The following is a 142831-nucleotide window of genomic DNA, read 5'->3' as shown; positions in this document are numbered from 1 at the left end:
GTTAGGATTTGAATTTGATAGATGTAAAGGCTGAATTATTCAGCTCTTTAATTTGTATTATTTTGTATTGCAAGTTACTAAAACTGATGGGAGCAGTTACAAAATGTTAGGTAACTATCATACTATTTTTGTAACATCATATATTTCAAAGTTTCAATGAGAAGATTGATTTTTTGCTTCATCTGTTACTTTCTGTTCTTGGTCATTTTCATCTTTGTTCTGTTTTGCTGCTGCCATTTATCCAACAGTTCCATCTCGGCTATTTACTCTGCAATCTCTTCCACTCTTGGACCTCCGTTATAACAAACTAGTTGGTCCGATTGATCAAATTCAGAAGCCTAGTTCCATCCAAGAGGTTGATTTGAGTTATAATAACATTGGTGGTCCAATACCAAATTCCATTTTTAATCTTTTGAACCTTACTAGGCTTGATTTGTCATCAAACAACTTGAGTGGTCCAATACCAGGTTCCATTTTTGATCTTGTGAACCTTTGTTCACTTTATTTGTCACCCAACAATTTGAGTGGTGTGATCAAGTCAGATATGCTTTCAAAACTAACAAGTCTTGAAATTCTTGATGTTTCAAGTAATAGTTTATTATCATTAAGCAAAAGTGGTAATGATGTGAACTATTCTTTCCCCCCAGCTTAAATATGTGATATTCTCTGGTTGTAGCGTAAGGCAGTTCCCGAATTTCTTTCAAACATCGAAGTTGTGGGTTTTAGATCTTTCCAATAACATGATTTCTGGTGGAATTTCTAAATGGGAAGCTGAAGGGTGGGAAGGATTGTTATCCTTGAACCTTTCTCATAACATTTTGACAACTTTGGAGCAATTTCCGGAAAATAATTTGAGATTTCTCAACCTTCATTCCAACTTGCTTCAAGTATCAATTCTCTCAACTTGCTTGAATCCTCAAATTCCAATTTCAAAGGAGTTGTCAATGATCATCATTTCAAAGAATAAATTCACAGCAAACATCCCTTCTTCTATTTGCAATTTGAGTCGGCTTAATGTTCTGGACTTGCCCGAAAACAACGTGAGTGGAACTATTCCTGATTGTCTTGGTAATTTTAGCTATCTCGAGTTATTGGACTTGCAAAGTAACAACTTCATTGGCAAGATCCCTAATTCTTTGTGAATAATAATGAGTTGAGCCATCTTTTACTCAATGACAATCAATTGGAAGGATTAGTGCCACCATCTTTGGCTAATTTTACTTCATTGGAACTTTTAAATTTAGGGAACAACAAGTTAACGGATAGGTTTCCCCGTTGGTTAGATTCGATTCTAAGTCTGCAAGTTCTTATCTTGAGATTTAATAGATTTTATGGATCTCTACCTCATTCCATTGCTTCTTCTAGCTTCTCTACATTGCGAATAATTGATCTCTCTGGAAATAAGTTCACGGGCACATTGTCCACGAAACTCTTACAAAATTTGGGAGCAATGAAAGATAAACCTAAAGACTTGTTATACTCGCATTTCCTTGGTATTAATAATGACATTCCTGTGAATGTGACAACGGAAAGATTGGAGATGGAATTGACAAAGATCTTAGATATTTTCGTATCTATGGACTTGTCAAACAACCAATTCTGTGGAAAAATTCCCAAGGACGTCGGGCAATTTATTTCCTTGCAAATGCTCAACTTCTCTCACAACAACTTTTCGGATCCTATCTCAACATCGTTTGGAAATTTGGTAGCACTTGAATCATTGGATCTTTCATCAAACAAGCTCAGTGGCAGGATTCCTTCTCAAATGATGAAGCTGACATTTCTTGAAGTATTGGATCTTTCAAACAACAATTTTATTGGACAAATTCCTCATGGGAATCAATTCGATACGTTTGATAATGATTCCTATAGTGGTAACTTGGGATTGTGTGGGTTACCATTGTCCAAGCAATGCGTCGACCATGGGAATGCTGAACTAAGTCTACCATTGGTGGTGGAACATGAAGGTTCTGAAATACCCTTCTTTTGGCAAGTTGTAATGATGGGGTATGAAAGCGGAGTGGTGCTAGGATTGAGCCTAGGTTACATTGTGTTCACAACTGAAAGACCATGGTGGTTTGTTAGAAAGGTGGAGAGACAGGCAATACAATTTCATAAGAAACTAGCTCTGCATCCAACATCTTGAGTGGGTGAGATTCTTTTCTAACAAGCATTTCATAAGTTTAATCTTTCTTAGTCTAATATTTAAGTTAAAACATGTTTTTCTTTCTTCTATTTTTGTAATTTGTGATAGCGGCATTGGAACTCAGGATTGAATCGGATGGGAAGATTCAACACGTTCAGTTTCCTCGGGAGCGATTAGAATAATTTAGCGGATGATATGAGTGTTTTTATGTTCATCATAATTTCTAAATTTGTATTTGTGGGTGTTGTGTAATTATGTTTAAATACTCCATAAACTTAAACTGTACGTGAAGCAAATATTACTGTATCTGTTAAATTCTTATTGTATGAATTCCAATGCTAAATTCTTGTTGTTATGATGGAGTTCAAATATGAATTTTGTTAATCAATGGAAGTCGCATTTTACAAGTAATAGTAAATTATAAGATTTAAATAGTAGATTTGTTTTTCTTTTTACTTTCAATTCTTTTTACCAATAAAAAAATCAAGAATACAACAAATTTTTATTTTTAATTTAAAATTTAATTTTTTTATGAATAATTCAATCTATCAAAATAAAAATCTAGACATTCACTGCAGCTTTTGGCTTATCTTTGTCTTTTGCAATGTTTTCTTCCTACTAGTTTTGTATTTTCCATGTCAATTTTATAATTTATGCAAGAGAGTGGATTTTCTACTAGCTTTTGTATTCTCTCCTTAAGGCAGAAAGTAAAACCATCTTTCTTCTACGTACTGTTAATATGGATAGTTATATATACAGTGAATGAATCAACTTCCATTTTACTTTTCTTAAATGCAGGGGACCAACTTGGTTGCCCTTAGCAAAATTTGATTATTCTTCCTTTTTCTTTAAAAAAAAACAAAACATAACAAATTTTGCTAGTTGTTGGAGCTAGGGTCAATTCCAGCATCATTTGGAAATCTCACTCGTACCATTCCAATAACTATGTTAAACTTCTGATTCACGGTCCAACCAGTTCTCATGGTTCATTTTCAACTTTGGTTTCTGTTTGTAACAGGAAGTAAAAGGAAAAAGCAATCTAATATTGTTTGAACCAGATTGGCCGGTCGGATCAGGAATCAATCCAGGTATCTGCAGTCCAAAGAAGACCTTTGAACCAGTTGATTTAAAAAAAAAAAATTCATAGTTAATATTTAATGTAATTGAAGTATGAATCACTAATAGCTCTTAGAGATAATATAATTTTTGGATCGAACTTAATAATTAGGTTCTTTTTTATACTTGTACTATAACATCCCATACTCAACCTAGACGTTACGATCAGATTATGAAGGTTACACCACTCATGCAAAAAGAAACAAGTGTTTGATATTGATGAAATCCAATTTCCAACAGAAAGATGATCAAATTGATTTACTCTTTGAAAAGCGTAATAGTTTTTCCAAAACCACAGCTTAAGTAGTTTTACCAAAATCAAATCTAAATTACTTAAAACGTTTGCAAGATAAAACACTATAGAGAATTTCAATTAATCTTGAAATGGAAAACCTTATAGCATATCGATTTTAAAACCTTGGTGCATTTTTAGTTATCTTAAGTTGAGCACCATTAAAAGATACAAAATTTTGCGAAATAAATACCAAAATAATCCTAACGTTCTAAACAAAACATAAAGTGTCCAAAAATAAACAAAAACCCAAGAAAGTCCAAAATGTCCATATTGAACAAAAATAAAATCTATAGTACTTAAACCAAAAATGTGAAACCCGAGCTCCAAAGTCGTCGTCCAACCCTATGTTGGAGGATCACCTGAATCGAATCAAGCAATGATGTGAGCTTTAAACCCAGTGTGTGATTTAGCTCTTAATTTTGGTACAAACATACATATGTATTAGAAAGTCTCATAATATTTCTTATCATATCCAATTTCATACTGATCTTATTTTAACGTACAATATCATACTGAATCATAGCATATCATATTACATTCAATCATAGCATAGCATATCTTATTATATCATATCATGTCCTACCCCATCCGCTACACATTATTTCCGTCCAACCAATCATACCATATAGGACTACAAGAGTCCATCCAACCAATCACACCAATATGTGGCAGTGTGCCACTCATATATTTACAGCTTAGCTGCCATACATAAATTTGCGGTCTAACTGCCATAATTGCAGTATAAAGTGCCATATAACACTTCATCCATCATATCATAACCCACCCCCAAAACACATGCATTTCATAATCATAAATCATACATGTTGACACCATTTTATTGATGAAACGGGGTCGACTTAGATTTTAAAAATGAAAACGAAAAAAACGGGAGTCGCCACCAATCCTTTTTGATAAGGTGTGATCGGGTCACCTTGAAAAACGGTTGTTTTTAATAAACGATTTGATTTTATTAAAACAACGATTTTGGTCCACGAAATTTAGAAAAAACAGGTTTGGGAGTCGGTTACGCACGAGGAAGGATTAGCACCCTCGATACGCCCAAAATTGGTACCTAGTTGATTACTTAATGTCTTAGTGTCGAAAAACTGAAAACTTTAAAGAGATTTAAAATACGATCCTAAAAAAAACTTGAATGGCATGGATTAAGATTTAAGAGGATATTTGGCTATTTGGTCAATCGAGAAATCGAAACCCAGCACATTAGGGCACATTTCCTCGAATTTCCAAACACAAAATATTGTCTTACTTATTTTTTTTTTAGAAAAATCCTCATCTCGAGAAAACGACATGTCATATCCAATGCGTTAGGACACAACGTATCGAATTCCTGATACGAGAATACATGCCAAAAGATTTACTTATTTAAAAAGACATTTAATTATCTCGGGTTTAGAAAAGGGATCATGCCCAGTAAGTTAGGACATGATCTTTTCTTAATTCCCGAGATTATTTAAAAACTAGAGTTTGAAAAGATTCGTGTCTTTAGATTTATTGTGAAAGTCGAAACCCAGTAAGTTAGGGTACGACTTTCTCAAATCTAAACACGAAATTTTGTTTATTCAAAAGTCATAATTCATACATTGAATGAAATAATTTAACACGAAATAGTAGAAATAAGATACGATGTTAATATGCGTAACTAAATAAATATGAATACGATTATGTGAATCGTAAATAATAATCTGAACAACCACAACAAAATGGTAAATCAATAAAAGATGACAAAACAATTATACATGAAATAATAAATAACTAGTGCTAAAACATTTCATAGAAATAATGATGGGAATAAATCAAATAAGACAATAATAACTTCAATGAAAATAAATAAAATTGTAAAATGAGAATAAAAATAAAGACAAAGACAAAACAAATGAAAACATCTATGCACATATGTATAATAAAGTTCGGAAATACAAAATGTAAATAAGCAAGTAATAATATAAATATATAACAAAACAAGTGAGTATATATATATATCCTAAAAAGACATGCACGTAAACATACAAAAATCAAAAGGTATATGGGGATGCGTATACGTATGGAAAATCAAATATGTAACTATGCAACTACGTATATAGATTATAAAATACAAAAATATAAAATATAAGTATGTACGTTATAAAACGTGTGTATGTTCATAAATTTATAAAAATATGAAAATATATGTATATGTGTATTTTAAAATATTAAATAAAGAATATATATATACATATATATGTATGTAACTATCATAAAATAAAAAGTATATATATAGATATACATATGAATCATAAAATATAAAGAACGCATATATAAAATACATATTTAAAAAAAATGAAGAATATATAAGTGTATATATATATTTTGAAAATAAAATACATATAGACATGTATATAGATTTGTATAAAATTATACAATATACATAAAATGTAAGTATGTATATATACATGTATAAATAAATTATAAAAATAGGTAAGTGTATATGTATACATATATATTACAAAAAGTATGTATGTAAGTATATAAAAAAATATATGTATATATATACAAAAAATATACATATATATAAGAGCAATTATAATAATAATGATAATAATAACATCAAATTTGTCAATTTTAATAATAAATTAACCAAAGTAACGAAAAAGGACTGATTTGAACTTAAAATAGAAATTTGGGGGTGAAAATCGCAAATAAAATAAGAAAGGAGTGGCCAGGGACTGAAATAGAACATGCCCAAAGAATAGAGGGCTGATTGAGCAAATATTCCCAACCTTTAGCGAGTCATTTCGTTCAGGACCAAATTGGAATAAGCGCAAAAACCGCAGGTCCAAATTAAAAATGATAAAAGACTTGATTATAAAACCATTAAAAAGCGGAAGGGCTAAAGGTGCAATTAGCCCTTCTGTTGAAAACACGTTGATCCTTCAGGCGGGTCGGGTTGAAATTCGGGTCAAGAGCAAAACGGCTCCGTTTTGGTGCCTGAGAAGGCTGCCCAAAACGACGCCGTTTTGGAAGCCTATTTAAGCCAATTTTCTAGAAAAAAAATTCATTTGCCTTGTTATTTCAAAAAAAAAACTTAAAGTTCTCTCCCCCTCCCCTCTTTCAGTCCAAACTCCGGCCTAATGTCCGGCCATAGGCCACCATGCCGGCTGCCGGCGCCAACGCCGCCGTGCACGGCTGTAGGGAGACCAAAAGTCTCCTTTTTTTTTGCCGAATGGTCTCCTCGTCCTCCTGATTGCTCTAGCGTCGGTAAAAAAGGGTAAAATGCCTCCTTTCTTGTTTTATTTTGTATTTCGAAATAAATAAAAAAATAAATAAAAAACGAAACAAAAATAAAAAAGAGTGACCTTTTATTACTTTTTTTAATCTTTGTTATTCCTTTTTTGAATAGATTTCCTCTTTTTTTTTTTCGAAGAACCCCTCATTAATCCCTCTACAATCGGTTTTTATACTAAAAAAAAACACAAGTTTTTCCTGTTGCTTGTTGCTTGTTGCTGTGGTTTTTCTTTATTGTTTGCAGGTGGAGTAGGTGCAAGTGGGGTGATGGGACGTGCGGCGCGGCGGTGGCAGAGCTAGGGCGGCTACAGTTGGGTTTGAGAGCCCTAGGTGAGGCGCACCTAGGGTTAGGAAATTTTGTTGTTTCTGATTTGGGCCATTTGGGTATTTGGGCTTGAGATTTGGGTTTGGTTTAATTTTGTAATGGGTTGGCAAATATTGGGCTGTACAATACATACATACATATATCCTATATCACATGCCGTGCATACACACATATTTTCATATAGGTCATAACATAGCATATGATTTAATTGTAACATATCTTGCTTAAAATACTTCGTAAGCTTATACATATATTATTATGTACTAAAACTTACGCTTTTTCGGCCTCGTATGATGCCTACGGACCCAAACTTTGAGTGCTTCAAATGGCTCCTAATCGGGCTCAAAAATTGACCAAAAGGGCCCACATGGCCCAAAAAATTAGCTAGTGTGGTCAACACTGGTCTACAAAAATCTCACATGGCTGTGTGCCCTACATGGCACACCCACACAGTCTGCAAAAACACACACAGCAGTGTGCACCAGACGACTTGGCACACAACCTACCACACGATCGTGTGGTAACTCACAGTCAGTCACAAGGCCTGCACACATGACCGTGTGACGCTGGACAATTTCAAAAAACAACCTAATTTCGTGATTAAATCGAGTTTCATACTAAATGCTGGAATAGACCCTAAAGAGATCCCACTTCCCCATGAATTTATCTTGAATTGTGATCTTTTGGCTCAACTTTATCCCAGTTTTGCCAAGGGAGCAAGCCCATTTTTTACCTTGAATTGGTCAAAATATGCAGAATTTCTTACTTTTCATGGAGGATTAGATCCAGTGATTGAGGGGTCTATGGTTGACTGATATTACACACCATCATTTAGCTATTGCAGTTCTTTTTCTAATAGCAGGTCACAATGTTTTTGAGTTGATTTCACACACCTGATGCAGTAATCGATTAACCACGCTAATGGAAACTCAATAATCCTACAATTAACCAATAAATATATGAATTATCCACCAAAAGATTCCTCCAAAATAACATATAACTACTAAAATGACAGTCCCCAAATCGAAGGCGAACACTTACCACTCAGAAAGTAGTATCAAATTGAGACCTACTCCGCTGGGAGAAGTTGATTTCCAGTTCCTTTGCCTAACCAAAAAACGATTACGTTAATCACAAATAAGATCGAAGGTAAACACTAACGAAACCCCATCTTGAAACAAAGAACGATTAAAAATCCTAAAATCAGAAATTATTACCGCACACTTTCACTTCACTCGAATTTACAGATACCACCCAAAGTTTCCACGACAACACCCACAATCACTCAATAGCCACAACCAAGATTGCAAATCAAAGGAAAGAAAATGGAATTCAAAGAAAAAGAAAAAAAAGAGCAAAAGCACAAGAAGAAAAGATGAAAAAGAAAACGGCAGACTTGGGGAACCAAAGAAACGTGCAACAAAATTTTAGACTTAGGGCTAGTTTGGATGGGCGGTGTGTTTACCTCCGGTGAGGTTAAAAACAGCGGTGGCGGTGAGATTAGTTACTGTAGCGGTGAGATTGGACACTGTAGCGGTGAGATTAGAAACAATGGTGGAGTGTGTGTTTGGATTCAAACGCAGCTGTAGCGGTGATGTGAGAATTAAAAATGACTATTAAGGACATCATATTAGAATTGATATATAATAGAAGTTTTTTAAATTATTTTACTTTTTTTTAAAATTATTAAAATATGTGAATTTTGTTGTAATTCGAATAACTTAATAATCATTTTTATAACTTTTTGAAATTGAGTGACCAAAACGTAAATTTAATAATAGTTTAGTGGCCTTGAATGTATTTACCCTTAACTGAGATAATTAAGGGGGAAAAAGGAACACGTATACAAAGATTAGAAGAACTTAGAACCGTTGAGGTCATGTTTCATACTACATGACCTTATTATTATATGCTTCATTTGCAGTATAAATAATAGTATACCCATTTGTACCCAAAACTAATTTATAAGCTCCATAACTCTTTTTCTCTTTTACAATTTCATCTTGCTTTTTCATATCCTTTCCCTAAAAACTCATTTTGCAAGATATGGAATACAGTGAACCAATTCCAACTCCTACTATTTCTTCTTCTCCATCCCTTTCTCCCAATTCTTTGATCTCTTCGAACTCACCACCTTCTCCACCGTTGTCGCCGCCGCTGGTGGTTATTAGCCCATGTGTCGCTTGCAAAATTTTGAGGAGAAGGTGTGCTGATAAATGTGTGTTGGCACCTTATTTTCCTCCTACTGAACCAGCCAAGTTCGCAATTGCTCATCGTGTCTTTGGTGCTAGCAACATCATCAAGTTCTTGCAGGTGGTTTTATGGTCCTTCCTACAACTAAATAATATTCCTTGTCATGTTTTATCCCTATTGGAAATGATAATAAGGTTATTTTTGTCTGCTACAGTGCCAACAGCTGCGTTTAGCCTTCCACTTCTCCAGCTGAAAATCAGCTAACCAGCGTGGTGAAAAAGAAACCCCACTGCACTGATAGTCTAAACCAAACAACACAGCAGTGAGTTTGGCACCATATTTTCCATGTAAACGCATCTCACTGCCTTTAAACCTCAATCCAAATGAAGCCTTAGATGGTTGATTAGGGAGCAAAAATAGGGATTGGATAAAAATTAAGTTACAATAGATTTAAAAAAGGATTTTATAGAATTTAAATTAAATTCTAATACCCAACAAAGTCCCAAGCAAAAATATTTCCGGCTTATGTATAATGGGATTCAAACTCAAGACTATTGAACTACTAGGTTCATCTTTGTCACAACCCAACAAAGAAAATAATTTAAGCCCTAAAAAAGCTAAGTTGACCATAATACCAAATAGATAGGAAAAATTGAAAACAAGAAAATTGATCTATGAGCCTTAAGCATATTTCCAAGGCACTTAACTAACACACCATATTAGATTACTCAACATGTTTGCACAAATTAGAACAAAAAAATATTAATAAAAAATACTTCCAAAATACTCCAAGTAGAATTGTAAAAATATTAATAAAAAGTTCTTTATATAAGGTATATCTTTGCATGAGATGCCAGTATTCAAGTTGTTATGAAGGAATTTAAATATGATTTTTTAATAAATGCAAATCGCATTTGACAAGTAATTGTAAATTATAAAATTCAAATGGTAGATTTGTTAGATTTAATGAAACAATTGATTTGTTGTTCTTTTACTTTCAATTATTATTTTAATTATTAATAAATAGTTGTGTTGTGAAGACATAATTTGTGTACATAAAATTGTCTAATTGATTTAAAATTTTAACCTAATTGATAACACTATTAATAAACTTCTGTCACATTTGAATATGTGGTAGTATTTTAATATTAAAAGTCTTAATTTAAAAATAAAATTTAACACATATTAAATTTAACATAAAAATTAGTAGTATTATAAAAATACTTTAATTAGACAAGTAGAGGGAAATTAGGCATAATATCAAATTTAGCCCTCAATATTTATATCTTTTGTCAATTTAACCCTTATTCCTCCTTTTGAATTAAATTAAACTCTCAACCTTTTAAAAAAGTCAAATTTAACCAGTAATATTTCAAAAGGCTATTGTAGTAAAGTAAATTTAAAGATATGTTACTTAGGATTGTGATATACGGATATGCCTGAATTTCAAAAAGTGATTTGTTTAAATATAATTTATTTTATACAAAATAAATATTTTATCAAATTTTCAAGACAAATTTTTTTTTTAATTTTAATCTCAGATTATTATTGTATTTGCTCTTTTTTTTATACAATGCTTAGAATTACTCATAGCCTCTCCGCAACCCTTAAATAGGAGGATAATGCGCTTCAGTGCACTCAAACCCACGTCCTCCTGCACTGACAACAATATCGATGTCAATTGAGTTAAGACTCAATCTGCTAGAAAAAAAGAATTAGACGAATTGAAGCCCATGCCTGCCTGCACTCCTTAATTTTGCCTCAAAAATATGATTTTTAAAAAAATAATTACTAAAGATTTTTAAAATTTAATAAAAGTATAATTACTAAATATTAAATAAAAAAGTTAATATGGATAGCCTAAATGGGCTTAACTTACCCATTTACAAATATAAGTGAGCCTACATACTGGAATGGTCATTTCGAGCTAGGGCGGATTTGGACAACTACGTATGATATAAGGGTAAACTACACCATTAGTTACTAAATCATGGATAAGTTTATATTTTGGCTACTTAATTTAAAAAAAATTACAATTGAGTGACTTTTTTTGTACACTAGTGTATTTGTTCTTGCACGTTAAGTGATTAAGCATGTTTAATTTCTTAGAAGATATTAGAATAAATAAATGGGAGGTGTTGTTGATTTAGGAGATGATAAGTAAAATAATTACGGTGTTCTTAGTATTGCGAATATGATTTTCTTTTTAATCAATGGAAGTTGCATTTTAAATGTAGTTATGGAAAATGATCAAATCAATGAAATTATAAAACTTATTATTAATAAAATAAAATAAAATATAAGTAAACAATGACATGGGAATGTGAAGAAAATATGAAAGTCAAGGTCTTCTCATTAATAATACAATATATGAAAACAAGAAACTGTAGAATTAAAGGTGATTATGGGTTGAGCTACTTGACCCGGCCTGACGGCTCGCCCAAAAAATGAGAGGGTCGAGGTAAAAATATAGGCCCAAAATATGGGTTTGGGCAAAAAAAGAGACCCGTTTAGAAAACGGGCCGGGCCTGGGTAAGACTTTTATATTAAATATATATATTTTTGGGCTTTTAATCTGAATTATATATTAAATATATATATTATTTTTAATCAAATATAGGCCGGGCCGGACTAGGCTCAGACTTAATAATTTTTTTGGACCGGGCCTGGGCCTAGAAAATGAGTCTAAAATTTTATCTGGGTGGCCCATGATCACCTCTAGTGTAGAGTTAAGAGTCTATCTTTTGTCTTTTGCAATGTTTTGTTTGTATAGATGGAAAAATTTGTCTAAAACATTTAGTACGTCTGTTGTATCCATCGATTTCATGATTAAAACATTCATAATTTTCCACAGGGTAGACTAACATTGTTGCTGCAAATTCAACTAACGGCAATAGTAGTGGACCCTCTCTCGTAAACTTTTTGACCACTTTGGAGCAATTCCCAGGAAAGAGTTTGGAAATGCTCAATTTTTGTTCCAACCTGTTTTACAAGCTAATTCTCTCTACTTATTTTTATATTTTTAAATTGCAAGTTGACGTAGGATATAAGATAAATAATGTTATCTTTGAAATATGTATAAATTATCGCACGAATTGTCACGTTAATTTTATTAAAAAAATATTATTTAATCAGTATTTTCATTATTAAAATACCATCAACTTTTATTTAACATTCATAATTCATGATTAAGATACCATCAAATTTTATTTAACACTCATAATCCATGATTAAAATCCAACTAATGGCAATAGTCGAATTTAACCTTAAATTAATTGGTATTGGTAGTGACCCTTTATCCTAACTTTTTGACCACTTTAGAGCAATTTCCAAGAAAAAAGTTTGGAAATGCTTAGTTTTTGTTCCAACCTATTTTTTACAAGCGAATTCTCTCGACTTATTTTGCAAGTTGGTGTAATTATGTTTAAAGTACTGCATAAATTTTTTACAATTCTTTTGAATTTTAAATTTTGAATTTTTATTTTATATTTTTAAATTATCTATTGATGAAGTGTGTGGATTGCCATATGAATTGTCACGTCAATTTAATTAAAAAAGTTATTGTTTAGTCAGATTTTCATTACAAAAAGTGACTGACACTATTTGAAAGGTTTATGGTCAAATTTAACTAAAAAAAGAATAAGGGCCAAATTTAATTACTTTTCTTAAAGTGATCTAATTGATAACATTATTAATGAACTTCTTTCGCATTTAAATATGTGACATTTTAGTATTAAGAAACTTGATTTAAAAATCAAAATTTAATTCATAACACATATTAAATTTAACATAAGTTAACAGTATGATCATAGCGATTTCAATTTTTAAATCAAATAAGTAGAGGGAAATTAGGCATAATGTCAAATTTAACTGTCAACATATATATTTTCAATTTAGTCTTTGTCCTTTTTTTGAGTTAAATTTAACTCTCAGTCTTTTAAAAAGAGTCAATTTAACCATTAATATTTCAAAAAGTTTATCAACTGAATTTTAATTTTTAAATCAGACAAGTAAAAAAAATTAAATTCCTAGAATTACAAGCATAGGGGCTAAATTTCAAAACTTCAAAGGATACGGGAACTAGCGACGTTATTAGACCACAAATTTTACTATCGTCTAAAAATGAGATAGACTTACTTGGTTGTTCTTATAATACACATCCCTTTCTTTCTTAACTTTCTGCTTGTTTCTTTTTTGGAACATCCTTTGTTATAATAGACATCCTTTGTTTCTCAACTTTGTACTTGTTTCTTTTTTGGAGAAAAAAAAAATATGGGAAGCCTTTACCTGGTTTTGGTGCTCTTGCAACTTTCATGGACTTTGTCTTCCTCTCTTCCTCCTCCATCCTCTCATTTATGTCTCCCACACCAGAGAGATGCTTTGCTCCGTTTTAAAACCACCATTTCTGTTGATTGTTATTTTAGTTATGATAGTGATTATCGAGATCCTTACCCCAGGATAGACATAGAGTCATGGAGCAAAAGCATTGATTGTTGTTCATGGGACGGAGTGAAATGCGACAATGTGACTGGTCATGTAATCGGCGTCGATCTTAGTCAGAGTTGCCTTGTTGGTTCTCTCTTTGCAAACAACAGCCTCTTTCAACTTCACAATCTCCAATGGCTTGACTTGAGCTCCAACAACCTCAGAGGCTCTCTTCTTGAGAACACCAGCAGCTTGTTTCACTTTCATGGACTCCAACGACTCAACCTTGCTGATAATGATTTCAATGGCCCCATCTCATCGAAGTTATTTAGCCAGTTGGTGAGTTTAACCCATCTTAATATCGCGGGTAATGAATTCTCTGGCTTAATCTCGAGATTTGATGGCCAAGGTTTTGACATGCTTGTAACAAACTTGACCAAATTAAGAAACCTTGTACTTAATGGTGTAGATATGTCTGATGTTGCACTTACTTCCTTTCTAAACTTGTCTTCATCCCTTGAACATTTGAGTCTCTCCCATTGTCAATTACATGGGGAATTTCCAACTCAAGTTTCTCAGCTTCCAAACCTCAAATATTTAGATTTAAGTGAGAATGAAAATCTCACAGGTTATCTCCCTAACACAAACTGGAGTAGTGGCCTTGAGTTGTTGGACCTTTCCCATTGTGGTTTTAGGGGGCCAATTCCAGCAACATTTGGAAATCTCACTAAAATCATTTCCGTTAATTTACAACGAAATTCGCTTGAAGGACAGATTCCAGATGTTTTTGGAGAGCTTAGAAAATTAACTTCTTTGAGCTTTTCTTCATGCAATTTGAGTGGTCCACTTCCGACAACTATCTTCAACCTCACAAAAATTGTCGGTTTGGATTTGTCAAATAATCACTTGGAGGGTCCCTTGCCAAATCATGTTAGTGGGCTTCAATTTCTTGAGGGTCTTTGGTTACATAATAACTCTATAAGTGGTGGAGTACCATCTTGGTTGTTTACTCTGCCATCTCCACTCTTGGACCTCAGTTATAACAAACTAGTTGGTCCGATTGATCGAATTCAGAAGCCTAGTTCCATCCGATCAGTTGATTTGAGTAATAATAACATTGGTGGTTCAATACCGTATTCCATTTTTTATCTTGTGAACCTTACTTCACTTGACTTGTCTTCAAACAACTTGAGTGGTGTGATCAAGTCAGATATGCTTTCAAAACTCACGAGTCTTGAAGTTCTTGATGTTTCAAATAATAGTTTATTATCATTAAGCACAAGCGGCAATGATGTGAACTATTCTTTCCCCCAGCTTAGATCTGTGAACTTCTCTGGTTGTAGCATAAGGCAGTTCCCGAATTTCTTTCAAACATCGAACTTGGAGGAATTAGATCTTTCAAATAATATGATTTCTGGTGGAATTTCCAAATGGGAAGCTGAAGGGTGGGAAGGATTGCTATCGTTGGACCTTTCTCATAACTTTTTGATTGCTTTGGACCAATTTCCGGGGAACAATTTGGATTATCTCAACCTTCATTCCAACTTGCTTCAAGGACCAATTCTTTCAACTTGCTTGAATCCTCAAATTCCAAATTTAAAGGAGTTGGAAGTGATCATCATTTCAAAGAACAAATTGACAGGAAACATCCCTTCTTCTATTTGCAATTTGAGTTCAATTGATGTTCTGGACTTGTCCGAAAACAACTTGAGTGGAACTATTCCTGATTGTCTTGGAAATTTTAGCCATCTCACGTTCTTGGATTTGCAAATGAACAACTTCATTGGCAAGATCCCTGATTCTTTTGTGAGTAATCATTTGAACCATCTTTTACTCAATGACAATCAACTGGAAGGATTGGTACCGCCATCTTTGGTTAATTCTACTTCATTGGAACTTTTAAATTTAGGGAACAACAAGTTAAAGGATAGATTTCCCCATTGGTTAGCTTCGCTTCCAAGTTTGCAAATACTTATCTTGAGATTTAATAGATTTTATGGATCACTGCCTCATTCTGTAGCTTCATCAAACTTCTCTGCATTGCGAATAATTGATATATCTGGAAATGAATTTACGGGCACTTTGTCCACAAAACTCTTTCGAAATTTGAGAGCAATGAAAGATAAACCTAATGAGTGGTCGTACTCCACAGCTACATATGGTAATGGCAGTTATGAAGTTCCTGTGAATGTAACAACAAAAAGATTGGAGCTTGAATTGACGAAGGCCGTGGCCTTTTTTGTATCTATCGACTTGTCAAACAACCAATTCTATGGAAAAATTCCCGAGGACATCGGGCAACTTATTTCCCTGCAAATGCTCAACTTCTCTCACAACAATTTCACTGGTCCTATCCCAGCATCGTTTGGAAATTTGGTAGCACTTGAATCATTAGACCTTTCATCAAACAAGCTTGGCGGTAGCATTCCTTCTGAAATGACAAATCTGACATTTCTTGAAGTGTTGAATCTTTCGGAAAACAATCTTGTTGGACCAATTCCTCATGGGAATCAATTTTATACCTTTGATAATGATTCCTATAGCAATAACTTGGGATTGTGTGGATTGCCATTGTCCAAGCAATGTATCAACCATGAGGGGGGAGAACCTCCTTCACCATTGGTGGTGGAACATGATGGTTCTAAAATACCCTTCTTTTGGCAAGTTGTAATGATGGGGTATGGAAGTGGAGTAGTGATAGGATTGAGCTTGGGTTACATTGTAGTCACAACCGGAAGACCATGGTGGTTTGTTAGAATGGTGGAGAGAGATTGGCAATACAATTTCACAAGGTGGGTACGAAGAAAGAGAGGAAGAAGAAACTAGCTCTGCATCCAACATCTTGCTTAGGTGAGTTTCTTTTCTAACAAGTATTTCATAAGTTTCATCTTTCTTAATCTAATATTTGAGTTAAAACATGTTCTCTTTTTCTGTTTTGTAATTTGTAATAGTGGCATTGGAAATCTGGGATTGAATTGGATGGGAAAATTCATCATGTTCAGCTTCCTTGAGAGGGATTAAAATAAATCAGTGGGATTGTTAATTTAGCAAATGATATGAGTGTATTTGTATTCATTATAATTTCTAAATTTGTATTCGTGGGTGTTGTGTAGTAATGTTTTAAGTATTGCATAAACTTAAACTATTAAACAAATATTACTGTAAGTGTCAAATTCTTGTTGTATGAATTCCAATGCCAAATTCTAATTGTTATGAAGGAGTTTAAATATGATTTTTCTTAAATTATAAGATTGAAGTAGTAAATTTGTTAGATTTAGTGAAACATTTGATTTGTTGTTGTTCTACTTTCAATTCTTATTCTTAATATTTATAAGTTAAATTATTGTTAATTATTAAAATAAAATATTTGAAAAAATCTTATTAAACTATGTTTTCAAATTCTTAAAATTGATATTGAACGGTAAAATTTAATTAAAAATTAAAATAATAATAAAATTTAGTAAAATTCAAAGTTTAATAGTAAAATGTAATCGCATAAGAGTTTAATGACAAATTTACTCATATTTTCAAATGGAAGGCCAAAGGATGTTGAGTTCTCGTAAGTTTCTGATAATTTTAGAGCAATTTGAAGAAAATAGTTGGAGAATTTTCCACCTTCATTCCAACTTGCTTGAATCCTTGAATTCCAAATTCACAAATATACTTTTACGCACTTTATTTCGGAGAATAGTTTCATAATAAATATAAAGTATGGACAATGAAATTGGGATATAATTAAGACTTGGTTGACTTGAAAACAACGTGTTCACTATTCTTTCTTTCTTTCTTTCTTTTTCCAAAGAAAGAAAAAGAAGAAGAAGAAGAGTAAAGTAGTACTAAAGTCTAAAATGGGATGGACTTTAGTGGAGCAATTAAAACTTGGTTAACTTTAAAATGATGTGTTCACTTTAGTGGAGCAGTCCAAAGGAGAATTTAGGGGCGACTCGGTCTGGAAAATTATTATTTTGGCTCTTTAGAAAAGTTTAAAATTTCAAATTAATAAAAGAAAATTTGCACTTTGGGCTCCTTAAAATTATAAAAATTGAATTTAATCCTTTAAAAATTATAAAGATTTAAACTATTAAAAATTAAAATTTCATTTCGGCCCCCCTAAAAGAATGTTCTGATAGTATCAGTAAAATAATAAATTTAGCCCTAAATATTGACATATATTGATTTAGTTATACTTTTTAAAAAATTAACCCTCAAAACTTACAAATGGTCTCAATTTGATACTCAAAATTTACCTTCCTCTTCCACTTCGGCACCACTACCATTGTTGCCTCTAAAGAGAAAGCTAATTATGGTTTTTCTTTTTTTTACGTATGAAAAAACAATTTGATTTTGGTTATACGTTATTCTGGTCCCATTAATCATAAATATGATCAAACACTTGACATCCACTATATAACTTTAATTATTGGATTGTTCATTGGAAGGTAAAGGAAAATACTATATACACACTACTTTCCTTCAACATTCATAATTTTGAATATTGATATAAAATTGATTGCCTCCATAATTTTGAAGACGATATAATGAAAGCAATAATTTTAATCACATCACCATACTTATTTATCCTAAGAAAACTTTTTGGCTGCATAAATGAGGGTTCTTGCTGCAAATCCAACTAATAACAATAGTAAAATCTAACTTCAAATTAACTCACAGATCATAAGAGTGCATTTGTCTTCATCATAATTTCTAAATTTGTATTGCATAAGTGTAAGCAAATATGATGTTTAACTGTCAACTTTCTGTTATCTGAATTCTGAAGCCAAATTCTAGTTGTTAGTATTGCTTTGCATGTATGGCATATGAGATGAGTAAAAAAATTATGGTGTTCTTACTATTGACAATATGATTTTTTTAAATTATGGAAAGCAATCTATTGAATGAAACTATAATAACTTAGTATTAATAAAGTAAATAAGTAAAGAATGAAGTTATGGGAAGTGAAGAAAATATGGAAGTCAAGGTCTCAAAACAAAAAGTAGGAGTTCAGCTTATTTGTTGCAGCTTCTGTGAATGGGAGAGAGACTTGAAATCAAATTTCCAATAGACAGGGAAAGACTGGATTCTCTATTTTGTCTTCTGCAATGTTTTGTTTGTTTATATTTGTGATTCGAACACAGATTATCCTTGAAGAAAGTGAACGTCCGACCAATAAACTATTTGAACTCATACCATCAACTTACATAAAACCTCAATTTTTATTACGTGTATCATCAACTTAAGAGCATCGATGAATTTCATAGTTGAAATACCACCCATTTTTATTAACATTCATACTTTTTCAGAGCATTGACTAGCATTGTTGTTGCAAATCCAGCTAATAGCACTAGTAAAATCTAACCTTAAATTAACTGGCACGAGTAGTAGACCCTCGCTCATAACTTTTCTTTTATCACTTTGGAGCAATTTCCAGGAAAGAGTTTGGAAATGCTCAACGTTGGTTCCAACCTACTTTAAGCGCTAGTTCTCTCGACTTATTTTATAAGTCGGAGGTGTATAAAAAAAAAATCTATAAAACATCTTAGAATGCAATAATACCGAAATAGTAATACTTGTCCTTTTTCATAAGTCAATTTAGTCTTAACTCGATTTGGTATGATTATTGTTATCAATGTATAAAGATGTGGGTTCGAGTGCGCTGAAACACATTATCCTCCTATTTATGGATTAAAGAAGACCTTAAGTAATTATAAGTACTATGGAAAGAAAAAACAGATATAATCAAATTTTATAAAGAAAGTGTTGAAAGAAAATTTTGCTTCCAAAAATATATGTAATCACCTTTAATTTCAAAACATCTAAACCCAAATTCAAAGCCTTAAATTCCTCTTAACCAAATCCCAATGAGTCACTCAACTTTCAAAGACTTTGACCAGTCTAGTCTTCTAGGCCTACCATCCTGGAAATAATTATCATAATTCCATCCATATCCCATCACATGCTTGTTAAATTTAATTTTTGGATGTTTATATTTTTTTTCATATTTTTTGTCAATTTGGTTATTATTATTTTTTGAGTTAAATTTATCTTTTGGCATTTTAATAGGAGTTAAATTGAACCTTAAATTTATCTTTTGGCATTTTAATAGGAGTTAAATTGAACCTCAATCTTTTGAAAAGAGTCGGATTGATTTTTAGTGGAAATACGGACTAAAATGTTACATTTTTAAACATAGCATCATCATGTCAATTCATGTATACTTTTTATGCTAATATTTTGAAAATTTATGAACTTTTTATAATTATTTTAGAATTTAGAATTTTTATCTTTATTTTTAAAATTATATGTTGGTATAACATATAATACAAATAATGTCATGTCGGCATTAATTGTATGTGTATTGTCATGCTAACTTTATTAAAAATTATTGTTCAGTCAAGTAATTTCATTAAATAGAAGTGATTTGACACTTTTTGAAAGATTAATGGTCAAATTTAACTAAAAAAGGATCAAATTGACAAAAATTGTAAATGTTAAGAGCTAAATTTATCATTATGTCTAATTTCTAATACTAAAATTTTGGTTTAATTAACCCTTGGTCCCTACCTTTAATCTTTCAATTTTAAAATTTAATCTCTTTATTTGAAAATTAAAGTCTAATTGATAACACTATTAATGAACTTTCGTCACATTTGAATATGTGGTATTTTAGTATTAAAAACCTGATTTAAAAATAAAATTTAATTTATAACACATATTAAATTTAACATAAATAAATTAATAGTATTATTAAAAGGACTTTAATTTTTAAACAAGACAAGTAGAGGGAAATTAGGTATAATATCAAATTTAGCCTTCAATCTTTTTATTTTTTTGTCAATTTGATCTTTATTTTTTCTTTTGAGATCCTCAACCTTTTTAAAAGGTCAATTTAACCATCAATATTTCAAAAATAGTGAAATATTGTGTTTATTCTATTTCTTTTCTTTCCAAAAAAAATATTTATAACTAATATTTAAACATTATATTTCAAACAAATTATATGAACAAAAGCATTGATTGCTGTTCATGGGAGAGAGTGAAATGCAACAACGTGACTGGTCATGTAATCGGCTTCGATCTTAGTCAGAGTTGCGTTGTTGGTTCTCTCTTTGCAAACAACAGCCTCTTTGTTGAGTTTAGTTCCCATGCAAAGGTGGCCATGCACGACATGCAAAGGTGGCCATGCTGGAAGAAATGGCAGCAGGCAATTGATCTGTGGTATGCAGCAGTTGGAGAATGAAGTTGCTGATTTGCTTGTTGCATTTTGTTACCCTTTAAGCCTTTTGTGATTTAGTTCAAATTGAACTAAGTAGGTAAACATTTTGATGTATCTTTGATGTTGATTGACTGATAATTCAGCAATACAACTTGAGCAAGTCATATTATCAAGTTTCAATGTAATTTAGTCGTGTTAGGTACAAGATTAGGTGGTAACTTGTCTATTTTTGTGATGTGTTATCTCATATATGTAATGGTATTAAGCCCCTTTGAATGTTAATGAAAATTAGCTCATTTTTCATTCAAATTATCTCTCTTCTTTTCTGTTTTCCTACTTGCATTTTTCTTTCTCCTTTTCTTGCTTGATTGTTTCTTCTCCAAGTCTCGAGGCTTGCTGTCCAAGCAAAGCTTCAGCAGCTTGCTACTACCTCCAACACCAACACTCTTTCAACTTCAAAAACCTCCAATGGCTTGACTTGAGTTCCAACAACCTTAGAGGCTCTCTTCTAGAGAACACTAGCAACTTGTTTCACGTTAATGGACTCCAACGACTCAACCTTGCTGATAATGATTTCAATGGCACCATCTCATCGAAGTTTTTTAGCCAGTCGGTGAGTTTAACCCATCTTGATCTCTCTTTTAATGGGCTCTTTGACTTAATCTCAAGATTTGATGGCCAAGGTTTTGACACGCTTGCAACAAACTTGACCAAATTAAGAAACCTTGCACTTAATGGTGTAGATATGTCTGATGTTGCACTTACTTCCTTTCTAAACTTGTCTTCATCACTTGAACATTTAAGTCTCTCATATTCTCAATTACACGGGGAATTTCCAACTCAAGTTTCTCAGCTTCCAAACCTCAAAGTTTTAGATTTAAGTGAGCATGAAAATCTCACAGGTTATCTCCCTAACACAAACTAGAGTAGTGACCTTGAGTTGTTGGACCTTTCCAAATGTGGTTTTAGGGGTCAATTCCAGCATCATTAGGAAATCTCAGTCAAATCATTTCCGTTGGTTTACATGGAAATTCGTTTAGAGGACAGATTCCAGATGTTTTTGGAAACCTTAGAAAATTAACTTATTTGAACTTTTCTTCATGCAATTTGAGTGGTCCAGGTCCACTTCCGATAACTATCTTAAACCTCACAAAAATTACCCATTTGGATTTGTCAAATAATCACTTGGAAGGCCCCTTTCCAAATCATTTTAGTGAGCTTCAATTTCTAGAGGTACTTGAGTTATATAAAAACTCTATAAGTGGTGGAGTACCATCTTGGCTGTTTTCTCTGCCATCTCTTCCACTCTTGGACCTTAGTTATAACAAACTAGTTAGTCCCATTGATCGAATTCAGAAGCCTAGTTCCATCCAAGATGTTAAATTGAGTTATAATAACATTGGTGGTTCGATACCGTGTTCCATTTTTGATCTTGTGAACCTTACTTCACTTGATTTGTCATCAAACAACTTGAGTGGTCCAATACCATATTTCATTTTTGATCTTGTGTACCTTAGTTATCTTGATTTGTCATCAAATAACTTGAGTGGTGTGATCAAGTCAGATATGCTTTCAAAACTCACGAGTCTTGAAGTTCTTGATGTTTCAAGTAATAGTTTATTATCATTAAGCACAAGCGGCAATGATGTGAACTATTCTTTCCCCCGGCTGTGAGATTCTCTGGTTGTAGCGTAAGGCAGTTCCCGAATTTCTTTCAATCATCGCAGTTGGAGGTTTTAGATCTCTCAAATAACATGATTTTTGGGGGAATATCCAGATGGGAAGCTGAAGGGTGGGAAGGATTGCAATACTTGGACCTTTCTCATAACTTTTTGATTGCTTTGGAGCAATATCCAGGAAACAATTTGGATTATCTCAACCTTCATTCCAACTTGCTTCAAGGACCAATTCTTTCAACTTGCTTGAATCCTCAAATTCCAATTTTAAAGGAGTTGGAAGTGCTTGTTGGTGCTGTAACTGAAACTAACAGACTCAGCACAGACTTGTCGAGCAAGTCTCGAGACTTGCTGAGCAAACAAGAGAATTCGAGCAAAAGAAAGAAAGAAAAGCTAAGAAAATGAATAGGAAAATTGATGAACAAAACTGAATTATATTCATAAAATTGAATAATGGCATAATGCCAATACATAAACCAAGCACTAAGCTTGTCAAAAACAGCAAGTAATTACCTAAACATCACCTACTCCCACTAATTACATGGAAACTTGAAATTTTAGCTTGTAAACCTATACAAAGTTGTGTTTACACTCATACATAAGCTAATTACATCACCAACAACCTAACTTAGTTAGAAATGAACTAAGATTACATTTCATTGACTAGAAATTACAAAATAAACAAAAATAAGCTTGCATCAGCAGCTCCTGCATGTCTTGGTCTTCATGGCCTGCATGCTGTCGAGTTTGCTGCATGCTGAACCAACTTCATCACTCCTCTTTGGTTTGCATGGAGCAAACACCTAGCTTCTTTCTTAGACATTCGAACCTTGTGACACTAAGGGCTTTGGTTAAAATGTCTGCAAGTTGATCCTCTGAATTACAGTGGATCAGCTTTACTTCCTGAGCTTGCTTCATTTCTCGAACAACATGTAGCTTGATGCTGAAATGCTTTGTTCTTCCATGGAACACTGGATTTTTAGCAATTGCTACAGCAGATTGGTTGTCACAGAAGATCTCAGTAGCTTCCTCTTGATGCACATTCAAGTCAGCTAAGATTTTCCTTAGCCATATGGCTTGGTTGACAGAACTTGCTGCGGCCACATACTCTGCTTCAGCAGTAGATTGAGCCACTAGACTTTGCTTCTTCGAGCTCCAGCAAAACATGGCTGAACCAAGTTTAAAAGAATACCCTGAGGTGCTTTTCATGTCATCTATCGAACCAGCCACCACTATCGAGTAGCCAAACCACTTGATTTCCTTCTTTGCTATACTTCAAACCATAGTTCAAAGTGCCTTTGACATATCTCAAGACTCTCTTTGCGACTTGGAAATGCTTCTCATTGCAAAGAATGCAGAATCTTGAGAGCAATCCTATAGCATACATGATGTCTGGTCTAGTGGCAGTCAAGTATAGCAAACAACCAACTAGACTCCTGTAGGTTGTTTCACATACCTTCTCAAAAACACCTTGGCTCGATAGTTTTTCTCCAACAGCAACAGGTGTTTTAGTTGCCTTACTGTTTTGCATGGAAAACTTGGTCAGAATCTTTGTGGCAAAGCTTCTCTGGCTTAGAAATATCTCATTCTGTACTTGAGACACCTCCATTCCAAGAAAATAGGACATCTCCCCAAGATCAGACATTTCAAACACTTCCTGCATCTTGGTCTTGAAATCACCAAGATCGCCGATCTCCTCCTCGTCACCGAAGGTCATCAACATACAGGGACACAATGAGTTGTGTTTGTGTCCCTTGTTTCTTGACATACGATGTTGGCTCACTCTTGCTTCGATCGAATCCCGATCACCAAGTAGCCATCGATTCTCACTGCATCAGCCCTTGGAGCCTGTTTTAATCCATATAGGGCTTTCTTCAGTTTGTAGACCATATACTCTTTGCCAGCTATTTCAAACCCTTGTGGTTGTTCAACATAGATGTTTTCATCTAGGAAACCATTCAGAAAGGCTGATTTTACATCGAGCTGATGGATCTTCCACTCGAGCTGTACTGCTAAGCCAATCAGTAGTCTGATGGTGTCGAGCCTGGCCACTGGTGCAAAGGTCTCCAGGTAGTCCAGGCCATATCTCTGACTGAACCCCTTGACTACTAGCCTTGCTTTCAGCTTGTTCAAGGTACCATCAGCATTCTGCTTGGCTTTGTACACCCATTTTACCCCAATCACCTTCCTTTTGACTGGCCTTTCAACCAATTCCCAGGTCTGGTTCTTCTCAATCATGTTGATCTCCTCAGCCATTGCCTGCTTCCACCCTTGCTGAGCCTCAGCCTCTTCAAAGTTGCTTGGTTCAGCTATGGCTACATGAGCCCTTTCATAAATCTCAGTCAATGGCATTGTTCCTCTGACTAGTTCATCATCAATGTCCATTTCTGGAACATTTTGGTCTGGCTCAGCTTGGTCTGTTGCAAGTTCTTCAGGAACTTCTTCAGGTTCATGTCTTTCCCAGTTCCAACATGACCTTTCATCAAATACCACATCCCTGCTAACTGACACTTTGTTTGTTGAAGGATCCAAGATCCTATAGCCCTTTTTAACAGTGCTGTAGCCCACCAGTACAGCAGGTTAAGCCCTTTCAGACAATTTGTCCCTTTTAACAGCAGGTACATGTGCATAACAAATGCATCCAAAGACTTTCAGATGAGCCAGTGATGGCTTGAAGCCAAACCAGGCCTCGAATGGGGTCTTCTGATCCAAGGCCTTTGTTGGTAGTCTATTTTGAATGTATGTTGCAGTGTTAACTGCTTCTGCCCATAGTGTTCTAGGCAAATTCTTCTGAATCATTAAGCATCTGGCCATATCCATCAAACTCCTGTTCTTCCTTTCACTTACACCATTCTGCTGAGGTGTATATGTGTTGGTAAGTTGATGTTTGATGCCTGCCTTATCACAGAAGGCTTGGAACTGAGCTGAGGTGTACTCAGTCCCATTATCAGACCTTATGGTCTTCAGCTTGCAGCCTGTTTCAGTCTCAGAAGCAGTCTTGAACTTCCAAAACACTGAGGCCACCTCTGATTTTTGTTTTAAGAAGTAAATCCAACAATATCTTGAAAAATCATCAATGAACAATATAAAATACCTGTTTCCACTTAATGACTCAGTCTTCATAGGGCCACACACATCAGTATGCACCAGTTGGAGTTTTTCAGAGGCTCTCCAGGCTTGATTCGAGGGAAATGGGAGTCTGCCCTGCTTTCCTAGCTGACATACTCCACATACATCATCATGGTCCACTGAGTTGATGAAGTTTTCAGCCAGGTCTTCTCTGACCATTCGGGCCATCGATCTGAAGTTGGCATGTCCCAGCCTTTGATGCCACAACTTGGATTCATCCGATGTGGTCATGTAGGCAATGTCGACTTCTTTGTCCAACAACCACAAAGCTCTTATCACCATAGGATCGCCATCGCTTTGGATCCACTTGGATCACCGATTTGCATCGGTTGTCTTTGAACACAACAGAATACCCTTTCTCCAGCAACTGAGCTATGCTGAGCAAGTTTCTGTCAATTTCAGGCACCAAGAGCACATTTGAAATCACTTTGGCACCTGTAGAAGTGCATATCAGCACATCACCCTTGCCTTCAGCTTGAATGAAATGACCATTTCCTATTTTGACCTTAGTTCTGTAGCTTCTGTCTAAAGACTTGAAGATTGCAGCATCAGGTGTCATGTGGTTGGTGCATCCACTGTCTAGGAGCCAACCAGATGAAAACCTTTCCTGAGCAGCTGAGCGTGACACAGCAAAGACTTGCTCCTCTTGGTCACTGTCCTCCTTAGCTACTCGAGCCTCAGCTTTCATCTGTTGAAACTGATTGTGCCTTGATTTAGCCTTGCTCTTGCAGACTCTCTCATGACCCTTCTTCTTACAATGCTGACATACAGCTTCTGGATTAAACCAGCACTTTTCTTCTGGATGACCAACCCTTCTGCAGTGCTTGCAAGTCTGACCTTCTCTCCTTGCAGCATCATTCTTTGGCTTGTCTCTCCAGGCCTTCTTGCCTTTGTAGGCAGTGTTTGTTCTTGCCTGAAAGGCACCTTCTTGATGCTCCTCCAGCCTGCTTGCTCTCCTCTGCTCTTGAGCATATAGAGCATTGATCAACTCTGTCAGGGAGATGGTGGACAGATCCCTTGAGTCCTCGAGAGATGAGATTTTTGCCTCATACCTCTCAGGCAGAGTTGCTATAACCTTCTCCACTATCCTAGCTTCATTGAACTGCTCTCCAAGGAGCCTGATGCTGTTAATCACAGCCATAATCCTGTCAGAATATTGCTTGACAGTTTCTTCTTCCTTCATCTTCAAATTCTCGAAATCTCTCCTCAAGTTCAACAACTGTTGTCGCTTTGTCCTCTCTCCCCTTGAAGCTCTTCCTGCAACTTGTCCCAGTTCTGTTTTGGTGATTCACAGCCATAATCCTTGTGAAAATCACATCAGACACTGAGTTCTGGATGCAAGACATGGCTTTGTGCCTCTTGGTCCTCTCATCAGCATGCTGCCTGATCTGAGCCACTGTTGGATTGCCTTTAAGTGGTTCTGGTTCAACATCTGAGTTGACCACCTCCCACAGATCGTATGCCTGCAGGTAGGTCTTCATTTTGACCACCCATATGTGATAGCCTTCTCCATTGAAGACTTGAGGTGCAGCTGGTGAAAAGCTTGATGAAGCCATGTATTTGTATAACAGATCCCTTAAGAAATAGGCTCTAGATACCAATTTTTGGTGCTGTAACTGAAACTAACAGACTCAGCACAGACTTGTCGAGCAAGTCTCGAGACTTGCTGAGCAAACAAGAGAATTCGAGCAAAAGAAAGAAAGAAAAGCTAAGAAAATGAATAGGAAAATTGATGAACAAAACTGAATTATATTCATAAAATTGAATAATGGCATAATGCCAATACATAAACCAAGCACTAAGCTTGTCAAAAACAGCAAGTAATTACCTAAACATCACCTACTCCCACTAATTACATGGAAACTTGAAATTTTAGCTTGTAAACCTATACAAAGTTGTGTTTACAGCTCATACATAAGCTAATTACATCAGTCAACAACCTAACTTAGTTAGAAATGAACTAAGATTACATTTCATTGACTAGAAATTACAAAATAAACAAAATAAGCTTGCATCAGCAGCTCCTGCATGTCTTGGTCTTCATGGCCTGCATGCTGTCGAGTTTGCTGCATGCTGAACCAACTTCATCAGTGCTCATAATTTCAAAGAATAAATTGATAGGAAACACCCCTTCTTCTATTTGCAATTTGAGTTCACTTGGTGTTCTGGACTTGTCCGAAATCAACTTGAGTGGGATTATTCCTGATTGTCTTGGAAATCTCAACCATCTCCAGCTCTTTGATTTGCAAATGAATAACTTCATTGGCAAGATCCCTAATTCTTTTGTGAATAATGAATTGGCCCATCTTGTATTCAATGACAATCAATTGGACGGATTAGTACAGCCATCTATGGCTAATTGTACTTCATTTAAACTTTTAAATTTAGGTAACAACACCTAAACGGATAGGTTTCCTAGTTGGTTAGCTTCGCTTCCAAGTCTGCAAGTTCTTATACTGAGATTTAATAGATTTTATAGATTATTACCTCATTCCGTAATTTCATTTAATTTTTTTTTACGTTGCGAATAATTGATCTCTCTGAAAATGATTCACGGGTATATATCCATAAAACTCTTTTGAAATCCTTTTAAGTAACCATTTTAAATTCCTAAATAATAATTTTTGAAACTTTTAAGTTTTAACCGTAATTAAAAATTTACAATGTTTACTTATTGAAATCAAAATTTTATAACAGCAATATTTAAATTAATATTTACTTATTAAAATTCAATATTTGAATATATTTCTTTTCCAAGTTTTAAACATTATTAAAAAATTTACAATATTAAACAGTGATTTTATCAAATGTTAAATAAGTTATATTTGGTATAATATTTATTTATAATTCTACAGTTACGATCCATAAATATGCAAGATATGGATATATGGTAACATATATTGATCATATATGGTAATATATATTTTAAATTAGATTTGACCCTTTCAGGTATACCATTCACACCTATAAATACCATCCACATATTCAAACAAAAACATCAGTGAACAAAGCTTTACATCGAAGAATAGCAAGGTAATAATAGTAATTCATTTTTTAACTCATTATTTTCATTTTATTACATTTTAACATCTCTTTCCTAGTTAAAGCACACAATACTATTATAAACCAAAATGGGGTTGGCTCATAGATTGTGAATCTCCATTAATATATGTGCATATACCTTTCATCTCTAATCTTGTGCTCTTTTCTTCAACTTTGTTGGTTTATCATATGACCCTCCATTGTTATTTTGGGGATCATTAAGGAACTCTTATACCTATTTTAAATTTAACATAATTTGTTCTCTTTATTTTGATAATATTATTAGTAGGCCCAAATTGATAATACATTAAGTTGTAGTTATTGTTAAAGTGATCAGATCTGTTGTTTTTTGTTGTAGGGAGCAACAAAGGGGGGTTTGTTGAACTTTGAAGATATTTCCAATGGAGGCTAAAAGGGTGAAGTTTGAGTTAGTGTTGATTGTCATGGCAATGGCAATGGGGGTGCTAGTTTTGAGTCCTAGTCTTGCGGAAGGTGCATTCGGGATCCAGCTCAATCCATGCACTCTCGATCAATGTATTGCTGCATGTAAAAAGATTTTGCATGAGAAATTCCTTAGTGCAACTTGTGCTTCAGGCCCTCAAGGGAAATACTGCATCTGCTTAGGTTGATATAACTTGCTTAATGCTTACTTAAATTTGCCAATTGGATATGTACTTATGATAAAAAAAAAAAAGAGATATAAATAAAATGTTTATATTCGCTATGTTTGTATTACTTTTTTTTTAACTCATAACTCACACGTCCACGTAAATTACACTACTAGTGAACCTGCGAATCCAACCCAAAACCTAAGAATAAATTAACACCATTTTGGCCAATATGCCCAGTGTTTTTATTGATATAATTTATGTGCTTGATATATGATATAGTTAGTTAAATGTTGATCTATGATTTTTGGACTCCTTATTTTCTATAATTGTCACAACCTGAAAAATTGAGTTGGAAGAAATTTGGTTAGTGAAATCAAGAGTGGTTACATCTTTGATTTTGAGTTAAGATTGTGAAATTTTTTTATAGTAAATTAATTTGGTTTGGTGTTTAAGTGTGTTGCTTGTGAGTGTAAAATTTTGAGTTTGAATCTTTTCCCTTGAATTTTTGCTATTTTTGTTTAAACCCCTATCTTTGAACATCTTATTTATAAATTATTTTCATTCAATTGTTGATAAGAATAAGCTTGTTAGTTTAGTGGTTGGGTTTTAGCTTACCCTTTAGTCTTATGTTTGAGTCTTTGTGTGTGCAAAGTGAAAATTGTTTTTGTTTTAAGTTTTGAGGAAATATGATAGGTGGACAGTTAGTGGGACGTGGGTAGTTTTGAATTAACCCAAAAATCTCTCTCACGTTTCACTCCTCACTTTCCCTCATGTCATTTTCTTTTTTCTCTCAATTTGTTAATCATTCTTCTACTTGTTTCTCAAATTTTGTTTCCTTGTTGGTTCAATTTTTGTCTGGTTTTCCTTTCTTCTGTCGTGACTGTTGCCATTCTGTTGTGCCAATTTTCTTAGCAGGTAGGTGTTTAGCCAATTGGTAAGAGGAAATCTGGTGTTAGTAATTCCTTTTTCTTTAATTTCTGTGATTTTGCTCACATATTGGGTCTTGGTAATTGGTTTGATTTGGTTTGAAGTTTTAATGAATTACTATACGAATGGTTTGGTGGAAATTTGGAGACTAACGTTTCTCCGACGACTTAGTTACTGTTGAAGGTCGTTGTTTTGACACTGCTCTTGTGAAGTAAGTGCTCATGTGTGTATTTAGGGACTATTTTCTTTTAAGAAAAGTGGTGAAAGTTGGGTTAATTTGTGTTTGTTAATTGATTCGTTTTGGTGTGTAAGGTTTGGAGTGCACTATTGTGTGGTTTATCAAAACTTTCATCAGGTGTGTGATTCAAACTCAAAAACTCGATTGGAACTCGAAAAAAAACCTCGAAAACAAAGGATGTTTTCGAAACTGCTCTACATCACACAACCATATGGTTGGCCATGTGTCAGGCCGTGTGCACCACATGAACACGTGTTTGATCGTGTGTCAGTCTGTGTGGAGCACACGGGCATGTGTGATTACACAGGCAATTCGGGCAGGCCGTATGGGGCACACGGGCGTGTGTGATCACATGGGTAGTTCTGGTAGTTTGTGTGGGCCACACGGGCTGGTCATTTAGACCGCGTGGGCCCATTTTTCGAAAATTTTCACTTAGGCCCGTTTGATTTAGAAATTCGTAATTAAACCTTGTGTGGGGTCTGTTTGGCTTAAATAAGATTCGAAATGTGACATTTGTCAATACATGTCAGTATGTGATATGATTAAGGTAGGTGAAAAATGTATGTATGATATGTGTTTTGATAACTTTGAGAGCTTAATTTCGTGTAAAACATGCATGACATTGTATGTAGAATAACTATTAGTATAAGCAATATGATATTTTATGATCTGTAAGATATGTTTAGGTATGCATGCTAACCATTCATGTGTTATGTATGTATGTATGTTAAAGGAGTTGGAAGTGTTCTATCATTTCAAAGAATAAATTGATAGGAAACACCCCTTCTTCTATTCGCAATTTGAGCTCACTTGGTGTTCTGGACTTGTCCGAAAACAACTTGAGTAGGATTATTCCTGATTGTCTTGGAAATCTCAACCATCTCCAGCTCTTTGATTTGCAAATGAATAACTTCATTGGCGAGATCCCTAATTCTTTTGTGAATAATCAATTGACCCATCTTGTATTCAATGACAATCAATTGGACGGATTAGTACAGCCATCTATGGCTAATTGTACTTCATTTAAACTTTTAAATTTAGGTAACAACACCTAAACGGATAGGTTTCCTCGTTGGTTAGCTTCGCTTCCAAGTCTGCAAGTTCTTATACTGAGATTTAATAGATTTTATAGATTATTACCTCATTCCGTAATTTCATCTAATTTTTTTACATTGCGAATAATTGATATCTTTGAAAATGATTCACGGGTATATATCCATAAAACTCTTTTGAAATCCTTTTAAGTAACAATTTTAAATTCCTAAATAATAATTTTTGAAACTTTTAAGTTTTAACCGTAATTAAAAATTTACAATGTTTACTTATTGAAATCAAAATTTTATAACAGCAATATTAAAATTAATATTTACTTATTAAAAATTCAATATTTGAATATTTTTCTTTTCCAAGTTTTAAACATTATTAAAAAAATTTACAATATTAAACAGTGATTTTATCAAATGTTAAATAAGTTATATTTGATATAATATTTATTTATAATTCTACAGTTACGACCCATAAATATGCAAGATATGGATATATGGTAACATATATTGATCATATATGGTAATATATATTTTAAATTAGATTTGACCCTTTCAGGTATACCATTCACACCTATAAATACCATCCACATATTCAAACAAAAACATCAGTGAACAAAGCTTTACATCGAAGAATAGCAAGGTAATAATAGTAATTCATTTTTTTTACTCATTATTTTCATTTTATTACATTTTAACATCTCTTTCCTAGTTAAAGCACACAATACTATTATAAACCAAAATGGGGTTGGCTCATAGATTGTGAATCTCCATTAATATATGTGCATATACCTTTCATCTCTAATCTTGTGCTCTTTTCTTCAACTTTGTTGGTTTATCATATGACCCGCCATTGTTATTTTGGGGATCATTAAGGACCTCTTATACCTATTTTAAATTTAACATAATTTGTTCTCTTTATTTTGATAATATTATTAGTAGGCCCAAATTGATAATACATTAAGTTGTAGTTATTGTTAAAGTGATCAGATCTGTTGTTTTTTGTTGTAGGGAGCAACAAAGGGGGGTTTGTTGAACTTTGAAGATATTTCCAATGGAGGCTAAAGGGGTGAAGTTTGAGTTAGTGTTGATTGTCTTGGCAATGGCAATGGGGGTGCTAGTTTTGAGTCCTAGTCTTGCGGAAGGTGCATTCGGGATCCAGCTCAATCCATGCACTCTCGATCAATGTATTGCTGCATGTAAAAAGATTTTGCATGAGAAATTCCTTAGTGCAACTTGTGCTTCAGGCCCTCAAGGGAAATACTGCATCTGCTTAGGTTGATATAACTTGCTTAATATGCTTACTTAAATTTACCAATTAGATATGTATCTTATGATAAAAAAGAAAAGATATAAATAAAAAGTTTATATTGGGTATGTTTATGTTACTATTTTTTTAGTTCGTAACTCTCACATCCACATAAATTACACTACTAGTGAACTTGTGAATCGAATCCAAAACCTAAGAATAAATGAATACCATTTTGGCCAATAGGTCCAGTGTTTGTAACACCCAAAAATCGGGGGTTAGTAGAATCGGGTTTGTGAGTTGAGAGAGAGAGTGTGGTTATGCCCTAATTTTTTATATTATTTGTGCATTTTAAAAAAAATAAATGAGGTATTGATTTGTTGGATAAGTGTTAAAGAAACGTTACTTGAAACCCAAGTTCAAATCACTTTTATTGCACCATTTTTATTAGTTTACAAATTTTGCCTCAAATCCTAGCACATGATACGCCTTGTTTTTAAAATAAATATTGTAAAAATATTTCAAAAATAAGAAATTGTAGTTAATGGATAAATGAAAAAAAACATGGAAATTAGATTAAGGTCACAAGTACAAATCTTTTCCCAATCCTTATTATATTTTTCAGCTAAGTCAATTGTCAATTTTCCCTACCATAATCGTTCACCCTCTTCCTCTCCTATTTTCTTTCTTCCCTAGTGTGCCGCCGCTCAAGCCACCAAGATTCACCATCAATTTATCTTCTTTTTGCAACGGGTTTGTGCACCGTTACTTTCTTCTTCTTGCTGTCATTTTATCATAAAATTTTCATCCTTAAATCTGAAATTTTAGCACTCAAGATCAACCTCCATTGATGCCCCAAAAGAACTCCGTTGCTACTCATTTCACCTAACTTGTGTAAGTTCTTTGTTTTCTTTAATTTCTTGATGAATCTTGTAAGTTAAAAACCCAAACTTTTAAATTTGAAATTTGAGAGATTTTTAAAGATTTAATGAATATTTTCCATATTTTTAATTGATCTTGAAAGTGGTTTTAAATTAGCTCTAATTCCGCCATCACAGGTGGTGGTGCGCGCACCTGTCAGCAAGAAAAGGGGATGTTTTTCTTTATTTCTTTTCCATATTTTTCCAGCATGATCTTGGATTCTTGAACCCCTCCTAACCAGCCTTGAAACATGTGTTAATTAGGGAAAATTGATCTTGATCAATCGATACTTCAGATCTAACAATTCGAGAAGCATAAGTATGGGTAATTGTAAACTAGTGAATAGTTTCAGATTAGATATTGAGAAAATTTGTTAAGTGATCAAAAAAGGAATTTTTAATCATAGATTAGCTACTGAGTTTTCAGTAATTAAATGTGTTAGGTGCTGACTTCAATGCCCCAAATTAGCAGTAAATTCGAAAGACGTTCGCGCTTACAATTTGCCTCAAATTAGTGTAAGAAATCTAACTAGTTTGGATTCTGAAAATTATTGTATTTGTAATGGTTGGATTGAACCCATAAGTGGGTGTTTGGGGTTGTTTAAGAGGCATATTGATTGAATTTAATACTGATTTTTAATTTAGGTTAATTTTAAAGCTTATTAGAGATTTACAAGTATGCTGTGAAAGACCGTAAAATAAGGTATTGGTCTTAAACTCAATAACTTGATTGGTAATGATAATTATTATGATTTAATTGGTGCTTCAGCTTACTGATTAGGCTTGACTTAATAGCTAAGTAATTAAATTTGTGAGTGGCCGAATCAGGTACGTTTGCAAATTGAGTTCACTTAGTATTCTTGACTTATCCAAAAACAACTTTTGTGGAACTATTCCTGATTGTCTTAGAAATTTCAACTATCTCCAGCTCTTGGTTTTGCAAATGAACAGCTTCATTGGCAAGATCCCTAATTCTTTTGTGAATAAGAGTGAATTGAGTCATCTTTCACACAATGACAATCAATTGGAAGGATTAGTGCCACCATCTTTGGCTAATTGTACTTCATTGAAACTTTCAAATTTAGGGCACATTATCCACGAAACTCTTACGAAATTTAATAGCAATGAAAGATGAGTGGTTATACTCCTCAGCAAGCTTTGTTATTTATGAAATTCATGTGAATGTAACAATGAAAAGATTGGATATGGAATTGACAAAGACTCTGCCCATTTTTGCATCTATGGACTTGTCAAACAACCAATTTTATGGAAAAATTCAGGAGGACATCGGGCAACTTATTTCTTTGCAAATGCTCAACTTCTCTCACAACTTCATTGGTCCTATCCCGACATTGTTTGGAAATTTGGTAGCACTTGAATCATTGGATCTTTCATCAAACAAGCTCAGTGGCAGGATTCCTTCTGAAATGACAAAGCTAACATTTCTTGAAGTATTGAATCTTCCAAATAACAATCTTGTTGGACCGATTCCTCATGGGTATCAATTTGATACCTTTGATAATGATTCCTACAGTGGTAACTTGGGATTGTGTGGATTACCACTATCCAAACAATGTGTCAACCATGAGGGGCCGAATCGCCTTCACCATTGGTGGTGGAACATGAAGGTTTTGAAATACCCTTCTTTTGGCAAGTTGTAATGATGGGATATGGAAGTGGAGTGGTGCTAGGACTGAGCCTAGGTTACATTCTATTTACAACCGGAAGACCATGGTGGTTTGTTAGAAAGGTGGAGAGAGACTGGCAATACAATTTCATGAGGTAGGTACGAAGAAACAGAGGAAGAAGAAACTAGCTCTGCGTCCAACATCTTATTTAGGTGAGTTACTTTTCTAACAAGTATTTCGCAAGTTTCATCTTTCTTAATCTAGTATTTAAGTTAAAACATGTTTTTTGTTGTTGTTGTTGTAATTTGTGATAGTGGCATTGGAACTCCGGATTGAATTGGATTGGAAGATTCATCATGTTCAATTTCCTTGGGAGAGACAAGAATAAATAAGTGTGGAGTGTTGTTGATATAGCAGATGATATGAATTGTAACACCCCTAACCCGTATTCGTCGCCGGACTAGGGATAAGAGGCATTACCGGACTTATCGGAACATTTTACTAACATTTCACAAATCATCATTCATACATGATCATTATACCAAGTTCTCACATTCTTTCACAAGCCAAAACATACCAAAATCTCATCCAAGCACAAACCAAATTGACCATTTCTTTTGGTCATTCATGAACATCAAAACATACCATTTTCTCATCACATATTCAATACCAAAACCAAACCATATTTGCAACCATAAGCTAGCCATATCATATGGCATATTACATTCAACTCAAAAACATATCTTAACTTATCTAGTCTATACATGCCATACTTTCATATTCACATTTTCAAAAGGTACCAAAATAGAGTTCGATAGTGTGGTGATGATCCTCGACGATCCCCGAGCTCCCGGTAGCTTCGATATCTATAAAACAATGCAACACACACACAAAGTAAGCTTCCAAGAGCTTAGTAAGCCATATACAAATAAACTTATCATCAAAGCAAATATACATCATATCACACATGTATTCCATAGCCAAATCCATACACCAACTTTGAAGTTAACATACATTTTATATAATCCCATTTCACTTGCACATATGGTACATTTTTCTCATTCATATTTCACATATCTTCTATGGCACATATACATACCTTTCATGATCAAATATTGAACACATCTCAAACGTACCTGATTCGGATATACTTTAACATAGTCATACATTTCTCGGAGTGCCCGTTGAACCGTTCGGAATCAAATAAGGATACTCATATAGCTCGAAAGCTGGTACAATGCCAACGTCCCAGACGTGGTCTTACATGTAATCAAATATCACTGCCACTCTCCCAAATAGGGTCTTACACGAAATCAAATACGATGCCGATGTTTCAGATATGGTCTTACACGTAAATCTCAAATTGATGCCGACGTCCCATACATGGTCTTACACGATAACTTATATCGGAATCCTATGGCATGACATAGGTATCCTAACTATTTTCTAAGGTTCGTACGGGGCTTTTCGGACGTCGTCACATTATCGGAACTTTCTTGGATTTCACGTATTCAGCTCAAATAGCCATATATCACAATTCATTCACATATAAGCAATAATAATTCAATTCAAACATTTATTTGTATATCGACTTACCTCGTACGGATTTGGATGGAAATAAATGATTACTCGACCACTTTAGATTTCCCCCGATCTAATTTCGTTTTCTTTGGTTCTTGATCTATACACATTCAAATTTAGCTTATTCATTCACCAAATCATTCAATTCAATCTATATACACATATTTAGGGCATTTTACAAATTAGCCCTCACATTTTCACATTTTAGTCCCTATTTCATAAAATCACAAAATACACATAATTTAACAATATCATAGCTTGGCCGAATATTCCTTTAGCTCATATAAGCCCACATATTTTATTTATTCCATATTTTAGCCCCTCAATTTATCATTTTCTCAATTTAGCCCAAAATACTCAAATTCATCAAAAATCTCAATACAAAACATATTAATCCAACACATATCTTTCATAATTCATCAATTAACATCATTAAACTCACAAATTCATCAATGGCTTAACTCACAATCTTCATCAAGATCAGAAATTGAGGCATGGGCTTAATAAAATGCTAAGCAACAATCACAAAAACATAGAAATTGTCAAAAATGGATCAAAACACATACCTTAATCACCAAATATCAAAGCCGAACCCTAGCTTAGTCTTTTTCTTTTCTTTTCTTGTTATTTTCGGCCAAAGATGAACATAATGCCTATTTTCATACTTTTGTTTTATTATTTCATCATTTAATTATCAATTTCCATTTTTAACCTTTATAATATCATTTAAAATCCACTAAGTAATGTCCAACTTTTTCATTTAATGCATTCAATGGTTAAATAACCACATAATGACCTCCTCTTTATAAAGACACATCAATTCGGCCATTATTCAAATAGAAGGACAATTTTTCATTTTTTGTGATTTAGTTCTTTTTGCAAATTAAGCACACAAACGATCAAATTTAATCACGGAAATTTCACACATACCAATTCACATGCTGTAGACTCGAAAAATAATATTAAAATATTTTTTGGACACGGATTTGTAGTCCCAAAACCACTATTCCGACTAGGGTCTAAATCGAGCTGTTACATGAATGTTTTTGTGTTTATCATAATTTCTTAATTTGTATTTATGGGTGTTGTGTAATTATGTTTCAGTAGCATAAACTTAAAACTGTTAAGCAAATATTACTGTGCCAAATTCTAGTTGTTATGAAGGAGTTTAAATAATCAATGCAAGTAATTGTAAATTATAAGATTCAAATATTAGATCTGTTGGATTTACTGAAATAATTGATTTGTTGTTATTCTATTTTCAATTATTTTCTTAATTATTAATGAATAGTTGTGTTGTAAAGGTGTGTAACTTTTGTACGCTAACTTTATGTAAACTTATTTTGTAAAACAACATAATTTTATGAAAAGGATACGTCTCAATGAATGGGTATCTCATTAAATGTCTATATGAAGAACTTTTCTATTAGTCAGTTTTACGATTATGTTTGGATTGTTGATGACTTTGTTGTATCTTGAAGGCGTTTAAGAACATTAAGATTGTTAGGAAAATAGATAGGAAAGTTGAAACAAAAAATTTAAATAATAATATTAAAATATAATGACTTTGCCTTGTATAAAACACTTTTCTTAAAGCTTTAAAATGCCTTCTTCATATGAGAATTTTATATATGGTGGACAAAGGAAGAATTATTCTATGGCTATTACAAGTATGGTCTTTGATTACAATATAAGTCAATTAATTGTTTCATTTTGTTGCATATTTTTTTCATGTTATTTGGAATATAATTTATGGATAGATAATTTCAAGAATTTAGTTAAAATGATGCATAATTTTTTTTATAACTTTTAATAGCATTACTGACAAACAAAAAATTCTATCGATAAATGATTGTCACAAAATCATATGGTAACAGAACTGTCAGCAAAAAGGCTGTCGACAACACTTTTAGTGGCGAATCAGCGTCAGTATAGACCAAAATTGTATTTATTGCTGTCGGTAAAGGCTTATATGAATGTTCTCTATAGTAACGTTATATCTTCATCAAGGTATATCCCACTGGTCTCCTGGTATAATTCTTCAAGCCTATAGTGACTTTTTATGCTTTATAGTAACGAATATTTTTGCTATCGCTAATATTTTTGCTGTTGTGTATTTAATATTTATATGTATGTGAAAGAAAGAAATAAAGAAATCATTAAAGGGTTAGTGCCTATTGGATTTTGGAATGGAAATGCCTGTTGGTTCCGACAATCTTGAATTTTAAATGGTGAAGGGTTATTCATTTGGTTGATTAAATAATATAAGGGTAAACTACAAAAATGGTCACTTTTGTTTGCCTTAAATTACATATTAGTCACTTATGTTTGAAATGTTATGTTTTAGTCACTTATGTTATTGTTTTGTTACGAAGTGGTCACTCTACCATTAAACTCCGTTACCTCCTTAACGACAGTCCTACATGGCAGTCTAAATGGGTTTTAAATGCCAACTTGGATGTCTAGTTGCTAGGATAAAAATAGGGTTTTTAATTAAATAAATTTAATTTGGACTACCACGTAGGAAATCCAATTTGGACTGTTAGGGAGGAACAAAGCTTAACAGTGGAGTGACCATTTCGTAACAAAGCAATAACGTAAGTGACTAAAACGTAACATTTCAAACATAAGTGACTAATAGGTAATCTAAGGCAAACAAAAGTGATTATTTTTATAGTTTACCCATAATTAAATAGTAATGTTACAATATATATATTGTTTTGATATATTGAATGCCAAATAGGATGCCCATGTGGTAGACTAAATGAAACAATTTTCCACACCATAGACTGGCATTGCTGTTGCAAATCCAACTAATGGCACCACTTGTAGATCCTCTATTATAACTTTTTGACCACTTTGGAGCCATTCCAGGAAAGAGTTTGGATATGCTCAACGTTGGTTCCAAATTGCTTTAAGAACCAATTATCTTGACTTATTTTATAAGTAATAATACCCAATTCAAAATATTTGTACACACATTCTAAAGTTGCTTTCCAAAACATATATAATCACCATTAACTTCAAAACATTTAAACCCATATTCAAACCCTAAACACCTAAACACTGACTTTGACCCATCTAGTCTTCCAAGCCTATTATCACTGATTCCATCCATATCCCATCACATACTTGTTAAATTTAATTTCTAACATTTATATCTTTTATCAATTTGACTATTATTCCTTTTTTAGCTAAACTTCATCCTCAAAATTAAAAAAGAGAGTAAAATTGACCTTCAATTTTTTAAAAAGAGTCAGATTGATTTCTTTTTAAAGGAAATACTGACCAAAATATTATATTTTTAAGCACAATAGTCTATATGGCAATTTACGCATACTTCATGCTAATATTTTTGAAAATTTATGAACTTTTTATAATTTAAAATTTGATTTTTTATATCATATGTTGATGTGACATATAAGATTAATAGTGTCATATTGAGGTGAAGTGCATGTGGACTGCCACGAAGATTATCATGCCAGCTTTATTAAAAAAAATTGTTATTTAGTCAGTATTTTCGTTAAAGAAAAATGACTTGACATTTTTTGAAAGGTTAATGGTCCAATTTAACTAAAAAGAAATAAGGGCCAAATTGACAAAAAAAAATGTAAATGTTGAGAGCTAAATTTATCATTATGCCTAATTTCTAATATGAAAATTTTGGTTTAAGTAACCCTCAATCCCTACCTATACTCTTTCAATTTTTAAAATTTAGTCTCTTTAATTACTTTTTTATTTGAAAATTAAAGTTTAATTGATAACACTATTAATGACTGTCACATTTCAAGATTAAAATTAAATTTTAGTCCCTTTAATTACTTTTTTTATGTGGCATTTCAATATTAAAAAACCTTATTTAAAAATAAAATTTAATTCATAACCCATATTAAATTTAACATAAAAAATTAAGAGTATTATCAAAATTTAAAAAGTGACTTTTTTTGTACAAAATGAAAAGTAGAGAATGAAATGGGAAATGAAGAAAATATGTAAGTCCTGAATTTTAAAATGGGATAGACTTTTGTGGTACAACTAACACTTGCTTGATTTGAAATTCATTATTGATGTTTTCACTCTTTTTTATTTTTCTTTTTCATGCCTTCACTTGAGATTTAAGTAGATATGATTTGGATTTTCTTGTTTAATATTTATTGTAATTAAATTATGAACCATTAATAAACGATAATGATTAAATTAAGATTTATTGATAAAATAAGCTCTCAATTTTTTTTTAAAAATTCAATTAAGCATTTTTGAACTTTTTGCATTTAATTGAGTCATTGAAATAACAAAATTGATCAAATAATGTCTTTGACCTATATTGATTACAACTGACTAAATAGCCTCTTTGACCGATGTTGACTGTTAGGTCTAATTCCATAAAAAGAGACGAGAAGGAACATCCTTATTTATATTAAGGATTAGTCAATGGCTAATTTTGTGGGGGTTGAAATGTTTACTTAATTGAATTGAAACGAATGTCTTCACTGTTTTTACCAAACCTTTTTACTTGGAATTATGACTTGCTTGTTCTTATAATACACATCCCTTTGTTTCTTCACTTTGTACTTGTTCCTTTTTTGGACAAACATAAAAATATGGGAAGCCTTTGCCTGGTGTTGGTGGTCTTGCAACTTTCATGGAGTTTGTCTTTCTCTGTTCCTCCATCCTCTCATTTATGTCTCCCACACCAGAGAGATGCTTTGCTCCATTTTAAAACCACCATTTCTGTTGATTGTGAATTTTTTTATTATGGAGATACTTACCCCAAGATGCACATGGAGTCATGGAACAAAAGCATTGATTGTTGTTCATGGGAGGGAGTGAAATGCGACCACGTGACTGGTCATGTGATCGGCATCCATCTTAGTCAGAGTTGCCTTGGTGGTTCTCTCTTTGCAAACAACAGCCTCTTTCAACTTCACAACCTCCAATGGCTTGACTTGAGCTACAACAACCTCGAAGGCTCTCTTCTTGAGAACAGTAGCAACTTGTTTCACTTTCATGGACTACGACGACTCAACCTTGCTGGTAATCGTTTCAATGGCACCATCTCATCAAAGTTATTTAGCCAGTTAGTGAGTTTAACCCATCTTAATCTCGCTGTTAATGACTTCTCTGGCTTAATCTCGCATCAAATCAATGTCTTGTCAAGTTTGGTTTCACTTGATCTTTCCAGCTCTTCTTCTGACTTGAGATTTGATGGCCAAGGTTTTGACATGCTTGCAAGAAACTTGACCAAATTAAGAAACCTTGTGCTTGACTATGTAGATATGTCTGATGTTGCACTTACTTCCTTTCTAAACTTGTCTTCATCACTTGAACATATGAGTCTCTCATTTTCTCAATTACATGGGGAATTCCCAACTCAAGTTTCTCAGCTTCCAAACCTCAAACTTATAGATTTAAGTAGGAGTAAAAATCTCAGAGGTTATCTCCCTAACACAAACTGGAGTCATGCCCTTGAGTTGTTGGACTTTTCCCATTGTGGCTTTAGGGGGTCAATTCCAGCATCATTTGGAAATCTCACTCAAATCATTTCCGTTGATTTAGAAAGAAACTCGCTTGAAGGACAGATTCCAGATGTTTTTGGAAACCTTAGAAAATTAACTACCTTGAGATTATCTTCTTGCAATCTGAGTGGTCCACTTCCAATAACTATCTTCAACCTCACAAAAATTATCCGTTTGGATTTGTCAAACAATCACTTGGAAGGTCCGTTGCCAAATCATGTTAATAAGCTTCAATTTCTAAAGGAACTTCGGTTAGATAATAACTCTATAAGTGGTGGAGTACCATCTTGGTTGTTTACTCTGCCATCTCTTCCAATCTTGGACCTCGGTTATAACAAACTAGTTGGTCCGATTGATCGAATTCAGAAGCCTAGTTCCATCAAAGAGGTTCATTTGAGTAATAATAACATCGGTGGTTCAATACCTTATTCCATTTTTTATCTTGTGAACCTTACTTTACTTGACTTGTCTTCAAACAACTTGAGTGATCCAATACCCGATTCCCTTTTTGATCTTACGAACATTAGTTATCTTGATTTGTCATCAAACAACTTGAGTGGTGTGATCAAGTCAAATATGCTTTCAAAACTCACGAGTCTTTACTTTCTTCTTGTTTCAAGTAATAGTTTATTATCATTAAGCACAAGCGGCAATGATGTGAACTATTCTTTCCCCCAGCTTGCAATTGTGAACTTCTCTGGTTGTAGCGTAAGGCAGTTCCCGAATTTCTTTCAAACATCGAACTTGGAGGAATTAGATCTTTCCAATAACATGATTTCTGGTGGAATTTCCAAATGGGAAGCTGAAGGGTGGGAAGGATTGCGGTACTTGGACCTTTCTCATAACTTTTTGACTGCTTTGGAGCAATTTCCGGGAAACAATTTGGAATATCTCAACCTTCATTCCAACTTTCTTCAGGGACCAATTCTCTCAACTTGCTTGAGTCCTCAAATTCCAATTTTAAAGGAGCTGTTTGGGATCATCATTTCAAAGAATAAATTGACAGGAAACATCCCTTCTTCTATTTGCAAATTGAGTTTACTTAGCGTTCTGGACTTGTCTGAAAACAGCTTGACTGGAACTATTCCTGATTGTCTTGGAAATTTGAGCTCTTTGCAGTTGATGGATTTGCAGGTGAACAACTTGTATGGGAAGATCCCTAATTCTTTTGTGAATAATTGGAAGTTGAGCCATCTTTTACTCAATGACAATCAATTGGAAGGATTAGTACCACCATCATTGGCTAATTGTACTTCGTTGGAACTTTTAAATTTAGGGAACAACAAGTTAAGGGATAAATTTCCCCATTGGTTAGCTTCACTTTCAAGATTGCAAGTTCTCATCCTAAGATTTAATAGATTTTATGGATTCCTGCCTCATTCCATAGCTTCATATGACTTCTTGGCATTGCGAATATTTGATCTCTCTGAAAATGAGTTCACAGGTACATTGTCCACGAAACTCTTTCGAAATTTGAGAGCAATGAAAGATAAACATAAACAACAATCATACTCCTCAAGTTTCCAATATGACGGTGAGTTTTATGAAATTCCTGTGAATTTAACAACGAAAAGATTGGAGCTTGAATTTACGAAGGTCGTGGCCAATTTCGTATCTATGGACTTGTCGAACAACCAATTTTGTGGGAAAATTCCTGAGAACGTCGGGCAACTTATTTCCCTGCAAATGCTCAACTTCTCTCACAATAACTTCATTGGTCCTATCCCAACATCGTTTGGAAATTTGGTAGCACTTGAATCATTGGATCTTTCATCAAACAAGCTCAATGGCAGGATTCCTTCTCAAATGACGAAGCTGACATTTCTTGAAGTATTGAATCTTTCAAACAACAATCTTGTTGGACCAATTCCTCATGGGAATCAATTCGATACCTTTGATAATGATTCCTACAACGGTAACTCGGGATTGTGTGGATTACCATTGTCCAAGCAATGCGTCAACCATGTGGGGGCCGAACCGCCTTCACCATTGGTGGTGGAACATGAAGGTTCTGTAATACCCTTCTTTTGGGAAGTTGTAATGATGGGGTATGGAAGTGGAGTGGTGCTAGGATTGAGCCTGGGTTACATTGTATTCACAACCGGAAGGCCATGGTGGTTTATTAGAAAAGTGGAAAGAGACTGGCAATACAATTTCTCGAGGTGGGTACGAAGAAACAGAGTAAGAAGAAACTAGCTTTCCATCCTGCATCTTGCTCAGGTGAGTTCCCTTTTTAACAAGTATTTCATAAGTTTCATCTTTCTTAATCTAATTAAGTTAACACATATTTTCTAATCTTTCTGTTTTTGTAATTTGTGATAGTGGCATTGAAACTCGGGATTGAATTGGATGGGAAGATTCAACATGTTCAGTTTTCATGAGAACGATTAGAATAAATAAGTGGGGGTGTTGTTAATTTAGCAGATGATATAAATGTTTTTGTGTTCATCATAATTTCTAAATTTGTATTTGGGGTGTTATGTAATCATGTTCAAATACTGCAAACATAAAATTGTTAAGCAAATATTACTGTAACTGTCAAATTTTTGTTGTATGAATTCTAATGCCAAATTCTAGTTGTTATGAAGGAGATTAATCAATGGAATTTGTATTTCACAAGTAATTCGAAATTACAAGATTCAAATAGTAAATTTGTTAAGTTTATGGAACAATTGAAGTGTTATTCTTTTCTACTTTCAATTCTTTTTAACTTAAAAAAATCAAGAATGCAAAAAAAATATTTTTTTAATTTAAAATTTAAATTTTTATGAAAATAAAAGCAATAAAATTTAAGTAAAGAAAATGGGTAGCAAAGAAAATATGGAAGTCGTCTAAAATGAGATAGACTTTTGGGATAGACACAAACATTTTCTCTGTTTCTAAAGAAGATTGATGACCTAAGACAATCTCTTCTTTGTCTTTTGCAATGTTTTCTTCTATAGTTCTTTTTTTTCATTCAAGATTTGTCGTTATCTCCTAATAAAATTGTCTCCAAAATTAGATTATGTATTCTCTCCTTAAGACAGCTGAAAGTAAAATAAAATCGTCTTTCTTCGATTGTTAATATCAATGGTTATGAATACAGTGAACGAATCAAAATTTAAGTAACTTTTCTTAACTGCCCTTAGATATAAACCTTCTTTCGATTGATCATCATAGCAATATATGATTATTCTTCCTTTTTTTAAACCCAACAAATTTTGCTAGTTGTTATCAGGATTTCTCACTCATGGCTCCAATGATAAATTCTTGAAATCTCAGCAATCCACCATCAGTAACTAAGTTAAACTTCTGATTCACGGTCTAACTAGCTCATATGGTTCATTTTCAACATTAATTTTTGTTTGTAACAAGAAGTAGAAAAGGAAAAGCAATGTAGTGTTGCTTGAACCAGATTTGACCGGACTGGCTGATCGGATCGGGAATCGGCCAAGTTACCGGTTCGAAAAAGAGCTCTGAACCAATTGATTTGAGAATCAATATGAACCGGTTGAATCAAGCAAGCAATTAGTTGAATTAAATTTTTTGAGTATAGGAACAAAATGCAATCTAATTTGTAATAGAAAGACTTCCACCATACTTTTATCTCTAAAATTAAACTTGACCCCCAACATCAGAGTGTTCATCTGGAGGTAATGGAAAATATTGTCCACAACTTTTATTGAGCATTGATAATTTCGAACATGAGAAAATATTGCCCACAACTTCATAATTGGAGTGTTGATTGGGAGGTAAAGGAGTTGGTACAATGAAACACTTGGTTGATTTCTTATAACAAAATTGAAGATTGGGGAACTAATTACCTCATCCTACTGAGATTGGTAAGATTCTGGCTGAATGCAGACGTTTGGGGTCAAATTTCTGGTCTTGCCACTTTCAATACGTCAATGGAAATGTGAATAGGGACAATCAAAGCTCCTATTGATACATAATGAAGTTTATTTCTCAAAAAGAAAAATTGGTCACTCACTCAAAATTTAATTAGAGATGATTTTAATTTTTTTAATTCACAGTTAGTATTTAATGTTTTGAAGATCGGGTCACTAATAAATTTTAGGGATAATATAATTTTTAACTTGGTTCATTTTAATATCTAAACATGGATTCGATCAAGATTTGATAACGTAACCAATATTCTTAAAACAGAACTGAATTGATTAACCAAACGAATTAAGCCGAGAACTTATCAATATACTAGAAAGTGAAGAAAACATGAAGTTTTCTCCAAAAGAAAAAAACCTTCCCACTGCATAAATTAGCTCTAGTTGCAAATCCAACTAATGGCACTGATAAGAATTTTTTTTAACAATAAGGAAAAAAAACTTTCATGAATAACCAGTCAACAGTTCAAAGATTTATAAATTTGAAACTCTTGTTTCAATGCAAAAGCAGATAATACCCAAATAGATAATTATTGCAGTTCATTTTATCCTCGTTTGGTGAACTATTGTTTTTGAGTATGGGAAAATATTGTCCACAACTTTTATTGAACATGAGAAAATATTGCCCACAACTTTATAATTGGAGTGTTGATTGGGAGGTAAAGGAGTTGGCATAATGAAAGACTTGGTTGATCTCTTCCTATAACAAAATTGAAGATTGGGGAACTTACCTCGTCCTGCTAAGATTGGTACCATTCTGGCTGAATGCAGACGTTTGGGATCAAATTTCTGGAAATCGAAAAGGAAAAGGAAAAGCAGTTTGAACCAAATCGGATTAGATTAATCGGTTGAAGTACGAGTCCGAATAAGAGCTTTGAACCAGTTAATTCGAAAGCTGATACAGACCAGTTGAATCGAGCAAAAAATGAGTTTGAATCGAATTTTTTGAATATAAAAAATAAAATATAATTAAACTCATAATATAAAGACTTCCATAATACTATCATCGGAGCATTAAAAAGGAAAATAATGTCGACAACTTTTATTGAGCATTGATAATTTTGAACATGAGAAAATATTACGCATACATTTATTTCTCGCACATGACCAAGTCAACTCATATGTCGTAAAGCTTCTTAATTTGAAATTTATTTCCTTGATTATTTTTCCCTTTTGATATTTTGGGTTTAATTGCCTTAAATCCCTTTTTTTATATGCAGAGTTACACATAAATTAAATACAAATCTTTTATGTGTAGAATGTCACGTCAAATATTTAACTGTAGGTTAACTTTTTCTATCTATTTTGGGTGAATTAAAATAACAAACACGGTTATTTAAAAGATTAAAATAAAGCTGGAAAATGGATATAGTTAAGATGTTTTTTTATAAAGACGGAGGACTAAATAAATTATTTTGCCTATTATGGGTTCACTCGATATTTAAATAGATACGAGTCACTAATTAATCATTAATTATGTTAAAATTTAATGAATAAAAAATTTTGAATAAAAATAAAGTTGTAAATCATATCAAAATTTTAGTTTAACTATGTCCCACTTCTTGTATTGTTCCAAGTTTTAAAATTTAATCTTTTATTTTAAAATTAAGGTCTCATTAATAATATTATAAATGAACTTATGAAACACATTTAAAATCAACATAACTAACAATATTATCAATCGGGCTATAATTTTAAATCAAACAAATATAAAGATTAAATTCTTAGAATTAAAAGTATAGGGATTAAATTTTAAAAATTCAAAGGATATAAGAATTAGAAACCACAAATTTTAAATATCAAATAAATAAATATGCATAAAAGTATTTAAAAATATGATAAATTATTTTAATAAAATTAAATAGTTTAATTCAATAAAATTATCGAAAATTTTAAAATTAAATTAAAAATAAATAAGTGAACTTTTGTTACAAAATAAAAGTAGACAAAGGAGGAGTTGGTGGCAAAGTTTAATAGTAACATTCAATCACATAAAAGTTTAATGGTAAATTTCTGATTGAGCATTAGTTTGATTAGCATGAGTATTATTGTCAAAATAAGATAATGTGGGTTCGAGTGTGTTGAAACGTATTATATATCCTTCAATTCTCTTAACTTGCCCTAATTACGGCCTCCTAAAATGGAAAATTTTCTATTTAGGCTCTTTAAAATTTTTAAAATTTTAAATTAGTTTACAATTTGGCCCCCTAAAAATGATAAAAATTTGATTTAATCCTTTAAAATTTATAAAGATATAGACTATTAGAATGGTAAAATTACATTCTTAATATCATAAAAATTACAATTTAAAAATTTTTCTGTTTTTACCCCTGCACTTTGGAGCAATTTCTAGGAAAGAGTTTGAAAATGCTTTAAGGTTATAAGCGTACAGGAACTAGGGACATTATTAGAGCACAAATTTTTAAATATCAAATAAATAAAAATGTATTAAAAGTATTTTAAAATATGATAAATTTTTTTTAACTAAAGTAAATAGAAGGAACATCCTTATTTATATTAAGGGCTTGGCTGTTGGTATAATACACGTCCCTTTGTTTCATAGCTTTCTACTTGTTTCTTTTTGGCGAAAAAAATTATGGGAAGCCTCTGCCTGGTTTTGGTGGTCTTGCAACTTTCATGGACTTTGTCTTCCTCTGTTCCTCCTCCATCCTCTCATTTATATCTCCCACACCAAGAAATGCTTTGCTCCATTTTAGAACCACTATTGCTGTTGATTGTCGTGGTTATGGAGATCCCAAGATTGACATAGAGTCATGGAACAAAAGCATTGTTTGTGATGAGAACTGATAATGTTTAGAAGAGATGCAAGACTTCTTTTGTAAGTGTCTTTATTTTAAAGAAATAAATTGTAATTAGGGTGGACAGGACTTTAATATAGGACTATAAATGAATAGAAGGCAATGGATTTGAGAAAATTTGAAGAAATGAACAAACATCACAAATGAAAATGATGAAATCCTTGGTTTAATTGATACCATGAAAAGCAGACCAAAGACTTTAGATGGTTTTTCTAGGTATATTTCTATGGAACACAATGTCATTCAATAATCAGAACAAAATCATTTCACTAGAACCACAGCACCTATGTTGTTCCGACTGTTCATTTTTTTCTTTCAAAATCCATATCTGAGTATGAAATTTTGACCCTTCAAGGATCCTCCAAATACATGAAAAGACTTCAAAAAATCCAAGCATCCATGTATTCAACAATGAGACTTAAATCCGAACAACATGCCTCAATGCTACTACATTGAATCGCCTTTTGTTTTCTTCTTCCGTGACCCTTTTAGGGCAGCCTTAGTTTTAGCCCATTCTTTCAATGAAGTAGAGCTTCTCATAAATGAACACGTCCCCCCTGTGCTAGTATCTACAGCAAAACCTTTGACTGGTTCAAAGTTCCTTATATTCTCAACAGCTGGTTCAAACTGGGGTGGAGGTACAAACCCATGTTGGAGGTCATTAAATGGGAAATAAAAAATGTCGTAAGGAGTAAAATGGGATTTTATTGATTTGTCGATTAAGAAAAATTAAGACAACGTTGGTTTGAATGTACTTATGTTAAAAATAGATTGTATATATTAAAAAAGACCTAATTTGAGGATCATATATCTACTTGTGTAATTGAAGCACGATCCATTGGCTAAAATTTATACATAGTCGATCATCATGATTAAAGTTTTCAAATAATAATAATAATAAAATTGTAAATTATATTTTGGTTTAATTATTTTGTTAATCCATACTCTTGCTTTAAAAATATAGTCATTATGTTTTTAAGTCTAATCGGTAACACTACTAATGAACTTTTATTAAGCTTAAATATGTAACATTTTAATATCTATACTGTCGAATCTAGGAGTGCTCAATTATAAATAGAGGCTTTTACCTCATTTGTAATCACTCAACTGTAAACCTTCAAAGTAATAGAATACTTTTGAGAGTATTTACTCAAATACTTGATATGTGCTATTTCTTTTTTAATTCAACATTCGAGCTCAATTGATAATACTATTAGTGAACTTCTTTACATTTAAATATGTGGCATTTTAGTATTTATAAGTCTAAAATTAAAATCCAATTCATATTATATAGATTCAAATTGATTATGAATCAATTAACATTATTTTCAATCAAACATTAATTTTTTAGGAATTGAAATTTAATTTTAAATCATACAACTAAAGGAATTAAAAGTAAATGGGCTAAATTTCAAAAATTTAAAGTGAATGGAGAACAGGGGAACTATTAGACCTAAAATTTTAAATATAAAATAAATAGAAATTTATAAAAATATTTTTAAAAATAATTTATTATTAACTAAATTAAATGGTCTAATTCAATGAAATTAAAAAATAATCAGAGCAGAAAGAAATAAAATTAGATTAAAAGTTAAATAAGTGACTTTTTTTTTTTTACAAGTAGAGAATGAAATGGAAATCAAGAAAATATGTAGAACCTAACTTCTAAAATGGGATAGACTTTTGAGGTACAACTAAGACTTGGTTGATTTGAAAATGATTATTGATGTTTTCACTCTTTTTTCTTTTCATTTTTTATGCCTAATTAAATTATGAACCATTAATAAACTATAATGATTAAATTAAGGCCCTCAAACTTTAATTAAAATCTTGATCAAGATCATATCAAGTACAAAGGAAATAGATTTGATTTGTAAATTATAAGATTGAAATAGTAGATTTGTTAGATTTAATCAAACAGTTGGTTTGGTATTCTTCTACTTACAATTATTGTTCTTAATGTAAAACCATCAACACTTAAAAGAGTAGAGAAGATAAACCCCATGTGATAGAGTCGATAGTTGTAGTATTAAGAGCAATGCCCGAAAGAATAAAATTGTTTATGCAATTCGATTTTCTTATGCTTATGGGGTCTTTCTCAAAATGATAATCCACTATCTTTCAACCTCGTACAACAAGTAATTGAAATCCTAACACACTCCTGTCGAAACCCTTTTTTGAAATCGACTTTTATTTTTTAAAATAAAAATGGAGTCGCCACCAATCTTTTTTATTTAGGTGTGATCGGGTCACCTTGAAATTCGACAATTTTAATAAAAGGTTAAATTTACTAAAACAGTGATTTTTGGTTTACAAACCCAGGAAATGGGTTCGGGAGTCGGTTATGCATGAGGAAGGATTAACCCCCTCATAACGCTCAAAATTAGTACCTGGTTGATTACTTGTGAATTAGAAGAAAATTTACAGTACGATCCCCTTTTTTGTATGATATTATTTGATTAAAATATCGCTAATTAAATCAAATTTTATGAAAAATATCTTCGTATTTTGAGTTAATAGGGAAGAAAATCATGTCTCGTAAGTTAGGGTACAATGTCTCGAATCTCCAAAAACAAGAAATTAAATCAAATTTTATGAAGAATGTCTTCGTATTTCAAGTTAATTGTGAAGAAAAACATGCCCCGTAAGTTAGGGCACGAAGTCTCGAATTCCCGAAAATAAGAATGCTCATTTTTTTAATTATTGCTCAAATCTTATATATTTTTAATTATTATTTCTTCCAAAAATGAGAAGGGACGTTCGATTATTTTGGTCCAAGGAGAAAATCGTACCCTGTAACTTAGGGACACAATTTCTCGAATCCTCAAAATAAAGAATATCACCTTACTCTTTATTCTTTTATGCGCTTATGCTGAAAAATGAATGTATGTAGCAATTGTTAACAATGTACGATAATGGAGAAAATTATGGTAAAATAACATAATTAATAAAAGAAAATGACAATAATATAATGAGTACAAATGAAAAAAAAATAAAAAAATATTCAATTAATAATATTATCTAATGATACTTGTAATACCCAATTTTTGTCCGGGCCCAAGTAAAACCTAAAGCCCAGATTACATCAAACCCAAAACCATAAATGAAGCCCAAATCACTAAGCCCAAACATTACCCTAACCCACTAGCCTAAAACACCAAAAAAACAAACAGCAGAAAGCCTAGGCGATAAGCAGCAGATCGACGCCACCATCGCCCCCACGTTGCGGCAACCGTCTCCACGCACGAACGCATAGCAACTGCCCACGTCGTCTCACCCACGTCTGGTAGCTTCGCACACCACGCACGTACCTACAACAAAGAAGCCACGAACATCACTAATAGGATATACGTACAGCAAATTGTAAAAAAGGATTGGCTATAAAAAGCCAATCGATTTCTGTAACAGGGTTAGAAAAATTTTGTATTGAAAACCATTTAAGAAAATAAAAAGAAAGAGGACAGAAAAGCAAAAGATTTTAAAGGTGAAGGATTCTTGATTTTCTTCTTTTGCTCTTGTTACTGTTGGCGTTAGATTTTTGTTTTTCTTCTGTTTTTTTTAATATTAAATAAGCAAAAGGGACAAAGGGGGAAAGGTTCTTACCGGTGGTAGTGCGCCGTCGAGTGCCGTCGTCGTCGTGGCCGGTTGGGAGCGGTTTTGGCGTGAAGAGTTGAGAAGAAGATGAAACAGTTTTTGCAGCTATTGCTGCTGCAGAAGCGTTTAAGTTTGAGATTGAAAAGGGTTTTAAGCACTGATGGGTTATTTCCGCTTTTAATCCTTCCATTTTATCCCATCATTTCAAAATCATTGTTGTTTGTTTTCAAATTTTTCCATGAAACATTATTAGTGTTTTGATTTAATCCAATGTTGCGCAATGCTTTGAGTGGTTTGGGTAAAATTGTTTTTTGGTCCTCCCCCTGGTTGCGCGTGTTTAAATTACTCCCTCTCTTATTTTATTTTCAAATTCAGCTCTCAAATTCTGTTTGGTTTTTAAATTTAATCCTTAATTTGTTTTTTTTTAGTTTTTTTATTATATTGCTTATATTGTTTATTAGTATAATTATTATTATATAATTATTATTGCACGTAAATATTTGCGCATATATATGTTAATATATATATGTATATTCAAAATGTTTTAAATACATATATGTAGTACGTATATATTTTATTATCATATCATTTTATTTTTATATATATTTTATATACATTCATATTTTTTATAATATTTATATTTTCATGTTTTATAATTCATATGTTCATACATTTTTATAACATGTACATATATTTTTGCATTCTTTTCAAGGCTTATTATAAATATTTTCCATTTTTATGCATTATACTTATACATTTTTTAAAATGTAATAATATATTTTATATGTATTTTATCATTGTTTTATTTTTATGACTTCCGTTTTTCTCTCATATCCATATATATATTTGCTAAAATTGTTTATATATCATACTTATGTATACACATAATTTAAATTAAAATATTTGTTTCATATTGCATTAACATTTTTAACATATTTTTAAAATACATTTTGATTTTGTCAAAACATTAAGATGATTTTCTTATGATCCAAAGGTTTTCAAAATAAAAGCGATATTCAAAGTTAGGAATTTTCAAGGAAAATTGAGCCCTAACGTATTGGGTTCTGATTTTCTTTGTTAATTCCAAATAACCGAGAATATTTGTTATTTAAAATATATAAGTAAAAATCATTTTTGGGAATTTAATTTGTTATGTCCTAACGTATTGGGCATGATATAATTGCTTCCTCTAAGTGAAGATTTACTTATAAAGCAAAAGTGATATTCAAAATTCGGGGATTTTGAGAAATTGTACCCTAACGTATTGGGTCTCAATTTCTTCGCATGACTTGAATAATTGACTATCCTTTTCAAATTTCAATATTTGAGTTTACAAAATCTTTTAAATTTTCGACATCAAGACATTAAATAATCAATTTGGTACTGATTTTTGGGCGTTACGAGGGTGCTAACCCTTCCTCGTACGTAACTGACTCCCGAACTCATTTTCTCAAATTTCGTAGACCAGAATATTTTTTTTAAGGTGGGCCGATCACACCTCAATAAAGGATCGTGGCGACTCCAATTTTTGTTTTTTTTAAGTCGATAACTTATTTTTGTTTTCAAAAAAATGGTTTCGACAACTTCCTGTTTTCTCAAATTTCGTAGACCAGAATTGTTTTTTTTTGTGAGCCGATCACACCTCAATAAAGGATCGGTGGCGACTCCAATTTTTGTTTTTTTTAAGTCGATAACTTATTTTTGTTTTCAAAAAAATATTTTTGACAATACTAATAATGAAATAATATAAAAAATGCATGATAATAATAGAATTATGTTCATAAAATATTGGTTCTTTGAGCGAATTTTAACAAAATTAATATCAATTAACAACAATAATTACTTAATAATGTTAGTAATATCAATAATTAAAAGTAAGGATCAAAATAAAATAATTGAAAAATCGACGGTAAAAAATGAAAAAAAGTAAATATATGGCCTTAATTAAATGAATGGAGGATTAAATTAAAATTCAAACAAAATTTAAAGCACAATTTGCAAGAAAAAAAATAAAGGAGAGGGGAATAAAGGAATAAATTAAAAATATAACAAAACTAAAAGCTTAAATTATGAAGAAACGAAACTTAAAGGATTAAATTAAAATAAGATAGAAAACTTTAGGGGGTCAAATGGAAATTATCCCCATCATATTGACACGTGTCACTCCTCAAGGGGTTAATGGTGGGTCAAGGGACTAAATTGCACAGGAATTTAAATTATGGGGCGAAAATTAAAACAAATAAAATCGAGTCGGTTTTTGGGTTAAGTTCAAAATGACGTCGTTTTGGGGTTTCTAAAGCCAGGCCAAAATGACATCATTTTGCTATGTCTATATAAGTTAAAATTTTGAAAAAAAATCATTTTAGCCTGTTCTTTAAAAAAAAAACTTTGTTCTCCTTTTTCTCTCTGAAGTGGCTTCAAGTCCAGCAACCGGGCCTACGAGTCTCCGCCGTGGTCGCTGGTCACTGGCGATGAAGATCACTGCCTCCGGTGGCCGGAGATCGCCAAAAAAATTCCCCAGAATCCTTTTTCACATAGACCTTTGATCTAGAGTCGGAATAACCGAAAACTTAGCCAAAATCACAGAAAAAGAGAGAAACCTTTCGGTTTCTACTCTCTCCGACAAGGCCCTCCATGGACCCTAAGGGGTCCGAGGCTTCTTGAGTTGGAGGGGACCTTCGGCAACAACGCAAAACAGGTAAAGTTTCTCCTTTTTTATTTTTTGTTTCAAAAAGAGAAATCAAAATAATAATAATAATAATAATAATAATAATAATAATAATAATAAACAATAAAATGTTACCTTTTTTAACTTTATGGTATTTTTATTTCGATTCTTCTAATACTTTTTTTGTATTTCAATGTATTCGATTCCCTTTTTCGTGTTACAAAGATCAGTTTTTATAACTGAAATAATATTACAATATATATTTTTTTGATTGCTTATTTCTGCCTTTTTTTCCTTTTTTGTGTTTTTTGCAAGGGCGGTGGAAGTCAACGAGGTTGCTGCTGCCGTTTTGGTGCAAGGGAGAAGGTTGTAGGCACCGCGTCCACTGACATGTCGGGGAGCGGCGCGACAGGGGGCTAGGGCAACTAGGTTTTCTGCTGAAAGATTAGGATTTTGGACCATTGGGCCTCTCTTTGTATTTGGGCTTGTAATAATTTTTTGGGGGCTTTCGGGCCTTGTAAATGGACTGTTATTTTTTTGTTGTTGTTTTATTATTGGGCGCGGGCAAAATTGGGCTCTTACAACTCCGATTTAGCAACCTCACTTTTGCACTTAAAAGATCTAGGTCACTTTCCATTAAATTTTCCCCCTGAAAACTTAGTTTGTAACCCAAGTGAGTCAATTGTTTACTTACAAAATGCACTAACAACAATCAATTCCTAATAAATATAATAAGTGCTAAAACTCTCACTCCAAAATAATTCCAAACAATATTAATTATAATGGTTAAATCATAATTATATTAAATTTTATATATACTCTTAAAAAATTAAATTATATATATCAAACTTACAAATTGTGATGAGTCTTTCTTAAAAAAAATAAACAATAGATTTTGAGGCGCGGATAACGCTTTTTAAAGAGAACTATTTGCCCCCACACAAAGCTATTAGAGGGATAAGACAAAGATCCTCCCGGGATACAATTAAGTTTTGAATTTTATTTGATTAGCAAAATCGAGGAATTTCTAAACTCTTACTCTAATTAATTTCTGAAAATGTGATTGATTGTAATTGGTTTTTGTGAGCATCATAGACCCTCTATTTATATGCACTCAAATGATGTTAATTTGAAGAATCACAACCTTTCATGTAAGAAATATGTCCCATGAAAATGTATCCATTGAATGATAAATTATCACATTCCAAAATTGAATAATTGCTCATCGATCGAAAATTGAATTTGCAATCTTATAATTTCCAACATATCATATAAGTAAAAAGAAATTATGATTTTTTTAATCAATGGAAGTCGCATTTGAAATGCAATTAAGGAAAAGTGTAATAACTTATTATTAATAAAATAAAAGTAAATAATGAAACGGGAAGTGATGAAAATGTGGAAGTCAAGGTCTCCTCATATGAAAACAAAAAGTAAGAGTTGAGCCTATTTGTTGCGACTTCTGTGAATGGGAGGAGAGAGACTTGAAAGTGTCATCAATTTACATAAAACATAGACTGGCATTGTTGTTGGAAATCTGACTTATGGCACTAGTAGTCGACCTCTCTCATAACTTTTGATCACTTGAGAGCAATTTCCAGGAAAGAGTTTGGAAATGCTCTTCCAGCCTGCTATAAGGGCCAAGTCTCTTGACTTATTTTATAAGTCGGAGGTGAATAGGAAAAATTCTACAAAACATCTTAGACTGCAATAATTCCCGAATACTGTTCCACACACTTTCAAAATAGATACAGTTATTTGAAAGGTTAAAACAAAGCTGAAAAATAGATATGATTGGAGAACTAAATAAATCATTCTACCTATCTATTATGGGTTCACTCGATATTTAAATAGATACGATTTTAATTTTCATGGTTAGTACTTAATGTGATTGAAGTACGAGTCACTAAATTAATCATTACTTATGTTAAAATTTAATGAATAATGATTTTTAAATAAAAAATAAAGTTGTAAGTCATATCAAAATTTTAGTTTAACTATATCCCACTTGTATTGTTCAAGTTTTAAAATTAAGGTCTCATTAATAATATTATTAATGAACTTATGGAACATATGACATTTTAGCATTTAGAGGTTTTATTTAAAATTAAAATCTAATTCATAATACATTTAAAATCAACTTAACTAATAATATTATCAATTTTTTAAATCAAACAAATATAAAGATTAAATTCTTAGAATTAAAAGCATAGGGATTAAATTTTAAAAATTCAAAGGGTATAAGAACTAGAGACATTATTAGACCACAAATTTTAAATATTAAATAAATAAATATGCATAAAAGCATTTAAAAATATGATAAATTATTTTAATAAAATTAAATAGTTTAATTCAATAAAATTATTGAAAATTTTAAAAATAAATTAAAAATAAATAAGTGAACTTTTGTTACAAAATAAAAGTAGACAATGGAGGATAATTAAAAAAAAAATCGAAGTTGGTGGCAAAGTTTAATAGCAACATTCAATCACATAAAAGTTTAATGGTAAATTTCTAATTGAGTATTACTTTGATTGGCATGGGTATTATTGTTAGAATAGGAAGATGTGGGTTCGAGTGTGTTAAATCGCATTATCCTCCAATTCTCTTAATTTGCCTTAATTAGGGCCTCAAGTGGAAAATTTTCTATGTAGGCTCTTTAAAATTTTTAATTAGCAAAGGTAAAATTACACTTTAACCTTCCAAAAATGGTAAAACTTTGACATAATCCCCTAAAAATTATAAAAATATAGACTATTAAAATGGTAAAATTAAATTCTTACTATCGTAAAATTACAATTTAGTTTTGGCCCCTAATTTTACCCCTGCACTTTGGAGCAATTTCTAGGAAAGAGTTTGAAAATGCTTTAAGGGCCAATTCACTTGACTTATTTTATAAGCGTTCAGGAACTAGGGACATTATTAGAGCACATATTTTTAAATATCAAATAAATAAAAATGTATAAAATTATTTTAAAATATGATAAATTATTTTTAACTAAAGTAAATAGTCTAATTCAATAAAAGGAGACAATGAAGGAACATCCTTACTTAATATGAAGGGCTTGGTTGTTGGTATAATACACGTCCCTTTGTTTCATAACCTTCTACTTGTTTCTTTTTGGCGAAAAGAATTATGGGAAGCCTCTGCCTGGTTTTTGTGCTCTTGCAACTTTCATGGACTTTGTCTTCCTCTGTTCCTCCTCCATCCTCTCATTTATGTCCCCACACCAAAGAAAGGCTTTGCTCCATTTTAAAACCACTATTGCTATTGATTGTCGTGGTTATGGAGATCCCAAGATAGACATAGAGTCATGGAACAAAAGCATTGTTTGTTGTTCATGGGAGGGAGTGAAATGCGACCACGTGACTGGTCATATAATCGGCATCGATCTTAGTCAGAGTTGCCTTGTTGGTTCTCTATTTGCAAATGCCAGCCTCTTTCAACTTCACAACCTCCAATGGCTTGACTTGAGCTCCAACAACCTCGGAGGCTCTCTTCTTGAGAACACTAGCAGCTCGTTTCACTTTCATGGACTCCGACGACTCAACCTTGCTTACAACGCTTTCGATGGTGCTATCTCAACAGAGTTATTGTTGAAAGCTGGACTGCAATGCAACATGGAGCCAGAAGCATGCTACTATCGAGATCAGCAGACTATCGAGCTCAACTCACTTTGCTTGGTGCGCATTTAATGGTTTTGGACCAAATGAAGCAACCGGCATTGCTTTTTGTTTTGTTGTAATTTAGTTCATTTAATTGCAACTAGCTTCAATAGTTAGTAAGATTAAGTTAGTGATTAGATAGTGATGTAAAAGCGATATGTCACTCATTTTGTATTTGACTTAAGCTTACATTGGTCGTAAATTAGTGGAGGCGTTAGATTAGTAGGTAATCGTCAAATGAACAAATTGTAACTCCTTTTATTTCAAATTTTGAATGAAAATGTAATGTTCGATTACAACTTTCTTGAGTATTCAATTTTGTTCATTTTGCTTTGCTTTGCTTTTCTTTGCTTCGATTCTTCTTACTTGATCTTGCAAACACTTGTATTGTAACTTTGTTTGATGTTTGTCACGCCATTGTTCCAACAAATGGTATCATGAGCCCGAATCTTTGAGAGGCCATTTTTGTACTTTGTTGAGTTTAAATCAAAACCATCAAGAAAGCTTAAAATCGAAAGGATCAAGCACTTAAAATCGGTTTAGCGAATGAGTTTCACTCCACCACCTCCACCAAGTGTTCATGGTGAAAACTATCACATTTGGATAGTTAAAATGAAGACTTATCTCCGTGCACATGATCTTTGGAGTGTGATCGAGAATGATGCTGAACCACCTCCATTAAGAGCCAATCCCACCATTGCAGATGAGGCAACATACTTGAGGAGCGAGCCAAGAAGCATAAGGCTATGGCACGCTTGCAAAATGGAGTCTCGATGTGATTTTACTCGCATCATGGCTCGTGACTCACCAAAGCGTGCTTGGGAGAAGTCAAGGAGGAGTTCATGGGGACCGATAAGACAAGGCAACAACAAGTGATTAACCTCGGAGAGACTTTGAGAATTTGAGGATGAAGGAGTCTCGAGACCATCAAGCGATACTCGAGACGGGATAATGGCCATTGTCAACAACATTAGGCTCCCGGGAGTGGACTTCACAGAGAGCGAGTTGTTGAAAAGGTCATTACAACTCTCCCCGAGAAATTTGAGTCAAAATCTCTTCACTTGAGGACTCGAGGGACTTATCACCATTTCATTGTCTCGAGTGATAAACTCCCCGTATGCACTTGAGCAAAGGAGGGCAAATAGGCGGAGGAGAATCTGAAGTCGCTTTCGAGTGCTAAAGCCGGTGAAGGCTCGAGTGTGAGTGCAAAAGGCAAGAAGCCCCGCATAATAGAAGGGTCAAGTCAGGAAAAGATGAAGCAAAAAGGGTGTTCCCACCATGTGTTCATTGCAAGAAGACAACACATTCAGAAAAGTATTGCTGGTTTAGGTCAGATATTCAATGTAGAAAGTGCAAGCAGTTTGGCCATGTGGAGAAGGTGTGCAAGGGCAAACCAATGAAGGCTGCTCTGCAACAAGCTAGACCTGCTGAGGACATTCAAGCTCAGGAGGAGCATGTGTTCACAGCAACTTGCTTTGTTGGCACAACCAAGGCCAGCAATGATTGGCTACTAGACAGTGGTTGCTCACACCATATGGCGTGACGAGAAGTCGCTCAAGGGCCTAGATGAAGCTTCCACTCGAGGATTAGAATTGGAGATGGCAAGTCGATTGAGGCTAAGGGCAAGGGCAAGTCTTTGGTTAGCACTGGTTCAGGTAACAAGCTGATCACAGATGTGCTTTTTGTACCTGATTTAGACCAGAATTTGCTTAGTGTAGGCCAATTAGTTGAAAAGGGCTATACATTAGTTTTCAAGGATGGTTGTTGTCTTGTTCAAGACATGAATGGTGCAGAGTTAATCTCAGTCTCTATGACTGATAGATGCTTCATGTTGGATGTTAGCCAAGTAGAAAGAAAGGCATACACCAGCCTTGCTGATAACACTGATTTGTGGCATAAGAGACTAGGCCATGCCAATTTTAGATCTCTTGATTTACTACATAGGCTGAATTTAGTTGATGACATTTCAAAATTGAGGTTAGTGGGAATGTTTGTGAGGTTTGTCACTTGGTAAGCAAGCTAGACTACCTTTTCCTCCGACAAGGCTTGGAGAGCTCAAAACAAGCTCGAATTGGTGCACTCGATGTTTGTGGCCCTATGAGAACACCTCAATCGGTGAGAAGTGTACTTTGCCTGTTTATAGATGATTTAACAAGGTTGTGTTGGGTCTACTTCTTGAAGTTAAAGTCGAAGTGTTTGAAGCCTTCGCAAATTCAAGGCTTATCTTGAAAATCGGTCAGTTGCAAAATTAGAGCCTTGAGGATGATAATGGCTCAATATGTGTCGAGAGATTTGAAGCTTTGTGACATCTTTGGATTCACCATCACCACAATAGTCTATACTCCTCAATGAATGGAGTCTGTGAGAGAAAGAATAGGATCTGTCTTGAACATGGCCGATGCCTCTTGTTTCAAGGCAAGCTTCAAGCCGCTTTTGGTGAGGCGATCAACACCTCGCAGTGTATCGCTCAACAGATCGCCAACTCGAGCGATCAAGGATAAAACTCCTTTGAAGCTTGGCATGGGGTCAAACTGTGGTAACACACTTAAAAGTGTTTGGTGTGTATGTTATGCACTTATTCCAGAGAGAAAAGGACCAAGCTTGAGAGCGAGCAACTCTCAGAATCTTTGTTGGCTACAAGAAGAACAAGAAGGGCTATAGAGTGTATGATCCTCAAAGAAAGAAGGTCTTAGTCAACAGGATGTAAAGTTTGATGAGGAAAAGTGTGGAATTGGAATGGTGTTGAAGTTTACATGTCCGAAATGGACCGTTGGACTTGGTTGTTTGAACCCATAGAAGAGGGACCAGGAGAAGATGTTGTAGATGACATACCAAAGAGGGGCACTAGAACTTTGGTGATGTCTATCGAGGTGCAATGTTGTTTGTGATTGAACCTTCAGACTTTGAAGAGGTCGCTAAGAATGAAGTGGATGAAAGCTATGGAAGCCGAGTTGGAAATGATCAACAAAATCGACTTGGGAGTTGGTGAGCGCACTGAACACAAGAGGGTCATAGGAGTTAAATGGGTGTACCGGGCCAAGTACAATGTGATGGCTCATCAACAAGCACAAGGCCGGGCTTGTGGTGAAGGGCTACAATCGGCGAGATGGTGTTGACTACCTAGAGACTTTTGCTCCAGTGGCAAGACTGGATACAATTAAGCTGCTGTTTGCTTTAGCAGCTCAGAAGCAGTGGAGAGTTCACCAATTGGATGTCAAATCAGCATTTCTGAATGGTTTTCTCAAGGAAGAGATCTTCATCGAGCAACCTGAAGGTTTTGAAGTTGTTGGACATGAAGACAAAGTGTACAAGTTGAGAAAGGCCCTCTATGGTCTGAAACAGGCACCAAGGGCCTGGTATGACAGAGTTGATGCTTACCTGACCAATCTTGGATTTGTGAAGAGTCTTAGTGAACCTACCCTGTATGTTAAAAGGTCAGAACATGAAACCTTGCTGATTGTCTCCTTGTATGTAGATGATTTGCTTGTGACAGGGAGCAAAGTTGAGCTCATTGATGAGTTCAAGGTCCAAATGCAGCAAGTGTTTGAGATGACAGATTTGGGGATCATGACTTACTTCCTTGGCATGGAAGTGCACCAGTCTGATCGAGGTATCTTCATCAGCCAACACTCATTTGCTTTGAAGATCCTAGACAAATTTTGCATGCATAATCAGAAAGCGATCAGACACCAAAGGGCTCAAGGAGAAAAGTCGACTAGCGAGAGTGATAAGCAGAGGGTTGATAAGAGGCACTATCGAAGCCTAGTTGGTTGTCTGTTGTATCTAACGACAACCGGGCCGACATCATGTTTGGTGTCACCGTTATCGAGATTCATGCATTGTTGCAATGAAGCACATTTGAAAGCGAAAAAGAGGGTCCTTAGATACATCAAGGGCACTGCTAGTTTTGGTGTAATGTTTGAAAGTGGGAACCAACTGAAACTAGAAGGCTACTCGACAAGGATCAAGGTGGATCCTTGATGACATGAAGAGTACCTCGGGATACTTCTTTACACTTGGATCGGGATGTTTTTTGGAGTTCAAAAAGCAAAGAACTGTTGCTCATCCACACCGAAGCAGTACATTCTTTGCAGCAGGAAGCGATTAATCGAGCCATTTGGCTAAAGAAGTCGCTTCATGACCTTAATGAAACTCAAGATGAAGCAAGCTGAAATTTGGGTGGATAATCATCTGCGTTGCAATAGCCAAGAACCCTGTGTTCCATGGTAAGACTAAGCATTTTAAAATCAAACGCATTTTGTTAGAGAGGTTTGAACAAGCAAAGGAAGTCACCTTGTGCATTGCGAAACTCGAGGCACAATTGGTCGACATAATGACCAAGCCCTTAGGGGTCGCTCGATTTGAATCTTTGAGAAGTGCAATTGGAATGTGTTGCATACAGTCCAAGGAGGAGTGTTGAAAGTCGGACGCAATGCAACATGGAGCCGAAGCATGCTACTATCGAGATCGTGCCTATCGAGCTCACTCACTTTGCTTGGTGCGCACGAATGGTTTTGGACCAAATGAAGCAACCGGCATTGCTGTTTTGTTTTGTTGTAATTTAGTTCAGTTTAATTGCAACTAGCTTCAATAGTTAGTAAGATTAAGTTAGTGATTAGATAGTGATGTAAAAGCGATATGTCACTCATTTTGTATTTGACTTAAGCTTACATTGGTCAGTAAATTAGTGGAGGCGTTAGATTAGTAGGTAATCGTCAAATGAACAAATTGTAACTCCTTTTATTTCAAATTTTGAATGAAAAATGTAATGTTCAGTTACAACTTTGCTTGAGTATTCAATTTTGTTCATTTTGCTTTGCTTTGCTTTTCTTTGCTTCGATTCTTCTTGCTTCAGTCTTGCAAACACTGTATTGTAACTTTGTTTGATGTTTGCTGCTGCCATTGTTCCAACAAGTACCATCTTGGCTGTTTACTCTGCCATCTCTTCTACTGGTGGACCTCGGTTATAACAAACTAGTTGGCCCGATTGATCGAATTCAGAAGCCTAGTTCCATCCAAGAGGTTGATTTGAGTTATAATAACATTAGTGATTCAATACCCTATTCCATTTTTTATCTTGTGAACCTTACTAAGCTTCATTTGTCCTCCAACAACTTGAGTGGTCCAATCCCAGATTCCATTTTTGATCTTGCATACCTTACTTTACTCGATTTGTCATCAAACAACTTGAGTGGCGTGATCAAGTCAGATATGCTTTCAAAACTCACGAGTCTTGAATTTATTAATGTTTCAAGTAATAGTTTATTATCATTAAGCACAAGCGGCAATGATGTGGAGTATTCTTTCCCCCAGCTTAGAACTGTGATATTCTCTGGTTGCAGTGTAATGCAGTTCCCGAATTTCTTTCAGACATCGTACTTGCAAATTTTAGATCTTTCCAATAACATGATTTCTGGTGGAATTTCCAAATGGGAAGCTGTACGGTGGGAAGGATTGCTATGGTTGGACCTTTCTCATAACTTTCTGACTGCTTTGGAGCAATTTCCGGGTAACAGTTTGGAATATCTCAACCTTCATTCCAACTTTCTGACAGGAAATATCACTTCTTCTATTTGCAATTGGAGTCAACTTACAGTTCTGGACTTGTCCAAAAACAACTTGAGTGGAACTATTCCTGATTGCCTTGGAAATATCGGATGTCTCCAGCTCTTGGATTTGCAAATGAACAACTTCATTGGCAAGATCCCTAATTCTTTTTTGAGAAATAGTGACTTGAGCCATCTTTTACTCAATAACAATCAATTGGAAGGATTAGTGCCGCTATCTTTGGCTAACTGTACTTCATTGGAACTTTTGAATTTAGGGAACAATAAGTTAACGGATAGGTTTCCCCATTGGTTAGAGTCGCTTCCAAGACTAAAAGTTCTTATCTTGAGATTTAATAGATTTTATGGATCACTGCCTCATTCCATAGCTTCATCTAACTTCTCTACATTGCGAATAATTGATCTCTCTGGAAATAAGTTTACGGGTACATTGCCCACGAAACTCTTTCAAAATTTGAGAGCAATGAAAGAGAAACCTAAAGAGTGGTTATACTCCTCAGTCTTCCAAGTTGGTAGGAGAATTGGCAGGGGTATTGTTCAAATTCCTGAGGCATATGGCGATAGATTGGAGATGAAATTTCTGTGAATGTGACAACGAAAAGATTGGAGATGGAATTGACAAAGACAGTAGCCATTTTCGTATCTATTGACTTGTCAAACAACCAATTCTGTGGAAAAATTCCTGAGGACGTCGGGCAACTTATTTCCCTACAAATGCTCAACTTCTCTCACAACAACTTCACTGGTTCTATCCCAGCATCATTTAGAAATTTGGTAGAACTTGAATCATTGGATCTTTCATCAAACAAGCTCAGTGGCGAGATTCCAGCTCAAATGACGAAGCTAACATTTCTTGAAGTGTTGAATCTTTCAAACAACAATCTTGTTGGACCAATTCCTCATGGGAACCAATTCGATACCTTTGATAATGATTCCTACAGGGGTAACTTGGGATTCTGTGGATTACCATTGTCTAAGCCATGCATCAACCATGGGGGGCCTGAACCGCCTTCACCATTGGTGGTGGAACATGAAGGTTCTGAAATACCCTTCTTTTGGCAAGTTGTATTGATGGGGTATGGAAGTGGAGTGGTGGTAGGACTGAGCTTGGGATACATTGTATTCACAATCAGAAGACCATGGTGGCTTGTTAGAAAGGTGGAGAGAGACTGGCAATACAATTTCATGAGGTGGATACGAAGAAACAGACCAAGAAGAAACTAGCTATGCATCCAACATCACTTAGGTGAGTTTCTTTTCTAACAAGTATTTCTTAAGTTTCATCTTTCTTAATCTAATATTTTAGTTAAAAAAAATGTTTATTTTTTTCTATTTTTGTAATTTGTGATAGTGGCATTAGAACTCAAGATTGAATTGGATGGAAAGATTCAGCATGTTCAGTTCCTTGGGAGCAAGGGTCTTTGTGTTGATCATAATTTTTAAATTTGTATTTGTGAGTGTTGTGTCGATATGTTTTAAGTACACCATAAACTTAAACTTTTAGGCAAATATTAAATATGAATTTTGATGCCAAATTGTAATTGTTATGAAGGAGTTTAAATATGATTTGCAAGCCAAATTTCACAAATAATTATAAATTATAAGATTGAAATAATAAATTTGTTCAATTTAATGAAACAATTGATTTATTGTTCTTCAACTTTCAATTCTTATTCTTAATATAAAACCATCAACACTTAAATTTTATAAGTAGTGCATAAACATAAGCTGTTAAGCAACTAGTACTTTAACTTAATTTTTTTCCTTTTAAGATATGTATATTTTCATTTTCCAAGTTTTTATTTCATTAAATAGAAATTTAAACTTAATTTATTGATTTTTAATATTTATAAGTTAAAATAACTATTAAATAAAATATTTGAAAGTGTTAGAGTTGTGACCCAAATTCTTATTAAAATAAAATATAAGTGGCAAGATGGGGGGATCCACAAGGGCGAAGGCCAAGGGGCGGAGGTGGATCCATATAGAAGTTTACTTCCTCTGTTTGTTATGTTGAATTCGAATGATATTGATTTTATTTAAATCGACGTGGATTCGTATAGAAGTTTACTTCCTCTGTTTGATATTGATTTGAATAAGTTATTTCAACCTTACCGCATTACTTCTATTAGATGTTGGTTAGAATAATGTTTTCTGAATCTATAAATAGACGCAGTCTATACTCCTTGTAATATAGTGATTTTTCTTCTCCTCTGCTCGTGATTTTTTTCCCAAGAGGGTTTTCACGTGTTCTATTTTTCACTCTTTTCTTGCCATTATCAACATTCTATTTTTGACTGAAATAAATTTTATTATTAAATTATGTTTTCAAATCATTAAAATTGATACTGAGTAGTAAAATTTAATTAAAATTTAATGTTTAATAGTAAAATTTAATCACATAAAAGTTTAATGGCAAATTTCCGCATATTTTCAAAATACGATGACGAATATCAATAGAAACAAAATATTCAACCCACTCTTTAAAACTTTCTGATAACTTTCTGATTAAATTTCCAAATTGGAGTCCAAAGGATGTTGAATTCTCATAACTTTCTGATCACTTTAGCATGAATCCTTAAATTCCAAATCCACAAATGTACTTTTACGTATTCTTTATTTCAGACAATAATTTCATTAACAAAATATAAAGTATGGACAATGAAATTGGGATATAATTAAGACTTGGTTCCCAAGAAAACAATGTCTTGTCTCTTCTTTCTTTCTTCTACAAAAGAAAAAATGTAAATTGCACTAAGTCTAACATGGGATAGACTTTAGTGGAACAATTAAAACTTGGTTAACTTGACTGTTTTGTTTTATTTTATTTTATTTTAAAATGAGTAAAAGATGTGTGGTTCACTCGGAGATTTTTTTTCAAACATCACATTTGTGGGTTTTAGGTTTTTCCGATAACAATATTATTGGTGGGATTTCCAAATGGAAAGCTATTACAAGTTGGCTAACCAAGCAACAGCTCAAGCACATGTCAAAGTGCGAGCTGACACCGCGAAGTAGTGAAGTGCGAGCTGTCTCCACAAGTGGAGAACTACGAGATGTCTATGCGAAGTGGAGAGCTGCGAGATGACACCACGAAGTGGCGAAGTGCAAAATGACTTCGTAGGTGGCGAGCTGCATGGCAAACTTGTTTAGTTCTTTTGTTATGTAATTTAGTTAAGAATGAACTTTGTTGTTCATGTTTTTCTATATGTTTAGGTGTTGATAGAGTTGATTAGTCAGCTTATTCATGTGTGTAAGCAATGTTTTGTTGGTTTCAATATAGTTAGTGGGAGTAGTAAAGCATTTGGTGAAGCAACTGACTTTAAATGTATTGCTTTTGTAGTTGAATGAATAAGCAGATTGTTTCATGCTTCTTAGCTGCATGTTTTTGCTTCTTGTTCTCTGTCCTTTGACAATAACAGCAACAGAAGAATTGCAAGTTATGAACCTTCACCCGACCTTCTTTCGTAAAGCCACCATCTTCTTCATTTGTTTATCTCACTAATGAACAAGTTTTGCTTCATGTGTTGCAACATATAGTTGTTGATCTGCCATTACAATTCCCTCTTTAATGAAAATCTTGATCAACATCATATAATGTACGCATCCAGGGGCACTCATGAATTGGCAGCCGTACCTTCCTTTCAGGTTTGGAGTTCAGAGAGGCCTGTAATTGATTCCCACTTCCCATCCATTCAAATTAACCATTGTACTATATATATGTGTGTATGTTATAGAGAACTTGTGAGACTAGAAGAAAATGGAGGCTTCTTTTACAGGCTACAACATGAAGATTAATTGAGATTAGTGGTAATGAAAGGAGGCTTCTTTTCATCATGAGTTAATATTATTGGATGGAGAGACATGTTTTATATTTATATATAGAACAATGCTGTAAAAACTAAGGTCGTGGAAGACCTCATCTATGAATATGAATGTTAGTATATGTGTGAAATTAGAGCACTGGAGTTGGAGTAGATAAGCTGATCAAACTCCAATCACATTCATATACCTTATCCATGAATATAAATATTAGTATATGTGTGAATGGGGGTCATAGGATAAACAACAGTTGATAATTGTTTAAGCTATGTTTTTATAACACTTTATAACATTTTAACTATTTTTATATGATTTTATAATATCTAGTAAAATTATTTACTATTTCAGGAAGAGAAAGGTTACCCACCCAAACCCGAAGATCTACCTGAAATTAAGGAGACTTTGAATAGAAATATTAGAGACGAAAATTGAGTTTGAGAAAAAAAAAAAGCATGTTTAAAATATAGGTCAAGCTCAAACTCTAAAATTCAAAGCTAAAACTCGACTTGGCCTAAGTTTGTCATAGGTTTTTTTCTTTTATATATTGTAATTTATATCGTATAAAATTAAATATACTAAACTATAATGTAAACATTAAAATATATATGTTAAATTGTTTATATTTAAAATTTTAATAAAAAATATAAAATAATAATAAAAGATATATATAATTACTAAATATTAAATAGAATAATTATATTTTAAAAATAAAAGTTAACATGGATCACCTTAAATGGACTTAAGTTAGCATTTACAAATATAAGCTTGAACAAAATTTGAGTCTTATATTTCAAGTAGGGTCAATTTGGATAACTATATATGATATTGATACAATATGTATGGACATGACCTATAAAACCTCTAAATAAGAGTTGTAGACATTTTTATAAGGGTAAACTACACCATTAATCACTAAACTATGAGTAAGTTTTTGTTTTGGCCACTTAACTAAAAAATTGCAATTTGATCATTTAACTATTCGAAAGTTTTCATTTAAATCACTGAACTATATATTCAAAAATATATATATATATATATATATATATGTCACTGGGTTCATTTTTTTTTAGAAAAAAATTTTGCTAGCAAGTTCAAAGCAACGATTCGATGATCAGTACGACGAATCAGTATCTATCGACGAGTAAAAGAATATACCTTAAATCTAAATCCATCTGACGTTCAGTGTCAGAGATTAGAGAAAAGAACTATTTGAATTTTGGTTCGCGGATTCATATATAAAGTGGGATAGACTTTTATATGGTACAACTAAGATTTTATTAATTTGCCGTATAAAATGGGATAGACTTTTATGTGATATAATTGAGATTTTATTAATTTGTAAACTGAGAATAATTAAGAAGATGTTGGCACGAAATTATAGGTAAAAATAACCAATATATATTAAAAAAATACTATTAATTTGAGTATCATGTGTCTACTTGTGTAATTGAATTGTATGATCCATTGATAAGTTTTTTATATATAGATGATCATCTTACAATTTATGATTAATGTTTTCAAATAAATAATAATAAAGTTGTAAATTATATTTTGGTTTAATTATTTTGTTAATCCATATAATTTTACTTTAAAAGTATTGTTATTATGTTTTCCCATTTTAAAATTGAAATCTAATCGATAATAATATTAATAGCATTCCGTTAATTTAAATATGTAACATTTTAATATATAAGAAAATTATTTATTAAATTTGGTTTTATTTTGATCAATTTAATAAGACATTTGCTATACTTATTAATAATATTTGAAGTAATTGAATTTGAATTACATGTTTAAACCTGAAGGCAGTAACAGTAAGGCCTACATTTTTGTTTCCTTCATCCATGAAACTATTTTAAACTTTCTAATTGGGTAAAAAGGTGATTAAATTTAGAATATTTTATTCATTGTTGCAAATCCAACTATTAGTAGACCCTTCAAATAACTTCTCTTTTATCACTTTGGAGCAATTTCCAGGAAAGCGTTTGGAAATGCTGAGTGTTTGTTCCAACCTGCTTTCAAAAACATATGTAATCAAAGCCTTAAATTCCTCATAACCAAATCCCCCTGAGTCACTCAACTTTGAGAGACTTTGACCCATCTAGTCTTCCAAGCTTACCATTCTCGAAATAATTATCACTAATTCCATCCGTATCTCATCACTCACCCTCTCTTTTTTTGGAGAAAAAAACTATGGGAAGCCTTTGCCTAGTTTTGGTGGTCTTGCAACTTTCATGGACTTTGTCTTCCTCTGTTCCCCCTCCATCCTCTCATGTATGTCTCCCTCACGAACGAGACGCTTTGCTCCATTATAAAACCACCATTTCTGTTGATTGTGATTTGAATTCTGGTAGTTATAATAAAGATCCTTACCCCAGGATAGACATAGAGTCATGGAACAAAAGCACTGATTGTTGTTCATGGGAGGGAGTGAAATGCGACAACGTGGCCGGTCATGTAATCGGCATCGATCTTAGTCACAGTTGCCTTGTTGGTTCTCTCTTTGCAAACAACAGCCTCTTTCAACTTCACAACCTCCAATGGCTTGACTTGAGCTCCAACAACCTCAGAGGCTCTCTTCTTGAGAACACTAGCAGCTTGTTTCACTTTCATGGACTCCGACGACTCAACCTTGCTGGTAATAGTTTCAATGGCACCATCTCATCAAAGTTATTTAGCCAGTTGGTGAGTTTAACCCATCTTAATCTCTCTTTTAATGGGATCTTTGATGATGTTGAATCATATTTGAGATTTGATGGCGAAGGTTTCGACATGCTTGCAAGAAACTTGACCAAATTAAGAAACCTTGTGCTTGACACTGTAGATATGTCTGATGTTGAACTTACTTCCTTTCTAAACTTGTCTTCATCACTTGAACATTTGAGTCTCGAAGCTTGTGAATTACACGGGGAATTTCCATCTCAAGTTTTTCAGCTTCCGAACCTCAAAGTTTTAGGTTTAAATGGGAATTTCAATCTCACAGGTTATCTCCCTAAAACAAATTGGAGTAGTAGCCTTGAGTTGTTGGACCTTTCCTCATGTGATTTTAGGGGGTCAATCCCAACATTATTTGGAAATCTCACTCAAATCATTGCCGTTGATTTATCTGGAAATTCGCTTGAAGGACAGATTCCAGATGTTTTTGGAAGCCTTAGAAAACTAACTTCTTTGAGCTTTCCTTATTGCAATTTGAGTGGTCCACTTCCAAGAAGTATCTTCAACCTCACAAAAATTACCCATTTGGATTTGCGAAGTAATCACTTGGAAGGTCCCTTTCCAAATCATGTTAATGAGCTTCAATTTCTAGAGGACCTTCTGTTAAATAATAACTCTATAAGTGGTGGAGTACCATCTTGGCTGTTTACTTTGCCATCTCTTCTACAATTGGACCTCGGTTATAATAAACTAATTGGTCCTATTGACCAAATTCAGAAGCCTGGTTTTGTCCAACATGTTGATTTGAGTTATAATGACATTGGTGGTCCAATACCGTATTCCATTTTTTATCTTGTGAACCTTACTGAGCTTGATTTGTCATCAAACAACTTGAGTGGTCCCATACCGTATTCCATTTTTTATCTTGTGAACCTTACTGAGCTTGATTTGTCATCAAACAACTTGAGTGGTCCCATACCGTATTCCATTTTTGATCTTGTGAACCTTCGTGAGCTTGATTTGTCATCAAACAACTTGAGTGGTGTGATCAAGTCAGATATGCTTTCAAAACTCATGAGTCTTGAAGTTCTTGATGTTTCAAGTAATAGATTATTATCATTAAGCACAAGAAGCAATGATGTGAACTATTCTTTCCCCCAGCTTACAACTGTGAGCTTCTCTGATTGTAGCGTAAGGCAGTTCCCGAGTTTCTTTCAAACATCGAACTTGCAATATTTATATCTTTCAAATAACATGATTTCTGGGGGAATTTCCAAATGGGAAGCTGAAGGGTGGGAACGATTGCTATTTTTGGACCTTTCTCATAACTTTTTGACTGCTTTGGAGCAATTTCCGGGGAACAATTTGAGAATGCTCAACCTTCAATCCAACTTGCTTCAAGGACCAATTCTCTCAACTTGCTTGAATTCTCAAATTCCAATTTTAAAGGAGTTGGAAGTGTTCATCATTTCAGAGAATAATTTGACAGGAAACATCCCTTCTATTTGCAATTTGAGTTCACTTGATGTTCTGGACTTGTCCAAAAACAGCTTGAGTGGAACTATTCCTGATTGTCTTGGAAATTTTAGCCATCTCACTTTCTTGGATTTGCAAATGAACAACTTCTTTGGCAAGATCCCTGACTCTTTTGTGAATAATAGTGAGTTGAGTCATCTTTTACTCAACGACAATCAATTGGAAGGATTAGTACCGTCATCTTTGGCTAATTCTATTTCATTGGAAGTTTTAAATTTAGGGAATAACAAGTTAACAGATAGATTTCCATGTTGGTTAGTTTCACTTCCAAGTCTGCAAGTTATTATCCTGAGATTTAATAGATTTTATGGACCACTGCCTCATTCTGTAGCTTCATCTAACTTTTCTGCATTGCGAATAATTGATCTCTCTGAAAATGACTTCACGGGCACATTGCCGATGAAACTCTTTCAAAATTTGAGAGCAATGAAAGATAAACCTAAAGAGTGGTTATACTCCATAGCTTTCAAATTTAGGGGAAGTAGATTTGGCAGTGATATTTATGAAATTCCTGTGAATGTAACAACGAAAAGATTGGAGATGGAATTGACGAAGACTGTGGCCATTTTCGTATCTATGGACTTGTCAAACAACCAATTCTGTGGAAAAATTCCGAAGGACGTCGGGCAACTTATTTCCCTGCAAATGCTCAACTTCTCTCATAACAACATCACCGGTCCTATCCCAGCATCGTTTGGAAATTTGGTAGCACTTGAATCATTAGATCTTTCATCAAATAAGCTTGACGGTAGGATTCCTTCTGAAATGACAAGTCTAACATTTCTTGAAGTTTTGAATCTTTCAAACAACAATCTTGTTGGACCAATTCCTCATGGCAATCAATTTGGTACCTTTGATAATGATTCCTACAGCGGTAACTTGGGATTGTGTGGATTACCATTGTCCAAGCAGTGCGTCAACCATGGGGGGGCCGAACCGCCTTCACCATTGGTGGTGGAACATAAAGGTTCTGAAATACCCTTCTTTTGGCAAGTTATATTGATGGGGTATGGAAGTGGAGTGGTGGTAGGACTGAGCTTGGGTTACATTGTATTCACAACCGGAAGACCATGGTGGTTTGTTACAAAGGTGGAGAGAGACTGGCAATACAATTTCATGAGGTGGATACGAAGAAACAGACCAAGAAGAAACTAGCTCTGCATCCAACATCGCTTAGGTGAGTTTCTTTTCTAACAAGTATTTCTTAAGTTTCATCTTTCTTAAGCTAATATTTTAGTTTAAAAAATGTTTATTTTTTTCTATTTTTGTAATTTGTGATAGTGGCATTGGAACTCAAGATTGAATTGGATGGAAAGATTCAGCATGTTCAGTTCCTTGAGAGCGAGTGTTGATCATAATTTCTAAATTTATATTTGTGAGTGTTGTGTAGTTATGTTTTAAGTACAGCATAAACTTAGACTTTTAGGCAAATATTAAATATGAATTTTGATGCAAAATTGTAGTTGTTATGAAGGAGTTTAAATATGATTTGCAAGTCAAATTTCACAAGTAATTATAAATTATAAGATTGAAATAATAAATTTGTTCGATTTAATGAAACAATGTTGGAGTCCAAAGGATGTTGAATTCTCATAACTTTCTGATCACTTTAGCATGAATCCTTAAATTCCAAATCCACAATTGTACTTTTACGTATTCTTTCTTTCAGACAATAATTTCATTAACAAAATATAAAGTATGGACAATGAAATTGGGATATAATTAAGACTTGGTTCCCAAGAAAACAATGTCTTGTCTCTTCTTTCTTTCTTCTACAAAAGAAAATATGTAAATTGCACTAAAAGTCTAAAATGGGATAGACTTTAGTGGAACAATTAAAACTTGGTTAACTTGATTGTTTTATTTTATTTTATTTTATTTTATTTTATTTTATTTTATTTTATTTTAAAATGAGTAAAAGATGTGTGGTTCACTCGGAGATTTTTTTTCGAACATCACATTTGTGGGTTTTAGGTTTTTCCGATAACAATATTATTGGTGGGATTTCCAAATAGAAAGCTATTACAAGTTGGCTAACCAAGCAACAGCTCAAGCACATGTCAAAGTGCGAGTTGACACCGCGAAGTAGTGAAGTGCGAGCTGTCTCCACAAGTGGAGAACTACGAGATGTCTCTGCGAAGTGGAGAGCTGCGAGATGACACCACGAAGTGGCGAACTGCAAAATGACTTCGTAGGTGGCGAGATGCAGCTGAAGCTTTGGTGCATGCTGGCCCTATCGAGTTGCATGGCAAACTTGTTTAGTTCTTTTGTTATGTAATTTAGTTAAGAATGAACTTTGTTGTTCATGTTTTTCTATATGTTTAGGTGTTGATAGAGTTGATTAGTCAGCTTATTCATGTGTGTAAGCAATGTTTTGTTGGTTTCAATATAGTTAGTGGGAGTAGTAAAGCATTTGGTGAAGCAACTGACTTTAAATGTATTGCTTTTGTAGTTGAATGAATAAGCAGATTGTTTCATGCTTCTTAGCTGCATGTTTTTGCTTCTTGTTCTCTGTCCTTCTTTGATAATAACAGCAACAGAAGAATTGCAAGTTATGAACCTTCACCCGACCTTCTTTCGTAAAGCCACCATCTTCTTCATTTGTTTATCTCACTAATGAACAAGTTTTGCTTCATGTGTTGCAACATATAGTTGTTGATCTGCCATTACAATTCCCTCTTTAATGAAAATCTTGATCAACATCATATAATGTACGCATCCAGGGGCACTCATGAATTGGCAGCCGTACCTTCCTTTCAGGTTTGGAGTTCAGAGAGGCCTGTAATTGATTCCCACTTCCCATCCATTCAAATTAACCATTGTACTATATATATGTGTGTATGTTATAGAGAACTTGTGAGACTAGAAGAAAATGGAGGCTTCTTTTACAGGCTACAACATGAAGATTAATTGAGATTAGTGGTAATGAAAGGAGGCTTCTTTTCATCATGAGTTAATATTATTGGATGGAGAGACATGTTTTATATTTATATATAGAACAATGCTGTAAAAACTAAGGTCGTGGAAGACCTTATCTATGAATATGAATGTTAGTATATGTGTGAAATTAGAGCACTGGAGTTGGAGTAGATAAGTTGATCAAACTCCAATCACATTCATATACCTTATCCATGAATATAAATGTTAGTATATGTGTGAATGGGGGTCATAGGATAAACAACAGTTGATAATTGTTTAAGCTATGTTTTTATAACACTTTATAACATTTTAACTATTTTTATATGATTTTATAATATCTAGTAAAATTATTTAATATTTCAGGAAGAGGAAGGTTACCCACCCAAACCCGAAGATCTACCTGAAATTAAGGAGACTTTGAATAGAAATATTAGAGACGAAAATTGAGTTTGAGAAAAAAAAAGCATGTTTAAAATATAGGTCAAGCTCAAACTCTAAAATTCAAAGCTAAAACTCGACTTGGCCTAAGTTTGTAATAGGTTTTTTTTTCTTTTATATATTGTAATTTATATCGTATAAAAATTAAATATACTAAACTATAATGTAAACATTAAAAATATATATGTTAAATTGTTTATATTTAAAATTTTAATAAAAATATAAAATAATATATATATAATTACTAAATATTAAATAGAATAATTATATTTTAAAAATAAAAGGTTAACATGGATCACCTTAAATGGACTTAAGTTAGCATTTACAAATATAAGCTTGAACAAAATTTGAGTCTTATATTTCAAGTAGGGTCAATTTGGATAACTATATATGATATTGATACAATATGTATGGACATGACCTATAAAAACCTCTAAATAAGAGTTGTAGACATTTTTTATAAGGGTAAACTACACCATTAATCACTAAACTATGAGTAAGTTTTTGTTTTGGCCACTTAACTAAAAAATTACAATTTGATCATTGAACTATTCGAAAGTTTTCATTTAAATCACTGAACTATATATTCAAAAAAAATGTATGTCACTAGGTTTTTTTTTTTTAGAAAAAAATTTGCTAGCAAGTTCAAAGCAACGATTCGATGATCAGTACGACGAATCAGTATCCATCGACGAGTAAAAGAATATACTTTAGATCTAAATCCATCTGACGTTCAGTGTTAGAGATTAGAGAAAAAAGCTATTTGAATTTTGGTTCGCGGATTCATATATAACATCTAAAATTGTTTCATGAAAAAAACTTAACTGTAGAAAAGAAGGAGAAAGACAGCTTTCGATTAATGTAGTTCAGTGACCAAACTGTAACATTTTTCAATTAAGTGGCCAAAGCAAAAACTTACCCATAACTTAATAATTAATAATATAATTTACATTTCGTATAAAATCAAATTCAAATATTAAAATAAAATATTTTAATATAATCTAAGTATAAAATTATTTTCTAATAATATATCTCCTGCATATTAGAAAAACATACTATTTTAAGAATTACAAATCTAACCTTGTTTATGTAGATTGGTATATTTTTGCTTTATAATTAATTATAGTTTTATTACCATCAATACCCTTTATTATTATAGGTTTTCTCATTAATTCCCATTTTCTCAGAATTGCATTCTTTCTGCAACTCTGATTGTAGCTCGATATCAATCAAGGCATTTAGAGAATATTTTTATATTTTCTAAACTGAAATGTAACTTTGATATTTATTCCAACTTTTGACTTTTTATCAATTGTTGAACTTTGAATTTCTTCCATTCTAGCTTTTTAGAATTATTACTAGGTTCATGAAAATATAGGAATTTGAAGCAGTTTTAATTCCTATTGGTGTACTATTTAAACTAATATTATCCTCTTCTTCCTTTAGTTGAGAACTAGAGGTAAAACTAAATTTTCATTTGTATTTGTTATACAATTGTTTTTAAAATACAATTTATTGCTGATGACATATATTCTATAGTACTAACTGATTTAGAAGTACTAGAACTATTAATTCTTTCCACCATCCAATAAAAACTATAATTAATTCAAAATACAATGGTTTATATACGAAATGTAAAATCGAATCGAAACAATAATTAATTCAAAAAATAATATCGTAATATTTATAGAAGTACTAGAACTATTAATTCAAAATACAATGGTTTATATGCTAAATGTAAAATTGAATCGAAACGAAACAAATGATCAATCTCGGCAATCTCGTCCTATAAGTCATTGTCAGCTATGACCTGTTAGCAAATGGCAATTGCATTATTCTACTTGTTTATTATATTCAATGGCCGTTTATTTGTGTCTTACAAAAAGACTCCCAATCAAAAGCTTGTGAATCTCCGCCTACGTACTTAAAATAATTGAGGATTGAGTTGAACAATAAAGACAAATCACAAACATTTGTGAAATTTCATGGGGAACTACTTCATTACTTCTTATCCATACTAATCTAATCAACAACCGTGTGGACCTATATGCAATTATTATTCAAATCACCACCTTCATCATCATTTTTATAGGATTAAAATATTCTTAGTAAATTTGATGTAATTTTAGTTTTAGAATTTTCAGATTTTAAAATTTAGGTTTAACTGGTTAAAATATTTTCATGGGCAAATTTAGAAATTTGATTATAAATTTTCAATAGATCAAAATATAAGTTTATCATGTATTAAATTATAATTTCGTGACTAAACAAATTTTTTTCATTTTAGGGTGCTAAATACAATATTAATTTATAATTTTTATTTATAAGAGAAATGAATTGAAAAAGTTTTAGTTAAATTTGCCTTTGATTATTTTGTTAAATTTAGGTTCATTACAACTCATTTTTTAAGTACATAAACTAAAAAGTACGATAAAGTGTGATATATTTTAACCTTTTTTATATATATATAATTTAATACTATCTTGCCTCTAAAATACAAAACATTCATCAAATCCTATGTATGCCATTTGCATTTCTTTTTCTAATTCAATAAATAACCTCAGCCTGAAAACCTCGTAGCAGAAGCTGAAGAATCTGTGTTTGTGCTTTTTCCTGAAATTAAGCTTTCAACTTCCAAGGTCTGATTTCCTCTCTTTCTCTCTTTTTGTTAAGCGTCAAATCAATATCATATGTTCATGTATTACACATATATATGATAATCCAAAATGCTTAATCCAAGTCATGGTATTTTGTTCTTTTGCAGTATATCACAAGTGTAAAAGGAGCAATGCAAACAAGCTATCCTGGACCTTTTTCTGTTCATAAGTTCCTCAATAGTGACCCAATAGCGCTTTATTCAGCATATGAGAACTCACCAAGTCCTTATTTTATGCTACAGCACCAACAAGAAGAAGCCCTTGCACCAATATCACAACCAGCAATGTCACAGCCCCATCCTTATAGGTTCAATACCAGTTTAAACCAGTCATGGTTACCGAATTCAAAGACCGGAAACCATGATGGAAACCGAAGATATAATCAAAAAGTTGCAGTTTGTGACCCATCTCTTTGTGGTGAAAAAGATGATTTCATGGCATTCACTCATGTACCAGCATCAAGTCCTTGTGGCAGTCCTCAAGGTTCAATGTATGCAAAGCAGAGTTTAACATTAAAAGAGAAGCTGCAATTGCAATATTTGACTAAAGAGCTTGAGATTGATGTGAGTGAAAGTTCACCTCTTGGCCTTGATCAGGTAAATGTGTATATATATATATATATATATATATATATATATATATATATATATATATATATCATGTTTAACGATAAAATTACCATGGAAATCTAACATCCATCTTATATAATTAGGAAATACATGAAGAAACTCCACAAGTTTCTTCAGATCAAGGGATACATCAATTGGGATTTAAAAGAAACCATGTTACCTCAATTGTTAACATGGATGGTTATATACATTCAATGAATCAACAACATACTGATGCTATGGCTGCACACAAACAAAGAATAAGGTGGATACCTGAGCTTCATGAACTTTTCTTAAATGCAGTGGATCAACTTGGTGGCCCTGACTGTGAGAACATATATATAAACCATCTTTTGATTGATCATCATGAGCTAATATCTGGGTATTCTTTTGTTTTTAAACTTAAAATTTTTTTTCTATGAAATCATATATAGGTGCTACACCAAAGAATATTTTGAAACTTATGAATGTTGAGGGTTTGAGTATCTATCATGTCAAGAGCCATTTGCAGGTAATTTTGAGGTAAATTGTGTATATATGATGGGATCTTCATGAATGTGTGTGTATATATATAGTGGTGATTGTATATAATGTTTCTTTGTATATCTAATTTGCAGAAGTATAGACTTGCCAAGGGTGTTTCGGAGCTGAAAAATGGTAAATATCCAACTATTCTATGAAGAAAAATAAATTATGTTTTATGTTGTATATTTGTTGAATATAATGTTGTTTTCGGGTTAAAATATTACATTGATCCGTAGTTTTTTTTTAATTAGATTTGTAGTTATCTTTTGGGGACCAATTATAATTATTGTAGTGGATTTTGAATAAACTTTAGCATAAGAAAGAGTATTAGGATTTAGATAAGGATGATAATCTGAACTAAAATGACTGGTTAATAATACACTTATAAATATTCTCTCTCTCAAGCCCAACAATTGGTATCAGAACAATTAGTTTTAGGGACTTAAGCTCTTAGATGCATTTTTTGGGAGTTTTTGAAAGAAAATTTTATCTTCTTTGTTAGCACACAACCCTAAACTGTCAAATTCTAGAATCGTGAGCTCAAACAGTTTTTCTCTACCTCCTCTATTTGTTGGTGAAAATGAAAACATACTTGCAAGCACATGTCTTTTGGGAACTGGTGGAAATTGGTAGAGATCAATCACCATGAGGACCAATCCAACTATAGTTCAGGTCAAGCAACATAATGAGTGTGACAAAAATATATATATAAGATAAGGTCATGTCTGTAAAATAAAGTTTCTTATATTATTTTCACAAGAATCATGACTTGTGAGATACCAAAACAAGCTTGGAATAAGCAAAAAGAGGAATTTTAAGGTTCAACAAAAACCAAATCAAGAGATTTTGGAGAATCTAAAGATGAAAAATAATGAAATTGTCAAATAGTATTCAAATAAGATTATGGTCACTTTTAACAATATTAGGTTGCTTAAAGATGAGTTTCGTGATAAGAGGATTGTGGGAAAAGTTATTATAACTCTACCAGAGTGATACAAGTCGAAAATTTCATCTCTTGAAGACTCAAAATATTTAGCCAACATCTCATTATCAGAGTTAATCAATGCTGGTTACACTAAAGAGCAAATAAACAAGAAGAGCATGCTAAAAGAGTCTTTCAAACAAGAAAAGATGGATGTCTTTCTAACAAAGGAAAAAATAATTTTTGTGATAAGAGAAAGAAACAAGAGACGAAGACCGTGAAAGAGATGGTGGAAAGAGAAAATATTCATCTTGTTCATATTGTTAAAAGACAACTCACTTGAAGGGGTACTACTAATTAAACAATGGGACTAATTCTTGAAGAGCAATTTTTTTATATCACCACATTTTACCATTCATGAAGACTAATTCTTTCGGAGTTTGTGGTTATGTCTCTTAACATTATCATCCTCAAAGTTTGAATTTGAATTATCTCATTAGAAATGCAATACGATTTACCACTACACCCAACATTTAATGGTAATTTAAGAAATTTTTGATATTGCTAGAATTAGGTGGTTTAAAGAAACCAAACATATTAGCAATGCTCTTCCTCGAGAACATGATGAAGATGATGTTGAAGATTTAGATGGAAAGTTTTTTATGAGAGGTACCAAACCACTATAATGTAGCTACGAGTAGGGTTGAATATAATGCTCTTTTATTGGTTAAAATATTTTAATAATTGTAAGTAGTTTTCCATTTAAACTACATTTATAGATATGATGATCAATTATAATATTTGTAGTAGATTTTGGATAAATTTTAGGACGATTAGAATTTAAATAAGAATAATGATGTGGACTAAAATGATTGATTAAGTATTTAGAATATAATTTAAAGAATATTTGCAAGTGAGTTTCGATAAAACTTTTCCAATAATGAATATATAGACTTTTCACTTAAATTTTCTCACATATTTCGAAGATTATTCTCTCAACTCACACATAAGAAAATGTGTTAGACATGAATCTCAAACACGGTTACTTTAGAGAAAATAAAGAATCCTGATAACATATATCGCACACATACCATTTCCCATTTTACTCCTTTTCCCCTTAAATTTTTCATAAATCAATCTGCTGATTAAGCATATGCCAAGATCATGCACTTACTGCTTTTACACTTAGTAGATAAAGGAAGTTCAAGATTTGAAGAAAAGAGAGCAACTTTAATTGAAAGTGATGATCATCAAAGTGATGGCAACATAGAAAGGTGTGATCCAAATTCAAGTAACTTATAATTGTTTTTGAGTTATTAATTCATGGCACAAAATTAAGCACTAATATCATCTTTTCAATGGCATTTATTTGTAGGGAAGTCGATGTAGTAGAGACCTTGCAAATGCAAATTGAAGTTCAAAAGCTGTTGCATGAACAGCTGAAGGTGTGTTAATGTTATCTCATAGCTATACCATTTGAGTTTTTTTCTATATGAACATCCAACACTTACACTCGAATACGAGTAACGACAGCTCATGCTCTTGCGAACACTTTTTACCGGTGTTTTTCTCTTTTGGGGTTCAATAGGTGCAAAAGGAGCTTCAGCTGCAAATACAGCAACAAGGACAGCTCTTGAAAAAGCTTATGGATGAACGTCGTCGCAAATCTGGATCAGCCGATAAGAAAATGTTTCCAAGTGAAAACCCATTTTTATTTTCAGCTGAAACTGCCAGCTTCTTCCAGAAATCTGGATCAGCTAAGTCCATTACAGATTGTTCTTCTTCAACTCATTCACCCAAACATAAAGCCTCTGAAACTACTGAATCTGAACAATGTCAAAAGCGGCATAGAGGAGAAAGCAGCTAAAAACCAACATCCCAAAATAAATAGGAATAAGAATACTTTCTTTGTTTTTGTTGAGATATTTCTAACATGTTGAGAGAAGTCTTTTTAAGTCTTGTCCACCTAGAGTCGCGGACTCCTCGACATGTTTGGTATTGTCCTAAGTCAAGGTTTTGTCTCTTGACTTCGTCGAGGGTGGCAAAGGGCTTAGAGAGTGAGAGTACCTCGTCAAATTGAACACTCCCGCTCCGTGAATCCTGCCTCCGGCTCGGGCTGTCAACAAAATCGGGATACAAAACCCCCACCTATAACAATACTGAACGTGTTGGAAGTCCGCTAGCTCTGGACGGACAATACTTAGAAGATTTTTCCCAAAAGAGTCAGAAATCCCTCCACAGTTTTCACTATGCTAAAAGTCTTTGCAATGACTGAAAACAGTTCCTGCTTTTGTTTAAGTATTTCTGTCAATATTTTTTTTTTTTTTTGATAATTTGGTCATGTTTGTGATGAAAACTGATAATGTTTAGAAGAGATGCAAGACTTCTTTTGTGTCTTTATTTTAAAGAAATAAATTGTAATTAGGGTGCACAGGACTTTAATATAGGACTATAAATGAATAGAAAGCAATGGATTTGAGAATATTTGAAGAAATGAACAAATATCACAAATGAAAATGATGAAATCCTTGGTTTAATTGATACCATGAAAAGCATACCAAAGACTTTAGCTGGTTTTTCTAGGTATATTTCTATGGAACACAATGTCATTCAATAATCAGAACAAAGTCATTTCACTAGAACCACAGCACCTATGTTGTTCCGACTATTCATTTTTTTTCTTTCAAAATCCATATCTGAGTATGAAATTTTGACCCTTCAAGGATCCTCCAAATACATGAAAAGACTTCAAAAAATCCAAGCATACATGTATTCAACAATGAGACTTAAATCCGAACAACATACCTCAATGCTACTACATTGAATCGCCTTTTGTTTTCTTCTTCCGTGACCCTTTTAGGGCAGCCTTAGTTTTAGCCCATTCTTTCAATGAAGTAGAGCTTCTCATAAATGAACATGTCCCCCCCGTGCTAGTATCTACAGCAAAACCTTTGACTGGTTCAAAGTTGCTTATATTCTCAACAGCTGGGAGAGAAGTATTGTTACTGCCCTCAAGAGTTTGAGGGCTGGTTTTCGGAATACTCTCAACAGAGTCTCCTTGTCCAACACCTTCAGTTGTAAATCGGTCCATTTCGTTGGTATAATTTCCATCAGCAGACTGCACCACATCCTCACCAGTGGGCTTTGCAAGCTCTTGTGAAGTAGTAGTGCCAGGCAAAATTTGTGAGATACTAAAGGAATTGCTCTTATCACTTACCAATTGAGTCCATGAGGACTTGTGGAGCCATGAAGAACCTCTTCCTGTATTACTCGAAGTCATGCTAGGTTTATTTGGCTGAGCTTCTGCAATAGCATTCGCAATTTCCATTTTGTCTGACATCCCTTCCAAGTTCTCAGGTGTTGACAACTTGTCATTCTTGCTATCAAGAGTGTTGTCCACTTTGGGATCATCAAAAATGTGTTGTTCCTCAGTGGTATCAGCATTTTGAAGAATATTGGAGAGACTGAATGCACTGTCGCCTCTACCTCCAACAAGTGCCTTCCATGAAGACTTTTGAGACCACAAACAACTAGTACTCGACGGTTTGAGACTACAATCTTGTTCAGTCATTTGAGCAATGAGGGGTCCCTTCTCAGCAGGTACAGTGGAGACAGCTTCATTTCCATCCCTTTCTTTGGTAGAAATTAGTTTCATCTTCTTTTTAGGAAGTAAACGATCTTTCTTCTCTTCGCGCTCATTCTCAGTTGATTGTGTCTCACTCGGTTTAAAATTCTAGGTGTCATAGAAATATGAAGAAATTAGGACCCGATAGTACATATATACATAATCCTAGTAGCATATAAGAAAGCATCTACTCTGCACCAATCAAGAGAGAGGGTATACCTGTTTTGGTGATACCTTAGCACGCTTTGTGCTTCCTGACAAAGCCTTCCCTTTGCTTTCCGTTGACGCCACATTAATTACGAGGTCATCATCAGTTTCATCATCCTCCTCAAAACCTGCTTCAATCTCATCACACTGTGAATTCATTCTCAGTTGAGATGAAAGAGAAGTGATTTCATGTTTATCATCTCTGTTCGGTTTCCTCTTCTTTTCAGCATGCAAAGCATTCTTTTTCTGCAACTTGCTTGCACTCGGAATTGCTCCATCCTTCGAAACTTTGTTTTCACTAAGTCTAGTTTTCTGTGTGTCAAATAGAGCAAGAGAATGAAATTAATTACAAGGAGAACAAAACACTAACACACCATGAAATCAAACAGCTTTTTGCAGTAACTAACATCAGATTATACCTCAGTGGAGACTTTTTTAGACTCTCCGATCCTAGACATAGCTGTTCGTTTATTTGCATTAGAAACGACATTAATTATGAGATCATCATCGTCGTCATCATTTTCTTCCTCATTGGAGGGCAAATCCTTGACTGGTTCAATGAAATCGTTTCTTTCCTTTACTATGGTGGGCCTGCTAGTGTTGGAAATATTTTCCCTCTCAAAAAGCTTGTTCATTACTGAGCTCATCAAGCTAAGCTCTTCCTCATTCATGCCATCATTTATTTCCTCATGACGTCGAACTTCTTTTTGTTTCACAGCATTGAAGCGACCAGAGTGCTCTGCACAATCACAAAAATGTAGAGGAAAAGCAAGGGCTTCAACACGTTGGAAACTGTATCTATGCTTTCCAGTCCCACTAAATGGCAACGATTTTATCTGCACAACACGAAAGTACCTGTCAGTTGAGCTGGTCGAGTTGGTTTTAGATTGGATTAATTCCACTTTTAAAATTTTCAAGTCATTTTAGCGCTGGTTAGTTTTGAGTTTGGACCATTTCAAATTCAGTTCAATTCATGTTCATGTTGTTTCGGGTTTGGGTCATTTGAGTTTGCCAATCAGATTATTACCGGTTTGGATCACTTTGGATTTTTGTCATTTTGGGCTACTTGTTAAAGTCAATTCGGATTTGGGTTGGATGGTTTCAAATGTAAATGAGACACCAGTGCTTACAAGCTACTCAAACTCAACACGAATAAAACTCGAACTCAATTTGGTAATTATCGAGCTGAATTGGAGTTCAAGCAGTTTGAGCTATCAATCGAGCCAAATTATCAAGCTTGTTTTATTGTCCTTAATATATATTATTAACTCTAAGCTTAATTATCAAGCCGAGATCGAGCTTCAATACGTATGAGCTTAGTCAAGCTTGAGTTCAAGTTTGAGTATGAAAATTGATAAATGACCTTAATCAAGCTCAAGTAACTTGAATATATCTCAAGCGGAGCTCAAGCTTAAAACTAGACGCTCAATCGAACTCAAGCCAAGTATCGAGCTCTAAATTTTGAGTAGAGCTTGAGCTCCCGGGCTCGGCTCGATTTCACCCCTAGTACAGTTGACTTTTTATTATCAAATTGGGTTTGGATTCAGGTAATTATGGTTAGAATTATCCGGTTCCATATAAGTCTCTAATGACATCTATGGTTTCAGCTGAAGCTAAACAATTCCCTATAACATAACAAAGAACAATGTTACTTGAATTTGGGACTGGTATATATCCAACACAAGGAAATGGGAATGTTTAATTTTTTACAATTTACACACACATATATAGGAGAAACAACACAAACAACCGATTTGAGAGAGCAATTTGCAATACAAAATTGAAAATTTAAGTGAAAAAGAAACCTAACCTTTGATAATCTAGGAAAGAAGATCCGAAGCTGGTTGTTTTGAGAAACCTGAACTTTGTTTTTGCTATTGTTGCTATCTGAAGAAGAAGGCTTAGCTTGATGGCTTCCTTCATTAGCTTCATCTTCAGCTTCTGCCTCAGCCCATTCCCGTTTCAGGCGAATAAGAAAGTGTTCTTTAGCCTTTTCAAGCTTCAACTTGCCGCCTTTCCAAGCGCACCCATTATACTGTATTAATTTTCAAAAACAAATCAAACCATGAATTTCTAAAACAGTAACCCTAAACATACAGTGGTCAAAGATTTCCCACCGTGCTAAATAGCTTGGAGATGGAGTTTGAGGTAGATGGGAGGATATCGACGTATGCGAAACTGCGACCTTTGGTCCTTACGATGTCCACTCCTTCCACCGTTCCCACGGCGGAGAATATCTTCCGCAGATCATCGCTGTTAACGCTTTGCCCCAAACCTCCAACATGTATTCTTGTTCTAGTTGTGGCTGTGGGATCGGCCGCCATTGCCGGTCTCTGTGATTCTATGTCACAGTTTTGCCTTACTAAAGAGTAAAGGACTTACTTTTGGGTATTTCGGAACCTTTCGGGTTTGGGCTCTTTAAAGTTTGGGCTTTACAAATTACGATCCATTCATACGTACAAAATCTAAGTATAATTTATAATTGTATAATGGTTTAACATTTGTTTTGGCCCTTGTACTATAGTGAAATTCTCACTTTGACCCTTTAACTATTTTTCCGGTCACTTTGCCCCCTCTACTTTCATTCTATCCATTACATTAGTCCCTTGAACATTTTCGTTAAAAGAAAATCTCACATGTTCGCCTTTTGAAAATAGGCTTAATACATGTTTTTGCCCCTGTACTATAGTGAAATTCTCACTTTAACCGTTTTATTATTGTCCACATGTTCACATTTAATTAGCTTTAATAGCCACGTATTTTTTTTAATGGAAATAATCAAGAGGCTAACATAATGGATGAAACGAAAATAGAAGAGATAAAGTGACCCAAAATAATATTGAAATGAGAAATTCACTATAGTACAAGGACCAAAATAGTTATTAAGCCTTGCATAATTTATTTATTATATTTCATGCCATATTTTTATATGAGGAAACTCGAGGTATGTCAACTAAAATTTTAACACAAATCTTTTATCACTACATTTGTGGTTCTGTTGATATTTTATGTCATATTTATTTAAATTGTATTTATATATATTAAATTTTAGTAAATTAAATATTTAACTATTTATAAGATGATTGTGGTGATAGGAACATATTTACATTACACATGCATACACTAAATTTAAAGAGAGTTGCTCAAAAAAGACATATCAGTTACTCCTTGAATGCTCGAACCTTAACCACTAGATCAACCACCGGAGATGGAAGTGTAAATTTAAGTGTAGCAAAAGAAAAAACAAGAAACAAAGCCCCCGCGACGATTAAATAACATCATCATTTTGCAAGCTCTGCACTTTAATATGCATTCTGAATAAAATTTCGATAACAAGCAAGGCTTACAGCACAACTCTGCAACAAATCCTATTAAACTACTCATATGGGCAGCTCTGGAGTGGAAAAGCCAAATCAAGAACAAATATAATCCCTACTTACAGATTTCGATCAAGCCAAACCGAAGTCTAGATAAATCAAATATGTCCACATTGATGCACTCACAAAAATGGGCTCCTGCTGCTGGTTCTTTTTCCGAATCCTATCAAGGATCACGGTAGTTCATATGAATGAAATCAAATTGTTGTTGTCTGGAATCAGTTAAATTACTATAAACTCATTATGTGCTAGTCCTAGTCCTAACAGACTCAAGCAAGTGGTTCACTTGTTGGGTCTGTAGTTGGAACACTTGTTTCTTGGTTATCTGGTGTTAGAGATGGTACATCTGCCAATGGTTTATCTGTTGGTGTTGCATCTGCTGGTTTGTCATTGGTAGACTTTGTTGGATTACTTTCTACTGAAGCAGTCGTATGTTGATTGCCTGATGAGGAAATAGCAGCTTTATCATCTGAACCAGGTTCACTTGCTCCTGATATGGGTGGTGGTGCACCTATTGCTGCTGCAGCGGGTGCAAGAGGAGGTGGTGCTCCTATAGATGTGTGTGGTGTTGCATCTTGTGCACCATGAGGTGGTGATCCTATTGGTGTCCCTGATGCTACAGCAGGTGCACCAGGAGGTGGTGCTCCAATTGGCTTTCCTAGTGTTGCAGCTGGTGCATTGGGAGGTGGTGCTCCTATTGGCGTGCTTGGTGTTGCGGCCGGTGCACCAGGAGGTGGCGTTCTTATTGATGTGCTTGGTGTTGCAGCTGGTGCTCCAATTGACATTCCTGGTGTTGCTGCTGGTGCTCCTATTGGTGAGCCTTGTCTTGCATCTGGTGCAGCAGGGCATGGTGCTTCAGTTGGCGTGCTTTGTTTTCCGGCCGGTGCACTGGTAGGTGGTGCTCCTACTGGCATGCCTGTTGTTGCAGCTGGCGCAGCAAGAGATGGTGAACCTATTGGCGTACCTGGTCTTGCAGCTGGTGCACCAGGAGGTGGTGCTTCTATTGGCTTGCCAGGTGTTGCATCTGGTGCATCAGGAGTTGGTGCTCTTGTTGTCATGCCTGATGTTTCTGCTGGAGGTGATGCTCCTGTTGTTGTGTTTTGCTTTGCTGCTGGAGGTGGTGCTCCTGTCACCATGCCTGGAGTTGCAGCTGATGCATCAGTAGGTGGTCCTCTTGATGGCGTTGCTGATATTTCAGCTTGAGTGCCAGGTGGTGGTGCTTCTATAGGTGTGCCTGGTGCTGCAGCTGCTGCACTGGGAGGAGTTGCTCCAATTGGCATGTCAGGTGTTGCAACTGATGTACTGGGAGGTGGTGCTCCTATTGGCATGCCTGGTGTTCCAGCTGATGTACCAAGAGATGGTGCGCCTATTGCCATGCCTGGTGTTGCAGCTGGTGTGCCAGGAGGTGGTGCTCCTATTGCCATGCCTGGTGTTGCAGTTGGTGTGTCGGGAGGTGGTGCTCCTACTGGTGTGCCTGGTGTTGCAGCTGCTGTGCCAGGAGGTGGTGCTCCTATTGGCATGCCCAATGTTGCAGCTGTTGCACCTGGAGATGGCGCTCCTATTGGTGTGCCTTGTTTTGCAACTGCTTCCCCAGGAGGTGCTGCTCCTACCGGTGTGCCTTGTGTTGCAGCTGGTGCACTTGGAGTTGGTGCTCCTATTGGAGTGCCTGGTACTGCAGCTGATGCACTGGGGGGTGGTGCACCTATTGGTGCTCCAATTGGTCCACTAGGACGTGGTCCTTCTATTTCCAATGGTTTGTTCGATTGTTGCTGGGAAGTCTGTGTTGCAGGAGCAGAATTTTTCTTAATAACAATTGAAGAAGAGAGTGCTGACATCCCAGGAGGAAAGATTTCAATAGGTGGTTTCTTCCCTGCTTCTGACAAACTCCAAAGTTTCGGCTCAAGAACAGCCAGAAATGCAGCAGTAGCATCTGTCTTTGCCGTTGGAATGTGATCCACCTCCTTCTGTAACACTTTGTTCCAAGCCTCAACCAGGCTCTTCAATGTTGATCGTCCATGAGCCTGAAACAAATTTTAGACTGGTCAGGAAATGCAAGAAACATGGTTCGGATGAGTAACAAATTGTTGACATGAACCACGTCATACATGTGCATGTAAAACAGCCTCTGCAAGCATCCCAGTATCCTGCCATGCCTTTTCCATATGAGCATTATCTCCCAATAATGCAGCTGCAAACGCCGCTTCCCGTCCCAATCCGAGTGATATCAAGTTAGTTCCTAAACCCTGCAATAACATAGAATATCTTTACCAAACAGTGATCAAATCAAGAACGCCAAGTGCAAAGATGATAATGATAAACTGAATATTCTCCGTGACAATGATTACTTAATTCAAAAATCAAACAGAAAAATTAGTAAACTCATTCGAACTATTACAGAACTGCTAAAGACCTTTCTCATAAGTGAAAACTAAAACTAGAAAATTGCTTTAAACAAGGATATGGATATAAAATTGTTGCATCGACTCTTCATTTTTCTTAAAGTATCCATGTCTATAACCCGCAGTTGACACATTCAGACATGATTATGGATTATGGTCCTCAAAGGACACTCCAAGTACATGAAAAAGACAGAAAAAGTAAACATACCTGTGTTGGACACGTACCTATGTCCGACATTCACACCCGATCCTAAATAACATAGGAGATATATATTTGGATAGCAAGAAAGTATTAGAAATATCACCAACTTACACTCAAGCGTGTCAACTCTCCATGATTTGCAAGGCGAAGAGCCAGTCCTCTTAACTCATGCCCCAGTAAAGCTCCTTTCACTGAACCTGCAGTAGCTAACCTTTTAAGAGCTTCACGAGCAATGTCAACCTGGGCAGTAGCATCAGCTGCATCAATAAGGTCCAAAAACTCCTTTGCGAATTTTACTATGCCTTGCACAGCCTCAACCAAATTTTCCTTCTTAGCTGTTAGATTAAGGATATCATTCTTATCAAGCCCTGGGTTATCTTGTCCCATGTCCCTGCTGTTGCTCATTTTAAGAAGACACTGAAGAGCTCGTTTCAAATCATTACTCTTCATGGCTAAATCAAACTCTAACCTGTAAATATAGAATAGCAATGTAATTGAAAAAACAGGGATCAGAATGCAATGCAAGAATAACATGTGGTTCTTGGTGAACTCTAATTGGCACAAACATGGATGATGGTTTAATATGTGTATCGAGATTGATTATCTAATCTAAACTCTAACTGGTACAGCCCTTCCACCATCAACTTCCTTCCCTACATTTTTTAGCAAGCAGCGGCATTCCTGCAGGTTAATTTACAGATAGCCACATGAAACGATAGCTAATATGAAAGCAAGAATGCAAAGGCATGTGAGTATGTGAAAGGGAGAGAAAATCTTAACATTGAAAATTGTTATGACTGAAATAAAAGCTCATTTCAAATTTGAAATTGAAAAAAAAAAAAAAAAGCAGACATAATAACCATAAAAGAAATCAAATACAAAACAGGTAAGGCAAACCTCTTAGATATGCCAGGTAAATGAAGTGCTTCATTCGCATAGCCCATTCCAAGCAAAAATTGTGCTAAATCATCATGGTGTTCCCTGGCAAGCCGAATTGCCCTGCAAAGGAAAATAATGAGATTGCACAAAATTGGTCTCATTTGAAATATAAAAGAAAGCTATACCATTTCACTGCACTAACAGCATCTCCATAAGCAGCGAGACACCGACAACGAATTCCTGGATGGCTTAGGGACAAAGCATGCACGGTCATGTACCTATAAAAGTAAACTAATAAATGCTTTAGCAAGCCATTAAATATCTCAGAGTTGCAGGACAAGCTACCTATCAATGAGCCAAAGAACTCCATCTCTCACGCCAACCACAATTACTGGTCCGACTGGTCGCTTTTGCTCAGTTGGAAAACGAGTAACTGCTACTGAGACCCCTCCACCACCAACAGCTATCTCATTAACCTTTCTTTCTTCCATGTCATCCCCACCAACTTTAAATTTCTTTGGCAACGACAGGAAATGTGGCACAGAAGGAGCATGCTGGAAAGAAGCTAGTCGAACCACCTGACAAGCAAAAACATAGATGCAAAATAAAGACCCTTAATCAAATTGTAGACATTAAGGCATAGCATACTGAATAATCCACTATCTTGGGACCATAAGAGATAATTAATTACAGCAATAAGAAGTCAACTGAGTGCTAGCTATTTGAGTGTATTTCCTGTAATTTGTTCTTTTGACTAGCTTGGAATATCTTTAGCATGACAGAGCATCGTTGTCAAAGGTGCATGGTGCAGACTACATGCTAGAACCCTTACAACGGCAAAGGGGGAAGGTGCAAAAAGGTGCTTGCCCGAGTGAAGTAAGGTGCTCATTTCTAAGAATAATAATATATTGTACTTAAAATATCTAAAATGCTAAAATCCTAAAGTATATGATTTTGTTAATAAACATTAAATATTGTACAACATTACACAGCTTAATGTTCCAAAGATCAAGAAGTATCACAACTAACATCATCAAACAAAGTTCCAAGTTTTCTTCACTTCCATTTAGAACAAGAAAAAGAACCTAAAGAAACCAAAGGACAAATTAAGTCAAGCATAATTTTCTGCACCTTTTGACTTTAAAAAATGTACCCAGGCGCAAAAAGCATGTGCCTAATTAAAGTTGCCTCATCTGAAGGCTTGTTCATCTTGTGCCATAGTGCCACTGCATGTGCCTTGACAACATTGACAGGGAGTGTGCAAAGCACAACCTACACTAATGACAACCAACATAAAACTTACAAACAAGTTATATAAGAATTCTGACCTGTAACATAGGTGGTCTCAGTGTTATTTTTTCTTCTTTAGCAGTTTGGGGACCATCTACATTGATTAGAGCCAACTCTCCATGACCAGCAAGTGCTCTTGCCTGTGCCTCTCTTAGCTTCATCTCTTCTTTTCTCTTTCTTGTTTCTATGTCAATGGGTGCAACTCCAGCATCCACAAAAACACATCTGAAAAATGCAGCATATTACATACGCACTGCAAAACTACTACTCTGCCCCTGTAGCATTCCGGGGGGGGAGAGTATTAGGCCTTAGGACATCAACCAGAAGGAAATGGAGCTTTATGAATAATTTTCAATGCTTTGACTGACATAAATGCTTGAAATTGGCATCAATTTTATTATATTGCTCAAAGAAGGAAATAAGAGGATAATTATCCAGCAAAGAATGTAAATCTCAACTGAAATAAGTAACTTTCCACAAACTTCCAACTTAATATAAACAAAAAATTCTGAAAAAGGAACCATATCTTACTCGATAGTAGTTGGTGTAGCCACAAACAATTGTCTCCGCTGCCAAACTGCTCCAGTGGCATGACTAATTGCAACATCTCCAAGGCATCTATACTGGGGGCGCAATGTAGAGATGACAATATAACGCTGATAAGCAAGAGCACAATACTCAACGGTTTGGTCCCATGCGGTCCACTCTGGCTGAGGGAGAAAACTACCTACTGGTTGACAAGTTTCCCAACTGTACATTATCACTTTAATAATTATTATGTTAAAGAAAAAGAAATGGCATTCTGTCTTTCTCAACTTATGGTAAAACTAAAATATGCATAAAAATGGAGTGGATATTAGGCAACATAAATATCTCAAAGCAATTACTTCAGGACTAAGGGTAACAGAAAAATTGGAACTAAACATACAATACATATACAAAGGCTGGTTCAGGAATTCAAGTTAAACAAGACTTCTAGGTAGTCGATTCTGGAGTCTTGTTCAAGTGGTGTCATCCCACATCTATTATGGGTTTTCTAGCATTTTATATTAAAGCTGGGCCCTCCATCCAATACCGATCGCTTTTAAGTTGGATGCTTTAACGAGGGATTAGATTCCAAATTATATTATGTTGTTCTTCCTGCCTGACAGCATACGATGTCAACAACCCTAGGTGAGGTTGTCGACATGTAGGCAATGTTAGCAATTGCACATGATTAGCCTACATAACCACCCAACAAGGCACTCCACTCTATGAATCGCCATCTCCTCAGATACTCAGGCTCACAGGAGAAAACCCCACCAAAAACAATATCAGATATGTTGAGGTCCAACTCATGGTCCTTAACAAGTTATAAGTCAAGGACAATGTTAGCAATTGCACATGATTAGCCTATTCAAGCGCTCAACAAGTTATTTTCAAAGACTCAGTTTAATTCGTTGTTTTGTGAAGTTTGTGAGTATGCTAAATATAGTAGGAACTCTTATCCTTTGAGGAATAACATAAGTATCATTCCTTTTATTACTATCCACTTTGATGTTTGGGGACCAACTCGGCATACCTCATTGTCTAGTAATCGATGGTTTGTTATCTTTATTAATTGTTGTACAAGAATGACTTAAATATATTTATTGAAGTCGAAGAGTGATGTATTTGTGTACTTTCAATCTTTTCATAAAATGATGTATACTCAATTTGATGCTAAAATACAATTTTTTTAAAATTGATTATGGTACAAAGTACAACTGTGACGACTATTTGGAGTGTTTTGCGATAATTCATTAAACTAGTTGCCCAAGAACTAGTGCTCAAAATGGATTAGGGGAAAGAAAGAACCGGCATTTGCTTGAGGGAGTTAGATCTCTCATTTTCACTATAAATCTGTCGAAACCATATTGGGGGTGATGCAATACTCGTAACTGGTTACCTTATAAATAGAATGCCTCTAAAGGCCTTGATTACAAAAGTCCCTTAGAAATCTTAAAAGGTAAAAACGAATATATTATTCCAAGAATGTTTGGATATATTTGTTATGTTCATGATCGGAAAGCTGAAAAGTTAGACCCACGAGCACTTAAATGTGTGTTCATTGAGTATTCTCCAACATAAAAAGGATACAAGTGCTATCGGCCTCCTTCACGACATGTCTTTGTTAGTATGAATGTCACTTTCAAAGAAACTAGGGCTTACTATGATCTACACAAATCACCTCTTTAGGGGGAGAATGATAGAGAAGAAGTGATACCTAGCTCAATAACCTTGAAAAAACTTGTCCTAAGAGAAAGAATGGAGTATCAAACTCTAGAAGGTCAAGAAGAGGCTACTGTAGAAGAAATAGAGATTGATGTTGAGGGGGAGATTGTGGAGTGATTGGATAGACCGAATTTGAAGATGTATTCAAGGAGGCATGGAACAAAAAAGGCCATCATGCAACCTACTATGCGCCAAGAATCTTCTTCTTCTGGTGAGTTACCCTTAAATCACAAAAAAACCCTATATGGGCTAAAACAGTCTCCTAGTGCCACGGGCAACAGTTCAAAGCCTGTGACCATCGCACCAAATACATCCACTGAAGGTCTATTACTCAGATGGGGATCATTTGGCTCACGAGAACTGGCCCGATTCAAAGAGCTATTGGAGAAGCCTGTCAGATTGAAGCCTAGTTGGCCCGATGATGAAGACATAATAACTTAGGCTAATATGGTAACTAATCTTAGAAGATAGAATGAATCATATATTGTAAAGATTAGATTAGATTTAATATGACATATCTTGTAAATCCCTAAAATAAAACGATATGGTTAATCTCGTCCGTCGATGTAAATGTATCTTAACCGTCAGTTTTGGGGAAGCTCAGCTATAAATAGAGAGCCTCCCCCTCAGTTGTACTCACTCCATTCATTGTTTCATTATTCTTTGTGAATAAGAGAATTGAGAGCATTTACTCAAACACGTTGCGAGCGCTTTTTCTATTGTTATTTGGTTTAGCTTCTTTTGGCATAAATCGCTCACGATCTTCAATTTGGTGCTTTAGAGGAGTTCTTAAAGAATCCTCACTTAAGTTAAGGCTGACTTAGGCGAGTTTGGACGAACGGGTCGCCTAAGGCCGCACGGATCGCAAGAGAAAACTCTATCCCCATGACAAGTGGTATCCGAGCTGTTGGTTCAAACCAAGTGATATCTGAGTTATTGGTTCAAAGGTACCATTGGGATGTCGAAAGAAGAGTTCGAACAAAGGTGGACGAGGAAGTCTTTGAGGGAGACATTGTCGACAGTAGAGGAACGTGTGGGTAAACTCAAAAGATCCATGCAGGATGTAAATGAGGCACTCGATGGGGTCGAAGATCGCATAGCAAATTGGAAGGAGCAATCTAGAGACTATGTAAAGATGTCTCTTGATTCCATCATGGATAAGGTAAACGAGTTGTTTAATTCACACAGGGATAAGCTGTTGGAAAGGAATAATGCTCTTGAGGCCATGATGATGGCTTTGAAGGAGGAAACAATAGCCACGACGATGGCTTTGAACACAAGAATAGAGGAGCTCGAGGGACACAAGAATGGAGGAAACAATTTCGAGTTAAACGAATCGAGTTATTCGAGTTAATCGAGTTATTCGAATCAACTCGAATTTTTTTTTTCGAATTTCGAGTTCGAATCGAGTTGAGTTTTCGAATTCGAATAACTCGAATAATTCGAATAATTCGAATATCAAACTATAATATTTGACAGTTTTACCCTAAACTCCCAAACCTTTTTACTTTTCCCTCAAAATTTTTACTCCTTCCCACTTTCCCCCCAAAACTTTTACTCCCCTCCCCTCCCAACCCCCCAATCTACCCAAAATCCATTTCCTACCAAAATTTTACTCTCCCATTTACTTTTTCTCAAAATTTTACTCCCAAAAACCCTCAAAACCTTTTATTTTCTCTCAAAATTTTTACTCCTTCCCACTTTTCCCCTAAAACTTTTATTCCCTTTCCATCCCACCTCCCATCTACCCCAAACCTTCCCCCTCAATTTTTTTAATATTTTCCTCCAAAATTTTACTCTCCCTATTTACTTTCCTCAAACTTTTATTCTCCAAAACTTTTATTTCCCCCTAAACTTTTACTTCTCACCCTTTACTTTCAAATAAAAATCAAAATTATCCAAAAAATCACTAAACATAAATAGTAATAATTTTATTTATATTTACTATTTATATTATTAAATTAAATTTCACATTTTATATTATTTATATTATTGAATTGTTTAGTCATATTGAATATTTATATTAAAATTGAATTATTAATTATGCCATAAAATATTCGTGTTAAAATTTTATATTGCTATCAATTTCACATTTTATTTTTAAAATAAATTTTATTAAAAAATCATATTTTATATTTAATATATTTTTAATTCCAAAATACATAGTGACAAGAATCAAGATAATTGAAACAACTAAGCAAGTAAAGAAGCTAACCAAGATATAAAAAATTAATAAATAAATTATGAGGTGATGAAAGTTAATAAAAATTTGATTAAGGTAGACAAATTTTATTACGATGGGTGACAACGGTTACAAGGACCCAAAATTATTTTTTAAAATTTAACTCGAACAAATATATTCGATTCGATTCGATTCGAATTCCATCTCACTCGACTCGATTCGAGAAAACTTCAAATAAAGTTAGGATGATAAAATGAGATTCGAAAACTCGATTAACTCGAAAATTTTTGATTCGATTCGATTCGATTCGATCGAATGCTCACCCCTAGACATTACGCTTTTATGGTGGCGAGGCTGGACCACAGATAAAAGGCAAGATGAGATTGGGATGTAGCAAGAGTTCCAATGCGAATTGAAGGGACAATTTTACCCAAAATTTGTCGAGGAAGAAGCTCGAGAAAAGTTGCAAGGGATAACGCAACGGGGCACAGTGGGGGAGTATGTTCGAGAGTTCAAGGAACTCATGCTCCAAGTTTCAGAGGTGACCGAAAGAGAAGTATTACTTGTTTTTTAGAATGGATTGAAGTCGTGGGTCAGACAGGAGGTGGAACAAAGAGGTGTCCAAAAACTGTCGGAAGCCATGACGGTAGTTAAGTCCATGGTCAAGCTTGGTCTAGGGAAAGACAAGCTTGGGTCTTCCAAGTCCGAGAAAAGGGGCGTATGTGAAATGGATCACAAGGAAGATATTGTTGATGGCAATGGCAAGGGTGACAATGGTGGTAATGGGAAACCACGAGTTGGGAATAAGAAACCCAAGAGGAAAAGGGACAAGCTGAAATGCTTTCTCTGCGACGGTCCACACATGTTGAAGAAATGTCCGAGGAAATCCATGCTTAAAGAGAAGTCGGTGGGTAAGGCTTTGGTATTTGGTTCGAGCGCAAGGGGTATCGAAGCCAAGGAGGCCGAAAGCGAGAAGAAGCCAGTGGAGTGCTTCTTGTGTCATGGTCCGTATAGGTTGCGGAAGTGTCCGAGGAAGTCTGTCATCGAAGGGAACGATGTAGCAAACAAAGAGCCCAAGAAGCTTGGTTCGAGCAAGGGAAAAGTCGAAGCCAAGAGGGTAAAAAGGAGTAAAAAGAAGCGAGTAAAGTGTTTCTTGTGCCGTGATCTATATGAGTTGCGGAACTGTCGAAAGTAAGCCGGAGTCAAAGGAAAGGCAATGTCTGAGCTTGGTGAGTCATCGGAGGGGCTTCCACCCAAAGAAAAGGTGAGTTTGTCATCAGACTTAGAGGAAAAGTTACGGTGAAAACAGTAAAGCTGGGACAAATGAGGCTCAAGTTGAGTGAAGCGTCGGAGTTGGCCGAGTCATCGACAAGGCTCCCATCTATGGGAGAGGTGGGTGGTGCATCGAACTTCAAGGAAAAAGAAGTGATGCATGAGGGATAGTTGACCAGAGTAAATGCAAAGGTACATTCCGAAAACTTTAATAGTGTGTTGCATTCTAACTTGTTGACTTAGCGAGAACGTAGGGGCCCTTTCGAAGTTCTTGAGCAAAGAGGCCGAGAGACTGTGGGCAAAGCGAAGCCAAGTGTGGTGAATCAAGAGGATTATGTTCGAGTAAAGTTAGAATGTGGACAAGAGAGTGACATAGCTTCTTGTCATCGAGATGTACAAACGAGTAAGACGGTTTGAGTTAAGAAGCGACGTAAGCCGAGGTAGAAGTCCCGAAGGAAGGGAAAGGCTAAGGCGTCGAGACGAGATCGAGGCAAATCAAGTCAGTGCCATTCGGAAGTCGCAATAAGGACGTTACAAGAATAGGTAGGGGAGAATGTCACGGGCCGCAGTTCAAAGCCCGTGACCATCGCACCAAATGCATCCAATAGAGTTTTATTGCTTAGATGGGGATCATTTGGCTCACGAGAACTGGCCCGATTCAAAGAGCTATTGGAGAAGCCTGTCAAATTTAAGCCTAGTTGGCCCGATGATGAAGACATAGAAACTTAGGCTAATATGGTAACTAATCTTAGAAGATAGAGGGAATCATATCTTGTAAATATTAGATTAGATTTGATATGACATATCTTGTAAATCCCTAAAATAAAGGGATATGGTTAATCTCGTCCATCGATGTAAATGTATCTTAACCGTCAATTTTGGGGGAGCTCAACTATAAATAGAGAGCCTCCCCCTCAGTTGTACTCACTCCATTCATTGTTTTATTATTCTTTGTGAATAAGAGAATTGAAAGTATTAACTCAAACGCGTTGCGAGCGCTCTTTCTGTTATTATTTAGTTTAGCTTCTTTTGGCATAAATCGCTTCCGCTCTTCAATTTGGTGCCTTGGAGGAGTTCTTAAGGAATCCTCACTTGAGTTAAGGCTGACTTAGGCGATTTTGGACGAACGGATCGCCTAAGGCCGCACGGATCGCAAGAGAAAACTCTAGCCCCGTGACACTAGAACATGGTTTGACAGATTCAATAAAGTCATAATCTCTTTTGGCTATCGGCAGAGTGATGCAGACCATACCCTTTTTATAAGATATCATAAAGATAAGTTTGTCATTCTTATTGTTTGTGTTGATGATATATATAGTGGTAACAAAAAATGATGAGGAAAAAATTGTTCAACTGAAGCAACGATTGACTTAAGAATTTGAAATAAAAAATCTAGGGAAATTGCAGTAATCCTTGGTAATTAAATTTTTCCTGATCAAATAAAGGAATCTTCATCTCCTAAAACAGATACATCATTGATCTCTTGACAGAAACAAGCATGGTGGGTTGCAAACTTGCAGAGTCACCCATGGAGAGCATTATAAGTTGCAAGTTGGGATCAGAGAAACAGTGGATAGAGGTATCAAAGATTAGTGGCGAATTTGATTTATTTCTCACAAACTAGACGAGACATAGCATATAGCATACTCGATTAGTGTGATTAGTTAATTAATGTATGATACTTGAGAACCTTATATGCAGGCTGTCTTTCACATACTACGCTATTTAAAATCTACTCTAGAAAAGAGATTTTTCTTCTCTAAAAATGGTCACCTCTAGATAGAGGTTTTTACAGGTGTAAATTGGGTTGGATTTTTAAACGATCAAAGGTCTGCAACTGGTTATTGCACACTTGTGGAGGGAAATTTAGTCACTTGGGGAAGTAAAAAGCAAAACGTAGTTGCTCGATCTAGTGTTGAGGCAAAATACAGGATTATGACTCAAGGTGTTTGCGAACTTATTTGGCTACAGAAGGTGTTAGAGGACTTGAAACTGTCAAGTAAAGGAAAATTACCATTGCACTGTGATAATAAGGCTGCAATAAGCATAGCTCGAAACTCAATCTAACATGATCGAACAAAACATATTGACATATATCGCCACTTCATCAAAGAAAAATTGAACTCAATCTCTTAGACTTAGTTCATGTGACATCAGACAAGCAGTTCACTAAAGGATTAAGTAATTGAACCTGATTTGTAAGTTGAGTATATGTAGTATCTATGCACCAACTTGAAGAAGAGTATTGACAACTTTAAATACTAGCTGACGATAGCAATATTGATAGCCGTGAGATTCTTTCAATCTCTGTAAATTAGAGATTAGATATCCTTGATATTAGAGATTGTATATTATTTCTTGCCTTTTTTTTCTCTTTGTATAAAAGCTTATGTAATCATCTTTTTAGTATGAGTGGAAATTATTCAAATCCCTACAAATTTAGTCTCTCAAATATCTTAATTCACGCTTTATGCTTAGAACCCAACCAAAAGTTGTACTATTTATGCGACAAAATCATGTTACTAGCATACAGAATTATAATAACCATTTTGAAAGTTTTCAAGAGAGCTTTTAATAAAATTGTTCTATATTTTATTAACTAAAAATTTGAACTTAAATAGATAAAAGAGTCTTAATCCTAATTGGGAAAATAATTCCCTTATTCTAATAAACTACTAAAAGATAAAATAAAATATTCCTAGAATATGAATAAAACTTATCTACCTAAATAAGATTTATCTACCTAAATAAATTTAAACCCTCCCTCAAGTTGGTGCATATATATCAATCATGCCGAACTTGCTTACAAGAAAATCAAAGCTTGTCTTAGAAAGCCCTTTGGTGAGTATGTCAGCAATCTGTTGTTTTGAAGTAACAAACGACATACATACTTGGCCTTCTTCAATCTTCTCCTTGATAAAGTGTCTATCAATCTTAACATGCTTAGTTCTGTCATGCTGGACTGGGTTGTGAGCAATACTAATGGCAGCTTTGCTATCACAGTACAACTTCATTGGTGAAGTTATTGGTTTCCTCAACTCTTCCATAATTCTTTTTAACCACATCATTTCATAAATTCCTTGAGCTATTGATCTAAACTCAGCCTCTGCACTACTTTTTGCTACAACACTTTGTTTTTCGCTTCGCCAAGTCAAAAGGTTTCCCCAAACAAATGTACAGTATCCTGATGTAGATCTTCTATCTATTATTGAGCCTGCCCAATCTGCATCTGTAAGCTTCAATTCCTCTTTGTTTGGATTTCTTGAAGAATAAGCCCTTTCCAGGTGAACTTTTCAAGTATCTTAGAATCCAAAACACTGCTTCTTCATTTTCCTCCATTGGGGAGTGCATAAATTGACTGCAAAAGCTATGTCTGGCATTGTATGTGATAAGTAAATTACCTTACCAACTAATCTTTTGTACTGCCCTTTATCAACTAATCGACCTTCTTTATTTCCTAATTTTACATTTGGATCGATTGGTGTGTTAGTTAGGCGGCAACCACACATCCCAACCTCTTTTAAAAGATCAATTACATATTTTTTTCTGAGAGACCACAAGACCCTTCTTTGATCGAGCAACTTCCATTCCAAGAAAGTATTTCAAAGGACCCAAGTCTTTGATCTCGAACTCCAATGCTAAATGCTCCTTGAGACGCCTTATTTCATCCACATCATTTCTTGTAAGAATTATACCATCAACATAAACTATAATAATTGTTATTCTACTTTTTTATGAATGTCGATAGAATATTGTGTGATCAGCTTACCCTTGTGAGTAACTTTGTTTTTTAACAACTTGAGTGGACCGTTCAAACCAAGCTCAATGAGACTACTTTAGACCATACAAAAATTTCTTGAGTTTACATACTCAAGTTCCAAATTTTTCTTCAAAACCTAGAGGAGGATCCATGTAAACTTCTTCTTCAATTTTCCCATTTAGGAAAGCATTCTTCATATCTAGCTGCTGTAAAGACCAATCAAGATTAACAACGATTGATAAAAGAACTCTAACAGAGTTTAATTTGGCTACTGGAGCAAATGTTTCAAGATAATCTATCCCATATGTTTGAGTGTACCCTTTAGCCACCAATCGGGCTTTGTGTTTATCTAAAGATCCATCTGGTTTAAATTTGGTTGTGAACACTCATTTACAGCCCACTATTTTTTTCCTACAGGTAATTCTATTGTTTCAAATGTACCTATTTTTTCAAGAACGCGCATCTCCTCTAAAATAGCCTCCTTCCACTCAGGAACCTGTAAAGCATCTTTCACATTTTTGGGTATTTTCACAGTATCGAGACACGAAACAAAGGCTGAGAATGTCGAAGATAAGGCTTTATAGATACAAAGTTAGACATGGGACATTTGACAATATTTCTAACACATTTTCTTTTAGCAATTGGAATATCTAAATTAGAAAATTCATTGGTCAGATTATGATATTTACCTGGACTTTTGACAAGAATTTGCGGGTCAAATTCTTGGTGATGAATCTGGTGGATTCCACTTTCTTGATTTCGATTTCTTCTTGAGTGAACAATTAACTCATTTGTTTGTTCTTTATTCTCATGATCAGACTCTACACCTTCATATTCATTTTTATTAACAACATTAACATCATTAATTTCTGTGTTAATCATAAATTCGCATTCCCCATTATTAGAATCCTTATGTTGTATATTCCTAGTCTTTTATTGATCAGTTATAGAATCCTCTTACTATAATTCTCTTCCTGAAGGTTAGAATCAAAATAAGATTGTGTTTCAACAAATATAACATCCATGGTAACAATAATCTTCCTATCAATTGGATCATAACATTTATAACCCTTTTTATTAGAAGCATAGCCAACAAAGACACATTTTTTTGCTCTAGGATCTAGTTTACCTTGGTTGTGAAGATGAATAAAAACACTACACCCAAAAACTCAAGGGATAAATCTGTGATCAATTTAGAGTTAGGAAAGTTATCTTTAAAAAGGTGAAAAGGAGTTCTATAGTTTAGATTTTTATTGGGCATTCTATTAATAAGATATGTAGCTGTTAACAAGGTTTTGCCCCAAAAATAACGTGGTACCTGACTAGTGAACATCAAGGCTCTAGTTACTTCTAAAAGATGTCGATTTTTTCTTTCTGCAATCACATTTTGTTGTGGTGTATTTGTACAAGAACTTTGGTGGACTATTCCATGTTTGGTTAATAAACCACCTAATTGGTCACTAAAAAATTCCCCTCCATTGTCACTCCGAAATACTTTTATTTTCACACAAAATTGTGTTTTCACCATAGCATAAAAAGACTGAAACACATTTTTAACTTTAGACTTATCTTTTAATAAAAACACCCAACAAGTACGAGTATGATCATTAATAAATGTGACAAACCAATGTTTTCCTAAAAAAATTGAAACTTTTGAAGGTTCCAAAACATCACTATGAATTAATGAAAAAGGTTTGGAGGCTTTATATTTTTGAGGTGGAAAGAATGACCGATGATGTTTAGCCAATTCACAAAATTCACAGTGATAAGGACTTTTATTTTTAAATAGATTAGGTAACAAATATCTTAAATAGTAAAAATTAGGATGTCCAAGCCTATAATGTCAAATCATAACCTTATCAAAATTAGAAACAGAATTTAAACATAAAGTAGTTGTTGGTTGACTTAGATGGTCGTCGTCAAGAAAGTAAATTTTGCCAAATTCTTTAGCATTGTCAATCATCTTTCCCAAGACCATGTCCTAAAATTTACACATAGAGGAGTCAAATATAACATGACAATTCAAGAACTAGGATAATTTACTGACCGATATGAGATTATAAGCTAGATTTAACACATGTAATACATCATGTAAAACCAAGGAAGACGAAATTTTAACAATGCCTTTCTCGGCTATTGCTTAGAACGACCCATTTGCTACTTTGATCTTTTTGTTTCCTGCACAAGGTGTGTAAGTTGAAAAAAGAAAATGGCTACTAGTCATATGATCACTAGCTCCAGAATCAACGATCCACATGTTTGTTTTACAAGGTTTGACATTGAAAAAAATAGCAAAATCAATACCTGATTGGGCAAAAGAAGAAGGATTATTGGATGAGTTAGGAATAGAAGAATTCATCCAAAACTATGGTGATTGAAAAAGCTTGTGTAGATGCTCTAATTGTTCATTAGTGAATATAGACCCTTCCAGAGAACTTTGGCCCTCATAATTTTCATTAGTTATTTGGAAAGCTTTGCTATCCCCTGATTGTGAATCATGACCATTGCCACTCTTTTTTCTTCCATTCGTTGTTTTCCCATAGAGCTTCCAACACGTTTCTCGAGTGTGCCAATATTTTTTGCAGTGATCGCACCAAGGTTTTTTTTCCTTTTTTCACTATCATCATTATTTTTAGTAGTTACAAGAGCAAAATTATCATCATTAGCTTCAAACCCTGGCCTTAATATTACTTTTCTTCTTGCCTCCTCTCTTCTAACATCAGAAAAAATCTCATGAAGTTTTGGAAACGGTTTTTCCCTAAGATCCGAGATCTCACTTCATCAAATTCTTTATTTAAACCATCCAGAAACAAATAAGCTCGTTCATTCTCTTCTTTTTTCATAGCTTTTACACCATCTCCGAGACACTCTCATTCATCATTATAACACTGATTCAATTCTTGCCAAAGAGACATCATCTCATTATAATAAAAAGTAACTTCCTTTTCCCCTTGCCTAGCTTTCCAAAGTTTTATTTTTAACTCAAAGATTTGTGAAGTGTTTTCTAAATCTGAATAGGTGTCTTTCACAACGTCCCAAACATTTTTAACAGTCGGGAGAAAAAGAAAAGGTTTACCTACGGATGCTTCCATGAAATTAATAAGCCACGCAATTATCATAGAATTTCTTGACCTCCACTTGCTCATCTTTGGATCGCCCACCTATGGTTGCTTGACTTCTCCAGTTAAATGACCTAGCTTGTCACGCCCATCAATTTCTAATTTTACAAACTGTGACCATTCCAGATAATTCTTGCCATTCAGCTTGTGAGATGTTAGCTGAAAAGAAAGGTGAGACGCCTCTGCCCCTTGAGTCATTCTACTCTAGATAGTTGTTTCAACGGTAGAACTTTCTTCCTCTGTTTGATTGCTGGATCTCTTATCTCCAGTGAAGACTGTTTTAACCATGATGTTACTAGAGATTTAACCTAGCTCTGGTACCATGAAAGTTTTCAAGAGAGCTTTTAATAAAAGTATTCTATATTTTATTAACTAAATAATTGAACTTAAATAGAGAAAAGAGTCCTAATCCTAAATTGGGAAAATAATTCATTTATTCTAATCAACTACTAAAACATAAGAAAAAATAATTCCCTTATTCTAATAAACTACTAAAAGATAAAATAAAATATGAATAAAATTTATCTACCTAAATAAGATTTATCTACCTAAATAAATTTAAAATATATACATATTTCAACAATTTTCACCTGAAAAACTGAAAGTTTTGAGTCGCCGCCTCAGCAGTAGATCTCTGAGAAGAAAACCCATCATCATAAGAACCAAATCCCGACACAGGCATAGACTGAATTGTTGATATAGTTATTGCAGAACCAAAGGTAGCCCTGCGAGATGTTCGATAGCCAATACCAAATAGTGCCCCTCCATACAGGCCAGCGACCTAGTAGAGAAATTTGCAAGTTATGATAGGAGTCTAACCTTGTGCTGTGCAGCAAAAATGGAGTGTTCTGAGAAACACATCCAAATCTAACAATACGAAATCTTATTGGTGCTGTTTAATGCTGGAAGTACAAATTCTTTCAGCAAGTCATTGAAATTTCCAGAAATAGTCGGCAGCAAAGAATCTATCCAGTTATTTTTCACAGATAATAAACACAACTAGCATGATCAGAATTTCTCCCCTAGTTAAAAGAAAAAAAAATGATTTGTTGAAAGAAAACATAATTTGTATAAAAATTTTGTTACATACACATTGGCGCTAAGAAATCATCTCTCATATTTGAAGAACCAATGCATCCTGAATGAATCAAATTCTACCGAAATGAAGTAACAGATACATTACGCAAGGAGATTAAAATACCGGTTCATTGCGACTACCTATGGACCTCATTAATATGTTTGATGTTCCATCATCTAGCAAAATGCGGACTTGAACATTAGCAGAAGCAGAATTAGCAGCTGCTGCTGCTGCTGCCTGAGCTGCAGCTGCAGCTGCTTCTTTAGCTTTTCTTGATGAACTTCCTTTGGGAATAATTGGCATTCTAGGAGGTAATGTAGACTCTAATATAGCAAATCTGTCACAACATGTATCCCAAGCCAGAAGCCTTGCACTCCCTGAATCAACAATGGACCAATTGCTAACCTTGTAGATTGAGAAATAAGGAATATCAGGCCACACAATAGCAACATACCTGCACGGAAGTTCTTCACTTAGATGACGTCTCACTATAAACAGTATGGTTAAAGGGCTGCATATTCCAGCTGAAATCTCTCTCTACATTCATAACATGTGTGTATGCACAAGGCAAAGTAGGATGTATTTATAGTTGACTGGGACAAGGGCATAGTGTTCTATTTTTCTCTTCCAGGCTGGGAGGAGAGAAGAATAGGAAACAATTGTCCAAACTGGAGATGAAATAGCATGTAAACAGACCACAAAGTTTAATGCATGTCCGCATCCAAAATCATCTACTACACTTATTGCTGAAACAGGCACTCAGTAAAGAAACAACAAATCAACAATCAAATCGAAACAAAAGTAAAGAGTACTTACTTTCCAGAACTGCTTACTGAAAGAACTGAATATGAATCATGAGGAACAGGTGCATTAATGCGCTTTCTAGTCTGAGCCACATGCAATGGTTCAAGTGAATCACCCTTTAAATTTCCTGTTTCAGATAAAGAGTTATCATTTCCAAGCGATGGATCCGTTGTGTTGGACAATTGAAAATTTAATAGCTTCAGCTCCTTAGCAAGAATGCAGACAGCAGAAAGGTTTCGACTTTCGGCTGACATTAGGAGAGGAGTAACAGGAGGAAGAGATCCTGGATCAAATTCACTGACAATAACACCAACATTGGTCCCAGTAGCAACAAGATGAGGTTGTAAAGGATGTGCAACCATGCAATAAACCTGCAATAGAAACTTATAGTTGTCAAAACAGATATCTTTGGAAAGATATTCGGAGGTGAGGAGGAAGAACAAAGGAAAAGAAACATCATACTAAGTGAAAAGAATGACAATCATATAAAGGCCAATTTCATTCAAGGGAAAAGAATAGATATAACATTTAATTTCTTCATAGAGTAAGTAGATGATATGTTAATGCTTCTAGTGCTATAGTTTCTGAATTTTCAGAGATAATCACAAGGAATTTTAACACATCTGCACAAGCCTAGTCTAGCTACCGAAGGTTATATCAATGGGGATCCAACACATTCCTCTATACCCTTAATTGGGATCTAGTACAAGCAAATAGAAATTAGTAAATTACCCAAAGCGCTTGACCATTTTTGTTATCTATGTAAATTTCTTTCCTTTATAGCTCATTAGATTAATAATTAGGGCTTCAGTGATATTAACACTCAACATAACATTAAGAACATATAATATTGAACTAAACCTAAAACTTAAGTTTTACGAAAAAATTCCCAACCAATGGAGGTCCTAAGATCACAACTACAAAAACAACTACATACCCTGAGTTTCTTATGCGTTGAAACTAGAAGAGGAGGAATAAGTGAATACAGATCACACAATGGTCTTGTAAGTGCTGAAAAAGTTGGGTGCTCAATAGCCCTGCAAAAAAGTATGATATCCTTGAAATAACTAAACAAATAATACTGCCTTGAATTGTCATTATTTAAAGCATTTAGCTTCCACCAGTTTACTGTAACAACAAGAGCCGCAGTAGAGTGGAAAAAAAAAGAAGAAGAAGAAGAAGAAGAAGAAGACATGAATCTATTAAGTGGGTACCATTGAGAAAACCAAAAACTTAGCGTACCATATATATGAATCTTTAACACAAGTCAAAATATCAAGGTTCGGAGCTCGAGGATGACGCCAAGATGCCACACTATGACAGGCAAGCTTTGGAACAGGTTTCATTCGACGTAACTCCTGTAGCAGAGAAGTTAACAGGAATGAAAAGAGAAAACATGGCAACTCTTTACCATGGAGATTTCGGTTAGAGGAACTGCTATTCACAGCTATTAAAACTTCTCAAGAGACAGTATAAAACCTTAAATTTGTTTGTATCCCATATAGCCAATGTCTTGTCTGCACCGATTGTAATAAGTTGAGGACTGCCTCCAATCACTCTATTAAGCTCAATAGCAACAACTCCACCGTCGTGTGCCTATTTGATATCATATAGAAATGAAAAGTTTCCTATGGAAGGTGCATCCAGAAAACATGCACACAAAATAGGTACTAAAAGTTTTAAGTGAATACAAAAAATATATATAGATTGAAGAATTCTTTTAAGGAAGGAAAAAGTAAAAGCAACATTTATTATTATAGAGCATTAACATTCCAGCAGTTCACAAGGAGAGAACAGAAACCTATACAATCCAAAAAAAACACCTTATTCTTAATCGGTACGCCTACGCGAGCCTGTACTTGCACGTTAGAGCTAGACAATAAAAGTGCTTCAAACCCTCTCAGGTGAGGCGCAAGCTTGGTTCCATTCATGTTCAGGATTCGTCTATCCTCCCAACAATATCAGTATAAACATAATTTTTTAAATATGATACAAGAAATTTATTTAATTTCTTTTTTCTTTTTCCTTCTCATTTGATGTACCCTAAAGGATCAAACTCTATTTCCCATTAAAGAGCATTTAACAAAAAAAGATAGGATCATAAGGTAATCAGGCATATCGGCCGATAAAAAGAATTTCATATTTTATATACACCACAAACACATACACACATACATACATACCATACCGTACATAATTCTTTTTTTGACAACTTTAATTGAGGTTGGCTCTTAATGTCTATTAGAATGCTATTCCTTTCAGATTTTTTAAATTAATGAATGATTAATTTCTAGTGTTGATTATTAACATTTAAGTAGGTGAGTCAATAATTAAAGATGGAGGCACCTTCATGCTTAGCTTGGCTACAAGATCTCGCACACCATGACCATGGTGTGTTTCGAGTGCATTCCAAATTATAAGTAAACCATCACTACCACCTGAAATAAGAAGTGCCTGCAATTGAAATTTAAAAAAAAAATTACACAATAAATATATATTGCATGATAATAAAAAATCATATTCAACCAAACTTTAGATATACAAGATCGCAAAACAATATATATTGATTGCTAGATAATAATAATAAAATACATAATATATTGTATGATAGTGAAAAATCATATTCAACCACACTATAGTTCCAATATCAATATGTTACAAGCTAATTTGAAATTATTTAGTAACCAAATTTTAGAGAAGATAGAAAATAGAAAAGAATGTATTTATTTCATTTTATATGATATGTATAAATATTATATAATATTTTAAACACGAAATTATATGTTGACTTGTAACACAATAGAAACTCAATTTATCTAAACATCCTAAAAAACTTGAAATATCTCAAAGCAATAATCTGACACTAATGAGAATAACACCAATGCAAAATTTAAAAGTTTTGACACTTCTTTTTAACCTGTGGATAAAAATTAAATCATTACTAAATGCTATAAAGCATTTCTTTTACCGATCTTGCCTATTTCTCTTTCTCCATTTCATCCGTTCAAAACATAGTTAATCTCTTTTTCTACCAAGAATTCCATTATTTTCAATGTTTTAGATCCACCACCAAATGAGTCAATCTTCACCTTATGTGTCTATCTCTGTCTACCTCTTTTTCCTCTTCCCATCCATGACTGTCAAGTTGCTCTTAGATTATTGCTTACTATTTCCTGACTCAATGAATAGAATTAGCCCCAGAATTACTACTCATTTTCTAAGTTCCAATCGAATAGTAGAAATGTAACAACAACTTGTACCTGTTTGTCTTGATCTTGATAATAAGCAAATGGACTTCTTCTTCTTTATATGCCTATTAATTATTGTTTTTATATCGTTTGTCTAACCTAAGAATGAAGTATTATTTAATTATTTATTAAGTAGGAAATTATTACTATACCTAGTTTTTATTGATATTCTAACCCTGGATTAGCATTAAGATCTTTACCAACAACAGGTTTATTCGATTGATAATGTCATTCAACTTGTTATAAGGTCTTTGTAAGTCTTATTCATAACCTATCATCCTTGGTAAGGTACTATTTGATAAAAGGTAATTCCCAGCAAATATTCATAACCTGACCAGACTTGAAACAGCCAATCTGACCCAATTTTTGAGCCTACAACATGCTGATCTGCACCAACGAGTGAAGAAATTGGTTAACATTGAAAGTCAAATTGTTGGATTTTCATTTTTGTTGGATTTTCATTTTTAGTGTTTTTAGAAATGGATGTAGACGTTTAGTTACTGTTATGTTGTAGAAAGAAGTAAATCCTTATTCTATGCTATACCACCTAATCTAAAGATGTAAATTTCGTTCTTATACCAATTTCATGTCATGTCATGTTACACTGGTATGGCACTCGAATTTATCAAATCCTGGTAAAAACATCACAAATTACATGTATTTTTATTCATTCATAAGTCAGCATTCTTATTTTTTTTCTTTTTTCTTTTTTTGGCTATCTTGATTTGATATCAAGGATAAGATTTGCAGTAACCTTGTGACCACCTAAGTGTTAACATCATGATAAAGTTATAATTAACTCACACTTAATGTTCATAGTTGGGCAAATTTGTTATTCATTAACAATAAGGATTTCCAAAACAAATAATAGCTGCATTGATTTTGCTCTGAAAACTATGACCTACCTCACCGGAAGAAGTCAGGAATGTCATCATACAAGAAATTGATCCTTTATGCCCCCCCATGCATCTTGCTGCAAGCTGCCAAAATAAACTGAATTTAAAACAAAATAACGATGATGCCATAATAAAACCTACTAGAACTTTAAGCTAAAAAGGGATAAGCAACATATTAGCTAGATATGACAAAAAATAAAGACCAAACCTTCCATGTCATCATTGAAAGGGTCCTAATAACACCATCAGATCCACCAAACGCAACAAGAGGACTATCACCCGTAGCTAACCAAGGAAGGAACTCCATACTGTTGTAAAAAAAGCCAGATATCAGTGAATTTGTGTAAATTATGGTGATAGAAAAACGATGGTAGAAGAAAACTAAAATCACCGTAGGGATAGTTGCTAAAATGAAAATAAAGCAGAAAAAGGATTATAGATACTGCAAAAGCTACTTAAAATGGTTCCATAATCTGAGAAAATAAGGGGCAGTCAGCATAGTCGAAGGCAACAAACACCTTGCAAAACTGAGGAGCACACCAATGAAATCAACATGCTATGCAAGTCGGTTTAGCATCCAGATTAAAGCTAATTGATAATAGATGGAAGGCCTAACTTTTAACATAAGACCACAAGAAACCTATTAGTTAACAAATGTGAGAGTAACATCACTTAGAACTCCTCTCATGTAAAGTTCACAGAGCTAGACATGGACAACCGCAGCAGGGGTCATCAACCTCCTCACGTGGGTTACATAGAAAGAACAACACAACAAAACCTAAGCTCTCACACCATATAAAGCATTCAGCTCAAAATCAATTGGTAATAGGTGGAGAGGCCTAACTTTGATATAAAACCAAAGGAAACCTAATACTTAATAGATAAAGGATAACACCGCCTAATACAGGTCATTCAAGGATATGAATGGATGAAAGCATTCGCGGTTAAAAAGCCAACAGACAACAAGAAATAAGAAGCTTCAATTCTAGATTTTGTGCTCAGAAAATGATGTGACATAAATGAAGCTGTGCTTTGCTATTTATCAACACTAATAAATGTATGGAGTACTTCAAATATGACAATGGAACTGCTATTTTCAAACTGAGCTAAGTAAAGATAACTCACCATAGAAGCGATTTGTTGTCAAGCTCAAACTTGGGTACATCACGGCCACGCATGGTAACCAGGTCCAAAAAGATGGCTTTGTTTTCACAACAGACGACGAGATAATGTTGTCCTCTTATTGATGAAGGCCGAAAGGCACAATCGAAATTATTGGTAGCAGAAGGCGCCTCCGCTGCAGCAGAATGGTTACGCCAATATTGCCAATACCTCACATCATCATCAAAAAAGCTCACCTGCTTAACACTTTCAACGATTCAACGAAACAAAAATGGTCGAAACCTCAGATTTCGCTTTCAGATTTTCGATTTAAAGAATGGAAAAAGAAAGGCTAAAAAAAAGGCACTGCTACTAATTAATTACCTCCCTCCACGAATGGCCTCTGCATGTTTCCCTTTGGAAGCTGTTAAGTGGAAAAAAATTTGTCAAATCAAATCAAATCAAACGCAAAAAAAAAAAAAGGATTAAAAATCAAAAGAGAAATAGATTACGAACCATCGCCCTCAGCAAGCTTCTCCAATTTAGCACCAACAAGACGTCTACGGTCAACACCACCGGCCTTGAGCTCGTAAATAATCTGACGATGCTCCCAGTTCCAAACGGAGACATAATCGGAGGCATCGGCGGTTACTAACCAAGGATGCGTTGGATGCACTGCCATCTTTACAATCTTATCATTGGTCCCTCGAAACGCCCTTAGCCGAAGCATTTCGCTACCGATCTGATCTGCTTATAAAACAGTAAAAGAATTGCTCTACTATTTAGTTTCAAATTTCGATCAACAAAACCAGTAATCTTTCACTTGAAATTTCGAGTTCATTCAAAATTCTAGATCCAATCACCCTCAGTTGAGTCCTTTCTATTTCTAGCTTCCTATCTTCCCGCGCCAAGCTAACGGTTTTTCTCTTCTTCTTTTTTAATTTAAAATTTTTAATTTACGTTTTAATCTAAACAGAAAAAAAAAAACATATATTATACACTTACCATGGGTGTTGGTAGCTGGGTCCGCTATAAAATTTATAAAAATTTAAATTATAATTTTAGCCCCTAAAAATAATAAATTTTTATTTAATTCTTTAAAATTTATAAAGATTTAGATAATAAAAATTTAAACGATGAAATTATATTTTTACTATCGTAAAAATATATAATTTAATTTTGGCCCCTAAAATATTTCTTGGCTTCTCCCGATTAATATATTACTTGGTATCTAAGTTTGACTTTAATATTTAATTTGGTACTTGAATATTTTATTCCAATTTGGTATCTGAGTTTAGTTTTAATGTTCACTTTGATACTTATGCTTTTTATTAAAGAACATATGTCAAACATTTATTAAGTCACGTGATGTTGTTTGGCTTGAGTACTTACTTATAGGTTAAAATCGAACTCAAATTTCAAATTGTACATTAATCTAATATAAAATGATAAAATTATAAATATTAAATATGTAAGGGTAAAATTCTCAAAAAATATATATAAGGGAAAAGCTAAAAAATTAGAGATAAAAATTGGATTATAAGTTTTCAATGTCAAAGTTTAATTTTTATTTATTGACTCTGTAATAGTTATTTAATTGTTTTTATATAATATGTCTATAACTACTTATAACTCTTCACAATTCTTAAATTGAAGATAAATATGTTTTAACATGCTAAAACTCCATCAACATAATTATTATTTTAATTAATTATTTATAAAGTATGTAACATATTTTTAATATTCATATTACAATATAGTTGTTGCGGTTTATTTCTACCTCATTCATTTGGGAACGGCTCTTCCTTATTTATATGTCACGGTTCCCTTGATGTGATATGCTAGGGAGGTAGTTAGGTGTTATGCATATAACTCAGGACGACACACACATATCCCCTTTAGGTTTGACACGTATAGTCTTTCTAATAGGATTCACACCCAAGTGTCGTCATATGTGCTCACATGTCCTGCCTCACAAGGTCGCGAGGTGTGTTTGCATTTTTTTCCTCGCGAGAGGCTGACATTTCATCTCGCAAGGTTGCAAGGTGTTCCATGTCGTGACAGACATTGATGTCCATCTCATGAGATCATGAGAGTGCCAGTAAGGGGTCGGATTCCAGGTCACAAGGCCGGGTCGAATTTCGGGTTGTGAGGTATTCTATAATAATAGTATATTAATTTTCATATGATATATAATTAGATAAGAGTTAACTACATCCCATTTCACTAAATTATTGGCAAATTTACGTTTTGTTTATTTGACTTTAAAAAGCTACAAAATGGCTATTGAACTATTTAGTAGTTTTCATTCAAGCCATTGAATTATTCAAAACTTTTTATTTAAGTCATCGCTAGGTTGTTAAGTTTTTTTTAAAGTCTAACAAATGAATTCCAAGTGACAATTTGACAAGCGATATAGTGGATCAATACCTATCGACAATAAAAAAACATATCTTAAATCCAAATTCATTTGACGATTAGTGTCAAAGATCAAAGAAGAATGTTGTTTGAATTTCGATTTGTAGATTCGTAAATTTAAAGCTACATCATAAAAACAAACTGAATTGCAGAAGAGAAGAGGAAATAGAGCTTTCGATTGGCACAGACAAAGAAGGTCATATAGCGACGATTTTAACAACACAATGACTTGAATGAAAACTTTCGAGTAATTCAGTGACCATTTTATAAATTTTTAAAATTAAATGACTAAAATAAAGACTTAATGATAGCTTAATGACCTTGGGTGTTATTTACTCATTTAATAATATATATAATAAAATAAAAAATAATCTATCATAAACTTAAAAGAAGTTAAATTGAATCTAATCTTTCAATATTAAAACTCAAGCTTAACATACATTTTAAACAACTAATGTTTTTGTTCAAGCCTTCTTAAATTTTCAATGAATCTTCGAGTTAGGATTTCGAGGGTTATGGATTTTTTAGGAAATGTCTTAAAAATATATTTTAAGCTGAACAAAGAAAAGAAATCCATTTTCTTACAAGTCATTTTCCCTCCTTTTTTGTGCGTACTCTTTCAATTATTCAAAGTTAATAAATCAGAATTTACAATGAAATGGAAAAATACACGTGAAACGACAAAAATACCCAAACAATCAACGAAAATTACGTCTATTGCCCTTAAATACCATTTAAGTTCCTCGTCCAAAAGGCCAAAACCCTAAACCCTCTCCGCCAATCTCACTTTTAAACCAAAACCAAACCAGTATTTCCCGTTCAGGTCAAGTGAAAGAAAAGAGAAGAGAAAAAAAATGGGGATATTTGAGCCGTACAGAGCAATAGGTTACATAACTAGCGGAGTTCCTTTCTCCGTTCAACGATTGGGCACCGAAACTTTCGTCACGGTCACCGTCGGCAAAGCTTTTCAGATTTACAATGTCAGTGCTCATCTTTCCTCTCTCTCTAATTTCTGATGTTGAAATTATTCATCTTCTCACTTTTAGCTTCCTTTTGCAGTGCTCAAACCTCAAGTTGATGCTTATTGGTGAGTGTGTGTGTTTGAATTTAGCTTTCGGTTAAAGTTTTTTTCATGGCCCTAATTCTGTTCATGTAGGTCCTCAACTACCGAAGAAGATTCGAGCTCTTGCTTCGTACCGTGATTTCACGTTTGCTGCCTATGGGACTGATATTGCCGTATTTAAACGAGCTCACCAGGTTTATCTTTGGTCTTTTATTTATTTCAAGTTTAGTTCTCAAATGGTTAAGCTAATGTGAATGTGTCTCTTGGCTTGAGCACCGTATCTTATGTAGAACTTTTTTTTATCCTTAAGATTTTGTTCTTTTGGATTTGGTGATAAAATTAATGTATTTGTAGGTAGCAAATTGGAGCGGACACAGTGCTAAAGTCAACTTTTTGCTTTTATTTGGGGACCACATTCTAAGTGTAGATGCTGATGGTAATGTTTTCATATGGTCGTTTAAAGGAATTGAAGACAATCCTGCTCCAATTGAACATATTAAGCTAGATGCCAACTTCACTCCTACTTGTATAATGCATCCAGATACTTACTTAAACAAGGTAACAGTCCCTGATTTGTTGCTAATATGGTAATAGATGAATTTATATGTTATGATAAAATGAACGTGTATAACTAAAAAGATTTGAACAGGTTCTTATTGGGAGTCAGGAGGGTTCTTTGCAGCTTTGGAACATTAGCGCAAAGAAAAAACTTTATGAATTCAAGGGATGGAATTCGAGTATCTGCAGTTGTGTTTCATCCCCTGCACTAGATGTTACTGCTGTTGGTTGTTCTGATGGAACAATTCATGTTCATAATATTCGTTATGATAAAGAAGTTGTAACATTTAAACATTCTGCACGAGGCACTGTCACTGCCTTATCTTTCAGCACAGGTATTCCCAATAAGAGCTTTTTCCTTGATCTCGAGCTTGTAGACATATCAGAATTTGCTTAGGCTGCAGTAGGGTAATTGAGACAAGCCAGCACATGCCAGACTAGATCTTGGCCAGCTTTATTTTCTTGTTTTTGACACAAAATATAATCCAGCTACTCAATCTCAAGTCAATTAGACTCGATAACTTTAATACTAAACAGTGGTAGATGTTTAGGATAGGGCTTTTTCCTAGTATTTTCTATTAGAAAAATATCAGTTTACTCAAGCCACCACCTAGCATGTTTATGCTGATCTGTGTTCTATATTCTGCAGATGGACAGCCCCTTCTAGCATCTGGAGGTTCTTCTGGTGTCATAAGCATATGGAATCTTGAGAAGAAAAGGCTCCAATCAGTCATACGAGAGGCTCATGAGAGTTCAATTATTTCACTTCACTTTTTTGCTAATGAGCCTGTGCTAATGAGCTCATCAGCTGACAACTCAATTAAGGTATGACTGATTTAGTATCAATCTTTTTCCTTTTACGCACCATCTGATGAATTTGATATGTCGAAAGTTTTAAGTGGTTAAAGTAAGGTGGAACACAATCTGGATGCAGCATATGCATTTAGTTGTTTTGTATCATATTTGATGCTTTAGATTGTGGCATGAACTATGTTGTGGTTTTTTAAAATTTGAAACTAATCTATCCTATGCATTTTGCCAAGTCTGATTCTTATTCTTCTTCTTCCTAAACAAGAGGCTGGATTTTTTAGATACATGTAGATTGTTACCACTATGACAAGTTTCCTTTTTACCATCTTTGGCTAGTTGTTGTTTTGATACAGAACTTTGCTAGCAAAAATGGGTTGTATGCATGTTTGCTACATTCCTGATATTCTTTCAGATCAGTGGTAAATTATTGGTGTTTCCTTGCATTATGGTCTATGCCTTGCATGCTCATCTATATTATCAGGAAATGCATTTCGAATTTATCTTCTTCTGCAGATGTGGATCTTTGACACAAGTGATGGAGATCCTCGCCTCCTGCGGTTTCGAAGTGGACACAGTGCTCCTCCACTTTGCATCAGGTAATAGTACTCCATATATTGTATCCATATGCAACATTCTACATATTCATTTCACCCCTAATATCTTTAATAATTAAAATCATATTAGAACCGTATTGTGAATATGGTCAATACAATTCAAGAAGCGTGCTAATCTTCGTCTTGTAGTACTTGGGCATATGAATTCTGAAAATTTAATATTTGTTGTACTGGATTTCTATGGAACCTGTGCTTCAATTAGTTCAAAGATTTCTTTGGGAGATCATTTTGCTCATGAAATACCTAATTGCAATTTTACCCACTTTGGCAGGTTCTATGCCAATGGAAGGCATATCCTGTCTGCCGGCCAAGATCGCGCTTTTCGCCTTTTCTCTGTAATCCAGGTTTGCATCTATAGTCGAAAGAGGGTTTTTTTTTTTTTTGACATGCATGAAGTTTCTGATTGACCATTGCACAAACTTTTATGCATCCCAATGGCCTTTTTAATCAAAAGGTTTGCATGCAGTTCTTGAGTGTTTTTTGGTGGCAATGATCTATTTAAGTAGATAACACATACCCCTCAATCTGTTCGTAATGTACCACGCGTGTTTAGTACAATGTTCAATTCTTCAAATCTTCTTTTGATGGTTGTACAATTATACTACGTTTACAGGCAAAATATAGAAGGAAATATTACCATGTTCATGCATTGATAAGTATGATTTTAGATTTATCATTATCAATGCAATCTGCAGGCTTTTTATTCTATCTCTTATACTGATCATTTATGTTTGAAATTAATTGATCTGCTTTTCCATGAAAGATTTCCTTTCTTAATCTTTGTTTATTTATTGTTTTGTTCATTTTTTAAAATTTTTATAATGGGAGTTTTTGTTATTGGTACTTGAATTGACAATTATTTTTGTAAGAGGTCGGTTATCCATGTATTATTTTGTGTGTAGGATTTAATACTATCCTAGATTCCATATCTTTACTTTTGCATGTTGGTTCTTTGATGCAAATCTGATCTTCAATTGATTAAATTGTCTGAACTAAATCTGGGTGTGAATATCATATAAACTTTGCTTTTTTGTCTGATTCTAAGACCTGCTAAAATCCTTTATTTATCTAATCTGCAATTTGAAAGGAGCTTTGGTTCTTGGGTAAACTGTACTTATTGTTTGCTTTTATTCTCACCCTCCATCCATGAATTTCTATATTTACATGCTACTTCACAATTAATATAATTTTATAATTTGTTGGTAAAAATTGTCAATTTTGTTATGATCAGGATCAGCAAAGCAGAGAGCTGTCTCAAGGTCACATATCTAAGCGAGCCAAGAAACTAAGAATGAAGGTATGGCTGGGGTGAAATGTTGGTACTTTTCTGGCTATGTCTGCATGTATTACTCGGCTGTTGTAATTTTTTGAGTGAATTTTTGCATTCAACTTAGTTTCTTATATTCAATTTCAGGAGGAGGAACTGAAATTAAAGCCTGTTATCGCATTTGATTGTGGTATGATCTTCTGCTATACGCTCTTTTATCGTTTAAACTTAAATGAAAATTTGCAAACCGTCTGATTTTTGCACGGTGGTATGTTCTTTTGTTATGTCAAAGTGATCTAAGTTTGGCTCTCTCTTTCAATAAAAAAGCTGAAATCAGGGAACGAGATTGGTGCAATGTGGTTACATGCCATATGGATACTGAACAGGCATATGTGTGGCGACTTCAAAATTTTGTGATTGGTGAGCATATCCTGAGACCATGTCCTGAAAATCCAACTCCTGTGAAGGTTATGCTCTATCAAATTCCTACTATTTAGTATTTAGTTCCACGAGTTTTATGTATTAATATCTCTTTCCCTGCACCAAAATGTAGTGAATACATTCAGTGCTTTTTCTGAATTTATCTATTTATAGAATATAGCCAAGATGGCTGATGTTTTCATCTTCATTTAAAACATTAAGCAGCAAATACTACTGATATTAAACTATTCAAAGTTGAGAAACCCTGCTAGAAACTAGTATTTCTTGAACTATACGAATTGTGACTGATGGTTTTTTCTATCCGGTTTCAGGCCTGTGCCATCAGCGCTTGTGGTAATTTTGCGGTTCTAGGGACGGCAGGGGGTTGGATTGAGAGATTCAATCTCCAATCTGGAATAAGTCGAGGTAGTTATGTGGACACGCCAAAAGGAAGTGCTCATGATGGAGAAGTCGTTGGAGTTGCATGTGATTCTACAAATACCTTGATGATAAGTGCAGGGTATCATGGAGACATTAAGGTATATTCTTTCCCTGATGCTTGTTCTATTTTCCTATTCTTAACATGCACTGCTAAGAGTAACATGTCATTATAGCTTTGGATATTCCTCTGTTGGGTGTAGTTGTTTAAAATTGAGCAGCATTTTCTCTCAGTTACATTAAAATAACTAAAAGATGAAGACAGATGGTAATTGCCTTTTTGTGCCATTTGTCCACTAAAGGTTTTTAACTTGTTGAGTGTGCTTTGCTTGGAAATGTGTTAAATATTGTGGTACCCCTTATCAGGTAGGTGTAGTCCTTGAATACATTGGATGTTTTGGATTGAATCTGACTTTTGCAAGTCAGTTGAAAGTGGTGGTGGTTGTTGTTGTTTCTTTTTTAATAGCCCAACCATAAAGATTTTGTGAAAAGGAAATTACATACAAGGTAGGGGCATTTATAGCCTTACATAGGTTTTAGATTCTGTTGCGGGGAAAGCATTTTTACCACCTTTTTGTTTTTCTGTAGACAAGAAAGCAACTGTAGAAATTGATCCACCTTGGTTTATGTTTTACTTTGAAATATTTTCCTACTGTTAATGAGAAGAGCTGATTGAAATTTAATTTATAAAACTTACATTAAGCATGCAGTACAAAGAGAAAATTTTGTTTGAGTTTTTGCCGGGTGTAATTTAATTAATAATTTTGTTTCTTTGTGCAGGTATGGGATTTCAAGGGATGTTACGTAAAATCTAGCTGGGAAGTTGGATGTACTGTGGTTAAGATTGTTTACAATCGGCTCAATGGTGAGTGCTTCTTTTGGTATTTGTTATTATCAGCCTTTAACCTTTGGTTTTTCTGTGTGTGTGTTGGTCTGTCATTGGGCATGTACTCCTGCCTCTCTACGATATCTCTGTTTCTGCTTTTCTTCCTTGGTCTTTTCTCACCTTCAAACATATATTTAGCAACTACTTTTATTTTGACTGTATTTTGCAGGTCTTTTGGCCACAGTAACAGATGATTTGGTTATACGTTTGTATGATGTTGTGGCATTAAGAATGGTTCGTAAATTTGAAGGCCATACAGACCGTATCACTGATTTATGTTTCAGTGAGGATGGCAAATGGCTGCTATCATCCAGCATGGATGGGAGTCTGAGAATTTGGGATGTTGTCTTAGCGAGACAAATTGACGCTATACATGTTGATGTATCTATCACAGCATTGTCCTTGTCACCAAATATGGATGTTTTAGCAACTACGCATGTTGATCAGAATGGGGTTTATCTGTGGTAAGTTTCCAGTTTTGTATCACCTTCATCTGTATGGGTCAAAGAAGTTGGCTATTAGGTTCCATTATCTTATATACGATCTTATATTCACTCTAAATAGCTGAAAAACTTAAAAAAGAATCTTATTGATATGATGAAATTTCTTCTTGGTAAACAACATGAATGATAATTTTTGAAACTGGAATGTGGCAGCAATAAATGTTATATATTTTAGACATTCAGTGTTTAATATGCAGGTGTTACGTGTAACTATAGTTTTAATTCTTAGTAATAAAAAAAATAAGCGGCTGGAATTGTTAAATCAGGGTTAACCGGTCGATCTTCTCTGGAGCTTCAAATGTGGATTCTTTTGCAAGCGGAAAGGAAGTTGTAAATGTCAGGTTGCCATCCATCTCATCTATGAATGGATCCCAAACTGAGGATTCCGATGAACCTGTTACGGACAACTCAGTTTCAAAAGATGCTTCTGTTTCTCCAACCTTCATTAAGCAAATACCGGAACTAGTTACTCTCTCACTATTGCCAAAAAGCCAATGGCAAGGCTTGATCAATTTAGACATTATAAAGGTCTCTCTTTATCTTCTTGTTTTTTTTTTTTTTTTTTTTTTGAGAGTTGGGTATTGGAATTAAATATGTTAATTCTGGTTTCTTTTTCGCACTCCGTTTAGGTAGAGGGTTTCCGTGAGGATTGACTCCAGTATTGTATTATTTATAATTGCAGGTTCGCAACAAACCAATTGAGCCTCCGAAGAAACCCGAGAAGGCTCCTTTCTTCTTGCCTTCAGTTCCATCTCTTTCTGGAGAAATATTATTTACACCTAGTGAAGCTAATGGTGATGTAAAAGGCAATGGCGTGGAAATGAATGATAGGAAACTTGACATGGCACCGTCTACTTTTTTGCAACTTCTTCAGTCCTCCACGGAGATAAAAAACTGTATGTTCCATCTTGAGATTTTATCAAATATTCGTCAAAAACGTCTTTGCAGCTAATATTTGTGTGTTTTTAACATGTTACAGTTTCAGCGTTTACTGATTATATTAAAGGTTTATCTCCTTCGGCTTTGGACATGGAGCTTCGGATGCTTCAGATCATAGACGATGAGAATTTGGAAGATCTTGATGGGAAACCTGAGATGATTTCAATTGAACTGTTATTGGATTATTTTGTTTGTGAGATCTCCTACAAGAACAATTTTGAGTTCATACAAGCTGTTATCAGGTTATTCCTGAAGGTATTGTTTTCTTACCTTATTTGAAGGAATTCTATTTTATATGGTTAGGAATTTTTTGGCCAATAGGCACTTTGGGTATGTAGACGCGCTGGTCATGGCCCAAACCTGAAAAACCAACCAATTACCTAAACTTGAACTTGACCGAACCCAGTTTGATTATATATAGTAAACGACCTGAACTCACCTGACCTAACTCGAAGATGACCGAAACCAGATATGATCCGAATCCGAAATGATTTGAACATGTAGTAATCCAAAACCTCCAAACCCGAAATGAACCAAGCCCAAAGCAATCCATAAACTGAGAGAGCCAGCATCATAATCTCGAAGTGTTTGACCTAGTTTTCCTTGATTAATATATTTAATGCTATCTTGAGTCACAATTGGTTATGCATCGTCATTAATCTTCTGCCCTGTTTTCTAATGTAGCTTGTCTTGGTTTTTCTTTGATGTCATATCATATTCTTTCAGATCCATGGTGAAACAATACGACGCCATCCGAAGTTACAAGGCAAGGCAAAGAAGCTCCTTGAAATCCAATCTGACGTATGGCAGAAAATCGATACAATGTTTCAACGAACAAGATGCATGGTGACTTTCCTCAGTAATTCACAATTTTGAAGTGCTCAATGGGCAACAGTTTTGTGAGTTGAATCAAATCCAGAGTTCCCTGCAAAACGGGTATGAATTTCAACTCTCTATTCTTGGCTGGAATTGTAGATAAGAAGAGGATTCATGTAATTTTGGTTTTTATAAACGATTTTCTATTTATAACAAAATTTTTGAAAAAAATGCTACGTGTGGTTCAAGCAACCCATAAATTATCTCTTATCTAGGGCTATAATCAAGCTGAGTTGATCTCGAATAATAACAAGCTCGATTCAAGACTTCTGGCTCATTATTTGATTCAAACAATGATGCGAGACCAAATCGGCCTAGTTAGATCGAGAATCGATCAATTATTGGTTTGAAGAAAGGTAATTAAATTAGTTGGATCGAGAATTAGTACAGATCAGGTTAAATTTGGTTATTTTTTTAATATATTTTTTTGAATTTTGAAATTTTTAATCGAACTTGTCAGAGTTGGTTGAACCGGCTTAATCGATGAACTAATGGTTTGACCGGTTTGACTATTAATTCGGTTTTAAAAGCATTGGATTCAAGTTCTATTGAGTTTCATTTTCTAAACTCAAGTTTAGTTTGAAATAAAATCGAATTGTTCAATTTCAACAATTTATATTTATGGGGAATCAAATACCAATAACAAAAATGATATATATACAAGTGTACATTTTCGGAATATCCAAATTACAAGCGTTCCATTTCCATAAACAAATAGCAAACAAAAAGTAACATTTTTTTCTCTTCCTCAGAAAAATATCGCTAAAATGGAATTTTGAGCTATTAAGGGTAGAAAAACAATTTAGTTAAAATATATATTTAAAGCTATGAAGTATGAACTACTCGAATCGAGCATTATTAAGATATTTAAAATCAGCTTGTTTGCTATGATAAATACTAAAAAAGTATTTAAACTTGTTTCGATTCAAACTCGAGTGGTTCACAAGCACTCATTTACACCTCTACTTAATATCCTAAAAAATATTCAAGCAATTAGAAATTAAACAATGGTGCTTTAAAGCTACAAACAAAAGTGATATTCAACAAGGCAATTGAGTGTGAGCCTGAGTTGATGGAGTGGATTCAGATTCAAGTGGAGAAGGGAAAGGATCAGGCATAGTATCCCAAGACACATATGACAGCTTTTCACTATTCTTCTTACGTCGGCTCCGATTAAAAAAGGCCGGTCTGGAGGGCGTTCCGACCATTTCGGGGGTGCAAGTTAACATGGTTACGATCTCAGACATGGGCGGTCTTAGGTTCGGGTGAAGCTGAAGGCAGAAGAAGGCTACGTTTACAACACGAACCACATCTTTCTCCACCAATGATCCTAGTTGTTTCAGTCTTGGATCTACTAGATCAAGCACACGAGATCGCTCATATAACTTCCATGCCTAGCTAATTTTAAAAAATACATGCAGTAATAATCATTAATACTTTGTCAATGATATACATGTTGTATACAAATTTAGGATCTAAATGATTTTCTCTACTAATTTTTTGAACAATCCAAGGGGACAATGTCTTAAAAACTAAATTGGTGGTCAAACCGATTCAATTATTGATTTTCGATTTAATTAATTTAATTGTTGGTTTAATAATAATTACATAAACAACTAAAATTTTATAAATAATTAAAATATTGAAAAATTTATAAATTGGTTCAGTCGTTGGCTTTTGGTCTTAATTTTCGAATTTTTATCAGTTCGGACTTTTGAATAATTCGTTCAAAGATGAATTCAATCCCTATACTTGGACCAACATATTTGTCAGTTTTAAATCCAACCGGTTCAGTTTAATTCCATTAACACTACAAGAGAGAGGGGTATTAATCCCCAACCTATCCTCCTTTGCTATGCCTAGACTAGGGATTGTATACATCACCTTCATCTCATTTTTAAGTTGACATTCTATTTCCATGAATTATTATAAATCACATTTAATCATTTCACTCAACTCAATATTCTTCGGGTTTTGTTTACCATTGAGTTTAAAAAGTATTTTTCAACCTAAACTTTGATTTCAAACTAAAAAAAAAAAAAAAGGTAAACAAGCAGCTTTTCAAACCAAACCTTGATTTTAAATTAAGATTTTAACCCAAACCAAAAATTAAAATTTTAGCTTTTGACTTTAAGAAAAGTGCTTTTCAATTAAGTTACCTTTTATCCACTCTTTAAATCTTCTAGACTCTAGTTTACAATATTATGTCTAAAATTGTCATTTTATTTATCAAGAAATATTATTTGACAATAATAATAAACACTATCAAAATTTTCAAAAGTACTTTTTAAAAAAAATTCCACGACACTTTTAGAAAGTACTTTTCAATCTCAATGGTAAACTAGCGCTTCTATTATACTTTTTACTAATGATTTTTTAATTTATTATTATAAAAATATGTATTATGATTTATATATAAATTCATATATCTATTAAATAGATAAAAAAAACACATAAAAATATTTTAAAAAGTAGGACCAGGTGGAACGGAGTAGGCATTTACTAAAACCGCCTTGCTCTATTGACCGCAACTCCCGTTGTTTTAATAAAAAAAATACTTCTTATTTGGAGTGGATCAATATAAAATCTATAAAAGTGTTCGAGTTTTACCATGTATCTCAATTTGTCTAACTATGAATTAAAATTAAAATTAAAAAAAAGGACTTAAAAATTACTTACATATTCCGGTAGATACTGCATTTCTGAAGGCAGAGTAAGATCAGTATTCTTCCTGCAGCTAACAATTTCAAGCACAAGAACTCCAAAGCTATAAATATCTGCTTTTTCAGACAATTCTCCTCTAATCGCATATTCTGGCGCTGTATAACCTCTTTTAACAATATCAAAACCAATCATTTCATCATCATCATCATCATCATACATTAATTCCAATACTACTTATCATTATAGGGGAAGAGAGGGCTTACAAAGTGCCAGCAAATGTGGTGCTAAGATAAGCTTCATCTTCAGGAAAGAACCTAGCCAGTCCAAAATCACCAATTCTAGGATGAAACTTATCATCAAGAAGAATGTTGCTTGCTTTGATATCTCTATGAACAATCCTTAGATGAGAATCCTCGTGTAGATACTGAAGTCCTCGTGCTACACCCAATATTATTTGAAACCGAGTCTCCCAGTTCAAGTACACTTTCTTACCTGCATATATATATACAAGTTAATTCCAAGGTTTGGATTACATATATGTATGTATAGTTCTAGTTCAACAAAATCATGGAGATTTTTTGTTTAGCAAATCATCAAAAACCTTCTTGCACAAAGAAAAGAAAATCACATTATATAAACCAAGTTCATGCACAAGTTTGAATCCAAATATGTTCATGCAATCATCTTTAAGAGGTGGCATTCTAATAAGACGAAATTTGAGCCTGAATATGTGCAACCCCTTCTCTTTATGACTAGAATATAGCATTCTTTGTACAAAAAAAGGACAGATTATTCCTTCATGTAGCTAGCAAGAGTACATATAAAAATTATAGAACGAGTAAAATGCATCATTGACCTAAGATTTTTTAGTGTAAACTATATTAGTAGTCACCCAATTATGTTTTTTTTTTCTTTTTTGGTCACCCAACTATGAAAAGTTACAAAATGGTCACTCAACTATTCAATTTTCTCTTTTTTTTGTCACCTAGCTATCTTAGATTTTTGGATGTTTCTATTTTTACATTAGCCATTTGGAGACCAAAAAAGACAAAATTGAATTGTTGGGTGACCACTTTGTAACTTTTCATAGTTGGTTGACATTTACTGTAGTTTACCGCTTTTTTATCATTAAAATATCTGGAAAGAAAGAAGGGAGATGACAAAGTTTAAACTCTTGTCACTTAGGAGCTAGACAAAAACTTTGACGACTGTTCCAAACAAGTCTCAGCATATATATATATATATAATAGTATGTATGATTTTTTAGAAGAAGAAATTGGGGTTGGTGAGTTATATATACCATAGATTATGTGGTCCAAGCTACCATTCTTCATAAATTCATATACAAGTAAACGTTGAGACCCATCTGAGCAACATCCTAGAAGGCGAACCAGATTCTTGTGTTGGATGCTTGTGATCAACCTCACTTCTGCCAGAAACTCTGACTCTCCTTGTTGGGATTTATCATGGGACAGCCTTTTCACGGCAACCATTCTTCCATCTTTAAGCTTCCCCTATCAAATATTCAAAGAAAAATAGCAAAAAAATCCTCATTTTTTTTTGTCAGTTTCAAATGCCCAATGCATCCCAAAAGCAACATAATATATGATTTCTAAAGGTACAAAGGTAACTCCTACAACTAACCATGTTTCTCAAGACTTTGAAACTTCAAAATAAGACATTACTACAACAAGGGCTCATACCATATCTCTCACTTTATAGATACAAGGAAATAATATATATACACATGTACACTGCACTATATCTATATTTTCTTGATTTGATGACGAGTTTTGAATACAACTATTATATAGTTATGCTCAATTATTTCTAATGCATCTATATATGTTATCTAAATTCAAGGATGTGTGCTGGATACGGTTATATATCCCACACAAGGACGCTCAATTTTGTCAAAAGTAATTACATATATTTAGAGGATCATACCTTATATCTGAACTATGTGACAAACACGGATATCAAACATGAATACTTTTGAAAAGAAAATGAAAAGTCCGAATATTTGAGCTTGCTTACCTTGTAGACAGGCCCAAATCCACCTTTTCCAAGGAGATTATTAGGGTGAAAATTCTTGGTTGCTCTCTTCAATGTCCTGAAGTCAAAATAGAAAATAGTTCGAAGGTCCCCACTAAAGAAATCCGTCGATGCTGCAAGAGACGCATAAAATTAAACTTCACAAGCCAGTAATTCCCAACCAAATCATACCTCACTCTTTTATCAGCAAATTCATCAAATACGTTACCTGCATGCCTTCTACTCTCTGATATAAAACTCTTAATCCCTGCTGGTTTCCAAATTTTCCAATACATTAACACTATAATCAATAATATTATTAACACAACAACCCCTCCAAGGAAAAAAAACAAGGAAGACGTCTTCATCGTAGAACCAAACACTTTTCAAGCTCTGACCATGCCGGAAACAAAGAACAATCTAAGTTAACTTCTGCTAAAACCTGTCATTTACGAATCAAAATTCAAAACCAAACAATGGGTCAGTTTCTTTTTCGATGTTGAATTTCCCTATGAAGGTCACAGTACATATGATCTTTACCTGCGTTGCAAATCATTGAACTTGAGAAGACACCATTGTTAAGACTGTCTTTTCATTGGTTTCGACGTGGATTAATGATAAGAGAATAGCAAATGGAGTTGGATTTTTGCCTCGAGTTTGCCATCTTTATTATCGATTTTTTAAATTTTCTCGTTAATTCATTGGATAAAAACTTGAAAAAAATTAAGGTGACGGCTAACAGTAAGCAATGCTGCCATTGATTTAAACGATTTCTTTGGAATTTTACGAATATTCTGTGATTTGCAAATTTGTATCTTTTATTTGGTGTTATATATAATAGTCTATATATGTACACACACCTAGGAATGAATCAAACAGTGTAAATGCCGGCTTCTTATTTGAAGTTTCAATGCTTACACAGTAACACCTTTTCCTTATTCTTTTGACAGAATTTATGCTTCTTCGACTAGAATCAAAGATTTTCTCTCGTTACGCTCAATAATAATAAGGGTAAATTGCACCCAAGGTTACTCAAGTATTAATAATTTACAATTTTGTCATTCAATTTTAAAAAGTTAAAAATTGATCATTGAACTGTTTAAAAGTTACATGTTGATTACTAGGTCATTAACTTGGTAAAAGATGTTAGATGTGACATTAACTCACTATTCATCGCAGAGTAAACCATACTTAAGGTCAATTAATTATTATTAAGTTTACACTTTTGTCACTCAATTTAAAAGAAGTTATAAGTTGGTCACTGATCTATTTGAAAATTTTAGGGTTTCAAGGATCTTCATTAGAGTTGTATCTCAATGAACTCGCTACATCCAACCTCCTCCTTCTCTGGCAAAGAAACACACCAAACCAAAATTTTTTTCCTCTTCTTTCAACTTTATGATTTATTTTTCTTTGAAATGGCCTAAAACACAAGTGATTTAAACCCGAAGTTCTAACCAAGAAACTATTGGATCTCCATCCATCATAATCAAATGATTAACCGACTTTGATATGTTCCTTTTCTCAGCGAAAGCTTTCTTTTTATCTTTTGTGTAGAGCTTCCGTCGCTTGGAACTCTCTGGTTAACTCCTTACCAAACATGATATGTTTGAGTCTCTCTCTACATATTATTCTTTTTCTTCTTCCTTTTACCTTTGTAGATCCTATTTGGGATAAATCATCACTGGTATCTTCCATTAATTTGATATATCTTCATATACCATTTTGTCGTGGCATGTTTAGTTAAGCTTGCATTTGGTACTAATTTGTATGAATGTCATAATCACCCCCTCACATCACACTCACATTGATACCCATTGTATGATTACAATGCTTTCACCTTGTCGTGGTTGTGGATGCTTTTTAAAACTTTTATTTGATTAAGCATAGTGATAACTCGTGATGGTTGATCCGCTCATGGTCTTTGTTTATAGAGTATGCTTGCATGAATTTTCTTCTTTTTATGCTCATGTTAGGTATCATTGTAGTTTTGATAGCTTTTGATATCCAAATTAGGTACATTTGTGCTTTCGATGCCTTGTTTTTTTTTTAATAACAATTGGTACCTAGAAAAAAAGGTGATTAGAATATGCATCTAGGGGGGAGTACTCGAAATAGAAATATTGATCAAAGTTCTTGGTTGCACCTAGAGGCGGATTTAGAGGGGGCTGACAGGGGCCCGGCCCCCCTAAAATGTAAATTTTTTATTTAGGCCTTTAATTTTTTTTAATTTTTAAATTAATAAAGGAAAAATTGCACTTTGCCCCCTTAAAATTATAAAAATTCGATTTAATTCTTTAAAAATTATAAAGATATAGACAATAAAAAATTAAAATTTCATTCGGCCCCCCTCCCCTAAAAATTTGTTCTAGCTTCACCCCTGGTTACACAGATATCTTTGTTTATGCATCAAATGGTATGCTTCTTTTAGCATGATTATGGATGACAACTTTATACAAATCGGACTAACTTGTATAAACTTTAGAATATTACATCGAATTGGTAGGTATGCTTCTATATTATATCTTTTTTTTTCTTGAACTTCATTGTTTAATTGTAAGAATGGAAAATCGATTTTTTTTTTTTTTTACATGTGTATCTTAGGCCTCATAGTGTTTTTGCATCAACTTTTATTTTCCCTAAAGTTTTTATTTTCAAACTGGCATAACTTAAAAATCTACAGTAATAATGTCATGTCTCGAAATATATTGAACTTTGTCTCGAGACAAAAGCCTCATTGTCTCAAGACAGGCAATTTTGAAGCAAAATTTCTACAATGTCATGGCAATGTCTCGAGACATGAAGGTCATGGTCTCGAGACGTACCAACCTACAATACAATATATTTAATTAGGTGATATGAGACTCGAAACAAAATTTACATGCAATTAATCTTTATTATCGATCAAATTATGTTCCTAAAAGCATAATAAGGATCTAAAATTATTCATAAAAGTCCAATTTAACTGTATTTGAATTCGTAAATAATTGTTCAGTTTTAAACGTAACACTCGTTGCTTGAGTTTACTCGGGTAAAGGATGTTACAATCATTATATTTTATTTATTAATATATTAATTATGGTTGGTGTTGCCATCAATTTTCATGAATTATTATAATTATGATTTATAAATTTATTTCAACACAATATATTTACTTATTAATATATAAATTATAATAAAAAATAAAAGTTGTAATAATTTATCATAATTTTATGAAAATTGAAACTAAAAAATATTAAAGGAACTAAACTTGTTAAAAAAACAAAATCTATAACAAAGACAATCTGAGTAAAATGTATTTCTAAATAATCTTACATTCCGTCCACCAAATATCTAAATATTACATTCCAGTCAAATGAATCAAACAAAGTAATCTTACATCCCACCCGTAATCCTATTATGAAACGTAATCTAAAATTCGAAGAACCAAACACCTTTTATAATTTCTAAATCGAATCAGATATCAACACCATACATAGCAATTAAATCCTTAATGTGTTTTTTCAATGGACTCGATGAAGTTGAAATAAAGTCACTCACTCTTTAACTGAGGTAGCTTTATTCTATGTAAAACCTAGATTCAAGTCTTTCTAGTAATCTGGAAACGAGACAAACGATCTAAATATATGGGTAAACCTATTCACTTGAGTTTAGAGTTTCTCCTCCTCAAGTTTTTGTTTGCGTTTCAACTTTATTTATTTTTATCAATGTAAATTTTGTCAAACCCCCCACAATATATATATTTAATTAATCCAAATCTATTTAAATTTGTTTATTATTTTTAAATTTTATAAAAAAATTGTGTTTTCATTTTATATTTATTATTTTTTATATTTTTAAACATTAACAACTTAAATATTTTACGAGATTTATATTATTGTTATGAATACCTTATTAAGTAGATGTCCATCATGATCAAGATAAAATTTTGATGTACTTTAAATTCTAATAGTTATTAGAATTAGATCTCTACCTCTTTTATATTTCTTATGCCTATAAATGGAGAATCTGATGAAGTATTGTAATCATCCCTTTAATTAATAAAGTACATTCTCTGTTGCTTTCATATTTTCTTTGTTCTTTATGCTCTCCATCTCTCTTTATTTTATAACACATTAGCAGCACGATCTTGCTCAAAGTGATAGTTGCTTTTATCGATGATCAAATTTATCCTTCATGATTTTCAATATCTTTGACGGCAAGATGCAAAGTTTTTACAAGAAGTTTTTTTATTTAATGTTTTATATTTGATTATTATTTTTCATTCTTCTTTCATTATACGTTACCATTGTTTTGATTAAGTTATTTTACTTTTTGTTCTTTAGAATGGATTATGTCAAGACAATGACGTTGATGTTAAAGATCTTTAGGTATATTTTACTATATTTTATTTATTATATCATGCTTATTATAATTGAAGAATAATCATGACAACATGAATGAATAGATTCGATTTAAAATCCACACATGTTTACGACGGTGATTATGAAATAAAAAAATTAATAAAAGCATTTAGAAATTTGTCCTACTAAATTTATTATTGCATTCCCAAGTGAATGCAAATATAAAGAAAACAACATATATAATAATGAACCACTAAAAGTGAGAACATACTAATATATAAGAGAACAATAAGAGTTTTTAAGATAACTCTTCAAAAGGTAAAGATAACTTGTGTTAACAATATGATATGAAATATTATTGGCCATATATGTGGTGTTTGTCCAAATATTTTGTTTCTATTAATATTATTTGAGGAAGGATATGAGAATGTAGTAATGAATTCTATCATTACAAATAAAAATATTTATCTTATTTGGTACTAAAACAAACAAATATTATTCCAATATTTGGTAGTACAAAATTAGTCGAAAGCTCCGTAAGAGCTAATATATTAATATCTTGTGATGGTCAATCCATTAGTTTTAAAAGATATTTACAATGGACCTTATATTGAGATTATGAATGAGGAAAATATTATATTTCATATGAATCATTATTGCTAAAAATATCTATTTTAAAAGGATGAAAAAGAGAGGATTGGGTTATAAATTTATATTTTAATCTTTGTGATCTTCTTTTGCCATCATTCCCATTAAGGGGGTTGGAAGCAAAATATTTTACCGTGAAAGATCTATTTATGAGCAATAATATATGATAATTCTATCTAAACCTCGTTATGGTTGGATGCACCTGAAGTTGCAAAAAAAATTTTAAGATATTTGAAGATTTTAGCATATTCCCTGAAGCGAATATGGCATATTCCCTGAAGCGAATATTGCATATAATTGTTTGGAAATTATATTTATTTTGTTGACTTAGTGACATTATAATATTCACATTGATTTAGACATTTCCAGTAGTAAATGTCACAATAACACTTATATGTGGATACAAAGCAAAAGGAATGATAATAAAATTATTAATTTGTTACAATTTAGTACAGATGAAACACATGTTAAAGTAAACTAGATGTTTACTAATAAAATGCATGTATTACTTGGCATGACTAGTTAGAGCATCCTAGATCATATATGATGCAAAATTAATTGAGAATTCATATGGATATTCATTAAAGAATTCTCATTAGTTACTTGTTCTCAATGAAAATTAATTATTAGACACTTACTAGCTAAAGTTGAGATTTAATGTCTTGCATTTCTGAAATGAATGTGGGCCCATTCATCCACCATGTGGATGGTTATGATATTATATGATTTTGGTATATGCATCTACAAAATAATCACATGCGTTATCAACTCGCAACCTATCGTTTGCGAGATTGCTTGTTTAAATTATTAATTTCAGATTATGCAATTAAAACAATTCATCTTGCTAAGGTTGGTGAGTTTACGTCCCAAGGTTTCAATGATTATTGTATGTCAATTGGGATAAAAGTTGAACATCTTGTAGCTCATGTTCACACACAAAATGATTTAGCTAAATTGTTTATCAAATGCCTCCAACTAATAGTTAAATCATTACTTATGAGAACAAAACTTTATATTTCAACATGAGATTGTATTGATTTACATGTTGTACGCATCAAGCCAATAAATTATAAATACTCCCCATTACAATTGATTTTTGGTCATGAGCCAAATATTTCCCATCTTACAATTTTTGGATGTGCTGTATATGTTCCAACTGCTCCACCACAACACACAAAGATGGGTCATAATAAGATATTGGGAATGTATATTTATATGAGTCTCCTTATAATATTTGAGGTATTAATTTGAGATTTAATTATGACATGAGTTGTCAGTTTTCCCAACATTAGGGGGAAATGATAAAAAGCTGGATTAATAATACTTGAAATGAATTATCAATGTCTAAGATTCTCGTACAAAGCAATATGAACCAGAAGTTCAACAGATGATTCCTTTTACAAATCAACTGCCAGATTCATTAAATCTGACATACTAGCTGAAAATGCTCTAATACAAATTGATGTCCTAATAGGACAAACTGTTAGTGCAAAAGAAAGTAATGCCTGAAGCGTGGAAGATTGGTCGATTCCAAATATAAAAATCCTTGTAAAAGGAAAGGAGCAAACATTCAAGATGGTTATATAGTGGAGGCAGGAGTTCCTAAAAAGACCCATAACATAACTAATTATAAAACTCAAGAAGAGATTCAACTACCTAAAAGTGAATGAAAATGATGAAAATAAAGAGAACTCAATAAGTTATGTCAATACGAGAAAAAGATGGAATCAAAAAAAATGTAGTTGTCGAGAACAATTTTGCTTATAATATTGCTATTGAAATAATAAAAGAAAATGAGGATCTTGAGTCTAAATCTAGTGAAGAATGTAAAAGTAGAAAAGATTGGAAAAATAGAAAGATGCAATTCAAGCAGAATTGAATTCACTTTCTAAACGTGAAGTTTTTGGACTTGTAGTCCAAACACCTAAAGGTGAAAAGCCGGTAGGATATACATGGGTATTTGTACGAAAACGAAATGAAATTGATAAAGTCGTAAGATATAAAGCTCAAATTGTAGCACAATGATTTTTGCAAAGGCCCAACATTGATTATGAAGAGACATATTCTCCTGTGATGGATGCAATCACGTTTAGATATCTTATTAGTCTGGCAGTACGTGAAAAACTTGACATGCATCTAATGGATGTTGTTACATCCTATTTATATGGTACACTTGATAGTGAAATTTATATGAAAATCCCTAAAGGATTTAAAATTTCAAAAAGATATAGAGTTTATTGAGAAACTTGCTCAATCAGATTAAAGAAAAGTTTATATGGATTAAAACAATCTGGATGTATGTGGTACAATCATCTTAGTGAATATTTGTTAAAAAAAATGTTACAAACACGATCCAATTTGGCCATGTGTCTTTATAAAAAGGTTTGGATCAAATTTTGTAATAATTTCTATTTATGTTGATGATCTAAATATTATTGGAACTCTTAAAGAGCTTCAAAATACAATAAATTATTTAAAGAAAGAATTTGAGATGAAAGATCTTGGAAAAATAAAGTTTAATCTTGGCTAACAAATCGAGCATTTAAAAGATAAAATTCATGTTCATTAATCAACTTATATAGAAAAGATATTAAATAAATTTTACATGGATAAAGCACACCCATTAAGTACTCCGATGGTTGTACGATTATTAAATGTGAATAAAGATCAATTTCGTCCTTACGAGGATGTTGAAGAGTTTCTTGGTCCTGAAGTACCACATTTAAGTGACATAGGGGCATTGATGTATCTTACAAACAACACAAGACCTGATATAACTTCCGCTGTAAACTTGTTAGTAAGATTTAGTTCTTCTCCAATACGTAAACATTGGAATAGAATTAAACATGTATTTAGATATCTCAGAGGGACTATTGATATGGGGTTATTTTATTCAAATGATTCCAAATCCCTATTAGTTGGCTATGTTGATGCTAGATACTTATTAGATCCACATAAAGGTTGATCTCAAACAGGATATTTATTTACATGTGGTGGTACTGCCATATCATGGTGTTCAACAAAGCAAACATTAGTTGTTGCTTCTTCAAATCATGCAAAAATAATTACAATGCATGAGGCAAGAAGAAAGTGTGTTTGGTTAAGGTTATGCCAACTATCTTATACGAAGATAATGCAACATGTATCAATTGAAAGGTGATTATATCAAAGGTGACGGAACGAAACATATTTCACCAAAATTATTTTTCACTCGTGATCTTGAAAAAAGAGGTGATATAAATCTTCAACAAATTCGTTCTAGTAAGAATTTAGCATATCTTTTTACTAAGACATTGCCAACTTCAACATATGGAAGACTACTACGCAAGATTGGAATGCGTCGACTCAAAGATGTAATGTAATGTTGTCATTAGGAGGAGTCTAAAAACAAGTTGTACTATTTTCCTTTAACCAGGGTTTTGCCCCATTGAATTTTCTTGGTAAAGGTTTTTAACGAAGCAGCTTGTAATAGAATATTGTTTACTCTTTTTCCTTTATTAGGTTTTTTATCCCACAAGGTTTTTCCAAATAAAGTTTTAACGAGACACACTATCTATCAATGGACATCCAAGGGGGAGTGTTATGAATATCTTATTAAGTGGATATACATCATGATCAATATAAAGTTTTGATGTACTTTAAATTCTAATAGTTATTAGAATTAAATCTCTACTTCTTTTATACTTCTTATGCCTATAAATAGAGACTCGATGAAACATTGTAATTATCCCTTTGATTAATAAAGTACATTCTCTGTTGCTTTCATTTTTTTATTCTTTATTCTCTCATCTCTTTTATTTTATAACAATTATATTATTATTTATATCTATACTATTAATAAAGTCCCCAATTGAGTTGGTGTCATGAGTTAACCAGATACCAACTCAATTGGGAAAATTAAAAATGACATTTTATATTTAAACTAAGTTATATTATTTGAAAGTAATCCAATTTTTTAATTTAAAAATAACAATAAAAATATGCATATAGTGAAATTTGAACCCATGCCATTTACATTGCAAAATCTTTAATTTTACCACTCAACTAAGACATTATTTTAATTTATTTATATATTTTAATTTTATTATGCACATTTTATTACCTCCATAAATTGTATATATTAACAATTGTAGTGCATTTAATTTTTTTTTGGTGAAATAAGTAAAATAAACTAAAAAGATTACAATAAAAAATAACTAGTTCCCCGGCAGGGAAACTTCAAAAACTTGAAGGCCTTTTCTCCGCTCTTTAAATTGTTTTGCAATTCCATCAGTTTCTCTATTATGTTCCCTAGGGATATGTCGAATGCCCCTATGTCTTACTCTGGATAAATTTTGGTGAATTCTCCTGATCCGAGTAGAGTCTAACTCATTACGAGCCTCATTTTGAATTGCTACAACCGTCTCCATGCTGTCAGTTTGAATTATCATGCTATCATATTTTCACTCCAAAAGAAACGTTACTCCATCTAAGATGCCCCACAATTAGCTTTCATAACAAAGCAAAAGCCTAAGTACCTGTTGTAGCCTAGAATCTATCCTCCATTCCGATCTCACAAAACACCCCCAGCTATAGAAAAGTCGGTTCCCTCATTAACAACACCATCAGATCTTAAGCAAACCCAATTACTGCCTAAGATCGAAGGTGGTGTTGGGATATGCAAGTGCATTTAGTATTCTTAATCTGATGTATTTATGTGTTTAAATTTTGTTTTCCTCACAATTTAATTTATTTTTTTAATTTTAATATCATACATATTTCATACGTTATTATGATTAATTAGCTTCAAACCATACATTTTATTATTTTTTGAGTATTACTTTTAAACACACATCTATGTTTTAAACCCGTGATTTCCACACGCATACGTGTGTGATAGGATTTCTAGTTATATATAAAGTTATTGATTGAGTTAGAGTCGCACAACTCTCACCAACTCACTAGGAGAAAGTCATTTTCTTTAACAAACAACGAGTATTATTACAAAAGTCTCTTTTAATAGTTTATATAAAATCTTTAAAAAAATCAACTTAAAAATAAAAATACTAAGATTTGAAATGTAGACCTTGAAGTAGAAAAGTCTTAACCACTACCCCAAGGATAAAATATTATTCTTTTCAATAAATTACATTAATAGTGAATTAACTATAAAAATTATAAAATAATCACTAAAACAATACAATTAGGGAACTTATCCACCCATCTAATAATTACCTAACTCCCATTTGTACTTCCTCTTCCCTTTATTTATATCTAATTAAATTCTTAATAATTGAATTTTTCTGGATAACTAAACAATTATTTTCATATTGGGGTTTGAATTTTTTTATTCAAATTAGGCATTAAATTTTGCAATTGTACCCTAAACCTTTAAATCTTTTTTTGTCCAAATTAGTCCCTATTATTTCCTTAAAAACCCTAAAGTTCAAATCTCAATGTGAGAATAATTGTCATGTTTAGGGATTAACTTGAAAAAAAGAAGATCCGAGCCCCAATGTGGGAATAGTTGTCTAATTCAGGCTTCAATGTTGAAATAATTATCAAATTTAAGTCCTGATGTGAAAATAGTTACCAAATTCATGTTTTACATAGTGATTTAGCGTATTCGAAATAAATAAAGTTGGACTTTTTTCAAGATAATAAATGAAATTAGACTTAATTTGAGAAATTCAGAACATTAGGTAAACTCAAACAATAAATAAAATTATCCCTACAATTGCACTAAATTGATGTTGTTGTATAGGTTCGGTAAATATAGAGTAAGTTAGGCATTACACGTAGAGAATAATTGTATTATTAAAATACAATATAATACACGAATAAATAAAGAAAAAATCAACTAAAAACGTAAAAAAACACCACTATAGTTTCTCTCAATTATAGTAATTCATTTTAATTGGTATAATAATAAATTCAGTCCTCAATACTTATATATTTTGTGTAAATATTATAGACTAAATTTGTTAAATCGTGACCAATTTAACAAGATGCGTAAACTTTGAATGCTAGATTTGTTATTATGCAAAAAAATATATGTACAATTGATTAAAACATTAACATTGTCATTGATTTGCCCTTAATTGTTCAGTTTTGAGATTGATGAAGATTTGCTATGAATTTTTGACAATATCAATTTGTTCAATATTAAAATCGAGAAAGACCAAAAGATCTTTTACCAAAAAAAAAGATTGCATAACTTTTTATTTGTTTTTATTTAATTTTGACGGTTAAAATTTTGAGCTCATATTTTGTTTTAAGGAATAAGACCAAAAATATGGAACGCTCAAATCCGTAGAAGTTAGGTTGTATTTTATCTCTTATCCTTAAAATGGGTAAATTAATTCATGTCCGTTAGATTAAATAGTAAATTAGTTATTTCTATTATACTAGCATATAAAGATTTAACTTTTAATAGTAAAATAGACGAAATTTTTAATAGAATGATCACTTTACTATTTAATCTAATATATAAAAATATTTTTTTCTATTTTCTCAATAAAAATATAATTCACTTTTTAGTATAAAGGCCTCTATACTACTTTTGTTGTTATTATCCCAAAATTAAATTAAATTAAAAAGAAAATTAAGAACTGTCAGGAGTCACGAGATTTTGCCTTCCCTGAAATCATTACCTACTTTGCAAACTGCCTTGCACATCTTTTGCTTCTTCTTTTTTATCCATACTAGAAAACAATAAATATTATACATACATACATACATACATACATACATACATACATACATACATACATACATACATACATGCATATCAATTTTCTATTTTAAAAATAATTTAAATAGTTTTATTTTATAAAAATACATATAGTGTTTTTTTAATGAGTAAACTACACTTAGGGTGAATTTAGATGGGCGATTGAGTGCGGTACAGTGCGTTTGGCTTACTTTTTGTCTCACACTACAGTATCACTACAGTATCTAATCTTAGCGCTACCACTATTTTTACACTAACCGCAGATAAACGCACCGCCCATCCAAACTCACCCTTAATGTTTCTAAACTATTAGTAAGTTTACGTTTTGGTCACTAAATTTCAAAAAGTTACAAAATGATCATTGAACTATTTAAAAGTTTTCATTTAAGCCACTGAACTATTTGAAAGTTTTTATTTAAGTCATTAGGCTATTAAGTTTTATTTTTTAAAAATTCCAATTAGCAATTCTCTAAGTTACAATTCAATAATCAGTACGGTGGACTAGTACTTATCGACGAGTAGAAGAACATACCTTAAATCCAAGTCGATTTGGTGTTGGAGATCTGAGAAAAAAGTTATTTGGATTTTGGGTCGCAAATTCTTGACATTTAAAGCTGTTTTATAAAAAAATAACTGAATTGTAGAAGAGAAGGGGAAAGAGAGTTTTCGGTTGATGCATGTAGTGCAAATAGAAAATGCCGTACAATAACGATTTTGACAGCCTAAAGACTTAAATGAAAACTTTCAAATAGTTCATAGAAATTTTGTAACTTTTTGAGATTAAGTGACCAAAACATAAATTTAGTAATGGTTTAGTGACCTCAAGTATAATTTATTTATTTTTAATTGAGTTGATATTTGATCAGCTTTTGATACTAACTCAATCTCTTGTATTGTAACATTAACTTAATCCATGGTTTTATGCATTCGTGATAATAATCATTGAAAAAAAAATGCTACAAATAAAATAAAGATTTTCATAACCGAATTAAGAGTTGAATTGGTCAAATCATTGGTTTTGATTTGATTAGTTCAACTAATTTAATTAGTTTAATTAAATAAATTATTAAAACTATTAAAATAGAGAAAGCCAATCCGACCACCCAATTCAATTGATTTATGAGTTAACGGATGATGTTCTAAAAATATTGACTATTTCTTAAAACTTCACTCTTTATGCAATTATGATTCTTTTACTTTTTTATTTATTTATGATATTTAATATAAAAAATTGCTTAATATTAATATATACAATTTTTTATCTATTTTAAGTAATTTTCGAGTTAATCGATTTAACTCCTTTGTTCAAATTATTATATCAGTCAATTTTTGTCTAGACGATCCGATCCGATCCGATTCTATTCAATCACAGAATTAAATATGGATAGAATCTAAATTCAAATATAAGAATAGACAAAAGAAAAGTACAAATATTAAAATAGACATAATTGCTAAGGACCATAAATTATATTATTCCATTGTTAAAACAGTCATGGTACCTACATTTCTGTACAAATGCTGACTATCTACTTGCCAGTTGCCACAAAAAATAGTCGTCATAGCTAATTTGTTTTTTAAAAATGCATTCAATATGATACAAATATCTCTGTACAATATGGTACATATATATATATATATATATATATATATATATAAAAATGTGTGTGTGTGTGAGAGAGAGAGAGGTATTTGAAGGCCAATGGTGTTAGTGTTTGTCGCTTCTGGTATCAGATGACAGGGCAATAGCTGCGGAACACGACGACACGTCTCTCTGTTTCTCTCTCTTTCTTTCAATATTTTGAATTTTGAATATTATTTATATATAAGACTGTCACTGTTCGCATCGCCACTTTCAGTTCTAGTTCGCCGCGCAGTACTCATTTTCCATTTGGCTTTCTCTGTGAAACTGCTCAACCTTTGGATTTTGAATTTATAGAGAAAAAAAAAGGTTAAAAATGTGGAAGCTGAAAATCGCGGAAGGAGGGAATCCATGGCTGAGAACAGTGAACAATCACGTTGGGAGACAGATTTGGGAGTTCGATCCCAACCTTGGATCTCCTGAGGAATTAGTGGAGATCGAGAAAGCTCGTCTCAACTTCACCGAGAACAGGTTTCGAAAGAAGCATAGCTCAGATCTACTTATGCGCTTTCAGGTATATCGATATACATTCTTCATTCTCTGTTTTTTCCCATTATGCATGTTCTGTTACTTTCCATGATTTCCATCGTTGTTAATTACAATAAAACAACAATAGCAATGTGTTTGTTCGCATTACTGAAAACTTCCACTGTTTCTCATTCATTGCTCAACTTACTTTTTGCTCTGTTTGGGTAATAGCTGATATTTTGATTAATTGTGTCTCCTTTTTCCTATAACTTTTTGGTAATAACTTAGTTCATTGGCTTAATCTTGAAAAACTATTACTTCCCGAAACAGTGTTTTTTGTAGTGCTAGGTTCATGTATCATCAATTGGTTATCAGATAGGTCTGAACTTTGAGTTTAAGATTTGCTGCTATTAGCGTTGAGTATTTCACGCCTCTCGGGCTGGACAGAATTTATAGGAAATGCATAATTACATGGAGTCTACTTCTCCAATTGTTGATGAATTTGTAGTAAGATTATTGTCACCATGTGAAGTTTTTGTTAGGAATGGATGTTTAGTATTTTTTTTTTAATTTCCTGAGAAGATAAATTTTATTAATCATTTTTACAGTCATTCCCTCTGTTGATATTATATAATGGAAGCTTTTTGTAGCAGTTCTCTTTTATTAATGGTGCAGTTAATACAATTTTAATCCTCAAATATCACCTCTGTCTTTTGCTTTCAGTTTTATGGTAGAACCTTTTCCTAGCTCTCCTGATTCTGTACTGTTATTTGGACTGTTATATTTCTGCTTGTATTTACAAATTATGTATAATGTTCTTTAGTTATTCATTTCATTATTTGATCTCTTTTTCCCCCATAATACAGTTTTCCAAGGAGAATCCACTACCAGTGGTTTTACCTCCGGTCAAAGTTGAGGAATCAGAAAATGTTACAGAAGAGATGGTCACCAATACATTACGGAGAGCTATAAGTTTTCATTCATCTATCCAGGCCCATGATGGGCAT

General features: G+C 33.5%; 15 protein-coding genes and 2 long non-coding RNA genes across 21 annotated transcripts in view; 11 read left to right on the top strand and 6 right to left on the bottom strand.

Moving 5' to 3' along the window:
• LOC105793059 (receptor-like protein 9DC3) overlaps positions 1 to 2146 on the top strand; it is a 3795-nt gene extending 1649 nt beyond the window's left edge. The window contains exons 4-6 of the mRNA XM_012621999.2: positions 249 to 537; positions 677 to 1068; positions 1245 to 2146. Of these exons, the coding sequence (XP_012477453.2) occupies positions 249 to 537; positions 677 to 1068; positions 1245 to 2146 (1583 nt within the window). The remainder of the gene's footprint in view (positions 1 to 248; positions 538 to 676; positions 1069 to 1244) is intronic.
• Positions 2147 to 13567: 11421 nt separating this feature from the next.
• On the top strand, positions 13568 to 16942 carry LOC105790156 (receptor-like protein 7). The gene is made up of 2 exons (XM_012617596.2): positions 13568 to 16632; positions 16734 to 16942. The coding sequence occupies exon 1, from the start codon at positions 13630 to 13632 to the stop codon at positions 16606 to 16608; it is 2979 nt and encodes a 992-aa protein (XP_012473050.2). The 5' UTR covers positions 13568 to 13629; the 3' UTR covers positions 16609 to 16632; positions 16734 to 16942.
• Positions 16943 to 20779: 3837 nt separating this feature from the next.
• On the top strand, positions 20780 to 35491 carry LOC105793058 (receptor-like protein 9DC3). Its single transcript, XM_052634437.1, is given in 15 exon segments — positions 20780 to 20997; positions 21380 to 21897; positions 22116 to 22665; positions 22773 to 22968; positions 23608 to 23718; positions 24796 to 24889; positions 25014 to 25086; positions 25197 to 25289; positions 26518 to 26701; positions 26968 to 27083; positions 27216 to 27269; positions 28211 to 28295; positions 29235 to 29466; positions 31393 to 31766; positions 34916 to 35491. Coding segments are annotated over 15 exon segments (3474 nt in total).
• Positions 32220 to 33038, top strand: LOC105790155 (uncharacterized). Its single transcript, XR_001132418.2, has 2 exons — positions 32220 to 32304; positions 32673 to 33038. It is a non-coding gene; the product is annotated as an uncharacterized LOC105790155 (long non-coding RNA).
• Positions 35492 to 41307: 5816 nt separating the features above from the next.
• Positions 41308 to 45151, top strand: LOC128042914 (receptor-like protein 7). The gene is made up of 2 exons (XM_052634348.1): positions 41308 to 44775; positions 44878 to 45151. The coding sequence occupies exon 1, from the start codon at positions 41521 to 41523 to the stop codon at positions 44749 to 44751; it is 3231 nt and encodes a 1076-aa protein (XP_052490308.1). The 5' UTR covers positions 41308 to 41520; the 3' UTR covers positions 44752 to 44775; positions 44878 to 45151.
• Positions 45152 to 52180: 7029 nt separating this feature from the next.
• Positions 52181 to 53069, bottom strand: LOC105790153 (uncharacterized). Its single transcript, XR_001132417.2, has 2 exons — positions 52859 to 53069; positions 52181 to 52566 (listed from the first exon to the last, which is right to left on the bottom strand). It is a non-coding gene; the product is annotated as an uncharacterized LOC105790153 (long non-coding RNA).
• Positions 53070 to 63329: 10260 nt separating this feature from the next.
• LOC128042933 (receptor like protein 26-like) lies at positions 63330 to 65336 on the top strand. The gene is made up of 2 exons (XM_052634432.1): positions 63330 to 63409; positions 64526 to 65336. Exons 1-2 carry the CDS (start codon positions 63330 to 63332, stop codon positions 65334 to 65336), a joined length of 891 nt encoding a protein of 296 aa, XP_052490392.1.
• A 23-nt stretch (positions 65337 to 65359) lies between these two features.
• Positions 65360 to 65974, top strand: LOC105790152 (receptor-like protein 9DC3). The gene has a single exon (XM_012617593.2). The coding sequence runs from the start codon at positions 65360 to 65362 to the stop codon at positions 65972 to 65974; it is 615 nt and encodes a 204-aa protein (XP_012473047.2).
• A 4381-nt stretch (positions 65975 to 70355) lies between these two features.
• LOC105790148 (receptor-like protein 9DC3) lies at positions 70356 to 75255 on the top strand. 2 transcript variants are annotated; one of them, XR_008198786.1, is made up of 3 exons: positions 70358 to 73940; positions 74045 to 74138; positions 74738 to 75255. XR_008198786.1 is itself a non-coding variant. In XM_052635044.1 (2 exons), exon 1 carries the CDS (start codon positions 70766 to 70768, stop codon positions 73916 to 73918), a length of 3153 nt encoding a protein of 1050 aa, XP_052491004.1. In that variant the 5' UTR covers positions 70356 to 70765; the 3' UTR covers positions 73919 to 73940; positions 74738 to 75255. The 2 variants fall into 2 exon arrangements, 1 of the variants encoding a protein (XP_052491004.1); XM_052635044.1 differs by lacking the exon at positions 74045 to 74138 and having other exon boundaries at positions 70356 to 73940.
• Positions 75256 to 78660: 3405 nt separating this feature from the next.
• On the top strand, positions 78661 to 82699 carry LOC105790150 (myb family transcription factor PHL6). Its single transcript, XM_012617592.2, has 8 exons — positions 78661 to 78759; positions 78885 to 79373; positions 79490 to 79712; positions 79820 to 79896; positions 80003 to 80042; positions 82025 to 82106; positions 82208 to 82277; positions 82421 to 82699. The coding sequence occupies exons 2-8, from the start codon at positions 78909 to 78911 to the stop codon at positions 82697 to 82699; spliced, it is 1236 nt and encodes a 411-aa protein (XP_012473046.2). The 5' UTR covers positions 78661 to 78759; positions 78885 to 78908.
• On the bottom strand, positions 82513 to 87036 carry LOC105790149 (protein REPRESSOR OF SILENCING 3). Of its 4 annotated transcripts, none has more exons than XM_012617590.2 (6): positions 86782 to 87036; positions 86475 to 86699; positions 85084 to 85500; positions 84677 to 84976; positions 83638 to 84565; positions 82513 to 82649 (listed from the first exon to the last, which is right to left on the bottom strand). In XM_012617590.2, exons 1-5 carry the CDS (start codon positions 86986 to 86988, stop codon positions 83648 to 83650), a joined length of 2067 nt encoding a protein of 688 aa, XP_012473044.1. In that variant the 5' UTR covers positions 86989 to 87036; the 3' UTR covers positions 82513 to 82649; positions 83638 to 83647. The 4 variants fall into 4 exon arrangements, with proteins under 4 accessions (XP_012473044.1, XP_012473041.1, XP_052491056.1 ...); XM_012617587.2 differs by lacking the exon at positions 82513 to 82649 and adding an exon at positions 82697 to 82980; XM_052635096.1 differs by lacking the exon at positions 82513 to 82649 and adding an exon at positions 82992 to 83116.
• Positions 87037 to 88061: 1025 nt separating this feature from the next.
• Positions 88062 to 93569, bottom strand: LOC105790147 (uncharacterized). Its single transcript, XM_052634430.1, has 8 exons — positions 93343 to 93569; positions 92850 to 93036; positions 91867 to 92099; positions 91707 to 91799; positions 91540 to 91641; positions 90754 to 91111; positions 90147 to 90284; positions 88062 to 90062 (listed from the first exon to the last, which is right to left on the bottom strand). Exons 1-8 carry the CDS (start codon positions 93567 to 93569, stop codon positions 88311 to 88313), a joined length of 3090 nt encoding a protein of 1029 aa, XP_052490390.1. The 3' UTR covers positions 88062 to 88310.
• A 12882-nt stretch (positions 93570 to 106451) lies between these two features.
• On the bottom strand, positions 106452 to 107644 carry LOC128042958 (uncharacterized). The gene is made up of 2 exons (XM_052634490.1): positions 107292 to 107644; positions 106452 to 106929 (listed from the first exon to the last, which is right to left on the bottom strand). Exons 1-2 carry the CDS (start codon positions 107639 to 107641, stop codon positions 106590 to 106592), a joined length of 690 nt encoding a protein of 229 aa, XP_052490450.1. The 5' UTR covers positions 107642 to 107644; the 3' UTR covers positions 106452 to 106589.
• Positions 107645 to 107931: 287 nt separating this feature from the next.
• LOC128042932 (uncharacterized) lies at positions 107932 to 110414 on the bottom strand. Its single transcript, XM_052634423.1, has 7 exons — positions 110392 to 110414; positions 110142 to 110196; positions 109626 to 109733; positions 108759 to 108875; positions 108522 to 108637; positions 108217 to 108316; positions 107932 to 107979 (listed from the first exon to the last, which is right to left on the bottom strand). The coding sequence occupies exons 1-7, from the start codon at positions 110412 to 110414 to the stop codon at positions 107932 to 107934; spliced, it is 567 nt and encodes a 188-aa protein (XP_052490383.1).
• A 5281-nt stretch (positions 110415 to 115695) lies between these two features.
• LOC105790144 (uncharacterized) lies at positions 115696 to 123928 on the top strand. The gene is made up of 18 exons (XM_012617580.2): positions 115696 to 115922; positions 116002 to 116029; positions 116099 to 116199; positions 116360 to 116563; positions 116655 to 116898; positions 117213 to 117388; positions 117887 to 117969; positions 118259 to 118331; positions 119219 to 119284; positions 119402 to 119444; positions 119582 to 119721; positions 120007 to 120213; positions 120893 to 120977; positions 121168 to 121462; positions 121768 to 122029; positions 122184 to 122397; positions 122481 to 122695; positions 123167 to 123928. The coding sequence occupies exons 1-18, from the start codon at positions 115797 to 115799 to the stop codon at positions 123314 to 123316; spliced, it is 2712 nt and encodes a 903-aa protein (XP_012473034.1). The 5' UTR covers positions 115696 to 115796; the 3' UTR covers positions 123317 to 123928.
• Positions 123929 to 124211: 283 nt separating this feature from the next.
• Positions 124212 to 128899, bottom strand: LOC105790146 (cold-responsive protein kinase 1). Its single transcript, XM_012617583.2, has 7 exons — positions 128555 to 128899; positions 128244 to 128456; positions 128018 to 128148; positions 127281 to 127494; positions 126244 to 126472; positions 125996 to 126146; positions 124212 to 124710 (listed from the first exon to the last, which is right to left on the bottom strand). The coding sequence occupies exons 2-7, from the start codon at positions 128380 to 128382 to the stop codon at positions 124357 to 124359; spliced, it is 1218 nt and encodes a 405-aa protein (XP_012473037.1). The 5' UTR covers positions 128383 to 128456; positions 128555 to 128899; the 3' UTR covers positions 124212 to 124356.
• Positions 128900 to 141398: 12499 nt separating this feature from the next.
• Positions 141399 to 142831, top strand: part of LOC105790143 (cycloartenol synthase 2) — a 6593-nt gene continuing 5160 nt past the window's right edge. The window contains exons 1-2 of the mRNA XM_012617579.2: positions 141399 to 141870; positions 142691 to 142831. The exon at positions 142691 to 142831 is cut by the window's right edge and continues 45 nt beyond it. Of these exons, the coding sequence (XP_012473033.1) occupies positions 141673 to 141870; positions 142691 to 142831 (339 nt within the window). The 5' untranslated portion in view covers positions 141399 to 141672. The remainder of the gene's footprint in view (positions 141871 to 142690) is intronic.

The sequence above is a fragment of the Gossypium raimondii genome, chromosome 8, assembly GCF_025698545.1.
Source record: "Gossypium raimondii isolate GPD5lz chromosome 8, ASM2569854v1, whole genome shotgun sequence".
Lineage (NCBI taxonomy): Eukaryota > Viridiplantae > Streptophyta > Magnoliopsida > Malvales > Malvaceae > Gossypium > Gossypium raimondii.
This window is presented reverse-complemented; position numbering and strand designations above follow the sequence as displayed.

What these genes read in the sequence shown, in the direction of transcription:
- LOC105790150 (XM_012617592.2), top strand. Translation starts at nt 78,909, where the DNA reads ATGCAAACAAGCTATCCTGGACCTTTTTCTGTTCATAAGTTCCTCAAT. An exon ending in TCAACTTGGTGGCCCTGACT is followed by an intron (nt 79,713 to 79,819) that starts GTGAGAACATAT and finishes AATCATATATAG; the next exon opens with GTGCTACACCAAAGAATATT. An exon ending in TGTTGCATGAACAGCTGAAG is followed by an intron (nt 82,278 to 82,420) that starts GTGTGTTAATGT and finishes GGGGTTCAATAG; the next exon opens with GTGCAAAAGGAGCTTCAGCT.
- LOC128042914 (XM_052634348.1), top strand. Translation starts at nt 41,521, where the DNA reads ATGTCTTCACTGTTTTTACCAAACCTTTTTACTTGGAATTATGACTTG.
- LOC105790146 (XM_012617583.2), bottom strand. Translation starts at nt 128,382, where the DNA reads ATGAAGACGTCTTCCTTGTTTTTTTTCCTTGGAGGGGTTGTTGTGTTA. An exon ending in GATTTGGGCCTGTCTACAAG is followed by an intron (nt 127,495 to 128,017) that starts GTAAGCAAGCTC and finishes AATATTTGATAG; the next exon opens with GGGAAGCTTAAAGATGGAAG. An exon ending in CTTGGACCACATAATCTATG is followed by an intron (nt 126,473 to 127,280) that starts GTATATATAACT and finishes ATATATATGCAG; the next exon opens with GTAAGAAAGTGTACTTGAAC.
- LOC105790149 (XM_012617590.2), bottom strand. Translation starts at nt 86,988, where the DNA reads ATGGCGGCCGATCCCACAGCCACAACTAGAACAAGAATACATGTTGGA. An exon ending in TCTTTCCTAGATTATCAAAG is followed by an intron (nt 85,501 to 86,474) that starts GTTAGGTTTCTT and finishes CGTGTTGTGCAG; the next exon opens with ATAAAATCGTTGCCATTTAG. An exon ending in CTAAAAAAGTCTCCACTGAG is followed by an intron (nt 84,977 to 85,083) that starts GTATAATCTGAT and finishes TTTGACACACAG; the next exon opens with AAAACTAGACTTAGTGAAAA.
- LOC105790156 (XM_012617596.2), top strand. Translation starts at nt 13,630, where the DNA reads ATGGGAAGCCTTTACCTGGTTTTGGTGCTCTTGCAACTTTCATGGACT.
- LOC105790147 (XM_052634430.1), bottom strand. Translation starts at nt 93,569, where the DNA reads ATGTACAGTTGGGAAACTTGTCAACCAGTAGGTAGTTTTCTCCCTCAG. An exon ending in TTACCTGGCATATCTAAGAG is followed by an intron (nt 91,112 to 91,539) that starts GTTTGCCTTACC and finishes CTATATTTACAG; the next exon opens with GTTAGAGTTTGATTTAGCCA. An exon ending in AGGCTGTTTTACATGCACAT is followed by an intron (nt 90,063 to 90,146) that starts GTATGACGTGGT and finishes AATTTGTTTCAG; the next exon opens with GCTCATGGACGATCAACATT.
- LOC105790148 (XM_052635044.1), top strand. Translation starts at nt 70,766, where the DNA reads ATGGGAAGCCTTTGCCTAGTTTTGGTGGTCTTGCAACTTTCATGGACT.
- LOC128042933 (XM_052634432.1), top strand. Translation starts at nt 63,330, where the DNA reads ATGAAACTCAAGATGAAGCAAGCTGAAATTTGGGTGGATAATCATCTG. An exon ending in CAAGAACCCTGTGTTCCATG is followed by an intron (nt 63,410 to 64,525) that starts GTAAGACTAAGC and finishes CTCTGGTTGCAG; the next exon opens with TGTAATGCAGTTCCCGAATT.
- LOC128042958 (XM_052634490.1), bottom strand. Translation starts at nt 107,641, where the DNA reads ATGGTTGCACATCCTTTACAACCTCATCTTGTTGCTACTGGGACCAAT. An exon ending in TCAGTAAGCAGTTCTGGAAA is followed by an intron (nt 106,930 to 107,291) that starts GTAAGTACTCTT and finishes ACTTCCGTGCAG; the next exon opens with GTATGTTGCTATTGTGTGGC.
- LOC128042932 (XM_052634423.1), bottom strand. Translation starts at nt 110,414, where the DNA reads ATGGATGGGAAGAGGAAAAAGAG. An exon ending in GATGGGAAGAGGAAAAAGAG is followed by an intron (nt 110,197 to 110,391) that starts GTAGACAGAGAT and finishes TTTTATCCACAG; the next exon opens with GTTAAAAAGAAGTGTCAAAA. An exon ending in GGGATACAAACAAATTTAAG is followed by an intron (nt 108,638 to 108,758) that starts GTTTTATACTGT and finishes TCTCTGCTACAG; the next exon opens with GAGTTACGTCGAATGAAACC.
- LOC105790152 (XM_012617593.2), top strand. Translation starts at nt 65,360, where the DNA reads ATGGAATTGACAAAGACAGTAGCCATTTTCGTATCTATTGACTTGTCA.
- LOC105790144 (XM_012617580.2), top strand. Translation starts at nt 115,797, where the DNA reads ATGGGGATATTTGAGCCGTACAGAGCAATAGGTTACATAACTAGCGGA. An exon ending in TGCCTTATCTTTCAGCACAG is followed by an intron (nt 116,899 to 117,212) that starts GTATTCCCAATA and finishes TATATTCTGCAG; the next exon opens with ATGGACAGCCCCTTCTAGCA. An exon ending in CAGCTGACAACTCAATTAAG is followed by an intron (nt 117,389 to 117,886) that starts GTATGACTGATT and finishes CTTCTTCTGCAG; the next exon opens with ATGTGGATCTTTGACACAAG.